This window comes from Lithobates pipiens, unplaced genomic scaffold (assembly GCF_037356315.1).
Source record: "Lithobates pipiens isolate NorthernLeopardFrog02 unplaced genomic scaffold, aLitPip1_a1.2 Scaffold_13, whole genome shotgun sequence".
Taxonomy (NCBI): domain Eukaryota; kingdom Metazoa; phylum Chordata; class Amphibia; order Anura; family Ranidae; genus Lithobates; species Lithobates pipiens.
Genome location: NW_027507718.1, coordinates 350,893,055 through 351,037,233, shown reverse-complemented (window position 1 = coordinate 351,037,233; position 144,179 = coordinate 350,893,055). Strand labels below are relative to the sequence as shown.

Below are 144,179 nucleotides of genomic sequence, written 5' to 3'. Positions count from 1 at the left end.
ATCACGCTCCTTTAAAGTGGATGGCTCAGAACAAGGAGACCAATAGAAGGGTAAATAGGTGGTTCCTGGCCCTACAGGAATTTAACTTTACAGTTAAGCATCGCCCTGGTGTTAAAATGGGGAATGTGGATGCTTTGTCTCGGATACATGCGTGTCTGACTGCTGGTGTTACAACCCCAAGGTTGAAACAAGAGGGGGGGGTATGTGGCAGCAGGCAGGTAAAGTCACCTGGTTGTATCCAGGATGGTAAATATGTGTGTCCTAGATTCAGGCTTTATGCAGACTTTTACAATTAGAGGGGAAGAGTTAATGAGCCCAGCTGAAGTAAGTGGGCTCATTAAGACCTCTACAAAAAACCCCAGCATGCTTAGGGAGATGCTCCATCCTGGAACCAGTTTTGTGTGTATAGACTGGGGAGTCTGAGATCTGTTCTGTGCGGTGAGTTAACGCCTGTGTGGCAAACCCCTACAATAGAGACAGGGACTGGGGCAGCACAAGGCTGCACCCAGTTGTTAGACAGGGAGTCTACGTGTGTAGTTAGAGGTCAAGCTGACCAGGATTTATTTTCTTGTTTTATTTTGTTTGGCTGTTATATGTATCACTGCATGTAGCCTAAATAAACCGGATCTTTTGTTTTTTGAACCTACACCGCTGTCTGCTGTGCCTGACTTTGTGTTGTGAACCCATCCAGGGGGTCACACACACCCGCTGCCGAGCTAACCCCTCACAATATACACAAGATAAACAACAAAACATGTAGGCATAATGATTATATAGTAATAATGAAAGTCCCTCTCAAAAGTCTGGCCTCTCCAAGAAAAGTTCCTTTTTCTTATACATAAAGAAAAAAGGAAGTTTCAACTCTAATGCGAATAATAATTAAAGTTCCCTCAGTGTGCAAGTACAATTAGTTAGATGCTGCTTTAGCACCTGTCAGTCAAGACTTGGCCATAGTGCAGATGGTTTTTCCAGGTGCATATATGTGAGCATGCGTAGACTGGCAACTGGCTGGGCAGATGTGCCCAGGTGTGCTCCTGTCACCAATACTGGTGCCAAATGGGCTATTTAAACAGAGCTATATCACTGGCTCATTGTTGTTTGGACTACAGAATTCCCTGTGTTTTTTTTCCTGATTATTGTACCTGACCTCTGATCTTGACCTGGTTTGGTCCTGACCACGCCTGTCTGTTACCTGCCCTATCTCGGCTTGTCCTCGGATCCTGCTTCTGTCTCCTGTTCTTGACTGATCTGCTTCTCCTTTGCTGGCCCTGGCCCGTGACCTGATTACTCTTCTCCCTGCCGCTTACGCCTGGCCTGACTGTCTGTTACCAACATAACTTGTTGTCATGGACTGGTGTGACCAGAACTGTGTGGATTGCAATAGAGTGAACCAAACACGTATAAAGTGAAAAAAATATAATTTATTATAAGGAAAGTAAATAAACAAAAGTAAACACACATCCAAAATGGCAAACAGTGATTAACCAGCAACCAACCCCAGTGGCATACAATAAATAACTGCCTAAAACAAAAGTATAAACAGAAGTAAGATGTAATCGTAATTTTAAACAAGCCAGGGTCATACACAGGAGATCAAGAAGATAGGGCTGGGAACAAGATAGGACAGGAAGAGGGTAACAGGAGACAGGGGGAACAGGCAGAAGGGATCAGAGTGCAGGGCAGGGGTTCAGGACTTGATACAGGGTCACAGGATAACAGGATCACAGTATCAGGATCAGAGGTTAGCAAACACATGTCAGGGCTCAAGGAACAATACCAAGGCAGTGTGTGAAAGCATCTGCCGGGTATATATACACCTGCAATCAGTCTCATGTGATGTCTGATTGCAGGAGATGATGTCGGCTCCAGACTGCCGGGAGACACCCACTGGTGGACACTGGAACTGTGGCCCATAGGAGAGACAGTGCCACCAGCAGGTGAAACCTTTCCTGACAGTAGCCCCCCTCGAAGGAGCGACCTCCAGATGCTCCAACTAGTCGTAGCTGCAAAAAGTCCATGACATCAAGCCGTTACTTGGTTAAAGGATCATCTGAGGTGGTCTGGAACGCAGGCATATCAAGCTGGGTGGCAGGTAGAGGCACATCAATCTGGGCAGCGGGTAGAGACACATGAAGCTTGGCAGCGGGCAGAGGCACATCAAGCTGGGGAGAGGGTAGAGGCACATCAAGCTGGGCAGTGGACAGATGCACATCGAGTTGGGCAGCGGGCAGAGGCATATCAAGCTGGGCAGAGGCACAGCAAGCTGGGCAGAGGGCAGAGCAGGCTGGGAAACAGGCACAGAATAAGCAGGTTGAGCATCAGGAACTGGGTCATCAGGAACTGGATCATCAGGCTGGGCATCGGGAACTGGGTCATCAAGTTGGGCATTGGATCATCAGACTGGACAGAGGGTACTGGAGCATTAGGCCAGACAGCGGGCACTGGAGCATCAGGCCGTGCATCAGGAACTGGAATATCAGGCCGGGTATCAGGAACTGGAATATCAGGCTGGGTATCAGGAACTGAATCATTAAGCCGGACATCGGTCATCAGCTCATTAGACTGGAGAGCAGGCTCTGGAACATCAGGCTGGGCAGCAGACTGGATGACAGACAGAGGCACTGGAACATCAGGCCGGACAGAGGGTACTGGAACATCAGGCTAGACAGTGGGCACTGGAACATCAGGCTGGACAGCGAGCACTGGATCATCAAGCCAGACATTGGGCATTGGTTCATCAGACTGGACAGTAGGCAATGGAACATCAGGCCAGGCAGCGACCACTGGAACATCAGACCGGATAACAGGCACTAGAACATCAGGCCAGACAGTGGGCACTGAAACATCAGGCTGGACAGCAGGCACTGGAATATCAGGCCAGGCATCAGGAACTGGATCATCAAGCTGGACATGGGGTCATCAGAATGGACAGCAGATACTGGAACATCAAGCCAGACAAAGGGCACTGGAACATCAAGCCGGGCATCAGGAACTGGATCATCAAGCTGTACATCGGGCTTTTGATTATTAGACTGGGCAGCAGGCACTGGAACATCAGGCTGGGCAGCGAGCACTGGAGTGACAGGCTGAACAGCGGGCACTGGAGCAACAGGCTGAACAGCGGCAATGGCACGCTGGGCATCAGAAATCGATTTAGCAAGCACCGTGTCAGCAGGCTGGATAACAGGCACCAGCTCAATAGGCTGGGTAACAGGCACCGGCTCAGCAGGCTGGGTGACAGGAACCAGCCCTACAGGCTGGGTAAATGGGCACTGGCCTGACAGGCTGGGTAACGGACACCGGCTTAGCAGACAGGGTAATGGTCGTCATCTCAGCAGGCTGGGAAACGGCACTGGCCTAGCAGGCTGGGTGATGGGCACCAGCCCAACAGACTGGGTAATGGGCACTGGTCTGACAGGCTAGCTAATGGGCACCGGCTCAGCAGGCTGAACTGTGGGCACTGGAACATCAGGCTGTACTGTGGGAACTGGAACATCAGGCTGGAATGCAGGCAGAGGGTTGGCAGAGTTAGGTGGGTCATCAGGTTCAGGACAATCAGAGGCTATCCTAACCCCTTTTGCAATCATGGAGGCAGGCTGGAGCAGATCAGCTGTTGTGGAAGCAGGCTGGAGCAGATCGGCTGGTGTGGAGGCAGGCTGGAGCAGATCGGCTGTTGTGGAAGTAGGCTGGAGCAGATCATCTGGTGTGGAAGCAGCATGGAGAGGATCAGCTGGTATTGAAGCAGGCTGGAGTAGATCGGCTGGTGTGGAAGCAGGCTTGACCAGATTGGCTGGTGTGGAGTCAGGCTGGAGCAGATCGGCTGGTGTGGAGGCAGGCTGGAGCAGATCGGCTGGTGTGGAGGCAGGCTGGAGCAGATTGGCTGGTGTGGAGACAGGCTGGAGCAGATCAGCTGGTATGGAGGCAGGCTGGAGCAGATCGGCTGGTGTGGAGGCAGGCTGGAGCAGATCGGCTGGTGTGGAGGCAGGCTGGAGCAAATCGGCTGGTGTGGAGACAGGCTGGAGCAGATCAGCTGGTATGGAGGCAGGATGGAGCAGATCGGCTGTGTGGAGTCAGGCTGGAGCAGAACGGCTGGTGTGGAGGCAGGCTGGAGCAGATCGGCTGGTGTGGAGGCAGGCTGGAGCAGATCGGCTGGTGTGGAGGCAGGCTGGAGCAGATCGGCTGGTGTGGAGGCAGGCTGGAGCAGATCGACTGGTGTGGAGGAAAGCTGGAGCAGATTGGCTGGTGTGGAGACAGGCTGGAGCAGATCAGCTGGTATGGAGGCAGGCTGGAGCAGATCGGCTGGTGTGGAGGCAGGCTGGAGCAGATCGGCTGGTGTGGAGGCAGGCTGGAGCAGATCGGCTGGTGTGGAGACAGGCTGGAGCAGATCAGCTGGTATGGAGGCAGGCTGGAGCAGATCGGCTGTGTGGAGTCAGGCTGGAGCAGAACGGCTGGTGTGGAGGCAGGCTGGAGCAGATCGGCTGGTGTGGAGGCAGGCTGGAGCAGATCAGCTGGTGTGGAGGCAGGCTGGAGCAGATCGGCTGGTGTGGAGGCAGGCTGGAGCAGATCGGCTGGTGTGGAGGAAAGCTGGAGCAGATCGACTGATGTAGAAGCAGGATTGGATAATGGCAGGATTGTACAGGTTGGGAAAAACTTTTATTTCTTTTTTGGGTTTAGTCATTGAAGTTTTGTAAGTCACTGCAGGGCTTTAAGTGGGGAGTGCAGCTGATGGAAAAGAAGAGCTTGATTATGGTAAAAATGAGGGAGCAGTTACTAAGGGGGATGTTTGTGTAATTGTTGCAGGCAGCAGAGAGGAGGCAGATGGGTTAAAGGCAGGATAGGTGTAGCAAATGTAAACAGTATACTGACATTTAGTTGGTAGCAGGGTACATTGTGTTGTGACTGCGGTTGCCGTGGGTGATGGAGGAAGTGACCACTGAGTAGCCAGGTCTCTGGCAGCAGGAATGGGCTGTTCCAAACTGACTGAGGCTGAGTGTAATAGATCTGACCATGCCCATAAAGTAAAGGTTGAACAAAATTTGGCTTACATACTGCCTCTCTAGCCAGAGACTGCACTGCGTTAATACACTCTACCAACACCTACTGGAAACATGAGGAATAGTGCTCAAAGAAATAAACTCCAATAACCACACCAGAGATTCAACCTGATCCAAACTGAAGGGGGGGTGGGGGGAAATTATCACTGCCTTTTGGAGTACTGGACAAGGCTAGCTCTGTACACACCTGAATCAGGGGCTGAACAGCTCTAAACAACATGGGACAGCAGGCTGGAATTTTTTTTGAAATAAGACAAGAAGACAGGTGTTTGGATAATAATGGCCGCGGTTGTTTATTATTGGTTTCAAAATGTTGTACATAACTCATCAAAACTCATCCAATAAACTTAAAGCTAGCCCAGTCACTACGGCTCAGGCAGCAACACAAAATACCCAAAAGGGCATGTAGTACATATCTCGACAAAACTCATCCAATAAACTTAAAGCTAGCCCAGTCACTACGGCTCAATAAACTTAAAGCTAGCCCAGTCATTACGGCTCAGGCAGCACATACTTGAACACTATAATTAAAAAGCATTAATAACTTGTCCCCCTTTGCTGTTACAATTCAGTATTATTATTATTATATATATATTATTTTTTTTTTGCAAAGGTGACTTACCACATAACAACAACCGCGACAAAAATAAATTAACATAACCATACAGAATTAAAATACATTTAAATACAAATTTATTTTATAGGGAGGGAGGGAGGGGAGAGAACACCACAGCTTTTCTTCTGAGGCAAATGAGCCCCCTCAGCGGAACCCCCTTTTTATAACCCCAAGAAAACTGATTTAAACCAGTTCTTCCCGGGCTTTTCACATGTCATGAAGAGAGGTCACCTGTACCCCTCCTCAAAAACATGTGACTAACAGCTGTTTCCCCGCTGGCCACAAGAGTGCTGCGGGGGGAACTTGAAACAGCTGATCCAGCCGCTCTCCCATGAGGAAAAGGGGGGGCAAGAAACTGCCCTCTCCCTTTTCCTGTCATGGGACAGCAGGCTGGAATTTTTTTTCAATAACTTTTGAAATAAGACAAGAAGACAGGTGTTTGGATAATAATGGCCGCGGTTGTTTATTATTGGTTTCAAAATGTTGTAAATAACTCATCAAAACTCATCCAATAAACTTAAAGCTAGCCCAGTCACTACGGCTCAGGCAGCAACACAAAATACCCAAAAGGGCAGGAGGACCTAAGGCCAACTGCCCACAGAACCCCAACCCGCGGCCATCTCAACACAGTAACTTAAATCTACATTGAAAATATCCAAGCCAATATCAGACAGATGGATGCCATCCTGTCTGAAAAGGCCAGGGATACCCCCTTCCAGCTCCGTGTGCCTAAAGGATAGCATTCCCAATCTTGATAGCAACTTGGATACTGCCCTATTCACTCTCTTCCTGATTTTTTCAAAAGGACGTACAGAAGGATAGGAAAGCCAACCTATCCTCTGCACAATTTCCGAAAAAAACAAAAAACTACTGAATTGGGAAATAACTGTATCTTCTGAAGATCATCCCTAATCCGAAATTAAGGTCTAAAGTTTTATAGTAACCAATATTATTACCACCTAGATGAATAATTAAGATATCCGGAGAGGGCAAATGAAGAAGAAGCTGTGAAATAAAAGAATTTAGGTCTGACCATAACATTCCCCTCTTTCCACACCAAAAAATCTTAAATTTAGAAGCATCCAATGCTAAATTGCTAGTATAAACTCGTTGCTGCGCTCTCAAATTCGTCCAATAGATGAAGGAGTGTCCAATCATCCACACAATGCGAGTGTTACCTGAAATAAATCATAGTATTAAGTTAGGACGAATATAAAGCAAGTACCTATCCGACTTCCATCTACCAATCTGCTTAATAGATCTAACATCAAAACCCAGTCTAGCGGCTTCTGTTGCTGCTCAAATCCGAAAAGAATGCGACAATAAATGTTCCTGGTCTAAATTTAAGGCCTTTAAACATCTCCTGAAAACACATAAGAACTGGTATTTAGTAAGGGGTAACCCTGATTCATGAATAAAAAACTTAGAAAACCCCAAAGGCCTAATTGATGAATATTGACGTATTAGAAATATTGACGTATCAGAGCCACCGGGCAAATGCTAGTACTCATACACATATCTAATGTTAACCAATTACCTTTACCTACCTGATCCGTTTTGGATCTGCTAATTAAAATTTTTTAATGAAACTTTCAAAAATAACTTCAGACATGTGTAGTTGAACCAGCTCAGATACCCTAAGCGCCGCAAAAAACATAACTGAAAAACCGCCCGAAAAAAAAAACCCGAATCAAAATGAGAAAAAACGAATTTTATCCGTCACAGAGCAAAACTCACCCAGTACTAGAGGAGTGATGGGCTTCCTTGAATCAGGCCTAAAATTATTCCTTTTGTAACCTATTAAAGCTTGCTTTATAGAAAAATACTGCATGCAAGATGGCACGTTATTTAATTTCAAGAAAAAGAAATTCCCGACAGTTTTATGTATGTATGCACCAAGAATAATTTTGCTCAAACAGAGAACCAAGAAACTTTAATAACAGTAATAAACTTAAAGCTAGCCCAACCACCACGGCTCAGGCAGCAACAACAAAATAAACTTAAATTTAGCCCAGCCACCACGGCTCAGGCAGCAACAATAACTCAGACAAGGAACCCAACAGTTCACCTATCATATTCAAAATTTTTTTTTTTTTTTTTTTACAGAAACCAGGCAAACTGATATCCTGCCCCAGTAAAAGGATGCCAAAGAATTGATAAAATAAATAGAAATAGGCCTTAAACCAGGTCCCATAAACTGATTGGACAGGAGTGTCCCACACGATCCGCCTCCGGAAGTAGCTTGAAAAACACTCCACCTGTGAACGAGACAACTCATCCGCCAAATCATTGTCCTTACTTGGCACGAGTACAGCCTTCAACCATATGTTCAAACTTAATCATTTAAAAATCAGGTATCTCATAAGGACAATGACTGGCGGAGACTAAGATGTTAAACAATTAATAGCATGCATTACTCCTTTATTATCTGTACGTATTAAAACTATTTTATTATGGAAGAAAGCCCCAAAGTTCAAGTGCAACAATGATATGAAATAGTTTTTTTTTTTTTTTGGAACTATGTTTTTAATGTAACCCTTCACTACCCAAGAGACATGCCAACGTTCAGCGCACCAATTCTTCTGCCAAAGTGCGGCAAAGCCATGCGACCCTGCGCCATCAGTAAAGAGAAGGAAATCAGAATCTAGAATGAAATCCCCCTGCCATTGAAATGAGAGAAACCGCAACCAGACTAGCAAATCCTCTCTCATATCACTGGACAATCGCACATGAGAAAAGGGGGGATCCTAAACCAGAAATAGCGAGGTAAAATCTCCTGGAAAATACCCTGCCCACTGGCATGACCCTTGAAACAAAGCCAGAAGGCCCAAAAGAGACTGCATCTCCTTCAAGTAGTTTTATTTATTTATTTATTTTTCCTGATTAGCTTAACAATAAAGAACTAATCTTCTCAATTTTTTTCTTCCGGTAACCTGAACTCCATTAACTCCGTATCAATAATGATACCTAGAAATTCCAGACAAGTGGAAGGCCAAATAGTCTTCTCATGAGCCAATGGGATACCAAAAATGGTTGCAAACCTCAAAAATTGTCTGTAATAAGTTGGCACAATTAAAAGAATCCTGAAGGCCTAAAATAAAAAATCATCTAATGAATTAAAATTTTTGACCCGGAAACGGCAGAAACTACCCACTCTAAAAATGAAGAGAAAAGAACAAAACAAAACAAAACAAAAAAACAAAATAAAAGCAGGACAAAGAACAACCATAGGTAAACATTTATCAAAATAAAAGTTACCATTAAAGAAAAAACAAGGGAATTAAAAGATGAAGGATTAATGGGAAGTAAGCGAAAAGCTGACTTGACATCCGCCTCTGCTACAATAGCTCCCTTCCCCAAAATTCTCAATTTTACTAAAGCATCTTCAAAAGAAGCATATGAAACTGATGGCATACTCTCATCAATTTGGTCTAAGGGAATTTCCTTTAGGAAAAATAAGTGATGAATTAATCTAAAAGAATTATTTTCCTTTATTGGAACTACACCTAAAGGAAAATCCTGAAATTTTAAAACGGAGGGAAAGAAAAGGGGCCCGCCACCCTTCCTTCTGAGATTTCAACATTAACCGTATCCAATACTACTTGAGGAAAGTCAGATACCGATTTCAAATTCTCAACTATGGTACAACCCTGACCTTGAAATAAAGGCAATAAAAAACCATACCTAAAACCTTCAATGAGAAAAATGTGCCTTCAACTGGTCTGGATATGCCGGAAATCACAGGAGCATTCTTGCTAAAAATCACTGGTGTGTGTGCTTTTTTGAAAAATTTCTGGATTGCAAATTTGTTGCTGACATTCATTTTTTTTTTTTCTTTTTAAACATTTTGAAACTGAGTGCACTCCAGCACAAAAGGCACATTTATGCCTGTATTTACATGAATTGAGCCATTTACACTGACTATCGTTGAAGTTGAAACAAATTCCTCTTTTGTGACCTGAAGCATTTTGAACTGGTGGTACTGAAAATGGCCTTGCCACCGTTTGCCTCTGGGGCAGAAAAAGATTCAGCCAAAGGCTTTATTTTTTATTTTATTTTTTTTGCCTCAATGATAACCTGTACTGTTTTCAGGTGATTACTCACACAGCACACCTGCAAAAAATACAAAATGCTTGTAACCAATTATTAATTTTTTTTTTTTTTTTTTTTTTGATACAGGTCTACGTCTATCCTTAGGGCATGGATTCCTTTAAACAAGTTTATGGCAAGTTTTGTGACCTAGCATTGCTATAAGACCTAAGACCTATTACTAATTTGCTCTAAACGAATTGGCAAAGCTTGAGCGCCATTAGCAGCAACGCCACTAGATGGCGACCAAACTCCCATAGCTGAAACATCATAAGCTAAAACATTATTTATAGCTGGCTGACAAATGAATTTCTGAATGGCTAATTCCTTAAACACTTTTGCTAATAACTCCACAAAACTATTCAATATATCAATAACAGAAGGATCATTCATACCTGTACTACCTTGTTGTAAAGCAGGCTCACTATCAGGCCCTGCTTCACTGATATTCAGCATTGACGGTTGCCTAGGAGATGCCTGACGCTGTGGAGAGGGAGACCACTCCCTCAGAGAGGTTGCTCCGCGATGGAGCTCTTCCCCCGCCCGCCTGCCCTCTGCTATGGTCCTGAGAAGGACCAGCTCTTTTGCGAACAGCAGGGCGCGTCGGGGTAGGAGAATAGCTCCGGCGGGGGTTTCACTTCCTCTTCGCCGCCCCATTCGACCGACCTGGGGCGATGCTTCCTTGCTGACGCGGCTCCTCCTCCACAGCTTCGGCATCCTTTTCATCCCGCAGCGACAGCTCCCAGGCTTCCACCGCTGGCCGCTCTCTTCCTCTCTCCTCCGGACCAGGACAGCTGACAGGCAGTGTAGCTCCCACCGAAGCCTCTTGACACGCCGCGAGGGGTAAATCTAAGCACTGGCGAATCCAGGCTTCTCCGCCGTCCTCTCCAGTCGCCGAAGAAGGCTCATCTTCTGGCCACAGAAGAGGCTGTTTGTTCAGGGAAAAATCCCAGAGAGAACACCACAGCTTTTCTTCTGAGGCGAATGAGCCCCCTCAGCGGAACCCCCTTTTTATAACCCCAAGAAAACTGATTTAAACCAGTTCTTCCCGGGCTTTTCACATGTCATGAAGAGAGGTCACCTGTACCCCTCCTCAAAAACATGTGACTAACAGCTGTTTCCCCACTGGCCACAAGAGTGCTGTGGGGGGAACTTGAAACAGCTGATCCAGCCGCTCTCCCATGAGGAAAAGGGGGGGCAAGAAACTGCCCTCTCCCTTTTCCTGTCATACTGCCCTGATCAACTAGGGAATGAGCCAGTCGGATACATTGTAGGAGCTGGTCACTGGTTCACTTTTTCAACATCTGGTGACAGTATTCACCCTTCTCTGTCACCAGCAAAGAATAATAAACAACTTCTTCTGGATGCATCTTAGCAAAAATAACAGAACCAAGATGGTTCCTCTGTGCAGCCACTTCTGGTCAGGGATGGCCTTGGTATTATGTCATGGACATGTGCGACCAGAACTGTGTGGACTGCAACAGAGTGAACCAAACAAGTGAAAAGTGAAAATAATATAATTTATTCTAAGGAAAGTTAATAAACAAAAGTAAACGCACCTCCAATATGACAGTGATTAACCAGCAACCAACCAGTGACACACAATAAATAACTGCCTATACCAAAAGTATATACAGGAGTAAGATGTAATTGTAATCATAAACAAGCCGGGGTCATACATGGGAGATCAAGCAGATAGGGCTGGGAACAAGACAAGACAGAGAGAGGGTAACAGGAGATAGAGGGAACAGGCGGAAGGGATCTGACTGCAGAGCAGGGGTTCAGGAACGGATACAGGATCACAGGATCAGGATACAGGATCACAACTTAGCGAACACAGGTCAGGGCTCAAGCTACAATACCAAGGCAGTGTGTGAAATCATCTGCCGGTATATATACACCTCCTGCAATCAGTCTCATGTGATGCCTGATTGCAGGAGATGATGTCGGCTCCAGACTGCCGGTGGAACTGGAACTGCGGCCCATAGGAGAGACAGCACCACCAGCAGGTGAAACCTTTCCTGACACTTGTCTAGCCCTGCATCTGCCTCACTCAGCCTGCTACAGCTGCTCAGTCCAGTAAGCTCTCATCTGGCTTCTGCTTCCTGCCAAGCATCATCAGCCAGCTCTTCACCTGCCGGCCTGCCACCAGCCTGCCTTACCTGTTGCATCTGTCTGCTGTCAGCTGTTACTGTCTCCTGGCTTCCTACCAGTAAAGTGTCGGCTACTATCCGCACTCTCTGGTATCATTACATGCCCTCATACCTCACCATGTTCTCCCAGCCACTGCTCCACTACCAGTGGCCCCTGAGCTGAAGGTGTAAGAGAGGCCTTCTTCTTCAAATCAGATTCAACAACCAGGTACATGACAGCACCACTATTTCCCATTTACCATGGTGGTAATCAAAGAGACATTCAAATCATTTCAAACCTACCTTGGCTACGGGCTTAGTTTGTGTGTAATTAGTTTTAGGAGAAGTATAGCCTAAGCTATTTTGACTGTACTTCTCCTATGGATCACAGAAGTGCAGTGCTATATTGGTCCATCCAGATGCCTGGACCGGCAGCTGACTCAGCCTCTCAGAAAGCCAATGAGATCCTGAGCCAGCTGCTCCAGTCCCCTTCACATCCCAGCGCTCCAGTGAGCCCTGGAGGGGCAGAGCAGAGAGTCGGTTACTGACAGTCACCAGCCCCCCGCAGGCTGAAGACCAAGAGCTGAGCGATAAGCAGGGTTTGATCACTCAGTTCTCTGCATTCGAGGTACCAAGCGACAGCCGCAACTGGGATTGGTGCTGCAGCCGCCTAGGTGAGTATTGTTGTTAATTGTTGATTACATTGATTGAAATAAATCACAACAAATTATACTACAAAAATCAATACAATTATTTATTAAAACATTTTAATATTAAATGTATGAAAGCTGTAATAATTATAGATAATTTTAAATTTCTGTTGATGTGAATAGCAGACTTTGGTTCATGTGCTTTGGTGTATTTTTGATATAGCCATACTAACCTGGCAATTCTAGGGTCCTAGATTTGACTATCACCATGAATGCTACCTACATAGGTTTTTTTTAACTTGTTCCATGTGTTTCAGTTTCTTTTATCTGGGAACTCTGGTTTCCTTCCACAATCCAAACTAGATTGTTATATTCACTGGCTATAAAATATGTGGTTTCCTTTTAATATAACAGCAGGGACATTAAAAAGAATGCTGTTGAAACTCAATAAACAATTAAAATTACAATAACAAGAAAAGGAAGATAACATGTTTTTATTGTCCTGAAGCATAAAGTTCCACTGTCTCATGAATCTGGTGTCAGGCCCAGAATGAAGCCGTACACATTTTGAATGCACTGTAGCAAAATTAGAAGGAGGGGAAATGGGAAATGGAGTGGGGGTGGGAAAGGGTGGTAGGGATTGTGAAAAGAGAGAATGAGAAAATGATAGGAAAGGGGGTTGTTAGGGGGGGTTGAATTCTCTTCTCCAAATTAATAGTTGCAAGGTTATGGATGTTAAGAGGGCCGTACTTAAAGGACAATTCATCAGGGTCTACATTACAGTGGTTTGAGAATGAAGTAAAGGAGATGGAGAGGAGGTCCTTGTAACATGGTGATGATCAGTCAATCATAAGAAAAGCATATATGCCACAGGGATACCTCCTGAGAAACCCTTTTCAACAATATTGAAGAACGAGGAAAGAGAAAGTGTGAAAAGTATAAAAAGAGGGATTCGTGGTCCACTATTTCCTCTGCATCTGAAGAGATTATGTAATACTACATAAAATAATACTGCGCTTGTGCAGAGTGCTCATATGAAAAAGCTGCAACATAAAAGTTGTGAGATAAACACAACAATATAGTGAAAAAAACAGGGGCAGATAAATTGCGCTAAAGAGCTCAATGTTCCTAATAAAAGAACATATATAGTCTCTAAAGTCCAGAAACACAATGGCTTATAAATAGCCAAGGATTTGTGAAACAAATGAAGTGTGTGAGATAGATCCAGTAGAAAATCCTCCACCATGTGACATGCCACCCACACACAGGTTAAGATGTACTCTTACCACAAAGCGTAGACCCTCTGATTATGGAAGGTCACAAGAGCCTTGGTGTATCCACCATTAAGGTTACTCAGGGAAGACAGAAGCCGATATATAGCAGCCCACTCACAGCTACTGTTTCTCTGCTCTCTGGTCACCTGGATGTCAATATTTTGAATAAAAGAAATGAGCTCCGATAGTGTAAAAACCTCTTACCAAGATTCATTAGGCTAAAGTACTGCACTTACATCCTCTAAAGTAATTCAGGCATATGTGTAAAGCAGAAAGTGATGATACATTCAAAACAAAGCACAATGAAAGGTCTGTGTATCTCTGCCAGATCAGTTTCATCACAAGTGGACATGGGGCATGAGAAAACACTTCTTGTAGTCGCTAGATATAGTCAATCCATCCAGCCAAACCTCACTTTCACCGAGGCACATCTGCCATTCAACTCAGATTTCCAAGCCTCAATATGAACATAACGGCAACCACACACCTCACTTGCAATTCTGGGACACGAGGTGTGTAAGCCTACAGCACCTGGTATTCCCAGGTGGCCTTCCATCCAAGTACTAACCAGGCCCAACCCTGCTTAGCCTCCAAGATCAGACGAGAATGGGCGTGTTCAGGGTGATGTGGTCGTAGGCGTAAGAAGAGATTATGTGCATTGTAGATATTTGCCAATATTACATTGATAGGGAGGTGTTATTCTTGGGGGTTCAGTTTGTAGCCAAAGAGCACCCACTATTGGAAATATATTATCCCTCTCGAAAACGGATAGAGATACATGTTTGAGCACAAAAGGCATGTACAAATGTGGTCATTTTCGATGCTTAAGCTGCGCAGTTTTAGGAAATATCTCAACAGTCAGGTCTTATGCCAAAAGATTATCAGTTCAAATAAAGCAATTGGTAAATTGTTAGATTAGGTATGCAGTGTGTCATCTGCTGTAGGGCTTGTAAACATTACATGGGAAGATGTGATGTTTATGTGATTGCATTAGAGATCATCTCTCTAATATTAAGACAAATAAAATTATAAATATAGCTAGACATTTTCTAGATTACCATAATAGTGCACAGCCTCATGTAGCGTTCAGATAACGGAAAGAGTGGATAACCTTGTTAAAGGGGGGATTGTATTGCTCACTTGAGCAAGATAGAGATTTATTGAATCTTCAAGGTGAACAGCAGAATCCCAGAGGGATGAATTTCGAGTGGGATGTGACACATTTCTATGAGTGATACTTTTTTTTCTTTCTCCTGTTTTAACCCTTTCCCTCGCTCCTCACATTTCTCATTCTGTTTCTTAGATTCTGGAATTCAGGATGATAATACCATCATGCTTGTTTTTGTAATAAAGTTACTTGATATTTTAATGCAAACAGTATGCAGCTGACAATTTTTCTCCTAAAAAAAAAAAAAAAAAAAAAGACAAATAGGTGCATATAATATATAATTATTCTGCAACATTAGGAATAAGCTCTTGGTTTGGTCCAAACACAGGTTCTGACTGAACCAAGAGCTCATCCCTAATGCCGAGGAAGAAGGAGCAAACAGGGAGCAGACAATAGGTGTGGAAGAGTAGATGGTATTTTCCTTGCAGTGGCAGCTAACCTCTAAGTGAGCTCAAGTCATAAGGAGGCTGAGGATGATGAGGTGGCAAACTGTACATGGGTGCCAGAAATTGTAGAAAAAAAAAGTGAGGGAGAAACACCACATCAGCAAGACAGGATGTTATCCAGCAGCAGCTTGCAAAGGATTGGAGGGAAAGTCATGCTTTTCAACTGGATGGCATTACCCCCTAAGTGCAGGTCACTGCTACTATCCTAAGTTTCATTCCAAAGAGCTCAACAATCTTGGCCTTTTTTAACACATGTATAACCTTTGCCTGCAGTGTATCAAGCATGGTAAATCTACCAGTAATTTGCGTACAACATGCTTAAGGAGACACATGACTGTTCACCACTAGGGATGAGCCAAACAATCCCCAGTTCAGTTCGCAGCAGAACATGCGAACAGGCCAAAAATTTGTGAGAACACCGTTAAAGTTTATGGGACACGAACGTGAAAAATCAAAAGTGCTAATTTTAAAGGCTTATATGCAAGTTATTGCCATAAAAAGTGTTTGGGGACTCGGGTCCTGCCCCAGGAGACATGTATCAATCCAAAAAAAAGTTTTAAAAGCTGACGTTTTTTCAGGAGCAGGGATTTTAATAATGCTGAAACAATAAAAATGAAATATTCCTTTAAATATTGTGACTTGGGGGTCTCCTTAGTCTGCCTATAAAGTAGCAGAACTTTCCCATGTTCATAACAGTACTACAGCAAAATGACATTTGTGAAGGAAACATTTTAATTTAAAACTGCTTGTGGCCGTAATGTATTGTCGGATCCCAGCAATATAGATAAAAATCATAGAAAGAAATGGCTTGGTATGGATTTTAGGGGGGCCCCCGCCCATTTTTTAAATTTTTCATTTTTGAGCCTGTTTCACTTAATAACCATACCAGACCTGAAGCAGTCTTACATAGCGTGGACATAGCGTGGGGCATGGATTTAGCCCCCTGAGCAATGATTGGCCAAAGGCACACCAGCACTGGCTTCCTCAGACGATTATTTAGGACCACCAGTATTCATACAGCTCTAGCACTAACACACGGTAATCAAATATGAGAAAAATAAAACAAAAATTCATAGATAAATACACACATATATATATATATCTATATATATATATCTATATATATATATATATATATATATATATATATATATATATATATATATATATATATATATATATATTTGTCATGGCTTCAAAGGTGAATACCCACCTCCGCCAATCCTGGTCATCGGGCTCAAAACAGGGAGACTCCACCAACCCAACCAGAGAAAATGGCAAGGGAGACCGTGCACAACAACAGGAGATCTAAAAGGACCAGGAAAATGGAAAAAGTTTTAAACATTTATATTGGACATGACTCATTGTCCAATACGGTGGGCAGAAAAACCTCAAAATCTACTTACTATGCTCAGTAATGCATGAAGATTAAAGACATGTCTGTGTCCCAGAAAACAATGGGGCCTATTCCCAATGCGCAGCATGACTCACGCATGCACAGTAGGAAATGGGCATTGAAGCCACAAGGCTCCACTGCCTGTTTCCCTTCGTTAAGATTGAGGCACCGGAAGTCGATCCAATGGACAGATCAGCCTCTGACGGCCGTCATCGCTGGACAGGTAAGTGTCCTTATTAAACGTCAGCAGCTACAGTGTTTGTAGCGGCTGACTTTTTAAAAGCTATTCGTGTATTGGAGTGGCTGGCCTTAAATATCTCCCACTCGCTTAGTGTCACCGAGCGAGTGAGGACGAGAAATGCCCTCGCATGCGCCAACAGATGATCCTCCGCCTGCTTACAGGATCCAGAGTTCCAGGCGGCTGGGCAGGATAGATTGATCCCATGATCCGCATCATCCACTTGGAGGGCGGCTCGGGCAGCCTCACCTAAATGAGGAGATGAACAAAAGAGTCTACCAATAGCGCAAATGCCATCAGGGTCCTGGGCTGGAGTGAGGCAGAGCCGAGAGCACAGCAGATCTAGCTGTGGATAAACTGTGGGAATGGACGGAGAGCAAAAAGGGCATCAAAGAAAAAGATGCCCTGGGCTTCCATGCAGCCGTGCACCTGGCACACCATCCACCAACCCGGACAGGGATAGGAGATCCCAGATTCGCCGGCTGATCAGGAGGAGGGGGGAGAGAGGAAAAAGGGAATGGAACATTCCACTAATTCTAAAGATGCCAAACAACCAGTGAGAATAACTACACAATATTCTAGTCATTTTGTTCAGTTACGGAATATTTTAACAAAATTCTGGCCCTTACTGTTGGCAGACACCTCTGCCAAAAAATACATCAAATCTCATGCTGAGATTACTTATTGGCGTCCACCCTCTCTTAGGAACTGACTGGTTAGAAGCCACTTTGCCCCTGAGGTTGTTGATCGCTTGCTTCAAGTTGGTACTTTTGCTTGCAAAAAAATTGATATTTGTCGATTTATTCTTAATGATCGTATGATTTTGCTTCCTAATGGCCACACTCATATAATCTCACATAGAGTTACTTGCCAAACAATTTGGTTAAATGCATTTGTGGATGCTTCTATGTAGGCAAAACCAAACTCCCATTACTCAAACGTATAAAAGATCATACCACTCCTATATCTAAACGTCTAATGACAAATGCTATTAGTCGCCATGTTGGGTTTGAACATAACTTTGATATCAACATGATTAAATTTACTGCCCTCGAACATGTACCCACACATGTGAGAGGTGGCAGCATTGACCGTGCCTTGCTACAATTAGAAACTAGATGGATCCATAGCCTCAATGCCACCAGATATCCAGGACTTAATGAATACATCAGTTTAAAGTCCTTTCTATAGGCACCAGTATTGATTCAATATTGTTTAATTTAATGACGGCCAATTTATTTACCATTAGCTCATTAGCTACGAACTATAAAGCATTGATTTATTATTCTTGATCACTATCATTAGAGCAAGTTTAGGATTATATTGGTATCCCTGATCTATTGCTACTCTTTCTCTCCTTCTGTACTTCTAGCCTGACTCATGTGTATTTAAATATTATATATTTGGATGTTCAGTGTTACACTTTATTATACAATTATTGTATCTTCATATTAATTATGAATTCAATGTTTGTGTTATGTAACGCATTTGTCATGGCTTCCAGGTATGTTCTGTATGCCTACTGGCAGGTCCACCAGTCCGTGTTGTACAATCCTTTCCTTTTTTCCTCTCTCCCTCCTCCTTCTGATTGGTGGGCACATCTGGGATCCCCTATCCCTGTCTGGGTTGGTGGATGGTGGGCCAGGTGCACAGCTGCATGGACACTTTAAAAAAAATGGCGTAGGGGTCCCCCCCAAAATCCATAGCAAATGCTTCAGGTCTGGTATGGATTTTAAGGGGACCCCTATGCCAATTTTTTTTTATTAAATGGTGTAGGAGTCCCCCCCAAAATCCATACCAGACCCTTATCCGAGCACGTAACCTGGCAGGGCGCAGGAAAAGAGGGGGGACAAGAGAGTGCCCTCCCTGGACCATCCCAAACCACATGCCCTCAACATGAGAAGGGTGCTTTGGGGTCCGACCCCCAAAGCACCCTCACACTGCTGCAATGCCCTCAATGTCTGTATGTTATTTCTCTATTTTTCCTGTACATTCAAATGTGAATTTGGAGGATGAAAAGCTACATGCTGTGAAATTTTCAAAATGTAGCCTACTCTAACTGCTTCAATGCTGACTATGGAGTCTGTACAATATTTTTTACAATACTATAATTTTAATTTTCCCAATAAATCATGCCTTGTTGCAGCCTAATAAAAGTGCTTACACGATTTGCAACATGTCTATGCTATATTTCTAGTTGTTGTCTCTGACATTGTGCACTCTGTTTTTATTTCATAAAATAACCATGTCTCTCACTCTTCAATTGCAGCCTAGCAAACGGATTACATGATGTGCAATGTGCAAGTCTGTGCAATATTTTGGCTGTTGTCACTGACATAATACATTGTAATTTTTACTACAAATCTTGCATTGTCTCTCCCTCTTGCATTGTAAGCAAACGTGTTTACTTAATGTGCAACAAGTGCAGTATTTCTGGCTGTTTGTTTAAAACATAATACACAAATTTTAATTTCCCAATAAAATCTATTCTAATATTCCCAATATCTAATCTAATAAAATCCTCGTCACCCCCACTTGCATTGCAGCCAAGTAGAGCTTCTTACATAATATGCAGTGAGTCTGTGCAATAGTTTCTGGCTGCTGTCTCTGAAAAAAAAAAAATGATATATATATATATATATTATATATTATATATTTTTTCCATCCAGTCAAAGGAAGCTTTGGCAGGATAATGCCTACTAGACTGAAGTAACCTGGAGATGTATGGAACTCTTCCTCCAGAGATTATACATAGAATAGGTAAGAAAAATAGCGGAAACCCATAGCGCAATCCTATTTATTAAAATATAATAAAAAATACAAGAGCCGAGTGGCCGCTTACATGTATAAGTGCCTTGACCCGGCACTAGGGCTGCTGGCTTGTTTGTGCTGGATAGTGCCTCACGTCCAAACTCTGTGACTGGCGTGCGTTCCACCAACCCGCCTGGAACAACCAGAGGGACTGGAAATGCATAGAGTAACGTGACCAATACCGCCTCAATGTAGCAGACATTATCCTGCCAAAGCTTCTTTTGACTCACTTTTTCATTAAAGGAGTCAAATCCCTCTGGTAAGCAGATCATTTACTCAGAGCACGTGGGGTGTTTATATAGTATGTGGTGAAATAATAGTCACTATTTCTCTGGAGGAGTATCGGCACAGAAGATTTTTTTGGATCACTAAATGTACTTTGTTTTGGACTATCTATACAAAAGAAATTTCTTTGGCTCCATTGGCCACTTTATTTTCAAGAGCATATGTCTATATCACATGAACGTATTCTAACTATATTTAGTTTATTGAATTTCTAGCATATTATTGAATGTTATTTTTATTGGCTCAAGCACATTTATATCATCATGTATATTTACAGCACCCTATTCACATTTTATATTCACTTGTTACCCAATTGTTTGCCCTACAGCATCTTCTCCCTGCTCCTTTACACCTCTCTCCTCCCCCCTTTCTTTTTATACTTCTCCTTTCCTTTCTTTTCTGGTTGGTCGGTTTGCATGGGTCTGATGTTCTCCAGCAATAACTTTCCCCATATCCTCAGATGGCCCCCCTAAATATATTTTCCTTAAACGTTAAGGGGCTTAACTACACTAACAACAGGGTTAAAGCCTTCCAGTCATTTGCATCTCTCAAATCTAATATAGTAGCCATCCAGGAATTGAAAATTTGCCTCCGCCAAATCAAAACAAAGAGGTGTCCTGTTGGCCTTTCACCATACCCTACAGTTTACACCCCTTGGCCGAGATTAAAGACCCTGAAGGCCACAAAATTGTTCTAGTGGGTTCATTACAAGCTGTTGAAACTACATTTGTTTCATATTACACTCCTAACAATAACCCAAAGCCATTTTTCTTACGCCTCCTACAGGTGATACGGACACACTATAGAGGAACATTATTTATGTGTGGAGACTCCAACTTAGTACTTCACTTGCACTTAGATAAATCCCCATATGCCCCTGAACAATATTCTCCCTCCATACAATTTCGTGAACAGCTCCAACAGGCCTCTTTGCTTGACACATGGAGAGAATGTAATCCCTCGAGAAAGAACTACACATTTTATTCCTACCCGCATAAATCCTTCTCTAGGATTGACCATATATTTGTCCCAGTAGCGTCCTCACTAAAATTGCTTCGTTCCTGCATACATTCACATGGTCGGACCACTGTGCAATAATTACTATGGTGTTCTCACTGATCCCCCAAGCCAGAGACTGCACCTGGTGTATAAACGATGCGCACCTAGCCAACCAGTCATATTGCTTTGATATCCAGCTCACCTCTTAAGGAATATCTATTACACAACACCACACCAGACATTTCTCCAGCCATTTTATGGGAAGTACACAAACCTGTGATTCAAGGGTCATATATCTCGGTCTCTACCCACCTTAAATGGGATAAAAAACGTAAAATACAACAATTAGAACCAGAATACCACCACCACTTTCTCCAATTTCAATCTTCCCCTACTGAATCCCACAGAATAACTTTAGAGAAGACTAAGGCTGAATTGGATCTGCTTCTGGCTGAATCAGCAAACAAGGCCATATGTAGATCCAATCACACTATCACTACTAAGGCCAACAAACCAGAAACCTTTTTGGCCCTGCGCCTTCGTCGACCGGAGCGGGTTCACAATCCCATTAAGCTCAGATTGGCTAAAGTTATCCACACAAGTAATCCTGGGCCTGACGGCCTCTTCTACACATACTATAAAAAATTTGCTGATACATTAGCCCCACTTCTCTCAAACTCCTTTAATGCTCTACTCAAATATCATTCCTTTGGCCGAGACACATTAACAGCCATCATTTCCATGATACCCAAGCCTAACACAGATAATACTCTCTGGTCCAATTACAGGCTCATATCCCTACTCAGCTTGGATATTAAAATCCTGGCCAAAATAATAGCATTGCATCTCAACCCTATTGTTGGGGAGGGCTAATTCATAAAGACCAAGTTGGCTTTATACTGCGACAGCAGGCTAGTGACAACATCCGGCGCGTAATTTTACTACAACACCTTGCTCGATCCCATAAAATACTGATGCATTACCTGTCTCTCATTATAAGGAAGGTGTTTGTTACAGTCTCCTGGCCCTATTTACACTTCATACTACAATGTTGGAGCTTTGGCCCAAACTTTCGACAATGGATAAATGGATACAACTCTCTATACAACCAACCCCAAGCTTATGTTAAGTATTCTGGGTTTCGCTCAGACTGCTTCCATATTCAATGAGGAACGAGGCAAGGTTCCCCCCTTTCCCCCCTAGTCTTTGCCTTTGTGATTGAACCCCTAGCAGTCTTGCTCAGAGCAAACCCAAATATAAAAGGTTTGGAAGTTGCCTCCACAACTCATAAATTGTGTCTATCTGTTGATGACGCATTACTATTCATAAACTCTTCCCGCAGAACACTTCCAAACCTTATTCCAATATTAGACAAATTTGCAATGATAACAGGCCTAGAGGTCAATCAATCTAAATCCAGGGCCCTCAACATGTCTCTTCCACAGACGGGGCTTGCGCAAGCTCAGAAACGCATTGTGCTTTTGGGTACCCCCCCGGCTGATGTCACACGCTGTCTACGAGCCAGTCTGAGTCTCTGTGCATCACAGAACACAGCAGAGCTTCCCCTAGCGCGCTGTGGAGGAGGATTCATCCAGTAACAGCACCAGCGAAAGGGAACAGTGATTTGACTATCAAACGGAGGACAATAATAATTATGGATGTAAGTGAGACTTTTATTTATTGTATAAAATAAATGCACTTTTTACTGATTTGGCGCTCTTCTATATATTCCTTTCTTGGGATCAAGTTGACTAATAACCCAACCCATCTTTTTCAGGCTAACTATCTCCCTATGCTGACTCATTTGTCCTCCCTACTGGTCACCTGGCAGCCGCTATGCGTCTCCTGGCTTGGGCGAGTTATGACTGTGAAGATATCATTATTACCTAAACTTTTATACCTCTATACAGTTCTCCCGGTCGCAATTCCCCCCTACTTACACCAAATTATACAAACCCGAGTATTTAAATACATTTGGGGCCCCACGAAACCCAGGATTTCAAGACCCATATTACTTCGTAGCTGTCAGGAAAGGGTCCGTCCGCTGGTAAGATCCATCATTTGGCATGCAGTACTGAGGTCCACCAGCAGGTGTCTCCTGGCAGTTTGTAACTGTCAGGAGAGACTTTCCCTGCTGGTGTTATGTCACCATTGGCCCGCAGTACAAGCGTCCACCAGCGGATGGATCCTGGCAGTAGGGAGCAGACAACACTTCCTGCACTCAGGTGTTACTTGAGGACAATTAATGCAGTCTTATAAATATCCGGCAAGCCCACACATGCTTGCCTTGGTATCTTTCTCCCTGGATCCTGAACTTGAGCCTGCTATCCTGACCTTGAGCCTGCATCTGACCCCATCCTGGACCTGTCCCTCCTGTTTGCCTTGGATCCCTGCTCTGCAGCCCATCCATCTGTCCTTGCCCTGTCCTGTTTATTCCCCATCCTTACCTATCTGCTGATCCCCCTGTGTATGACCTCGGCCTGGCTTTTGTTACAATTATGGTGTTTCCAATTATTTGTATATATCATTGTTGTTTTGTGGTTTTGGGTTGGTTGTGCACTATTATATTCACTCACTTTTCACCTATGTAAATAAACACCATTATTTTTCACTTACATGTGTTTCTGGTTTCCTCTGTGCAGTCCACACAGTTCTGGTCTTATCTGATACGTGACAGTAGCAAACTTAGTGGGGGTCTAGGACTGCCTACCTTCGCACGATATTATCACGCAGCCCAACTGGCCCAGATCACTCTTTTTCATGCAAAAACCGAAACACCACTGTGGGTCAGTTTGGAAGCGATAGATTTCCAACCCCTGGCGGTGACTAACCTGCTATGGCTGTCCAACGCTGCTTGTGGCCCCATAGCCAACCCCATAACGCAACACTCTCTCAGAATTTGGGATAAATTACAGGGCCCATTTAAATTAATGTCCCCGCACTCTCCACTACTTTCCTTTCTTGGTCATGCGCATTTCTACCCAACCTTTACTGAACCAGCCTCTTTCCAGACCTGTCCCAAGCTGGACTGAGCCGCATATGCGACCTTGTCACTAGCAACTCCCTGAAACCATTCCTTGCCCTACAAGCACAAATGCAACTCCCCTCTAAGGAGTGTTTTCGATCTCCAGATCGCCCATTTTGCTTAGACAATCATAGGCTTAAGCTCATCGTTAGACAGCTTATCTGTGTATGAGGGTATCTGCAATGCAGACCCACATGCCCCAGGCATCATATCACATCTTTATAGTCATCTCACATCCCCCCTACTAATCTCCCATCATACTCTACATAGTTGCCCAAAGACAGAGCAATAGATCCAGATGCCGCATAGATTTCCTCGCATAATGTTGTCGCACTCGAAGCAAACTATAAAGTCCTCAAGCGGTGGTATCTAGTCCCGGCTAGGATATCTAAATTCTTGCCAAGCTACTCCCCAAAATACTTCTGAGGTTGTGGCAAAAGAAGTACGCACGCTCATATATGGTGGACGTGCCCAATCGTACAATGCTTTTGGACAACAATATTTCATATGGTTTCTACTTTGCTTCGAGTTCCCCTAGACCCTGACCCGTCCCTTGCATTATTGAACCATGTCACACTGGACTGCACTAGGGCTCAGCTCTGTCTCTTCCTCCAACTCACCACAGTGGCCAAGCAAACGATAGCTAGAGCCTGGAAATCCCCAAAATTAAATGTAACTGAAGTAAAAAATAGAATTCCCCCAAGCCATGATACATAGCAAAATCAATGCTACAATTTTACATAGAATTCCCCAACACCTAAAAATCTGACATCCCTGGATAGAACACTTCCTACCTCCAGATTTTGAAAATCATCTCTTAGAATCTTAGCCCCCCCCCAACCTCTTGGGCTACGAGGGACAACCTCTTGGGCTACAATGCAACATGACCAATGCCAACCCCCCGACCACCTCCTCTCCAACTACTCTTGCTTATCTTCCTTCTTGTCTTTTCTTTACCAGATCCTTACCCCTCTCTCTCCTACTCACCCCCTTGCTCAACGTTCACCACTGGTAATGTAACCGTTACTGGTATAACTTTCTTCAATGTTACCTTGCTCACAACTCACAGAGTGATACTCCTACTCTATTCTCTCTACAACAATAGGTCTTTGCCTTCTAAGTTTTAGTACTCTTTGGACTCCTTTAGCACATATGTAAGCCTATATTACTCTGTATCCTCACATTCCATATGTTTTTTTTCGGTATTGCTTCAACATGATATTTTTTGTAAGTTATATTCTTCAAAGTCTTACAGAGAATATCAGATACTGTTTATTGATTGTTACCATTAAAATATTTAAACAGAAAAATAATGGGGCCACCAGATGCTGGCCCCACCCCACAAAGTTCACCTACTTATCCACAAAAAAAGTAAACACTTCTTGACAAGTCCTTTATTAGATTATAATAAAATTAACAAGTAAATCCATTGCAAATCATGTCAGTCAGTGATGCAGATACACATACAGTAAATCACAATGAACAATGCCTGCCTACCCACTGAAAGAAAAAACATGCCAGCCCAGTGACACAGCCAATCCTGTCACTCACTTGCCATGAATGCATTGAGCAGAGCATGCAATTTGATGTCATCACGCATGAGGGCTGAGCTGCATGACTCTCTGTACATACCATATTGCTGTTTATTTTTGTGAGTATTATTCTATGAATGCATTTGGATTATTTTTATGGTATGTGGGGATTGCTTGTCTTCTCTTTAATATGGTTATGCTATAAATCATTGCTGTGGAGTCCATGAGTAGTGAAGGAGTTTGCTGGTGGAGCTTATTGCATTCCATTTTAACCCATTGTTTTGGAGGTTTATCTCATAACCCATTGTTAGAGGTTCTGGTAAATGGCTTATAATCTGTGTTGGTGAAGTAGAATATCACCTGGCTGCCTTTATATACAGTGGTTTTGGAATAATGATTAATGAGAGGCCATCTCTTAAATATGCTCATCCTACTGTGAATTCAATAACAATTGTTTTGTATTTAATGGGTGAATTTTTTTTACCATTCTTTTACTATTTGGAACATATGGGCGCTTTTCTCCATTTTCACCACTAGCTGTTGCTGTTTAAAAAAATAGTTTTAATATGCAGTATTTCATAATTATGATCTATGGGATTGTTTATATACACGTTTTTGGTATTTTTAGATTGTGAGGACTTGCCCAACTCCATACCCTGGTTTGTATGGTTGTTTTTTATTATATTTTTTATGTTTTTTTACCTTGCTGGCTTTTATATATACCCTCCTCTCCATAGATGATCAAGGGCGCTGTACTTCCTGTCTAGCTGGTCTCCAATATGGTGCCTATATTGAAGACAACAGCTAGTATTGTTACTAGGTTTATTGTTGAGATGGAATAATAGTCTCAGAGAAAATGGTGCCCGCCAATGTTTAATCTCCAACATGGCGTCTATAACATTATATAAGCTTACTAAGCTTTATGCAGGCCTTTTCCTTCTAAAGCAGCCACGTAGGCATTGAGAAATGTGTCAAGGGACAGAGAATAATGACGCCATTGCGCTATCCAGGGAGCCTGACTATCGAGCTGATGTATGGAGGTGGTGGGAGTCTGAAGCGTTTTTAAACAACCAAACTTCCCTTTGATATATTGTGATGTAGTAGTCTGTATTCCTTGCAAGAGTAACTTACATTTGAACAGCCTAATTGCAGAGTCAATGAAGCAAGAATATTAATTTTTGATAAATTTAACTGAAATATTTAGCTGAATAATTTAGCTGAAATAATTAGTTCCACTTGAACATTTACACTTGAATTACTTTACATTAAAAAGATAATTTAATGTCTAAAATTGTTCTTTTGCTGGAGGGTTTACTTAACAGAACAATTTCCAAATTGTATTATTTTTGGAGTTTATTACATGTGAAGCCTGTCATTTGAAGTGGTTCCAGTATGGTATGGAACTAGTTTACCACAGTCACTTAATGATAATCTTCATTTCTTGAGGATGGCAATTTTAGTGTTTGTTGGCATTATATACAGTATCTCACAAAAGTGAGTACACCCCTCACATTTTGTAAATAGTTTATTACCGTATATACTCGAGTATAAGCCGAGATTTTCAGCCTCTTTTTTGAGGCTGAAAGTGCCCCCCTCGGCTTATACTCGAGTCATCGCTGTCTGCCCGCTCGATCAGCGTGTCGAGCAGACAGACAGCGGCCATTCTATAATTCAAAAGCCGCGCCTCCGGCTCCGCCTTCGCCTGTGATAGGCGGAACACTGAATTTCCCAGCAGCCTGTGTTCCGCCTATCACGGACATCGTATCATCCTCGTACTACGGACGAGGATGATACGATGTACGTGATAGGCGGAACACAGGCTGCTGGGAAATTCAGTGTTCCGCCTATCACAGGCGAAGGCGGCGGCGCAGCTTTTGAATTTTACAATGGCCGCCGAGGCGCCGACGAAGAGGGCACGGGACGGAGGCAAGGCAAGGCACGGCACGGGACGGGACGGAGGCAAGGCACGGCGGCAAGGCACGGAGGCAAGGAGGCAAGGCACGGGACGGAGGCTCGGGACAAAGGCTCGGGACACAGGTAGGCTGGACACACACACACACACACACACACACACACACACACACACACACACACACACACACACACACACGGATGGATACACACACACACAGGGATGGATGGATGGATGGAGACACACACACACAGGGATGGATGGATGGATGGATGGAGACACACACACACAGGGATGGATGGATGGATGGACACACACACACACAGGGATGGATGGACGGACACACAGGGATGGACGGACACACAGGGATGGACGGACACACAGGGATGGACGGACACACACACAGGGATGGACAGGCATGTCTTACCCTCGGCTTATACACGAGTCAATAAGTTTGCCAGTTTTTTTGGGGGTAAATTGGGGGCCTCGGCTTATATTCGGGTCGGCCTATACTCGAGTATATACGGTATATCTTTTCATGTGACAACTCTGTAGAAATGACACTTTGCTACAATGTAAAGTAGTGAGTGTACAGCTTGTATAAAGCCCCATACACACTATCAGATTTTCTAATGATTTTTTCCTTCAGATTTACCAAAAACATATAATATGAGGTCAAACCTTAAGAGTTTCAATGTTATTGCAATCAGGCAGGCCCTTGCACTACATGGTTTTGGTAAATCTGAAGACAAAAATCAGCAGAAAATCTGATAGTGTGTATGGCGCTTTACAGTGTAAATCTACTGTCCCCTTAAAATAACTCAACACACAGCCATTTATGTCTAAACCTCTGGCAACAAGTGAGTACACCCATAAGTGAAAATGTGCAAATTGGGCCCAAAGTGTCAATATTTTGTGAGGCCACCATTATTTTCCAGCACTGCCTTAACCCTCTTGAGCATGGAGTTCACCAGAGCTTCACAGGTTGCCACTGGAGTCCTCTTCTCCACGACGACATGACAGAGCTGGTGGATGTTAGAGACCTTGTGCTCCTCCATCTTCCGTTTGAGGACGCCCCACAGATGCTCAATAGGGTTTAGGTCTGACTGGAGACATGCTTGGCCAGTCCATCACCTTTACCCTCAGCTTCTTTAGCAAGGCAGTGGTCGTCTTGGAGGTGTATTTGGGGTCATTATCATGTTGGAATACTGCCCCGTGGCCCAGTCTCTGAAGGGAATTATGCTCTGCTTCAGCATGTCACAGTACATGTTGGCATTCATAGTTCCTTCAATGAACTGTAGCTCCCCCAGTGCCCACAGCAATCATACAGCCCCAGACCATAACGCTCCCATCACCATGCTTGACTGTATGCAAGACACACTTGTCTTTGTACTCCTCACCTGGTTACAGCCACACACGCTTGACACCATATGAACCAAATAAGTTTATCTTGGTCTCATCAGACCACAGGACATGGTTCCAGTAATCCATGTTCTTAGTCTGCTTGTCTTCAGCAAACTGTTTGCAGGCTGTCTTGTGCATCATCTTTAGAAGAGGCTTCCTTCTGGGATAACAGCCAAGCAGACCAATTTGATGCAGTGTGAGGCATTCGGTCTGAGCACTGACAGGCTGACCTTCCCCCTTCAAATTTTGCAGCATTGCTGGCAGCACTCATATGTCTAATTCCCAAAGACAACATCTGGATATGACGCTGAGCACGTGCACTCAACTTCTTTGGTCGACCATTAAATTGTTGACCGCTGGCTTGCCAGAACTACTGCCATATCAACTGGTGGACTCGGAGGCCTTTCAAAAATTTGTGGCCATTGGAACACCACAATGGAAGGTCCCAGGAAGGAAGTATTTCTCACAGAAGGGCACAGAAGGGCCTCCCAGAGCTATATGGCCATGTTCAGTGGCAAGTGAATGTTTCTCTGGCACACAGTGTCGGTGCCAAGATACATCTGACCACAGACACGTGGTCTATCAAACACGGGCAGGGAAGGTATATAACTTTTACTGCCCACTGGACGAACCTTCTGACGGCCATCAATCATGTAACCCGTGGCACCCGTGTAGATTTGGTTTTACCGGCACGGATTGCATGCAGGCCTGCTTCTTCTTCTTCTCCTCCTCCTACTCCATCCTCCCTCTCCTCCTCGGCTGACTCCTCCTTTTCCGCTGCTAGCGTCTCTTCCACTGCGCAGCCCAATATCCCCAGAACCATGCTGTGCTGCGTCTGTTGTGCCTGGAAGCCAAGAGCAACACTGGCCCTGCACTACTTTCAGCTTTGCGTTCACAGGCAGATCAGTGGCTAACACTGCTCAATTTGACAGTTGGTAAAGTGGTGTGTGACAATGGTGCCAATCTGCTTAGCGCATTGAAACAGGGCAAAATGACACACTTAAACTTGGTCATGCAGCGATTCATTGTCAAATACCCTGGGGTCCAGGACATCTTGCGGCAGGCAAGGAAAATCTCAGCCCATTTCAGAAGATCTTACACGGTCATGGCTTGCCTTGCTGATATTCAGTGGCAACACAATCTGTCGGTCAGATGCCTTATTTGCGATTGCCCGGCGCGATGGAACTCAACCTTCTATATACTTGATAGGCTGCTCCAGCAGAAACGTGCAGTTAACGACTACCTGTACAAACTCTGCGGCAGAACAGGTTCTTGGGAGCTTGGTTTTTTTTCACGGCGCCAGTGGCTGCTCATGCGTGACGCATGCAGACTTCTGCAGCCATTTGATGAGATCACCAAACTGGTCAGTCGCAGCCATGGTGCCATCAGTGATATCGTACCTTATGCCTTCTTTATGGAGCGTGCATTACGTCGTGTCATTGATCAAGCTGTGGAGGAGCAGGAAGATGAGGAAGTCTCAATGCTGGATGAATTCCCAGGGGGGCTACTCTATCTGAGAAAAGTCAACAACAGGAGTCTGAAGAGGAGTCAGAGGAGGATGGTGCCGGAGCGGACGAGGAGGATCAAGAAGAGCATGCTTTAAACCTTTCTGGGATCCCTGTTGTTGTCCGTGGATGGGGAGAGGAGAACGAGGAGGGCGACATTATCCTGGTTGATGAGCAGGAGCCAGGCCAGCACACCGCTTCCAGTTTAGTGCAAATGGGGGCCTTCATGCTCCAGTGTTTTAACAGGGACCCCCGTATAAAAAGCATAAAGGTCAAGGACCAGTACTGGGTGGCAACGTACTTAGACCCCTAGTACAAACACAAAATGGCGGAAATGTTACCACCATCACAGAGGGCTGTCAGAATGGAGCACTTACAGGCCTTGCTTAGAGAAATGCTGCTTTCTGCTTTTGCGTGCGCTGGCAGAGGAATTCCTACTCCCAGAGAAAGAGTTGTGGGTACAAATCCAACAGTGCCTGCAAGAAAAGGGCAGTTTGAAGATGTGTTGGTCACTTCTGATATGAGATCATTCTTTCAGCTGACCCATCGACAGGTGTCATCCGGATCCAGCATCGATGAACGCCTAGACCGACAAGTGTCCGACTACATAGTGTTAACGACTGATGTGGATGCACTGAGAAGTGATGAACCCCTGGACTACTGGGTGGGCAGGCTTGACCTCTGGCCAGGGCTTGCACAATTTACAATGGTATTGTTGGCTTTCCCCTCGTCCAGTGTCCTGTCCGAAAGGACGTTCAGCGCAGCAGGGGGGATCGTGACCGATAAGCGTACTCGCCTAGCTCACGACAGTGTTGACTACCTCACATTTATAAAAATGAATGAGACATGGATCTCAGAGGAATTCAACACATGTGACCAATAGACCATGTATATGCATAACTCTATAAACGATTTATATAATCTAGCACACGGACCTTTTTTTCTACCTTTAGCTCACTTGTACAAAAAAAGCACACCATACTATATGCCCGTACTCTCCTGTTTGAAGAGGTTGAGCGGTGTCGTATTTTTGGGTCCCGCAGCGAGTTGCTGGTGTCAGTGCTGGTGTCAGTGCTCTCTATCTCGATGATGGTGTCAGTGCTCTCTATCTCAGTGCTGGTGTCAGTGCTCTCTATCTCAGTGCTGGTGTCAGTGCTCTCTATCACGGTGTTGGTGTCAGTGCTCTCTATCACGGTGTTGGTGTCAGTGCTCTCTATCTCGGTGCTGGTGTGGTGTGCTCCCTATCTCGGTGCTGGTGTCAGTGCTCTCTATCTCGGTGCTGGTGTGTTGTCAGTGCTCTCTATCACGGTGCTGGTGTCAGTGCTCTCTATCACGGTGCTGATGTCAGTGCTCTCTATCACGGTGCTAGTTTCAGTGCTCTCTATCTCGGTGCTGGTGTCAGTGCTCTCTATCTTGGTGCTGGTGTCCGTGCTCTTTATCGCGGTGCTGGTGTAAGTGCTCTCTATCACGGTGCTGGTGTGGTGTCAGTGTTCTCTATATCGGTGCTGGTGTCAGTTCTCTCTATCTCAGTGCTGGTGTCAGTGCTCTCTGTCTCGGTGCTGGTGTCAGTGCTCTCTATCTCGGTACTGGTGTCAGTGCTCTCTATCTCGGTGCTGGTGTCAGTGCTCTCTACCACGGTGCTGGTGTCAGTGCTCTCTACCACGGTGCTGGTGTCAGTGCTCTCTATCACAGTGCTGGTGTGGTGTCAGTGCTCTCTATCACGGTGCTGGTGTGGTGTTAGTGCTCTCTATCTAGGTGCTGGTGTGGTGTCAGTGCTCTCTATCACGGTTCTGGTGTCAGTGCTCTCTATATCGGTGCTGGTGTCAGTGCTCAGTCTCTATCGCGGTTCTGGTGTCAGTGCTCTGTCTCTATTGCGGTGCTGATTTCAGACAGTGAGAGAGATAGCAGCGGAGAAGCCAATCAGCAGGCAGTGCCAGCACCATGGCTGAGGATCAGCACTGGACTGGCACCTCCGGACCACTGCAGTGGAGCCCTGAATAGGTGAGGGTAAGAGCCGGGCAGAGGGAGGGGCTCAAGCACAGGTTGACACACTGGGACACTGGCACAGGACTGCGCTGCCCTGACTGTGCACTGATTATCTCCTGCACCCCCTTCATAGCCTGGCCTGACCTTGCCTCTCCTCCATGGCCTTCATGCGCTCCTGAATTTACAAAATTTCACAGATAAAAAAAGAATGCTTGTCGTTGTCGATCCCAGATTCACTTAATACTTCTGGTATGTCAGTGTCCATGTTGTGGGACTATGTGTGCACAGCTAGTAAGAATTTTGTGGCTGAAAATATGACCTGTAGGTTTTTATGGTTCGCCTGCCATTAAAGTGAATGGGGTCCGCCGCGAACCTTGCAGTTCTCAAACTTTTCGGCATCTTCGCGTATTGCATTCACGAAACGTCCTGGCGGAAGTTCATCCATCACTACTGGTAAGCGACCATTTTGGCTATGAGGGAGGTGACTGTCATAAGATCAAAAATTTAACAGTGACTGATGAAGCTAATTCTATCACAGAACTTTTTATCGCTTAATTTTTGGGACTGCATTTTCCCTATTTGTGTCTGACTCAACACTTCTTAGCACAACTCTGTGTATAAATCGTCTGCTTTGGGACTATGCTATACCTCACAGTAGAGTTTGTGGCTGTTTTTGATGGTATATACCAGGGGTCTCCAACCCCCGGGCCACGGCCAACTATCGGGCCGCAGCCTGTTTACAGGTGGGCCACGAAGTCTCCACAATCTGAGGTGTGGCGGGCGAGCAGAGAGATCTCCGCCAACACCGCACTTCTGCCCACACAGCCCCGCCACTACACTGTTGGGGGTGAAGCAGGCGAGCAGAGAGATTACATAATCTCCCACCGCCTGCCAGCATCACTGCTCTTCCGCCAACACAGCCAGTCGGTATACTGTTGGAGGTGAAGCAGGCGAGCAGAGAGAGAACATCATCTCCCACGGCCCGCCCGCATCACTACTGTTACACCCACACAGCACTGTTGGAGGTGAAGCGGGGGAAGCAGAGAGATTACCTCATCTCTCACCGCCTGCCCCGCATCACCGCTGTTCTCTCTCATGCAGAACCCACCACTCCACTGCCTCTGTGCTTAGTGATAATTTGCGTCTAGGAGGCAGGAGACAGTGGCATGTGCAATCTGCATCTGATGGCATGTGGCAATCTGCATCTGATGGCATGTGGCAATCTGCATCTGGTGACAAGCGACTGTGGCAATCTGAATGTGGTGGCATGTGGCAAGTGACTGTGGCATTCTGCATATGGTGGCAATCTGCATCTGATGGCATGTAGCAAGTGACTGTGGCAATCTGCATTTGGTGGCTATCTGCATCTGGTGGCATGTGGCAATCTGCATCTGGTGGCATGTGGCTGCTGTGGCAATCTGGTGGCATGTGGCAAGTGACTGTGACAATCTGCATCTGGTGGCATGTGGCAATCTGCATCTGGTGGCATGTGACTGTGGCAATCTGCATCTGGTTGCATGTGGCAATCCACATCTAGTGGCATGTGGCAATCTGCATCTGGTGGCAGGCGATGGGGCAAGTGGCAATCTGGTGATAGGCACCGTGACAAGCTGCATCTGGTGGCAAGTGACAAGCTGCATCTGGTGGCAAGTGACAAGCTGCATCTGGTGGCAGATTCTGAATTATGGTGAGTTGAACTATTTAATTTTATATTACAATATATTAATAAAAATAATGCGCTTCAATCATCCTGAAACCATATTAACCATGGTGTTATTATAATGATTGAAGTGCTAACACCAGCTTTTTTCTGACAAACTGGCTGCAAAAAAACGCATCATCACACCCAGACCCCCCACCCCCGGGCCTTGGCACAATTTTTATCCACAATCCTGATCCCCGGTGGTAAAAATGTGTATACATAATTTTTAGTAGGTGTTTTTGGACTGGTTTTCTCTACCTATCATTGGCATTGGTATCAGTATAGCCATCAGGTTGTCCTAAAGAGTAGTGATCTGGCCCAAGTAGGAAGCAGAGCAGGTCAAAATAAGTGTATTGAACAGCAGTGACCTATGAATAGCCAAGATAGAGCAGCTTAGACAATACAGTAAGATAAAGTATTTTACTGCCGTGGACCTGTAATAGTCTCCTGCTATCCTATGCCCCATGGATGTGGCCTAGGGTTGCCATATTTTCTTCAAATCAAACCTGAACACTTTAGCGATGCACATCATTTTTTTTTTGTAGTATACACTGTAGCATTGTATAAGATCTGGAATCTTTGGGTGCCTCAAGGAGAGTAGTAATGCCCCCAACAACCCTCTTATCCAGGTGTGACAGGGAGGCCACATAGGCCCCCTGGAGCATAGGGAACCAAAGTCCAGTCTGAAAAATGTGTTTGGGTTTCAGGCAGGCTGAAACCCAGATGGATGATTCAAAACCTGGACTTTCCAGGTGAACCCGAACAGGTGGCAACTCTAACGTCGCCTGTGCAGACCCAATCAAGATCCAATCATCCTGGTGTGTCTATGTGTCCTCTTCGAGGTATCAGAGTGTGTAATTAATTTACAATCTGCCTCTGTGCTCAGTTGTGTTATTTTTGTTGTTTTACTGTGAGCTGAGACCTGGGAGCAACATACTGTATATGTTTAGTCTGTAGTGTCAGTTCTTGGGAGGAAGCGTAAACACCCAGTTGAAATGTTAACCCTGTTTTAACACAGGCCCAATTAGAGAATCTGCTTTTCAAAACTCTATACCTCTACACTAGCAACCATCTTGACTTATGGCTCCAGGCACTTCATTCATATCTAGGGTAGCTATAAATTGTAGTTAGAGGACGATATATATAGGGAACTTTTAAAAACTGTTTATGGCTGCACTGGCTGTACTGAATGTCCAGCAATTTTCCATAAACCATTAGGAAATATGTTGCTTTCATATATAAAGGGCAAGAGAGTGAGAGATAAAAAAAAGAGAGATAAAGAGAAATATATAGATAGTTCTGAGTTCAAAAAATGCTGCCGTAGGCAATTAATAATGCACAATTATTTTATTAACTGGGGATAAAAATGTTAAAATTTTCAGCATCAGTAGTCTTTGACTATGTGAAAGCTGCAAAAGAGAAAAAGGTATGCCTTCCATATTATTTAGACAGAGATTATAAAATATTAATAGGCATCTCATTTAGATCACAGTGGGCCATTTCATATTTAAATCTTTAGAGATGAGACTTGTAGAAGTAAAGAAAAAAATTCACTTGTCTACAATTTCATAACGTTAACAGTCTTATTTGCTATTTCCTTATTGTTTACTACTGTACATCTTCATTTCTGAACATTTTTCCAAGTAAACAGTCTGCACCAGCTTGAAACCACAAAAAAAATAGCTCAAGGCAACCTACCACCATTTTAGGGTTGCATTTATTCGTTTTGGTTATATTTGTAGTTGAAGTTGCTAAAAAACAGAATGCCTGGTAATCTATATTCAATGTCTGACAAGTGCTTGTGTTATTTTTGTACTGTGTTTTTCTTTGTTTTGTGCTTTGTGCGGTGTATTGTGGGAATGTGAACTCTTCACGCAACTTTGTATCCCAAAGAGGAGGGCAAGTTTTATATACAAAATGGGGTCCTGTGTAAAATTAAAGTGAGGCTCTGTATGTTAAAATACAGAATAACGTGATTTCCATTGTCATCCAAATCTGTTGCATCGGACATTGCACTAGTGTGAACCAGGCCTAAATAGTGATAAAACTTTTAGCCTTGTGAGCAGTATAGCAACTCACCTAAAATAGCCATGACACAGATACATTAGCCAGAGACAGTACAGTGTGAATGATAGCATGCTGATCTAAGGAGCAGACCTCAGAAAGGTAGGTAAACAGGACAGTGTATAGGCTCTTCAACTTTCTCACATAAAAGCTCTGCCTGGTGCTCAGACCTTGAGGCTGCTGACACCTCCAATGTACCAGAGTAAGGAAAGGGATGGTCGGCACTCAGGAAGACATCCAAAATAGTATTTCTTTATTAAGTGAACATGTACAAAGCTGTAAAATATCCTACGCGTTTCGGATGTTAGTCCTTAGTCAGGGCTAGCCTTACTCATAAAGTTAGATGGGTGGTTTGTGCTGTTGGTTCCTACCAGGGTGAAAGAAATCAAAGTTTCCCCTTATTTAAAGTGGTATTAAAGATTTGTGGTTTTGTTTGTTTTTTTAATAACAAACATGTTATACTTATCTGCTCTGTGCAGTGGTTCTTGCACAGTGCAGCTCCAATCCTCTTCTTTTTAGGTCCCCTAATGGCACTCCTGGCTCTTACCACGCAAGCAGTGCCCCCAGAGAAAGCCGCTTCCCCTGGGGCACTGCTGCTTGCTCGCTCCATAAGACACATAGAGCTGCAGCTCGGCCCTGCCCCCTTACTATGTGTCTTATGGAGCGAGCAAGCAGCAGTGCAACCTGTGATTGACAGCAGTGAGAGCCAATGAAGAGGGAGAGTCCTGAAATAGCCGCGGCTATCATGATCATCGCTGTATTGGAGGAAGCTCCAGTAACGATTGCGGGGCCTGGGGTGGGGGGCGCTGCACACACCTTTAACCGTTTATTAACCCTTGTTAATTTGAATTAGTCCTAATAAACCAATTCTTCTCTCTTCAACTATTATTTTTTCTGCTAATCAATTTTATTTTATAATTTCTATATATATTTATTTTTATGTCGTTGTGATTTTAGGGACTCCATCCTGTGATATATGAATTATTTCTTCAATTTTCGATATGCAAGCAAGTCTCAAAAGCCATTCTTTCATAGAGGGAGTATATTTGGAGCACCAGTGAACGGGGACGCACAGACTGGCCCCATTAATCATTTGCATTACCAAAAATGTATGCTTTTTACCTACAGTAACACTAGTTGCTTTAAAGCTCACACTGATCTACAGGATCTGCATCTTGTGACAACATTGGACCACGCAAGAGGTTAAATGACAATGTAGTGACCGGCTTCAGAACTACTATAAGTATAACAGTCTAATTTAAGGGTTAGGTTAAGATTTAGGGTCCAATGTGTCCATCTTTTAATCTTTTTTTTGCTGCATTGCAGCAAAAGTTAAAATTCAATTTGTTGGCAGCATGCTGGAGATCTGGACTGTTGATAACACAAACAGCAACCGTCTGGGTCTGGGTACAATAGATATGTCACTATTTGATATATTAGATATGTCACTACTAATATATGTGCCATTTAAGCAATCAAAAAATTATAAATAATAATATAATGCAAGTATTATAACACAGGCATACCTAGGGTCTCCAGCACCCTTGGCGAGAATGTGTATCGGTGCCCCCCCCCCCCCCCTTCATTAAAGAGTTAGAATTTCAGTTGTTTATTTTTTTACATCAATTTCCTTTCATTTTTAATTGTCTGCATATCCATTAAGGATAATGTTTAGGCTATAAAGTCCCTTTTCACTGATTTTGACTTTTGAAAAAAGATATTGCATATAAACATAGTAGTCTGATGGGATTTAGGACAAACACGTGGTATCACATTCAGAAGAAAAATAAAACCTTATAAACCTTAATAGGTTTTATATTTTTTCTAATATAACTCATTTTAAATTTTTAAAGGTGCTAAATCTAATAAAAGATAAGAATCTGTATTCATATTATGCTTATGCTTCATATTGTGCTTAGCTGGGCTATCTAAAATTTCAATGTGACCTCAAATCAGAAGAGGTCCCTGGTGTGCGCTGGGAAGGAAACAGAGTGATGTGCTTATTACAATGCATCACACTATTCAACTTTTTCTTTTTATCATTTTGCAGCTTTTTGAAATGTCACAAACTGACATATAATTTCTGTTTATGCACTGCCGTACACAGTGTTGTAGTGGGGCAAAAACCGTATAGTAATAAAGAACATCATACTTGTTTTCACTTCAGTGGTGTGAACTGAACACAAGGCACACAAAGCAAATTGCCCCGTCTATCCGCTACACATCACAGCTCAACGCAGGGTTGTGTGAATGGGCTTGGTTGGCACTATTGCTTGCGTGGGTGTCTCTCTGCAGGCTCTTGCGCATAGGACAGCCCATTCATTTTAATGCACTCCCCTACATGTGAAAAACACAGAAAAAAATACCTCTTTTCTAAAAACATGCTGCATAGAACCGCATTCTGCTGCAGCAACATTCAGTTTAGGATGTGTGTTTGCAGTTGCATGGGGGGTACCATTAACAATTAGTGGCACCCCCCCTCAAGTGCAGTGCATTTTCCTGTGTGTTGGCAAAGCATGCGATTTTGTGGGCTTTCCCAGCACATGTAGATGTCGATCTAGAATGAATGTTCTATTTAAACCAATAGGTTCCTGGGAATGTCCTGTGTTCTATACAATCAGCAGCACCATAAAACCTGCCACTGTTATTGAACCATCACCTGTTCATATTCTCCTGACAGGGTATGAGTATTAGTGTCATGGTTGCCAAACAATCCAGAATAGGCTGTCGGTAAAAAAAGAGAAAAAAAAACAAAAAAAAAAGTGGAGTGCTTTTAGAATGTAAGCTCTTCTGAGCAGGGCCCTCCTAATGCTCTTCTATGTTATTGTATTATAACTGTATTGTCTTCCTGTTGGTGCTATATAAATTCTGTATAATAATAATAATAATAATAATAATAAATGTTCTAGTACAGGGGTAGGCAACGTTTTTGAGCACAGTGTGCTGAATTTCTTTTTCAAACAAATTGAGAGTGCCGATTTTATAACAAAAAAAATGTTAATTTCACATTCTCAATCACTAAAAGGTTTTTTTATAAAGTAAATGCTGTAAACTACTTTAGTAGTGAGAAATTAACATCCTGCACTCTCACGCCTCAGATCAGCCCCAATTCCCGCAAATCCACACCTCAGATCACAGTCCCCCTGAAAATCATCACTTTACCCCCCTGCACATCTGCCCCACCACTGTAACCCCCTGCTCATCTGCGCTACTACTGTACCCCCTGCTCATCTGCGCTACCACTGTACCCCCCTGCTCATCTGTCCCACCACTGTAACCCCCTGCTCATCTGCGATACCACTGTAACCCCCTGCTCATCTGTGCTACCACTGTACCCCCCTGCTCATCTGCGCTACCACTGTACCCCCTGCTCATCTGCGATACCACTGTAACCCCCTGCTCATCTGCGCTACCACTGTAACCCCCTGCTCATCTGCGCTACCACTGCACCCCCCTGCTCATCTGTCCCACCACTGTCCTTTCTCCTCTGCCCCACCACTGTAACCCCGGCTTTTCTGCCCCACCGTTAAAGCCCCTTCTCATCCCTTCCACCACTGTAACTCCTGCACATCCAACCCACCACTGTACCCACTTGCTTTTCTGTCCCACCACTGTAACCCCCCTGCTCATCTGCCCCATCAATGTACCCCTTTTCTCATCTGCCCCACCACTTTAACTCCCTGCACATCTGCTCCACTGCCATATCCCCATGCTCTTCTGCCTCACTACTGAATCACCTTATCATCTGTCTTAACGCTGAACCCATCTGCCCCACAAATGTAACCCGCTTTCTCATCTGCCCCACCAATACACCTCCTTTCACATCTGCCTCACTGCTTTACAATCCCTGCTTTTCTTCCTCAACACTGTACCTCCTGCACATCTGTCTCACCTCTGTACCCCCCTGGTCTTCAGCCCCACCTCTGTAGCCCCAGGTTTGCAGCCCCACCTCTGTACCCTCCGGTCTTCAGCCCCACCTCTGTACCCCCCTGGTCTTCTGTCCCACCTCTGTAAAGCATGCTAAGACTTGTAGCCCTATCACAGGTTGTAATGCTCCTGCACAGCATCGTGGGACTTTTAGTTCTATCATAGGCTGCAATGAAAGTGCAGAGCATGCTGACATTTGTGGTTCTATCACAGACTGCAAGAGAGGTGCAGAGCATGCTGGGACATGAAGTTCTATCATAGGCTGCAAGAGAGGTGCAGAGCAAGCTGGGACTTGTAGTTCTATCACAGGCTGCAAGAGAGATGCAAGGCATGCTGGAGCTTCTAGTCCTATCACAGGCTGCAATGATCCTGCAGAGCATAGTGGGACATTTAGATGTATCACAGGCTGCAAGAGAGGTGCACAGCATGCTGGGACTTGTAGTTCTAGCCCAATTACACTGGAACCTAGGCTACAATGAAATTGCAGATCATTCAGGCTGGGACCTGTAGCTCTATCACAAGCTGCAATAGAGGAGCAAGGCATGCTGAAACTTCTAGTCCTATCACAGGTTGCCATGGAGGTGAAGAACATGTGCGAACCTGTAGTCCTCTCACAGGTTGCACTATATGTACAGGTTGTACATCGTTTTAGTTTCTTCCTTCCCATTCCCAGGCACTCTCTCCCCCTCCTCCCTGTCTATAAAGCAGGGAAAGGTTTGTTCAGACCTGTATGTGTGAGAACAAGTTAGAAGAGCAGTAGAACACTGCCAATATACATCCCCCCCCCCCCCTCGGCCTGCGCCCCTGGTTGGCACCAGTCTGGCCAACCTCTTGGCACACCCCTTTATAATAATAGTTTTTCTGGAGCTTTTAGGAAATAGTGCTGTCATATACAGTACACTGACATGTTTTAAAGCACAGCAGTATGCTTTAAAAATGTGCCCTCTGCTTTTCATGCTTCAGTACTCTGAAATAAGTGAAGCTCCATTCATTTCAATGTTAATTACCTTACCGGTACCTAGTCTGCTTATTCCTTTTTTTTTTTTTAATCAAGTGATTTTTATTTTTTTATTATTACAGATATGTCACATTAATGCACGAAATATCAAAAAAATAGGAAAACATAAAAAAAAATAAACCTGGCACCTCTCGGACTAAAGTAACTTAACGTATACTAAACAAAACATTCGAGAGACATAGATACATTTTACTCAGCAAGTTGTTCAAGAGGGGTTTACTTCCTCTTTCATTCCCTGCAAAGGCAAAGCATAATGGACTACTATACATCGCATAGTAGCCCATTATGTGTCACTTACCTGACACAGGAGCCAGCGATGTCACCGCTGTCCCCTGTAGTCCGGCGCATCCATCTTTTCGGTGGGGTCTCGCAGCTCCACCGCGTTGTTGGAAATGCCGCGCTCAGTGCGCCTGCGCGCCGCTGTCTACGGGCGGTGCCTGTCTTCGGGCAAATATCTCCTAAACCGTATAGGTTTAGGAGATATTTCTTGGACCTACAGGTAAGCCTAAATCTAGGCTTACCTGTAGGTCAAAGTGGTTTGTAAGGGTTTACAACCACTTTAAATGCTAATTTCAAACTTTAAACCATGGCAGCTTCCTCTATACAGCATCAAGTTATATTTCTATCGAGCACTAATTTAGTCTCTTCTACATCTCACTCCTCTACTATTTTCCCCATCTAACTCTTCTACCTCACTCCTCTCCAATAGGTAAACCATCATATACTTGATTACAATGGTCTATCCAACATGACTTATTCCAGGGCTCGAGTCCTGCGGGAATGCATGGGAACGGCATTCCCGTACTATTTCCACAACGGGAACGCAGTTCCCATTAGCCGCCTGAGGCTATGCAGCACGTAGTCCACCTCTCCTCAGCCGCCCGAGTGACTGGTTGCTAGGCTAGGGCCACTCCGCGTCTAGCAACCGGTCATAGGAAGTCAGCCGTACACGTGGGCACACACTGGCACGAGTCAGTGGGCAGTGCGACACACGCTGCTTGGATCTGGGCTGTCCCCTCCCTCCCCTCTACCCAGTCCTGGCCTCCTGGGGCCGCAGCCGCTGCACTGCTTCCAGTTTACTTTTCTCCCAAGAAGGGAAGGGGATACCAGGTTAGTCACTAGTGTGTTATTAAGTTGCACTCTGCAATACCCTGCTAATACTCTGCAATACCCTGCCAATGTTCTGCAATACATACCCTGCCAATACTCTGCAATACATACCCTGCCAATACTCTGAAATACTCTGTCAATACTCCGCAATACATACCCTGCCAATACTCTGCAATACATACCCTGCCAATACTCTGCAATACCCTATCAATACTCTACAATACCCTGCCAATATTCTGCAATACATACCCTGCCAATACTCTGCAATACACTTCCAATACTCTGCAATACATACCCTGCCAATACTCTGCAATACCCTGCCAATACTCTGCAATACCCTACCAATACTCTGCAATACCCTTCGAATACTCTGCAATACCCTGCCAATACTCTGCAATACATACTCTGCCAATACTCTGCAATACATACCCTGCAGATACTCTGCAATACATACCCTATCAATACTCTGCAATACCCTGCCAATACTCTGCAATACTCTGCCAATACTCTGCAATACTCTGCCAATACTCTGCAATACATACCCTGCCAATACTCTGCAATACCCTGCCATTACTCTGCAATACCCTGCCAATACTCTGCAATACCCTGCCAATACTCTGCAATACATACCCTGCCAATACTCTGCAATACATACCCTGCCAATACTCTGCAATACCCTATCAATACTCTGCAATACTCTGCCAATACTCTGCAATATCCTGCCAATACTCTGCAATACATACCCTGCCAATACTCTGCAATACTCTGCAATACCCTTCCAATACTCTGCAATACCCTGCCAATACTCTGCAATACTCTGCCAATACTCTGCAATACCCTGCCAATACTCTGCAATACCCTGCCAATACTCTGCAATACATACCCTGCCAATACTCTGCAATACTCTGCAATACCCTTCCAATACTCTGCAATACATACCCTGCCAATACTCTGCAATACCCTGCCAATACTCTGCAATACCGTATCAATACTCTGCAATACCCTGCCAATACTCTGCAATACCCTGCCAATACTCTGCAATACCCTGCCAATACTCTGCAATACATACCCTGCCAATACTCTGCAATACATACCCTGCCAATACTCTGCAATACCCTATCAATACTCTGCAATACTCTGCCAATACTCTGCAATACCCTGCCAATACTCTGCAATACATACCCTGCCAATACTCTGCAATACTCTGCAATACCCTTCCAATACTCTGCAATACCCTGCCAATACTCTGCAATACTCTGCCAATACTCTGCAATACCCTGCCAATACTCTGCAATACATACCCTGCCAATACTCTGCAATACTCTGCAATACCCTTCCAATACTCTGCAATACATACCCTGCCAATACTCTGCAATACCCTGCCAATACTCTGCAATACCGTATCAATACTCTGCAATACCCTGCCAATACTCTGCAATACCCTGCCAATACTCTGCAATACCCTGCCAATACTCTGCGATACATACCCTGCCAATACTCTGCAATGCAATACCCTGCCAATACTCTGCAATACCCTGCCAATACTCTGCAATACATACCCTGCCAATACTTTGCAATACATACCCTGCCAATACTCTGCAATACATACCCTGCCAATACTCTGCAATACCCTGCCAATACTCTGCAATACTCTGCATTGCCCTTCCAATACTCTGCAATACATACCCTGCCAATACTCTGCAATACCCTGCCAATACTCTGCAATACCATATCAATACTCTGCAATACCCTGCCAATACTCTGCAATACCCTGCCAATACTCTGCAATACATACCCTGCCAATACTCTGCAATACTCTGCAATACCCTTCCAATACTCTGCAATACATACCCTGCCAATACTCTGCAATACTCTGCAATACCCTTCCAATACTCTGCAATACATACCCTGCCAATACTCTGCAATACCCTGCCAATACTCTGCAATACCCTATCAATACTCTGCAATACCCTGCCAATACTCTGCAATACCCTGCCAATACTCTGCAATACCCTGCCAATACCCTGCCAATGCTCTGCGATACATACCCTGCCAATACTCTGCAATGCAATACCCTGCCAATACTCTGCAATACCCTGCCAATACTCTGCAATACCCTGCCAATACTCTGCAATACATACCCTGCCAATACTTTGCAATACATACCCTGCCAATACTCTGCAATACATACCCTGCCAATACTCTGCAATACCCTGCCAATACTCTGCAATACTCTGCAATGCCCTTCCAATACTCTGCAATACATACCCTGCCAATACTCTGCAATACCCTGCCAATACTCTGCAATACCATATCAATACTCTGCAATACCCTGCCAATACTCTGCAATACCCTGCCAATACTCTGCAATGCAATACCCTGCCAATACTCTGCAATACCCTGCCAATACTCTGCAATACATACCCTGCCAATACTCTGCAATACATACCCTGCCAATACTCTGCAATAAATACCCTGCCAATACTCTGCAATACCCTGCCAATACTCTGCAATACCCTATCAATACTCTGCAATACCCTGCCAATACTCTGCAATACTCTGCAATACCCTTCCAATACTCTGCAATACATACCCTGCCAATACTCTGCAATACCCTGCCAATACTCTGCAATACCCTGCCAATACGCTGCAATACCCTGCCAATACGCTGCAATACCCTATCAATACTCTGCAATACCCTGCCAATACTCTGCAATGCAATACCCTGCCAATACTCTGCAATACCCTATCAATGCTCTGCTACTTTTTTTTTTGGTGGGTGAGTGGATCTTGGGTGGGAGTTCCCACACTTTTTTCCCCAGGACTTGACCCCTGACTTATTCCTGTTCTCCCTGCAGGCTCCATGTATATCAAAAGACATATACCTGTATCATCAAGAGTGAAAATAAAACAAAACTGAATGCACCAATGCAGATAAAACTTCCATATCATTAAATGTAAATGTAGTGCCCTACATTTAACATTGCACATTTTTACATTTGCCCCCCTGTTAATTTTGTTTTTGGCCTCCCTGTAACCAGGTGGAGCACTGTTTAATTAGTTAGCTCTGCTCTGGGCTCTATAGGTATGGGCTCAATTACTTACTCCTGTCTCACAGCCTGTTCTCTTACTCAAGTGATTGGGAAATGTTGTGTGCCTGGTTACTGCTTGCTTGTCAGGGAATGGGACCCGGGATCAAATCGCCAGACCAATTCCATCTGTGGGCTACATAAATAAATTGCACTTACAAAGAACTGACTTGATCACAGCATACAACCAGTTAGATCAACTCACATCAAATCTCAAAAAGGAACATGATGTGATGGAAAAGGTCTGCAAAGGATACTAAATACGCCAGGGTTAAAACGCCAATAATCATCATGAATGATGCACCCTGCATTGAGACTGAACTGGCAACCTGGAAAAGGGTATCTCTCATTTACATATTTAAGGGAACTGCCCCTTCATCAGAGTGGCGGACAAGAAGCACCAAGAACACTTACATGCAAACAGACCAGCCCCCATTCAGGCTATAGCATTCTGGATGTGTATTGGGTGTGTAGTGTGAGTGTTCATTGAAGTGTGAGGCCGCGTACACACGCGCGGACTGTTTGCCCAACCTTGTCCGCTGAACAGTGTTTGGGCGGACAGTCCGCTCGTGTGTGGGGCTTCAGCGGACAGTTTCAGCGGACAGTTGGCCGAACAAGGTCTTACGGAAATTCCGAAAAACTGTCCGCTGAAACAAGGTTTCAGCGGACTGTTCGCTCGTGTGTAGGCTTGTTTGGCCAACTAAGTCTCGCGCATGCTCAGAAAGGATTTCCACGTCGGAAGGTTGCATTGCAGTGTATAGGACGTCGTATTTTTCGTCCCGTCGTACGTGCCGTTCACGTCATCGCGCACGGTTTCAGCAAACTGTTCGTCCGTCGTGTGTGGCCATGTCCGTCCATGCTAAGTTTGAGCGGACTGTTCGCTCAAACTGTTGGACGGACAAAGTTGGGCCAACAGTCCGCGCGTGTGTACGCGGCCTAAGTGTTCATTTGAGTTGCTTGGTGAAACATGTCGAGCTGAAGTTACTGCACATACACTATGGCCGCATGGATGTTTCGTGATGGTTTTATGAAATTATAGTTTTTAATATTTGTAAATAACAAATTACAATAACATTTGATATTTTTATAAGTATTTTGTCATGTCAATGATGGCACCTTAAAAATCCGTTCTTTGTATATACATTTTCTGAAACTGGTGGGATGTGGTACCTTGATCCTCGGACACCTGGTTAACTACCATATTGCTTACAATATATATATATATATATATATATATATATATATATAGTGACAGGAAGCCAGGAAAAATCTATGGGTTGTGTCCAAGATGGGAGGTATATTTGTCCCAGGTTTATGCTGGACACTGATTGCTTTTGGGTTTCTGCTGGGTAGTGAGCCTATTTGGGTCTGAATGAGGGTTAACGAGTTCAGGTGTAACAAATGAAGAACTCTGGGCCCTCTAAAACTCCCAGGTTGCTTTAACAAGGGGCTCCACCCTAAAACCAGATTCCTGGCTCTATGTCAATTAAAAGATACAATCGGAGGACTGACACAAATGAGTGGGAGTGTTTGAGAGTGCATCGCTTGCGCCCTGGACACTCCCTAAAAACTGGGAAATCGGCTTCCCAGCTTGTAATCAGCTGGTTGAGAGCTCGGAAGCTTCCCATAGACCGCTTTGTGTCCAATGCCCAGACACTCTTAAAGTGACCTTTTTTTTGCCCTATGGACGGGCTGCCACTGCTGCGTAGGCACGGGGAGCAGCTTCTTCCGAGAGGTGAGTTGAAGTCTGTATGACTAAAAGACTCAGTTTTTCTGTGTGTCAGACAGGATTTTAGGCAGCGGTAGGCTGCTCCAGATCAGGTAGATAGGTTCCTGTGTTTTGCAGTTTAGCCGCGTACACACAGGCGGACTGTCTGGCCAACTTAGTCCGTCGAAACACATGTCAGCGGACAGTCCGCTCGTGTGTGGGCTTCAGCGGACTTTTTCAGCGTGCAGTCTGGCGGACTAAGTATTTCGGAATTTCCGTAATATTGTCCGTCGTACTTTGGTTTCAGCGGACAATCCACTCGTGAGTAGGCTAGTTCGACGGACTAAGTATGGCGCATGCTCAGAAAGGATTTACACGGCGAAAGGTTGCATTGCTGTGTATTGGACTTCCTATTTCTAGTCCCGTCGTACGTGCTGTACACGTCATCGCGCAAACTTTTGACGGACTGTTTGTGCATCCGTGTGTGGCCAAGTCCGTTCATTCGAAAGTAGGACGGACTGTCCGTCGGATTGTCTGACGGACTAAGTTGGCCATACAGTCCGCCCGTGTGTACGTGGCTTTAGACTCCCAAAATGGCAAGGATTTATTTTCTGTTTTGTTTTAATTTTTTTTCTGTTTTGGATACCTGCACTTGTAACCACAGACTTGGAAACCACTGTTTTGTTTTCACAAAGATCCTGCTGTCTGTCCGTGCCTACTTCACTGTGCTGTGACCCATGCAGGGGGTTCTGCAGCCCTGCTACTGAGCTAATCTTTTACTATATGTGTGTATATATATATGTATGTTATATATATATATATATATATATATATATATATATATATATATATATATATATATATATATATATATATATATATTCAAAACCATGCTCTTCACATTTTGTGACTTTTTTAGCATTTGCAAAAAAAGCTTCTTGCATGTTACCTTTAGATTACCTTTAATTATGCGCATTTCATTTTTATACATGATTAAATATCTGGACATAAAGAGATATTTTCGGAAGTGTCTGTGACATTTTCTCAGTAATTGAATATGATGTACACAAAACTAAGATGGATATTTACATCTTACAGTTTTTCCAAATCTCTACTCAAGCTCTGTATTTGGGCTGATGCTTCTAAAAATGGATAGTGATAAAATTGTTCAGGTTGTTTAGAAGAAGTGTGATAACGGAGCGCTTGAATACTATTCCTGATATGGCAGATTAGTAGTGATATGCTGCTTTGCCTGAGGGGAGCATTCAAATACATCTATGTCGCCAAATTCTGTCCACTTAATCGAAAAGTATGTTCTTTTTTTTAAAAAATTCTCAGCACAAGCTTTTACTGCATTTTATGGATATTTTAAGGTCAAATATATATATATATTTAAAAAAAGTATCAAATGAAAAAACATTTTCAATAATTTTAAATAAAATCCTTTTCAGGCCTTCTTTTCTATATACACAGTTCAGAAGAACATACATAACACATTGTTGTGAGTGTGGTATGGAATCTTAATAATACATATTGGGAATTTTAATTATTAAGATCTGTGTTTTGCTCAGTACCTCCAACCTTACGGTAAAATTGTGAACTTTGTTCAGACAACCACTAACATACCACAATAATTTCCTGAATTTTTTAATCTATGGGGAATTCTTACTAATGTACAAATATCTCCCAATGAAAATAATAAGTAAATATTTTTTATTAATTTACAACTATAATTATACAATTTCATACAGAACGAGAATTTCTGGTGATTAACCAGTTCCCAACCGGCCCATAGCTAAATGACAGCTACAGGGCGGTTGGCTAACTCTGGGAGGGCGTAAAGTGACCGCCGGTTCATGTCATGATGCCGGTTCCTCTCTCCCCTCTCTGTACTGATCGGTACAGAGAGGGGAGAGATCAGATGGCAGCACCACTGTGGGCTAGATCTATAGTGCCCACAGTGCTGCTCTGTGACAAATGCAGTCACATCCATGGATCCATCCATGCATCCCTCCCTACCCTGCCAATACCCTGCCAATACTCTGCAATACTCTGCCATACCCAGCCAATACTCTGCCATACCCAGCCAATACTCTGCCATACCCAGCCAATACTCTGCCATACCCTGCCAATACTCTGCCATACCCTGCCAATACTCTGCCATACCCTGCCAATACTCTACAATACCCTGCCAATACTCTGTAATACCCTGCCAATACTCTGCAATACTCTGCCATACCCAGCCAATACTCTGCAATACCCTGCCAATACTCTGACAATACTCTGCCAATGCCCTGCCAATACCCTGCCAATACTCGCCAATACCCTGCCAATACCCTGTTAATACTCACCAATACTCTGCAATAACCTGCCAATACTCTGCAATACCCTGCCATACCCAGCCAATACTCTGCAATACCCTGCCAATACTCTGACAATACTCTGCCAATGCCCTGCCAATACCCTGCCAATACTCGCCAATACCCTGCCAATACCCTGTTAATACTCACCAATACTCTGCAATACCCTGCCAATACTCTGCAATACCCTGCCATACCCAGCCAATACTCTGCAATACCCAGCCAATACTCTGCAATACCCAGCCGTACTCTGCAATACCCAGCCGGACTCTGCAATACCCAGCCGGACTCTGCAATACCCAGCCGTACTCTGCAATACTCAGCCATGCTTTGCAATACTCGGCAATACCCTGCACTACCTTGCAAAACCTAGCCATACTCTGCAAAACTCGGTGATACCCAGCCACCTTCAGTAATACACAGCCATACTCAGCAATACCCAGCCATACCCAACCATGCTCGGCCATGCTCGGCTGTACTTAGCTTCTGTATGTGGCCAGGCTGTGGAAGTCTCCCACATGTGGTATCGTCATATGGAGGAGTAGGAGAATCTATTTTGGGATGTCAATTTTGGTATGTACATGCTAAGCGTTAGAAATATTGTATAAATGGACAACTTTGTGTTAAAAAAAAATGCATTTTAACAACTTCCACATGACGTCCTTGACTTTGTGCGGGGATATCTGAATGATGCCTGCAGCTACAGGCATCATTCAGATATCAGCTTTTCAGCCGGCGATTCCCTATACCATAAGAATGATCATAGCGGCTGTTCCGCTGCTTGATCATTCTTATGGGAGGCGAGAGGGGACGTCGCCCCCGCCCCCTTCTGGTGCTTCTACCGACTCGCCAATACGATTGAAGCCAGGATCTTTTTTTTTTTTTTTATTTCAGGCTTCCCAGCCATAGAGGTGAAATGTGGGGTCTTATTGACCCTATATCTCACTGTAAAGAGGACCTGTCATGCCATATTCCTATTACAAGGAATGTTTACATTCCTTGTAATAGGAATGTACTTTTCTGGCATGTTAGGGTCTCAAGAAATGAGATAGGCCGTTAGTACTTAAGGTGTGATCAATTTTCAGATATTGGCACTATAGCTTGTGAACTCTATAACTTTCACAAAGACCAAATAATATACATCAATGTGTACTTATTTTTACCAAAGATATGTAGCAGTATACATTTTGGCCAAAATTTATGAAGAAAAATTACTAATTTGCTAAATTTTATAACAAACAAAGGAAAAATTCATTTTTTTTTACAGAATTTTCGGTCTTTTTTCTTTTATAGCACAAAAAATAAAACCCAGTGGTGATTAAATGCCACCAAAAGAAAGCTCTATTTGTGTGAAAAAGGGGACAAAAATTTCATATAGGTACAGTGTTGCATGACTGAGTAATTGTCATTCAAATTGTGAGAGCACCGAAAGCTCAAAATTGGTCTGGTTAGGAAGGGGGTTTAAGTGCCCAATGTTCAAGTGGTTAATATTTCATACACCCTACCAAAGACATCAACATGGCAATAAAACTATTTTCCTTAATATTTGACAAATAACCCAAGGGTAGCCCAAATATAATATAAAAATATTTGCGGTAATCGCGCCTTAAATTAAAAAAACACAATATCCCCTGTCATTCGAGAAAACAATCCTCTGAATTTCTCCAGCCGGAAGGAATAAAAAGTATGTCTCATGGAGTCAACAGATAGATATTATGCATTTGAAGGAAGTATTATGCATTTGAAGGAAGTATTAATTTAACATAGCTACCAGATGGAATGGGGCGATAAATAATTTCCCTGGGACCACAGTAGCCATTTTTTTTTGTAATACAGGTTGATCTTGATTTCACCCACATGTGGCTTCAAGACACAAGGGCAATAATGTGGGACAATTATTAAATACTAAACTACCCTTCACACAGTATTGGATAAGATAAAATGTAAACAGTAAAATATGATTCCTATAATTTTCCCTTCACACAGTATTGGATAAGATACAAGGTATATAGTTAGATACAATTCCTATGATTTTGGTAAAAGACAATATTATCAATAATTATATGGTCAGTATCTCACCACTGTTTAAAGGAAAGGATGTGTATTCGATTCATCCTAGAAGCAATGTCCAACGAGGTGGGGAGTGGTTGCTTATTACCAGATTTTTGTACATCCAGAGGGTGTATATCAGCGTGTGGGTCTGTGGTCACTCTCTATGGCACCTCACATACTTTCTACCATCTGGGACAATAAGCTAATGAAATTATAATAAGCTCAGCCCAGAAGGTATGGCTTATTTTCCATTGGTTGGAAAAATCTAATGATTTACTTAGTGAGTTCAGGTAATATCACCTTCAACCACTAGGCATGTCTGAGGACAGAAAAAACGTGTTCTGAACTATCTGCTAAATAATATGTTCTCTTTTCATAATGTGTATCTGTTTGTATATTAGTGCTATAATATATTTATATATATATATATATATATATATATATATATATATATATATATATATATAAAATTCCAGTAACCGGTGAATACTGTAAATACTTGTTTATCTAGGAAAACACGTGCTAGAGGTTTATTTTTATACAGTTATAGTCATTCATAACACTGATTGGCATTTTAAAATAATTCTTATTTCTAATTTGTTCTTAGATCTAAGTCTTATGTTTTTACCCTACAACAGAATTATTATTGGGTCAGTAGACACTAAAATCATAATTGTATCTATTTGAGTGACTTATAATCAAATATAAGTATTTTAAAATAATGCTGAATGCACAACTTTCAAATGTCTTCCTAAAAGTGTTTTGAACAGACTCATTGAATATTTAGATCTTAGCTGTATACACAATTCCTAGAGTCTGGGTTCCGTTAGATAAGGGTGATTTCTCTGTGAGAGCAGTCCAGTTATGTATCGCTGTGATTTTTTTTATGGCAGTGTTAGAACTATCCTTTTATCTACCCAAGAATGACAGGTAATTATGTTTGATTTCTGCTTCGCAATAAGTTGATTGTCTGAAGAACCAGCTTCTCTCTATTCTTGTTTTAGGTAGTTTCAAGAGGAGAACAAAAACAGGTAAATAGATTTTATTTCGTGAAAAGGGTGCTATTGTTCAGGTGACTTTGTTTCAACATAAGGTTTATGTATTGACCTTCATTTGTAGAGGGTGATTCACTTAACCGTCTCGGGGGGGGGGGGGGGGGGGGGGGGGCCCTCCTCTGGTATTATGACTCCTTAGCTGAGTGTTTCATGAATTATGAAGATTGTGATATATCCCAGCCATGACAACATACTGTATATCCAACTTTCACCCCTACCTCCACATGGGCAACTCAGACTTAGAAAGCATCTCAACAGGTTGATATGTCAAAGGTCAACTTGCCATGGCTGTCAATAAAGCTCAGGCCATGTATGCATTTAGGACTAGAAAGATTTTAACCACTTAAGCCCCAGACCATTTGGCTGGCCAAACACTAGACCACTTTTTGGGATTTGGCACTGTGTCGCTTTAACTGAACATTGTGCAGTCGTGTGACGTGGCTCCCAAACAGAATTGACATCCTTTTTTTCCCCACGAATAGAGCTTTCTTTTGGTGGTATTTGATCACCTCTGCAGTTTTTATTTTTTGCCAATTTTGAAAAAAAAAATTTCTAATAAATATCCCCAAAAATATATAAAAAATATGTTTTCCTCAGTTTAGGCCTATACGTATTCTTCTACATATTTTTGGTAAAAAAAAAAATGCAATAAGCGTATATTGGTTTGTGCAAAAGTTATAGCGTCTGCAAAATAGGGAATAGATTTATGGCATTTTTATAAAAAAAAAATGTTAATAGTAATGGCGGCGATCAGAGATTTTGATCATGACTGCGACATTACGACGGACCCGTCAGACAATTTTGACACATTTTGGGACCATTGGTATTAATACAGTGATCAGTGCGTTTAAAATTGCATTGATTACTGTAAAAATGTCACTGGCAGTGAAGGGGTTAACACTAGGGGCAAGGGAGGGGTTAATATGTATCCTATTTTGTGTTCTAACTGAATGGGGGATGGGGCAGATCACTGTCCATTATTAGTTCCCTGATCAGAGAACCAGAAACTGTGTGTTTACACACACATCTACCGGTTCTTCGCGTGCCCTGAGCGATCGCGGGAGCCCGGTGGTGATCGAGACCGCGGGGCACTTGCATTGGCTCAGGGAGCGAGTGGGGGCAGCAAGCACCCCCTAGTGCCTGTTTATGCTACCGACGTAGCATAACGGTGATTCGCGCAGTCGAGCCATGCTGCCGCAGTACAACTGCGGCGGCTGGTCGGCATGCGGTTAAAGAGATAGTGTAAAGATAACCAGGGCAGCAGAAATCTCCCTGGAGCAACATTTTAGGTAAATGTTTCAGGTAAGTACGCCAGCATTATCTAAATCCAATAACAGAATATGTAATATATCTGCATACCCTGTCCTTAGATGCAGTGGCTGCATTAGGTTTTCAGGCTTCTATCTTTTTTTCATTTAGTGATCCTGTTTGTAACACTACACAACGTGTTCTCAGATGAAAATGTATTTTCACTCTACTGTATCTTAGACATGGGCACCGTCAATAAATTTGTTTTGTTTTGTTTTGGTTCGTATTAGAATTAATTCGTACTTCGTAATTCGTAATTCGTGTCCGAAATTCATTTTCGATTTGTAAGAAATACGAATTGTTCCTTAGGTTTGTTAACTTTTCATAACAATTATGAACATTCGTTATGATGAATTTAAAGGCAAAAATATATATACCTCAATATGACAGTCGATGCTGATGGTAGTTTCGTTTTATCCAAAATACGAAATTCCGTTGAAGAATTTCTGATCCGAAATACAAATTTTCATTAGATGCGTTCACTTTTCGCTCCAAATTTCGTTACTATGGAAACATGTGACTGTTGGTTGACCAATCAGAGGTTTTCTTCTGCTGCTGAGGTCTACAGGGCAGGCCCGATCATGTGACTTCCCTTTGTGAGTTAGTTAGTGTAGTGGAGCAGATCACACGATTATTTGTCTGTGCATCTGAGGGAATATCTTTGCAATCCTAAGGCCGCGTACACACGGACGGACTGTTCGCTCAACTTTGTTCGTCAAACAGTTTGACAAACAGTCCGCTCAAAATTAGCATGAGCGGACTTCACCACACACGATGAACGAACAGTCCGCTGAAACCGTGCGCGATGACGTGAACGGCACGTACGACTGGACTAGAAAAACGACGTCCTATACACTGCAATGCAACCTTCGGCGTGTAAATTCTTTCTGAACATGCGCGAGACTTAGTTTGACGAACAAGCCTACACACGAGCGGACTGTCCGCTCAAACCAAGTTTCAGCGGACAGTTTTACGGAAATTCCGAAAAACTTTGTTCGTCAGACTGTCCGCTGAAACTGTCCGCTGAAGCCCACACACGAGCGGACTGTCCGCTGAAACACTGTTCAGCGGACAAAGTTGAGCGAACAGTCCGCCCGTGTGTACACGGCCTTAGTTTTTGATTGTTCATTTTAGTTTATATCTGTTGTAGTTTGCGAATGTATCATCTGTTAATGTTTAGTTTCTGGTTTTATTTGTTTTTTGGTTGGTTTTGAGAGATCTTTTTTTTTTCATTTCTTGTTTCATTTAGTTAATATTTTGTTATTTTCTGTTGGTATAATATTTTTTTTTGTACATTTGGTGATTTTGGTGTTAGTTTGCTGCGATGAAAAAAAATTTTTTTTTTGTCTACATTTTTCTAACTTTTAAAGGAAAAATGAGCAGAAAACAAGACCAAAAAAGCAGTAAGAGTGCTGCTGGGAGAGGGAGAGCTATGAGCTGTGTACATGAGCAGCAGGTGGGACATTCTGTCTCTGCGCCCTCTGAGCTCAGCTCACCTCTCATAAAGCTGAGGTGAATGGGAGTGAAGACTGCTGGTGGTATAGAGCCTGGCAAATAGCAGACATTTGCACGTCGCCAGCTGTTCCAGGATTTACCTCCTAGAACCAGCAGCACAGTTCATAGCAAAAGTGGCGCTACCACCTCTGCCACTGCTGCTGGTAGCATGCTGCCCATTGGTGCACATACATTTGTGCAGCCAAAGCTGGAGATCCTGGCCATGCAGCAGGAAACATGTCAGGAGGCCGAGGCTCATGATGATGTCACCACCACCATTGCTGCCAGTACCATCACCATCAGCACTACAGGGAGTGTGGCAGTGATTAGCAAGGAGACAGAGTTTACTGCTTCTAATGATCACTGTTCCCTTGGCAACGTGAAAGAGGTGGAAGCAGGCTTTGCTCACATTGTTGTAGACAAATTTAATTTCCAGCCCTCTACCCATGTTGGCACCACCGAAAGCCCAGAATGTATCTCCCCTCAGTCCCCCTGCTTTTCTCTCCTGAAAAGACCCCGGCCCAAGTGCTTTCTAAGCCTCCAGCATCAGAATGGGCCAATGCAACCATTAGACCTCAATCCATCACAGCACCCAAAATACCTGGGATGTTCAGGTCTCTTCCTCCTGCTCCTGCCGAACCTCAGGAAGAGAGTGTGACCACTGCAGGGGAAGGGATTCCATCAGGCAGTGTAATTGGTGGTGGCTACCGTTCCAGCATTTGGCAGCATTTTAAAAGGACTGGTGTCAGTCAGCAGGCCAAATGCAATCACTGTGGCAGGGAGGTCAGCCGGGGCCGAGACATATGGCATCTCAGTAATAGTGGCATGAACCAGCACATGCGTGTGCACCACCAAGCAGTGCTGTTAGGGGAAAAAAGTTTTATGGCCACTCCTCCAAACACCAAAAGGGGAACCAATAGTGGCACCGCCACAGCCACCATGAGTGCCAGGACCACCGCCTTCCTGTCCCTGACGGCACATTGGTGGCAGGCCAAGGTGTCCCATGATGTAGTTCAAACATCTGGATCCTCGTCAGCAGTTGGCAAACAGGGGCACCGTTCCTTCCTCCTGCACACTGAGGTGATTGATGAAAAGCACACAGCCCAAAACATCCTGCAAGCCCTGCAGAAAATGTTGTTTCAGTGGTTTGGGCAGGCAGACAGCAACTACCGGATTGGCTATGTTGTCACTGATGGAGGCAGCAACATGGTCAAGGCTGTAAGGGATGGCAGTTTTGTGGGTGTGCGCTGCTCAGCCCACCTTCTTCACCAGGTGGTAACAGACAGTTTTCGGTTGGTGGAGGCCATTTCTGGCGGCGATGGAAGGCTGTCCAAAGTGGTGGACTCTTGTCGGAAGATGGCTGGCCTCTTCCATCGGAGTGTGAGGGACAGCCACCTCCTCAGGGTGGAACAGAGGAAGGCAGGCCTTCCAGAACACTGCCTAAAACAGGATGTGGGGACTAGGTGGAATTCAACCCTAGCAATGCTGGAAGGCATCCTTGAGCAACAGAAGGCTCTCCAAGCCATGGCCTGTGACCATAACATTGGCATAGAGAGACCTTTAGGCAGGGAGGACTGCGCCATAAACCTTTCCTCTCTGTCACATAACACCTAAGCCGAGAGGATGCCAGCATGTGCTCCCACATGTGCTCCCACTCTTCAACCACCTTCAGAGCAAATTGGAGCCGTTCAAGTCGGCTGAGGAACCTTTGCCTGGTGGTGGCCCTCAACCTGATGTGTTGGCTCTTCTAAACACATTTCTGATGTAGTTGGGCAGGCGCACGCAGGATTTGACCGCCTCTTGCCCAGAACTGATGCTGGCTGCCATGTGTGACCCTCGCATCAAGGGCAAAATGGCTGTGCAGTGTAGTGCTCTGACAACATGGCGGGACAGACTAATCGACAGGGTGCGTCAGAGGGAAAGGCAGATGGTAAGGCTGGGAGAGGAAGAACAGCAGGAAGAAGATATTGAACACCCCCTCTCCCATGCACCATCTAGTGAAGTCAGCAGAGCGCCTGCCAGCGGAGCATCTTCTGTCTTGGCAGAGGTACTTGACACCCTAATGGGAACCTCCAGCATAGTGCGCCCCAAGAAACCCATATCAGCAAAGGAGGTTGTCATATCCTATTTGTCAGCCCCACCAGTGCACCCCACCACAGATCCAATGTTTCTTTTGGCAGGAGAAGAGTGAGGAGTGGCCTGCCCTCGCAGATAGTGCCAAGGAGCTACTGTCCTTTCCTCCGACAAGTGTCCAGAGTGAGCGGGTGTTTTCTGTGACGGGAAACATCCTGTCACCCCAAAGATCTCAGTTGTTCCCCCAGCTAATGGAGCAGTTAGCATTTTGAAAATCAATTTGCCAAAGCTGGCGTACCCCTCCCTCACTCTGAACATTCCTTGAACTGACTGTCTGCAGCAGAGACGGCCATTTGGTCTTAGTTGGTCCCTGTCCCTCCACACAATCCCTCCCCTCGCTTCTCATCTACCCCTATATGCTTTTGACATCATCTGGGATGGACGAGAAGAGAGGAGGGGCTGCCAGGGAGCAGCGGAGAGAGAACTTATTACACATGCTCGACTCTGTATGCTGGCTGGTAAACGCTGTGCCCTGATGTTCCCCAATGTGTCCTGATGTTCCCCAATGTGTCCCAATGTGCTTCAATATTCCGATGTTCCCCAATGTGCCCTGATGTGCCCCAATGTGCCCTGATGTTCCCCAATGTGTCCCAATGTGCCCTGATGTTCTCCAATGTGTCCCAATGTGCTCCAATATGCCCTGATGTTCCCCTGATGTGCCCCAATGTGCCCTGATGTGCCCCAATGTGCGCCAATATGCCCTGATGTACCCCAATGTGCTCCAATATGCTCTGATGTGCCCCAATGTGCTCCAATATGCTCTGATGTGCCCTGATGTGCCCCAATGTGCTCCAATGTGCCCTGATTTGCTCCAATATGCCCTGATGTGCTCCAATGTGCCTTAATGTGCCCCCACTATTCTTCTCATTTACATATATGACTGCTAGAACAGATAAAAAGACATTTAGGGAAATTGATCAAAATTGGAGCGAACAGAATCTGGAGCAGTTGCCCATGGCAACCAATCAGCTTCTCTTCAGTTTGTTCCTTTAAAATTTGAAAATGAAAGAGAGAAGCGGATTGTCTGCCATGCACCGCTGATCCAGTTTTCGCCTGCTCCAGTTTTGATAGATCCCCCACACTGTGTCCTGATGTTCCCCAATGTGTCCCAATGTGCTTCAATATTCCGATGTTCCCCAATGTGCCCTGATGTGCCCCAATGTGCCCTGATGTTCCCCAATGTGTCCCAATGTGCCCTGATGTTCTCCAATGTGTCCCAATGTGCTCCAATATGCCCTGATGTTCCCCTGATGTGCCCCAATGTGCCCTGATGTGCCCCAATGTGCGCCAATATGCCCTGATGTACCCCAATGTGCTCCAATATGCTCTGATGTGCCCCAATGTGCTCCAATATGCTCTGATGTGCCCTGATGTGCCCCAATGTGCTCCAATGTGCCCTGATTTGCTCCAATATGCCCTGATGTGCTCCAATGTGCCTTAATGTGCCCCCACTATTCTTCTCATTTACATATATGACTGCTAGAACAGATAAAAAGACATTTAGGGAAATTGATCAAAATTGGAGCGAACAGAATCTGGAGCAGTTGCCCATGGCAACCAATCAGCTTCTCTTCAGTTTGTTCCTTTAAAATTTGAAAATGAAAGAGAGAAGCGGATTGTCTGCCATGCACCGCTGATCCAGTTTTCGCCTGCTCCAGTTTTGATAGATCCCCCACACTGTTTGGGGTCACCGGGGATGTGCGGAGAGCACATGCCTGGTAACACCAAACAATTTCCAGTGACCCTGTACAGTGCGGGGGATCTATCAAAACTGGAGCAGGCAAAAACTGGAGCTGCTGTGCATGGCAGCCATGTGCTCATTATGAGGTGCTCCCACCATCCCTGTGCTGACTTCCTCCTGGGGCTGTATCCATGCTGTGCTAAGTATGTCAGCACCGCACAGGGATAGTGGAAGCCCCTCATAATGAGCACAGCAGGGGTACAGCCCCAGGAGGAAGTCAGCATAGCACAGGGATGGCATTGGTGGGAGCCCCTCATAATAAGCATAATGAGTCGAGGATGACGACTGATCCGAAATTCGCAAGCGAAAGTTCGTATTTCGCACAAAATTCGGACGCATGGGAATTCATATTTCGGATCCTCCCGCACGTATGAATTTAGGAAAATTCGTATGAATTTTTGATTCCTATGACACTAAGCACACATGTCTACTGTATCTATGGAGGGGCAGTGTTGTCACACAAGGACAGGAGGTATATTAGGACTAGAGAACATATCCCTACTTCCTCATCTCTATAAGATAGGAGTATAATAGTGCTTGAGATAACACAGTGCTTGAATACCCAGGACAGCGCTGGATTTAATGATAAACTAAATGGTACAATTAACAGACCAAAAAGAAATAAATAAGAGCATTATTTGGGTTTGCATACCCTTAATATTGACTACCTGTTGTGTCTATGCAACAAGAAAATTAAAGAAAACCTACCCATAGGAATATACCTATTTTTTTTATTCCCGAGTCTAAAATAAAAAAAAATAAAAAACTTTTGGTTATCGATTTTGGCTACAGTGTACCTTAATAAAATGCCAAATGATGTGGTTCTGTTTGAATTGATTATTATGAATACATTTTTTCCAGGCTTTAACAAGGCAGAAGGTTTTTTTTTTTGTTTTTTTAACCTTTAATCCATTCTCTGCATTAAGGTAAAAAAACTTCAGTATGCCGCTCCCCCCCGAGGCTCTCTGGGTTGTCTCCCTCCACATTAACCATTGGTCCCACTACTGCCAATCACAGCCAGTGAGGAGCAGCAGTCTCTGTATGTCTATGGGCACACAGAGCCAGCTCAGGAGCGAGCACGCATGAGTGACTCCATAGCAAGTGGCTTACTGTAAGGGCACTGAGCAAGGGGGAGGAGTCAAGGGCACTGGCCAGGGACATGAAAAGAAGAGGACCATGGCTGCTTTGTGCTAAAAACATTGCACAGAGCAGGTAAGTATAACCTGTATTTTTTATTTTTTATGTTTTTCACAAAAGCTCAAAACATGTTTTCTCCAGCAGTAACTACAGTTATTGAACTGCTAAAATCACAAGCCAAATAATACAGAATACAGTTGGGTACACTTTATTCATTCCTTTTTTAAATATGCTTCACAACCAAAGCAACATAATGTTTTACTATTTAAAGTACATATATTTTACAGAGCAGGAGTATTTTGTACTATATAGTAATGTTCTTTCAACCAGTATTTAACATTTTAACTCTGAACAAATTTGTAAAGGTAACATCTAAACAAGTCTTCAGCACTCTAAAGATGGGTAATATTCCATTATTTTATAGCAAAGTATTTTCAGTTTGGGTATGAATTCTTTACAGTTTCTAGTTAGTGATTGTTGACTAGTTTAATGTAGTGCTTGAAGCTTAAAAGTAGGGTAGCACAGATATATTTTGTAACAAGGAATGGTGTATACCTGTAAAAAAGACAAGCAAAATTATGCAATCCTAAATTCTTGTTGTGATAAATGTTTGTTATTAGTATGAATTATTTAATATATACTTGTCTACAATAGAGTGGCTAGTGAATCATACTAGAAATGTGCCTGGCTGAATTCACCACCAACACATGATAATGTTGATATGCATATGTATATATTTTTCTTCTATATCAATCAATGCTGCTGCATGCAAAATACCATAATATTTTTTTGGTTCAGATTGAAAGCTTCAGAGTATATGGAAGGCATAAAAAACTAGATTGTACTGACCTAGTATAGAACTGGTACTTTATTGAGAATACTTAAGCTGACTTACACTGATAAAAAGGATGGGAAACAGACGTGTTAAAATCCAAGCAATTATAGAGAAACCAATATAAAGGCACCGCAATTGGCTTTGCTGGCTTGCCAAGTGTCAGGGCTAGGTGAGACAAACAAGCCCAACTGGGGATAACGGGGCAGTTTAGATCAACTCTTCTTGCTCAGATTTGGATGTCTCTTTTTCACTATTGTTTGTTTGTCTCAACATCACTTATGCTCAGTAAAGTAGAAGGACTATGCCAGATTGGCGTGTCCAATCTCGTTTTACACTTCTCTTCGTTTTTCTTCTTTTTCTAAAGAATTCCTTTTAAAAGATCTCTCCAGGTAACACATGGATTATTGATTGTTGGTTGCTAAGCCTACTGTTCTCCATTACCTAAAGCATAGGGTTTCTGCCCATATATTGTTATTAGCACCTTTATGTTTAATTCTCATGGCATACTGCATTGGGATACAACACATTCTGTTGTCTTCCATCATTTGTTTTTTAATAAGAATAAATTGCACAGTGTAATAAAAATATTTTTTTCAGTGGATCATAATTAACAATACAATTGAAGACACATAGATCAAATCATGAGCACTCCCTTAATTGTGGTATCTTCTTATTTAGATTTCATTCAACTGCACGTGCCACTGGAATGAAAAATATAAATATTTTATTTATTACGCGTATTTATATAGTTAGACAACTTACTCAGTGCTTTATATTTTGTACATTCATGCCAGTCCATGTCCACTAGGAGCTTACAATCCAGGTTCCTGCCTCACAAGCATACATCCGCATACTAGGGTTCATCTTTAGACAAGAGACAAATAAACCATCAGAATGCATTGGGAATGTAAGGGGAAACTGGAGTACCTAAATGGAAAATCAAGCAAGCACAGGGAGAACATGCAAACTCCATGCAGACAGTGTTCTGGTTGGGATTCAAACCAAGCTGTGCTGCCCATGATGGTTTTAGTCACTGAAGCTATGCAGTGGATAGTTAGACAGACTGGCAAGTTAAAATCATTCAAAGAAAAATATATGAAAATGAAATTTACATTTGAAATTTGGCTTTAAAGGCAGTATCCCAAGTAGGGACTAAACATCAAAGGTAAATTAGCACGATTTGTTTTTCTGAAATCCATTGACAGCTAACTATGGCCATAATTCAAATTTTTACATAAAACATCCCACAAAATACCGTACCTTTGCTGATTTGTGAAAATAATGCAAGAAATAAACTGGAAAGTGCACTATTGAATTCACTCAGAATCTGAATTGATGGCCTCATGCACACTGGGCAGATGCCTTTCATTCTGGGTATTTGTCCCTGGACACATTCTGCCTGGAATGCCAATACCACTAGCTTTCAGCCCTTCATAGATTTTTACAGGTTGGTGACAGTGGGGCGCCTGTGTTGTGCGCCCAAGTGCGGCCAAAAAAAGACAGATGAGAGCTTTTCATTGGAAAATGCAACCATGTGTAGGCTCCATCGGAATTTAGCTGTCCGAATTTCCGGCAGCCAAAAATTGATAGCATGTTCTCAATTTTCCTGACGGAAAAACTTTCTATCAGAAATTTCCGATCGTATGTATGCAATTCTGACACGCCAAAAATCAGGCATGCTCAGATTCAACTACGAGACAGAAGCTATTGGCTACTGGCTATTGAACTTCCTTTTTCTAGTACCATCGTACGTGTTGTACGTCACCGCGTTCTAAACAAACGGAATTTGATGTGACCGTGTGTAGGCAAGCAAACCATCAGAGCTTCTTCCAATGAGATTTCCGATCGTGTGTATGCGGCATCAGAAGTAAGTCTTATTGATCACTAGACATGTGCATTCGTTTTCATCCAAATGCATTTTCGACCGAATTTCAGGTATTTTCGTTATCACAGCACAAAATCCGAAAAACTAAAGATCCGACATAAATAAATGCTTTATTTTCGTTTTGACACAGTTTGATACAGATAGGAGATTTGATGTGACTCTGACAATAACGATCTGTGTCTATTGAACTTGTATCATAACAGTCCATTCATTCACACAGGGGCAACAAGACTTTGGGAGGCAACTTGGAAACGACTTGAGTGTGAATCACAGTGCGACTTACAACACGACTTTAATGTAAAAAAAAACAAAAAAACAGCATGGGTTCCCCTTCAAGAGTATACCAGGCCCTTTGGGTCTGGTATTGATATTAAGGGGAACCCCGCGGCAAAAAAAAAATGGCATGGGGACCCCCCTCAAAATCCATACCAGGCCCTTTAGGTCTGGCATGGATTTTAAGGGGAACCCCGCACCAAAAAAAAGGCGTGAGGGTCCCCCCCAAAATCCATACCAGACCCTTATCCGAGCACGCAACCTGGCAGGCCTCAGGAAAAGAGGGGGGATGAGAGAGCCCCCCTCCTGAACCATACCAGGCCACATGCCCTCAACATTGGGAGGATGCTTTGGGGGTAGCCCCTCAAAGCACCTTGTCCCCATGTTGATGAAGACAAGGGCCTCATCCTCACAACCCTTGTGGGGGTCTGCGGGCGGGGGCTTATCGGAATGTGGAAGCCCCCTTTAACAAGGGGACCCCCAGATCCTGGCCTCCCCCTGTGTAAAATTGTAAGGGGGTACAAAAGTTCCCCTACCATTTCACCAAAAAAGTGACAAAAAAGTGTTAAAAATGACAGGAGACGGTCTTTGACAATTCCTTTATTAAAGTCTTCTTTCATCTTCTTTCTTCTAGTCTTCTTCCTTTCTTCATCCTTCGGTTTCTTCCTCCATCTTCTTCTTCCTCCGATCCACTTCTTCCTCCGATCCGCTTCTTCTTGCTCTGGTGTTCTCGTCCAGCATCTTCCTCCACGGTGTCTCTTCTTGGTTCTCGGGCTGCTCCGCGCAATGGGAGTCTCCCGCTGTGTGACGCTTCTCTTCTTCTGACAGTTCTTTTATAACGGAGGGGCAGGGCCACCTGGTGACTCCGCCCCCTCTGACGCACGGGGCCATGCATCAAAGGGGGCAGAGTCACCGGGTGGCCCCACCCTCCGTTATAAAAGAGGAAGAGGAAGAAACCGATGGATGAAGAAAGGAAGAAGGAAGAAGACCAGAAGAAAGAAGATGAAAGAAGATTTTAATAAAGGAATTGTCAAAGACCGTCTCCTGTAATTTTTAACACTTTTTTTATCACTTTTTTGGTGAAATGGTAGGGGTACTTTTGTACCCCCTTACCATTTCACACAGGTGGGGCGGCCGGGATCTGGGGACCCCTTGTTAAAGGGGTCTTCCAGATTCCGATAAGCCCCCTGCCCGCAGACCCCCACAACCACCGGCCAGGGTTGTGAGAAAGAGGCCCTGGCATGGTTCAGGCCTGGTACGGTTCAGGAGGAGGGGGGCCGCTCTCTCGTCCCCCCTCTTTTCCTGTGGCCTGCCAGGTTGCGTGCTCGGATAAGGGTCTGGTATGGATTTTGAGGGGGACCCCCACGCCATTTTTTTTGGAACAGGGTTCCCCTTAAAATCCATGCCAGACCTGAAGGGCCTGGTATGGATTTTGAGGGGGGACCCCACGCATTTATTTATTTTCTTAATTTTTTTTTCTTAACCACTTGCTTACTGGGCACTTAAACACCCTTCCTGCCCAGACCAATTTTCAGCTTTCGGTGCTCTCACAATTTGAATGACAATTACTCAGTCATGCAACACTGTATCCAAATGAATTTTTTGTCCTTTTTTTCCCACAAATAGAGCTTTCTTTTGGTGGTATTTGATCACCTCTGGGGTTTTTACTTTTTGCGCTATAAATGAAAAAAGACCGAAAATTTTGAAAAAAAACGCATATTTCTTTGTTTCTGTGACAGAATTATCCAAATTATTAATTTTTCTTCATAAATTTTGGCCACAATTTATACAACTACATATCTTTGGTAAAAATAACCCAAATTAGTGGATATTATTTGGTCTTTGTGAAAGTTAGAGAGTCTACAAGCTGTGGTGCGAATCGCACAAAATTGATCACATCTGATGTACTGGTGGCCTATCTCGCTTCTTGTGACCCGAACAAATCAGGAAAGTACAAATACCCCCCAAATGACCCCTTTTTGGAAAGTAGACATTCCAAGGTATTTAGTAAGAGGCATAGTGAGCTTTTTGATGTTGTCATTTTTTTCCCACAATTCTTTGCAAAATTAAGATTTTTCTTTTTTTTTTTTTCTCCACAAAATTGTCATTGTAATAGGTTATTTCTCTCACGTGGCATGTGTATACCACAAATGACACCCCCCAAAAAATTCTGCTACTCCTCCTGAGTATTACAATACCACATGTGTGGGACTTTTTCACAGCCTGGCCACATAGAGAGGCCCAACATGCAGGTAGCGCCATCATGTGTTCTAGGAACATAAATTACACATCTAACTTGTTGACTATTTATTACACTTTTGAAGCACCAGGACAATGACACGTGACACTGATGACAGATGGCACTGATACGTGGCAATGACACTTATACGTGGCACTGATGACACGTGGCACTGATGACAGATGGCACTAATATGTGGCACTGATGACAGATGGCACTAATATGTGGCACTGATGACACGTGGCACTTATACGTGCCACTGATGACAGATGCCACTAATACGTGGCACTAATACATGCCACCGATGACAGATGGCACTAATACATGGCACCGATGACGCGTGACACTGATGACAGATGGCACTGATAAGTGGCATTGATGACACGTGACACTGACAACAGATGGCACGTGACACTGACAGGTGGCACTGATGACAAATGGCACTGATACGTGGCACTGATGACAGATGGCACTAATACGTGGCACTGATGACAGATGGCACTATGTGGCACTGATGACACGTGGCACTGATGACAGATGGCACTTATACGTGGCACTGCTGGGGGAGGATGGCACTTTTATTTATTTTTTTACTTTTTTCTTTTTTTACGCTCGAGGCAGAACGGCTGCCGCTGCAGCCGTTCATCTCTCCCCTCTCACACTGTCTGTGCGAGGAGGGAGAGCGGCGCTGAGAGATGATCTCATATGTTTACATATGAGATCATCTCCCATTGGACACGCCGATCACGCTGTAAACGACCGCTGTGATTGGCCGTTTACAGCGATCTGTGTTTGCCTGTCCCCGGGGGACACGGCGAGCACAGAACTTCCACGATGCGCGCCCGCGGCGGCGCGCATTGCGGAAGTAAACATCAGGACGTCCAGGGACGACCACCCGGACGAACGCGCCTGCGATGCGCGCCCGCAGCGGCGAGCATTGCGGAAGTAAACATCAGGACGTCCAGGGACGACCACCCGGACGAACGCGCCTGCTCTACGCCGTCATTCGGCTATAGGGCGGGCGCGAGGTGGTTAATGCTAATGCATAATAATAATAATAATAATAATAATGTGTAAATAGCCTTAAAAAACCCACAGAAGATGTACAACATTAGAATCCTACTATAGCTTGTAGTTGAAATATTCGACCTGGAATGTATGATTGCAGCATCATAAGTGAGTTTCGCTGCTCTGTCGAATCTTCTTTAACCACTTGCCGACCGCCGCACGACGATGTACGTCCTATTTTTGAAGAGGGATATCTCGGTAACGGCAGCAGCTGCTGCCACAACCGAGATATCCATCTCTTCAGGCGGCGGTCGGCTGTACGATAACGGTGGTCTCCGCGGCGGATTTGCCGCGAGATCACCGCTATCGGCGGCGGGAGAGGTGCCACCCCCCTCCCACCGCCCTCCCGCACCTTCCGCCGCTTACCGGAGCCGTCGGTAGCGGCGGAGGCGATCGGGTCCTCTTCCTAGCTGGGCATAGAGACAAGGTATATTTTTTTTAAATGTCATTTTTTCTTTTTTCTTTTTTTGTTGCATTTTAGCCCAAATATGAGATCTGAGGACTTTTTGACCCCAGATCTCATATTTAAGAGGACCTGTCATGGTTTTTTCTATTACAAGGGATGTTTACATTCCTTGTAATAGGAATAAAAGTGATCCATTTTTTTTTTTTTTTAAACAGTGTAAAAATAAATAAAATCAATTAAAATAAATAAGAAAAAAAAAAAGTTTTTTAAAAACACCCCGTCACGACTAGCTTGCGCACAGAAGCGAGCGCATACGTGAGTAGCGCCCGCATATGAAAACGGTGGTCAAACCACACATGTGAGGTATCGCCGCGATCGGTAGAGCGAGAGCAATAATTCTAGCCCTAGACCTCCTCTGTAACGCAAAAAATGCAACCTGTAGAATTTTTTAAATGTCGCTTATGGAGATTTTTGAGGCTAAAAGTTTGACGCCATTCCACGAGCGGGCGCAATTTTGAAGCGTGACATGTTGGGTATCAATTTACTCAGCGTACCATTATCTTTCACAATATAAAAAAAATTGGGCTAATTTTACTGTTGTCTTATTTTTTTATTCAAAAAAGGGAATTTTTTCCCAAAAAAGTGCGCTTGTAAGACTGCTGCGCAAATACGGTGTGAAAAAAAGTATTTCAATGACCGCCATTTTATTATCTAGGGTGTTAGAAAAAAAACAATATAAAATGTTTGGGGGTTCTAAGTAATTTTCTAGCAAAAAAAACTGTTTTAAACATGTAAACACCAAGTCCGAAAGAGAGGCTTGGTCCTTAAGTGGTTAAACATTCGACAGACACCATAAGCCTTCAATGACAGATTTGACCGTAATTGATTTGGATTTTCGGACGAATGCAATTTTTTAAAGAAAAACGAAATAAATAAAAACTAATTTCGGGAGTAACTAAATAAATGTATTTTTCGGACGAAAACGAAATTCCGAAACAAAATATTTCAGTCTGCACATGTCTATTGATCATAATGAGTGACTACACATTGTGCCTGCTGTTTGCACTACTTATGCAAGAGTCAAAAATTTAATTTACAGTACATGCATTCCTAAATCAAGGATTTTGCAACTTTATAAATAGTTTAATACTAAATTATCAAAATGCAATATTCCATAATGTCATAGAAGGCAATAAAGCTAATACTTCATGCCATGGTGATTATCAATGTGAACTTTGTAATAGGTTTTAAAAACGTTTTATATACAGTTGTGCTCATAAGTTTACATACCCTAGCAGAATTTATGATTTTTCATAATTTTTTCTGAGAATATGAATAAAAGAACAAATACATTTCTTTCACTCGTGGTTAGTGTTTGGCTGAAGCCATTTATTATCAATCAACTGTGTTTACTCTTTTTAAATCATAATGACAACAGAAACTACCCAAATGACCCTGATCAAATGTTTAAATACCCCAGTTCTTAATACCAGGTATTGCCCCTTTTGACATCAATGACAGCTTGAAGTCTTTTGTGGCATTTGTGGATGAGGCTCTTTATCTTCTCAGATCGTAAAGCTGCCCATTCCTCTTGGCAAAAAGCCTCCAGTTCCTGTAAATTCTTGGACAGTCTTGCATGAATGTTTGAGATCTCCCAATGGTATTGAGGTCAGGAGACTGAGATGGCCACTCCAGAACCTTCAATTTATTCTGCTGAAGCCAATGACAGGTCGACTTGGCATTGTGTTTTGGATCATTCCATGTGCAGCTTCCTGGCTGATGAATTCAAATGTTCCTCCGGTATTTTTGATAACATACTGCATTCATCTTGCCAACAATTTTGTCCAAATTTCCTATGCCTTTGTAGCTCACACATCTCCATGACATCAGTGATCCACCTCCATGTTTAACAGTAGGTATGGTGTACCTTTCATCATAGGCCTTGTTGACTCCTCTCCAAATGTAGCATTTATGGTTGTGGCCAAAAAGCTAAATTTTGGGGGTGTGGCCTAGCACTGGAGGAAGATGGCAGCTTAGAAAGAGAGCTCTGCCACCCAGGGCTTCTGTTTTGCCTTTCATTTGTGGGACAGACTCGCTTACACTGAGTGAAGTTGACTGGGAGAAGCACGTCAGCCTCCTGATCCCAGCAGGACCCATCCACACAGCTAAGCCAAAATACACCGGCGATGTTCCGCACTCAGTACATTGAAACACAGGCCTCATCTCAAGCCTCGTACCGGAAGTACGACGAGCTATGCTGCCACCGCCAATTCTCCAGGTGCCTCAGCTGTAGGTATGCTTACCTCACACTCAGTGGCGGCTCGTCCATAGGGGGCGCCCGGGCGCCGCCCCCCCCCCCCCTCCTGTAGTCTCAGAAAAAATAAATAAATAGAAAAAAAAGTAAAAAACAAAAACAAAAAAAGGGCCCTTTAAGACATTTAAAAAAAAAGAAAGTAATTTAACATAGTGCACTACGGCACTGGTCGCAGTGCACTATGAGAAGCGCCACGTCGATGCAATCACAATATTGCATCCATGGTGCTTCATTTGCGAGTATTTAACCCGCCTTGCGGTGCAATGTAGAACACCGACTAGCTTCCACCCGTAAAATCACTGTGATTCTACGGGCAGGAGCATTGTCGTTCAAACAAAGGCAGGTCACTTCCGGTTTTCGTGAAGCAGCCGAAAGCCGGAAGCGATGTCGGCGGCTCCGTTCCTCAGCCCAGTCCCGACGAGCTTGCGTGCAGAAGCTAACGCATACGTGAGTACTGCGCCGTCTCCTGACACTATGGGTGGAAGGAAGTGGAATACAGGGGACCGATTGGGTGGATTATATAAGGGGCGTGGTTTATACGAAGTGTGAGGGGCCAAAAATTATGGGCGGAGTCTGGCGCCCCCATCCAAAAACTTCCCCAGCCACCACTGCTCACAATCCTCTCCCCTCTTGTGTCTGGTGGGCCTACAGCAAGTGGCCATGGATATTAAAAATGCTTTGTCCACGGAGATGCTGTTTGTTGCCTGGTCAGTTTTACCCAGAAGGAAGACATACTGTGACTGGCACGCACTCATGATCATCTGGAGCATGAGGGTGCATGCATTCAGCTGTTCCAGGATCTCTCGGCCATCACTCTCCAGCACAGGAGAGACCTGCATCCGCTCCTACAAGTGCTCTGGGACAGACGCATTGCTTACTGGTGGAAATTCCCCTTCTCTTTGCAAGCTACCACTGGAAATTGCATGGCACTGCTGAGAACACCAGCAGACTTGTAGCCTTTCTTTGATACCTGGGCATTCCGTTATAGTGGTATAGTGTATTTCTGCAACCAGATCCCTGGACCCTCACACAGCCTGATGCCATGCATCGATCACAAGCAGGCAAATGCAGCATAGACCCTCTGTCAACTCTCTGCCGAGAATCTGTGGAGACATGGAGATAGAGAACAGCCCACAAGCCTCCCCATCATTGGACCACTGATTATACAGATAACATCTTGGAGAGGGGACCTATGCTCCCTCTACACCTTTCCCTTGATTCACAGAGACCTATAAGTATTGCCTAACCCTATTATGCAATTACTGACCTTTAGCTCATGGTTGGTGGTGTCGTGAAGGCTGCACCTATAGCCTTCCCTACCATGCATTGGCTCTCTCTTCTTTTTCTTTTTTTTGCGCATTTGGGACCTCAGTTTACTCTCCCAAGCTTGGTGTGTCCTGTATGCTGCTCCAGTTGCAAAGGAGACTGCATTAAATGGAGCCACAGTTGAACTTTTGGGAGCTGCTTGTCCTCCCCCCCCCCCCCCCCACATGCCACTCGGAGACAGCCGGATGACCCGGGATACCAGATGTGTGAATACACAAACAGAAGTCCTGCCCTGGTACCTGTGCTGCTCTCTAGTATAAAAAGTTACAGAACAATTAAGCGAGCAGTGACACAGAGTTCTCTGCAGCTACTACAGTAGGGGTACCCTTGATTTGGGGGGAATGCTATGTTTACAAGTTCAGGGTTTGTTTTCTTCTTTTTTTCCCCCTGATTTTTTTTTTTTTGCTTGCTCTTCCATTTGGCAGGTCTCAGGGGAACTTTATTGAGCCTGTGACACTTGAGTGTGCTATTGCCATACAATAGATTGCACCCCGACATTCCAGTTCCATCTGGTGCATTTGTGGTGTGATCTGCTCTTAGGTGCCGCTCCAGGCACGCCCCCTGGGATTCCCATTTCTTGGATGCTGGGCCCTTGATCTGGTCTGGCTGTGAGAAGCCCAGGGGGTATGCGTCTTAGTCTCAAACACTTACCTCTTTTTGGGTCTGGTGGGCGTGGCCCATTCCCCTCTGCTGGGGGACATGTATGGTACAGTACCCTGCGTGGTGGCTCTTACACTCAATGTTATGTATTCTGATGTTTAACTCATGTAAAGTATCTTTTTTTAATCCATGTGTGTCTGTCTACCTGGGGTTGAGGTGACCATGATCAGGCAGCGCCAGGTGGGGGGGAGGCCTCTGTTCTCTGGACCCCTCCAGCTGGGGGGGTCACAGGGCGGAGGCACTCTCAGCTGGCGTGGTGCACTACACAGTAGTAGCACTTCTCTTTTTGATGCCCTGATAGATGCTCCCTTTAGACAGATTTAGGCCTTTGGCTTGTGGTGGGAGGGGATTCAAGTGGGGCCCACACTTCACTCTGTAGGGTGGGTGCCATCTGTTGCTAAGGTCTGTCCCTTATTATTGAACTTAAATTCAGGGGTCTCTGGGTGGTGGGGTGTATACTTGTACCCTGGTGTTAGACTTCCTCCCTACCTCAAGGAGGCAGGCTCCCCTTTGAAATGACCCAGATTGGTTTTGCCTTATCCTACTACCCCACAGGTTTCCCAATTAGGTGGATCAGCAGGCCTGAACACATCTCTGGTATATTACACGCGTGGCCTGTGTATGGGTTCTGTATCGCCTACGGGTGACGTTGTTTATTCCATATTTGAAAGTACCTTCGATGCACACATAGGCTAGGTGTATTTCCGAACTCTCTTTCTTCCTTTGCTCTTACTACTTACCCTTCCCTTTCCCTCTCTCACAGACCTTCTCCATCCATTGCTTGCAGGTGCCATCTGCATGCCATAACAGGATCCAACCATGTCTGACACAGTGCATTCCTCAGCTCCTTTATCCCTCAAGGTATACTCCTTAAATGCTAAGGGCCTAAATGTTCCAGAAAAGCATAGCAGTGTTTTGGCTGAAGCACACGATGCAGAGCCCAAATTGTCTTCTTACAATAGGCTCTTTCTTCAGGTTTATCACGCGCCCTGTGCTGACTCTATAACTAAAGGGGTTTCAATTTTGATGGCTAAGTCATTTATGTTTCACCTCATTGACCAAATTCTGGACCCTGAAGGCATATTTCTCTTTTTGAAAGGAACCTGGGAAGCTAGACCAGTGACCCTAGCCAATATATGTTGTCCAAACTCCAAACGGGTACCCTTTATAAAGGACATTCTTTTGAAACTTATGTCCTTCCAGACAGGTCTGTTAATTCTGGGGGGAATTTTAATATGGCTCTAGATCCACTGTTGGACACCTTCACTGGTACTTCCTCATTCCCATTTTCCGCTAGCATCTCTCACATTACATGATACCTGGCGCACTCTTAATCCTCAAGAAAAAGATTAGACTTTTTTTTTTGAAAACATGATACACAATATCAACACTACACAAGATCAGATACACAATCACTTTTGTTGGAGGAACTCTTTAAAAGGGCGAGGGGACGCCATGTACTATCGCAAAAACTCTTCTATGAACAGGGCAACAGGCCTGGGAAGCTCTTAGCCAGGTTTATGAAAAAAGGGACCCTCGCATCCACAAAACACCATATGGTTGATGGGCCTGAGATGATCCACTCCAAAAATGAGAACATTGCCCAACAGTTTCTCAACTTTTACAGCAAACTATATAACCTTAAAGCGCATGAATCTACTCCTACAGACAGAGAGGCTTGCTCTGACTTTCTTAGCTGACATAGCCCCAGCACTTTATCTTTATCAGTGACTGGACAGCTTTGGAAGCCCCACTGTCTTCGGGGGAATGGGAGGAAGCCCTAAAGGACACAAAACCATGCAAGAGCCCATAGCTGGGTGGCTTGTCGGCACAATTGCTGACCTCCTAGCCCCACATTTCCTTCAAGCATTTAACACATTATCTACTACCACATGCAAGTCTGGAACCTGGTTAGAGGCATATATCTCAGTGATCCCCAAAGAGATCAAAGATTCCACCAATGTGGCAAATTATAGTCCGATTTCGCTCATGAATGTTGACGTAAAGCTCTTTTTTAAAATTCCGGTGAGTCATTTGACCCACCACGTACCCGCTTGGGTAGGCTTAGATCAGGTAGGTTTTGTCCCTGGAAGAGAAGCCAGAGACAACAACGTTAAAGCCCTGAATCTACATTACTGGCTTACCTTTACCTATCGGGAAGGATTTTTTTCTGGCAATGGATGCAGAGAAGGCTTTTGATCAAGTGGCCTGGGACTATATAGATGTGGTTTTGGAGGCTCTGGGATTGGGGAGCTGTATGCATACCTTCATTGCATCCCTGTATGTGAAGCCAAGAGCGAGAGTCAAAGTCAATGGGCACTTGTCAGACGCCTTCCCCGTCCATAATGGAACTAGACAGGGCTGTCCTCTTTCACCCCTTCTCTATAGCCTTACATTGGAACCTCTTCTATGTTGCATCCGGGCCAACCTGAACATAAAAAGGTATTGAAGTCCAGCAAAAGGAGTATAAGATAGCCGATTTTGCAGATATCTGGCTTTCCTCACCACTGACATCCCTACCCAACCTTATGCCAGTTCTAGAACAATGCAAACATATTTCGAACTTAAAAATCAACTACGTAAAATCTTTTGTGCTAAATATCAATTTGACGTCCAACCTAGTACACCAATGCCAAACAAATTTTCCCTTTCAGTGGAAAGCAGATGCCATCACATACCTGGGCATCTGACTCCTGTTAATCTAGAAGAGTTATATGATAGAAACTTTTCAGCAGAACTGAAAGCTATCCAGCAGAATCTTTGCAGGTGGGATGTACCCACCATTTCTTGGTTTGGAAAGGCCTCTATCTTAAAGATGAGGGTCCTGCCCCACATATTGTACAAACTACAGACTGTCCTGATTTGTCTTTCACCCTCCTTCTTTGGAGCCTACAAAAAGATGTGTAGGGCATTCCTGTGGGGGAAGAAATTGGCATGTGTCGCGTGGGCGAAGCTGGTATTATCGAAATCTGAGGGTGGAATTGGACTTCCTGACCTACAGCGCTATTACTGGGCAATCCATATGACTACAGTTGTAGATTGGAGGTTTCATTCCTGTTATAAGGTATGGGTGAACCTTGAGCGATTGATTGCAGGGTCTGAGCTTCGCTTGATTACCTGGTTCTCTAAGGAACAGGTACCACCTTCCCTTCACACACACATCATCTCATTGGGGTGACTCTTCACGCCTTTGACAGGGTCTGTAAAGCCCACGTACTTTCAGCTACAGCATGTTTGATTGCCAATATTGGGCGCAATCCGGATTTCCCTCCAGGACTGGCTGCAACCCATCTCTCAAAGGAATGGTCATACGCAGAGATGCTAGCAAAACATTTATTTCGCACGGCTATAAACTGAAAACTCAATGGTATAAAACACCAGAACTACTTTACAAAATTTTCCCGATGGTACCAAATCTTTGTTATAGATGTGTCAGGGAAATAGAAACTTGTTTCCACATTTGGTGGGCATGTCCTCTGATTCAGCTGTATTGGAGTAAGGTTCATGAGGTGACAACGGCCATCTCTTCACTTCCACTTGAGTTTTCGCCAGCACAGTGCCTCCTTCATCTCTCTAAAATACCCAAAAAGAGATATTATAGATCGGTAGCGATGCATATGATTAATGCTGCTAGGCACATTGGCAGTCCTCATTGCCTCCCTCAATCAAAGAATGGGTGCTACGTATCAACCGTATAGAGGTGATGGAGGAGCTGATATACACTTCACAGGATAGAATCTCCAGCTTCTTGGCTACATGGGATCCTTGGCTCACTTATAAAAATTCTCAGCTATATCAAAATTTCATGCAAAACAAAGATTGATAGATTATCACGGTGCATTATTCACCTTAATGCTGCATAGGGGTATCAGTTGAATACAGTGGACCTTGTGAGACATATATACAAGCCAGTGGTTGATGGAGGGGGTAGCTAGTGGTAATCCCCCCCCCCCCCCCACCTCCATCTGCTCTCTTTACTAGCTTGGCGAATAATATCTGTTACAATGTTATGGGAGAGGTTACTACATTAACATTGATTACGATCTAGGCCTTGTACTTCCCATCGTTTCTGGCGATCTGTATACTGAGATATGATGTATTGCAAATGAAAATGCTTTTCCTTTTCCACTATAATACTCTGTATTGTTCTGTAAAAACTTTTTTATTAAAGTCTTTAGGTTAAGAAAAAGCTAGACGTGCAGATGAAAAGTTTTGTTTTGTTTCGTTATTTAACTAAATTAGTTTTCAGAAATCGTTTTTCTTATTCAGAAAAAAATATATAGAATGAATTCAAATAAAAATGGATTAGAAAAATAGATAGATAATATATATCTCTATCGTTTTTCCTATTCTTTTTTATTTTAGTTTCCATTGCTTTGAATTATTTTCCAATCTATTCTCAAATTCGAAATTAGATTTTTGGAAGACGGTCATATTCTATTTTATTACATTCTATTAAATTCTATACTAGTCTTTTATTCTATTGCTTTATTATTTTATATTCTATTTCATTGTTATAGAGAAAATAGATTTCTATTTTTCTCAAATTTGTTTTTGAATCAGATTCAAATTTCTACCTTTTTTCGATGGAATCATTATTTTAGATTTGTTTAACCACTTGCCGACCGCCGCACGACGATGTACGTCGACAGAATGGCACGGGCAGGCATATGGGCGTACCTGTACGTCCCTGCCTTCCCGCGGGTGGGGGGCCCGATTTTGAAAAAGTTACGTTCTGTAACGCAACGCGTCAGGGAAGGAATTGGGTGTCGGACCTATCACTTCCGGTTACGGCCGAAACCGGAAGTCCGCGTCTGCTGCATACTCTGCTGTTTATGTTAATGTAAGTGTGTATTTTATCCTTATTACAATAAAATGGCGAATTACTACACATGAGAGCCCTCTATATTCTTCTATTCTATACTGCCTGGATATCTTGGAGCTACTGGGAGGGCATGTAATATACAGCCATACAGTGAAACACTAACAGCGGTGGAGCAGGGTGACTGAATGAATAAGAAACCAGCAGCTATCCTTATACACAGTGCCTATTTACCAGTTATTGGAGGTGAGAGGCTGGGGGAAATAGTTGGTGCACCCATTAAGCACTGAAGTTTGCAGTGGATTGCCACTTTTTGGGAATTGATCGTTACACCTTTTTGCATGAACTTTATTTTTGCAAATATACCAACCATTAGTGCACGTTATTTTATGGACAATCACGTGTTTATATTGATTATTTAAACTTAAACTATCACCGGATTTTTTGTACACAGTGCCTATTTACCAGTTATTGGAGGTGAGAGGCTGGGGGAAATAGTTGGTGCACCCATTAAGCACTGAAGTTTGCAGTGGATTGCCACTTTTTGGGAATTGATCGTTACACCTTTTTGCATGAACTTTATTTTTGCAAATATACCAACCATTAGTGCACGTTATTTTATGGACAATCACGTGTTTATATTGATTATTTAAACTTAAACTATCACCGGATTTTTTGTATATGAACTTTCACCCTATATATATATATATATATATATATATATATATATTTTTTTTTTTTTTTTGTACGTTTGGTTTTGGATCACTAATGCAGATTAATTTTATTTAATCACTTGATTATTTCACGGATTTCAATTTATCATTTCTTCACATATATTGGTTGCACGTTTATTTGGATTATTTACACTGATATATGTTATATATTATCTATGTTGCATATAGTGGATATTATCTTATCTTATTCACGTTATATATTTTTTATTTCTTTGGGAGTATCATTTATTATATATGGTTTAGCACTTTTAGGTAGCGCCGCATTTTTTTTCAATTTCTATTAACATTTCACTGACACTCCCAGCAGTTCGCATAGGGCAGTGTGAACTGCCGCCGGGAGGCATGCGATGCGGGAAACCGCCGCGGATTCGTGGCGTTCCCGCATCACTCCAGTGTGAACCCAGCCTAATAAGTGATCGTTTTTCTGATCGATGTATTAGTGTCACAGGTGACGCTAGTTAGGCAGGTAGGTATTTAGGTTCGCCGCAGCTTTTTATAGCGCCAGGGACCCCCATATACTACCGCATAAAGCCCCCTGATTGCCCCCTAGTTAACCCTTTCACCAGTGATCACCATATAACTGTTACAGGTGACGCTGGTTGGTTAGTTATTTTTTTATAGTTTCAGGGCACCCGCCATTTATTACCTAGTCTCACTAGTGTACCCCTAAATTTAGGGGCGTCTACTTTCCAAAATGGGGTCATTTGGGGGGGGTTTGTGCCATCTTGGCATTTTATGGCCTTCAAAACTGTAACGCCCTTAGAAAGCCTGAAGGCGGTGCTTGGTTTTCGGGGCCCCGTACGCGGCTAGGCTCCCAAAAAGTACCACATATGTGGTATCCCTGTACTCAGGAGAAGCAGCAGAATTTATTTTGGGGTGTCATTTCACATATGCCCATGGCATACGTGAGCAATATATCATTTAGTGACAACTTTGTGAAAAAAAAAAAGTTTGTAATTTTCCCGCAACTTGTGGCAAAATATAAAATATTCCATGGACTCAACATGCCTCTCAGCAAATAGCTTGGGGTGTCTACTTTCTAAAATGGGGTCATTTGTGGGGGTTTTGTTTCATCTTGGCATTTTATGGCCTTCAAAACTGTAATAGGTAGTGAGAAGTGAAATCAAAAATGTACGCCCTTAGAAAGCCTGATGGCGGTGCTTGGTTTTCGGGGCCCCGTACGCGGCTAGGCTCCCAAAAAGTCCCACATATGTGGTATCCCCGTACTCAGGAGAAGCAGCAGAATTTATTTTGGGGTGTCATTTCACATATGCCCATAGCATGTGTGAGCAATATATCATTTAGTGACAACTTTGTGTAAAAAAAAAAAAAAAAAAAAAGTTTGTAATTTTCCCGCAACTTGTGGCAAAATATAAAATATTCCATGGACTCAACATGCCTCTCAGCAAATAGCTTGGGGTGTCTACTTTCTAAAATGGGGTCATTTGTGGGGGTTTTGTGCCATCTTGGCATTTTATGGCCTTCAAAACTGTAATAGGTAGTGAGAAGTGAAATCAAAAATGTACGCCCTTAGAAAGCCTGAAGGCGGTGCTTGGTTTTCGGGGCCCCGTACGCGGCTAGGCTCCCAAAAAGTACCACATATGTGGTATCCCCGTACTCAGGAGAAGCAGCAGAATTTATTTTGGGGTGTCATTTCACATATGCCCATAGCATGTGTGAGCAATATATCATTTAGTGACAACTTTGTCATTATTCAATCGCTTGAGGCAAAAAAATAAAATATTCAATGGGCTCAACATGCCTCTTATCAATTTCCTTAGGGGGCCTACTTTCCAAAATGGGGTCATTTGGGGGGGTTTTGTACTGCCCTGCCATTTTAGCACCTCAAGAAATGAGATAGGCAGTCGTAAACTAAAAGCTGCGTAAATTCCAGAAAACGTACCTTAGTTTGTAGATGTGACAACTTTTGCGCAAACCAATAAATATACAGTTATTGACTTTTTTTTTACCAAAGACATGTGGCTGAATACATTTTGGCCTAAATGTATGACTAAAATTGAGTTTATTGGATTTTTCTAATAACAAAAAGTAGAAAATATCATTTTTTTTCAAAATTTGCGGTCTTTTTACGTTTATATCGCAAAAAATAAAAATCGCAGAGGCAATCAAATACCATCAAAAGAAAGCTCTATTTGTGGGAAGAAAAGGACGCAAATTTTGTTTGGGTACAACATTGCATGACCGCGCAATTACCAGTTAAAGCAGCGCAGTGCCAAATTGTAAAAAGACCTCTGGTCATTGACCAGCAAAATGGTCCGGTCTGAAAGTGGTTAAATTACTAATGTAATTTGGATGCATCCAAATTTCCAAATAATGAAAAATTTGTCTGAATTTCGATACAGTACGAAACGAATGCACAAGTCTAAAAAAAGCTCAATTTCGTTCTCATCACTCCAAATGACTTTGTGCTAGAAGGTTTGAGGCTGTCTCTGTGCTGTTTGGTGTATTGTAAGCGGGATACTTTGTGGCATTTGCGTAGTAATGGGTTTCTTCTGGTGACTCGACCATGCAGCCCATCTTTCTTCAAGTGCCTCCTTATTGTGCATCTTGAAACAGCCACACCACAAATATTCAGAGAGTCCTGTATTTCACCTGAAGTTATTTGTGGGTTTTTATTTGCATCCTGAACAATTTTCCTGGCAGTTGTGGCTGAAATTTTAGTTGGTCTACCTGTCCGTGGTTTGGTTTCAACAGAACCCCTAATTTTCCACTTCTTGATTAAAGTTTGAACACTGCTGATTGCCATTCTCAATTCTTTGGATATCTTTTTTTTATCCCTTTCCTGTTTTATACAGTTCAACTACCTTTTTCCGCAGGTTCTTTTACAATTTTTTTGCATTCCTCATGACTCAGGATCCAGAAACATCAGTGCAGCACTGGATGAAAGATGCAAGGGTCAATCAGGATTCCAGAAACTCATTGACCCTTTATACACATACAGTAATTAGAAGCAAACAGATCACAGGTAAGGATGGTTACCTTTAATAGCCATTCAAATCTCTTTATGTTAAATTATGTGCATGTTATCAGGCCAAAATCACCAGGGTATGTAAACTTTTGGTCAGGGTCATTTTGGTAGTTTCTGTTGTGATTATGATTTAAAAAGAGTAAACACAGTTGATTTATAATAAATGGCTTCAGCCAAATACTAGCAATGAGTGAGAGGTTTTTGTGCTTTCATTCATATTCTCAGAAAAATTGCCAAGAAATCATAAATTCTGCCAGGGTATGTAAACTTATGAGCACAACTGTATTGTGCCATTAAGATAAGGTTGTCTACAATAGATGTCAAGCCTACATTAGAATAAGCTGTAGACTTTCGAAGATTCTCCCAATATTTACATAATCAGTCATGCTCTTTTTGACATGTATGTTTGTGCCAAAACAACTGCCACATCCATTTTATCCTTGAAGAGGAACATTGATCCCATTGACTGATTGAACTTATTGGCTATTGGCTCAAAATTCCAACACAGATAATTAGATATCTAGATAGGGGAAGGTTCTGGCAGTGATCTAACCCTGATGAAGTTCCAGTCTGCCTGAGGCAACATCACACGTGACCTGTTCAGTGTAGCTCCATCCCTAGCCCAGACCATGGTCTAAGCAAATAGAACAAAGTAATGTGACCCCTTAATAAAGCTAAAAATGTATTTATAACTAAATTTTTAAAGCATTTCCCATATGTATCAAAGGCTACTGGTATGCCCTATCATTTAGATGTGGCAGTGCTACAGTATTAGGGTTTAGAATCACTTTTAGGAAGCAGCATGTGCCTGCACCTGCTGTGTCCATAACATCCAGTAATGTAACCTCCCCCCATTTACTTGTTGGCCAGGAATCCCCAACCATGTAAATAAAGGAAGCGTGACCACATAGGCATACAGTATTTGGTCAGTAACATCACTGGGTATACCACCCCACACTTTGAGTACTTCTAGTGGCAGGGACTGGAGTTGTGGAGTTATTTGCAGCAAATGGAGTGACAGAATTCTTTTGGCAAGTTTGGCGGGTGTCCTTCATTGGGACATGGACCTGCATTGCTGGACAATGTGTTTGACATTGTGAGACCTTTTTGTTGTTTATTTTTTTAATAAAGAACTTGTCAAAAAGTGTTTCTTATTACACTTTTTGTGAATGAGTAAGGGTGCAATGTACCCCTTACGTATCACATAGGGAGCAGGTATCTGGTGCCCCCTTATTTTATTTTTTTATTTTTTTGGTGCACCGGTCCCGGAGGTACTGCAATATCAGGTTGAAGCGTGGAGTGGACAGAGGAAGTTCCTCGTCCATCTCCTCGTTCCAAAAATCCATTCAATACATCAGAGGCGTACTAAGTAGGGGGTGGGGGGTGCGGGTCGCCCCGGGTACTACACACTGGGGGGGGGGGGTGTCAGGCTGGAACCCCCTCCGCGATTATAGCGGTGGCAGCGCTGCGGGTTAGCACAGTGACAGGCGCAGGGAGAAGAGAGGCGAGCTTAGCTATCGCGTTGTGATGCAAGGGGGAGGGGGTGCAGGGGGGTGCAGGGTGACACGGGTGCTCCTTCCATCCCCTCCTCTCATGGCCGTGGGCTGTCTGTCTGTGTGATCACGGATGTCACACAGGCAGGCACAGCCGAGCAGCTGCCTCCCCCTCCTTTCTGTTTATGTGTAAACAGGGGGAGGGGATCTGCTGACTCAGATCCCCACCCAGTGCTGAGCATGTGCCGCTGTGCTGATCTGAGGTACTGAAAGGGGGGGTGCACCGAAGAGGGGGTGCTAGACTGAAGAGGGGGTGCTAGACTGAAGAGGGGGGGCTATACTGAAGAGGGGTGCTAGACTGAAGAGGGGGTTGCACTGAAGAGGGGGTTGCACTGAAGAGGGGGGGGGCTGCACTAAAGAGGGGGGGCTGCACTGAAGAGGGGGCTGCACTGAAGGGGGGCTGCACTGAAGGGGGGGCTGCATTGAAGAGAGGGGGCTAGACTGAAGGGGGGCTGCACTGAACGGGGACTACACTGAAGAGGGGGGCTGCACTGAAGAGAGGGCTGCACTGAAAAGGGGGGCTGCACTAAAGAGAGGGCTGCACTGAAGGGGGGCTACACTGAAGGGAGTCTGCACTGAATGGGGGCTACACTGAAGGGAGTCTGCACTGAATGGGGGGCTACACTGAAGGGAGTCTGCACTGAATGGGGGGCTACACTGAAGGGAGTCTGCACTGAATGGGGGGGCTACACTGAAGGGAGTCTGCACTGAATGGGGGCTACACTGAAGGGAGTCTGCACTGAATGGGGGGCTACACTGAAGGGAGTCTGCACTGAATGGGGGGCTGCACTGAAGCGGGGTCTGTGTAACATGCAGGGGGTCCAGAGTTGCAGGGTGCTGTGTAATGTAAAGGGGTCCAGAGGATAAGGGTTTTGTGTAATGTAAAGGGGCCAAGGGGCGCAGGGGGCTCTGTAATGTAAAGGGGCCCAGAGGTGCAGGGTGTTGTGTAATGTAAAGGGGTCCAGAGGTACAGGGTCTTGTGTAATGTAAAGGGGTCCAGAGGTACAGGGTCTTGTGTAATGTAAAGGGGTCCAGAGGTGCAGGGTGATGTGTAATGTAAAGGGGTCCAGAGCTACAGGATGATGTGTAATGTAAAGGGGTCCAGAGCTGCAGGGTGTTGTGTAATGTAAAGGGGTCCAGAGGGGCAGGGTGTTGTGTAATGTAAAGGGGTCCAGAGGGGCAGGGTGCTGTGAAATGTAAAGGGGTCCAGAGGTGCAGTTGTGGAGAGAGGGTACGCAGTAGTGACAAAGAGAAACTGAAGGATGCAGGGGGCACAGTGGGGCATTTTTTAAATTTTAATGGGGGGGTGCCAAATATAGGATCCGCTCCGGGTGCCAAATGCTCCAGGTACGCCCCTGCAATACATGGTCCCCAAGTAGGGGACGTATCAGATTCTAAACTGATAAGAAAAGATACTACACTTAATCTTAGCCAACAGGCAAAGAAGCAATAGGGCCACCTTAATTTTAGCTTTGGAACATGTTCCTGAGAGCAGTGTCCAGCCCCCCATTCCATTTGTTTGACAATTTCTTGTCTATTAGCCTAGAAAATGGGCATTGCTTTTTTTTTAACACTTGGTTACCATTGACTGCAGTGGAGTTCAGATTTAGCACCCGAACTTTAGTAATTTTCTCAGAACCTTGGCACGTCTGGCTCAGCCCTAATCTTGACTGCATGACCAGTATACAGAAAAAACAAATGAGAGGTTATTACCGTTTTAGAGGTTCTTCACACTGGTTAGAGCAACACTTCAGACTTGTTGGACAATCATGATCACTAGTGCATGGGATTTTTGATTTTGTTTCATAGACATCTGGGCATTTTCCTGGCTTCTCTAAATAAAAAATAAATAAAAAAAGACTGGTTATATTATATATTATCACTGTGCAAAACCCACAGTAATCGTAGGGCCCTTTCAGATGTGTGGATCCGTATAAAGCCATCTTCTTGCTCAGCAGGGATCGATCCGTTGATCCCCGCTGAGCCGGCGGATGGCAAGTCCGTCTCTGCACACTGTGCAGGGACAGACCTGTCAGATCTCTGCTCTCCTCTGTGGGGGGGGATCGGATGATTACGGACCGCCTGTTCATTTTCATCCGATCCACCAGACAGATGGAAAATAGGATTTCCATCCGTCTGGATTTTGCTCGAGGTGGATCGGTCGACATCTGTCGCTCCATAGAGATGTATGGAGCGACCTTTCAGATCTGAGAGGCGGATCTGAACGGTCTGCACGTGTGAATGGGCCATTAAGTAGCTGCAGGCTAAAGTGGCCATGAAATGCAGCAAAATATACCAATTTGTTTTCCATATTCATTTTGTAATCATTATGCATTAATAATTCATTGAGAAACTTAATGCTTCTACAAGTTGTTTTCAACAATATTAAATGATTGTAGCTATTAATGAATATATAATTGTGGCTAGAGATTATAATAGTGCATCTTCGTATTTACAATTAGACACACTTCACAGATTTATAATCAACATTTTGTATGCATAAACGTAAAGCAATTATTATTTACTGTACAAGGATCACCTCCTGTCTGATTTACTATGTAAATATGAACCCATTATGCAGGTGAAACTAGCATATTCATTGTTTGAATGTTTTTAAAGGATAATACACGTTTTATTTATGTTGAGTGAGCAGAGAAGTAAGTCAAAACTCATAAGGTTTCTCAGTACAAATATTAAAGAAATGCAAAACTCAACTAACTCAAATCAGATGTCCTTTACTAGTAAGTTAACGATCACATAATAATTTAACATTCGGTGGTTGTGAGGCTACATGGACTATTGTTCTGAAAGACACCTTTACATAAAAAGGTCTAAGCTATTGATTAAATAGTTTTAATACCTGTTTCCAGTATAGTTCTTAAACACAGAAATATGCTATAAATATGTTTAAATGATTGTTAAAATGGGCTCCCAGCTGTCCCTGATTTCAAGGGACTATCCCTGATTTGGAACAATGTCCCTCTGTCTCTCTCGCCTTCTCATTTATCCCTCATTTTAGTCTGATCTATATAGTTGAATAAAAAATGCACTGCTAATAGGTGTCCCTCATTCCCATCTCAGAATTCCCTGCTCAACAGATATCAATTATTTGAATGACTTCTGTCAAAGGGACATGCTGGAAAATGTTTGTAGATCAATGGCCGCAGCTGCTGATCAGTGTATTCTAACAGCAGCAGGTTCTACTGTCAGAATACTATCTCTTGGCGAAGAGAGTTCCTCCATTTACTTTGTTTGTGTAAAAGGAAGAATCTGTTTGTTTTGTTCAGCCAGCTACGTGTCTAGGGCCAGCTTTAGTCTCTGCCAGCAGTGCATGTAATAAGATGACAACACAGAAGGTATTTGGATGACAGTTACAACTCCATAACAACATGGAGCTCCAGCCCTCGCTTTGAGCTCTTCCCATACCTGACCATCCAGCCGGCCTGGAACAGCCCTACAAGAGGAGATGACCACAGCGGGACGGGCTTATGAAGCCCCTACACCAGGGGTCTTCAAACTATGGCCCTCTAGCTCTTGTGGAACTACACATCCCATGAGGCAGGGGTCTCAAACTGGTGGCCCTCCAGCTGTTGCAAAACTACAAGTCCCATGGGGCATTGCAAGGCTGACAGTTACAAGCAGAGGCATTATGGGACTTGTAGTTTTGCAACAGCTGGAGGGCCACCAGTTTGAGAACCCTGCCATGAGGCATTGTAAAACTCTGACATTCACAGACATGGCTAGGCATGAAGGGAATTGTAGTTCCTGAACAACTGGAGGGCCATAGTTTGAAGACCCCTGCCCTACACTCACTGACATCCCCTGGATTTGATTTCTCCTGTGAAATTCCTGTTTTTATCACCTTCATTCGTGAGAGATATTTAGAGCCCTTTCACACTGACAGCACGGGGGCATCAGCAGTAATGCACCGCTAGTTTTAGTTTTTTTATCGAATAAAGGGTTAAAAGGACCGCTGTTGAGGTGCTTTTCAGGCTCTGCCCATTGATTTCAATGGGCAGGGGTGCTTTAGGAGCAGTGTATACACCTCTCCTAAAATGCCTCAAAGAAGCTGATTGCAGGACTTTTTTTTATATCCTGCCAGCACAGCACCACAGTGTGAAAGCACTCAGGCTTTCGCACTGGGATTGCAGATGAGGCATTTTTCAGGCACTATTTGTTAGCGTTAAAGCACCTGAAAAACACCTCCAGTGTGAAAGGGGTCTTAGATGAAGGACACCTCCCGATGCAAAGCACAGATTGTAATATGGGTGCATTGTTTAAGGATTTCTGGTGAGTTCATTACCATTGGGCAGAGGTCTCACGAGGTGTGGTGACGGGAACCCTAATTGGATTTATGCTGTCCATGAACCACATGTATGGACTGTTTCATGCTCTATAATTGAAATATGGACATTTGAAACATATGGGAATATTAACATAGGGTTAAGTATTCATTAACTGCTGCTAATTTTATATCTTAGATTTAAAATATGTGTGACAAATAAGGCATACATTTTTTCTTTTGGGGGGTGAAGCCTTAATTTTGGTGGAATTGTATGCAAAAGTCCCATTTAAATTTCTATTAAAATAAATACACAATATTTACCAGTTTAGCCTGTGATAATCTTATGTTATTATAGATTTTATATATTCAATAACACAAAATAATCTAGATATTATAATCTAGATATTATAGTTCGTATTTTATTCAGAATTTTTCCCATTTTATCATGGCACCAAAATTATGTTTCTGGAAAAAAATTTATTTACTAATTAAATTAAAGTAGTTTTCTGCATTTTTTTAAAATTGCGGTATTTGTTACCTTATTGCTTGTGCTAAACAAAAAGAATAAACAAAATGATTGAAAACACAAAATAAATTCATATGAACAATGTACAAAGCTAAGGGGAAGTAGGAAATTAGAGCAAGAGATAACAGGGGTTTATTAGTAGATTGAACAAGAAGAGTTTTTGTTGAAAAGTACTTGTGAAAAACATTATTATTTTATAAGGCCTGCTTCAAAATCACCAATGAAAATATTGGGCTGCAACAATGTATCAATGTTTGTTTCAATATTTTTTTCATCAATAGATTTTTATTGAAGTTTATATCGAATACAATAAACTAAAAACAAAGAGAAGGAATTGCATAACAAAATAAAAGATCAAAAAGAAGTGCGATATACACAGTCTGTCTTATGTAATATATGAACGAGCATGGTGGGATTCCATCATAAACTATCAGAAGCATAAAATCTGACCTGTAAAAGCATGTAACTAGATATCAATGTGATCGATACCGAAAATTTCTGTTTGGGATCAAGTGTTCTATTTACCTCTCAGGATGTATCACTTTTAGGCCATATGGACCACCTTTTATCAAATTTATCTCAATTTGTAAAGAATTAATAGCAAGAAGGCGTTCAAATGTGTAATTCCTGTGGACTGCTTTGGAGATATCAAAAAGATTAAAGAGGAAGTAAACCCTGATGAATTTACTTCCTCTTTCATTCCCTGCAAAGGTAAAGCATAATGGACTACTATGCATCGTATAGTAGTCCATTATGTGTCACTTACCTGACACAGGAGCCAGCGAAGTCACTGCTGTCCCCTGTAGTCCGGCTCATCCATCTTCTAGGTGGGTCTCGCTGCTCCGCCGCTGTCATTCGGCGAAGCCGCGATGACGTAACTCCCGCGCATGCGCACGGGAGCAGCCACGCGTGGCATATCGCCGTTGACGGTGCCGCGCTCAGTGCGCCACTGTCTACGGCGCATGCGCTGTAGACAGCAGTGCCTGTCTTTCGGCAAATATCTCCTAAACGTGTAGGTTTAGGAGATATTTCTTGGACCTACAGGTAAGCCTTAATCTAGGCTTACCTGTAGGTCAAAGTGTGTTGTAAGGGTTTACAACCACTTTAATGGTAGTATTCGTTTTTCATGTGTGTAATATATACGCTCGGGTCTCTAATAGAATATGGCTAACTACCGCCTTATGTTCATGTGGGAATTTATCAATATCTATATGTAGCAATGCCAGAGCTGGCGACGGGGAGGATAGTACTCCAGTGATAGAAGAGATTAGACCAAACACTTGATTCCATAAACTGTGTATATTCGGACAATCCCAAAACATGTGTAACAGATTTCCTATTTGACCGCATTGTCTCCAACAGTACGGTAAAGAGCTTAGAAAATATTTTGACAATCTATAAGGTGTGTATTGCCACCTATTGACAATTTTTATTGTCATCCCCCAGTGTTGAATACAGTGTGTCAAGGTTTGTATTGCTTTAAAGGCTGATAACCATTGGTCGTCTGAAAATGTAGCGTTTAGATCAGTTTCTCATTTACACCTTGCTGTCGTTTTCTTAATGGTAATAGAAAAAAGAAATACCTTTCGTGTTAGTATTAAGCCGCGTACACACGGGCGGACTGTCTGGCCAACTTAGTCCGTCAGACAATCCGACGGACAGTCCGTCATACTTTCGAATGAACGGACTTGACCACACACACCACTTTTTGAGCGGACTAATACGGCGTACTAAGTCCGCCATACTATCCGCCCTACTTTTGAAATGAACGGACTCGCCCACACACACGGAGGAAAGTCCGCTCATTTCGAGCGCGTCTCCAGGTAGGCGGGGCCCGCGAAGGAGACGTCACTGACCCCGCCGCCTGGTATGGACTTAAAGGGGAACCCCAACGCCGAAAAAAATCGGCGTGGGGGTCCCCCCCAAGTCCACAACAGACCCTTGTCCGAGCACGCTACCCGGCCGGCCAGGAAAGGGGGGCGAGCGAGCGCCCCCCCCTCCTGAGCCGTACCAGGCCGCGTGCCCTCAACATGGGGGGGTGCCTTGGGGAAGGGGGGGCCGCGCGGCCCCCCCACCCCAAAGCACCTTGTCCCCATGTTGATGAGGACAAGGGCCTCTTCCCGACAACCCTGGCCGTTGGTTGTCGGGGTCTGCGGGCGGGGGGCTTATCGGAATCCGGGAGATAAAATACTTTATTGCACAGCTCCGGGGGTCTTCCGTCTTCGGGGGTCTTCTCGCCGGACTCCTCCGCTATCTTCTTGTAGCTCTTTTGCTAGCGGAGGAGTCCGGCTTTCCTCCTCGCCGCCGGCCTCTTCTCCCGACTTCGGGGGTCTTGTCCCCCTCTTCGGTTCTTCTGCCGGGCCACCGCGCCTTCTTATAGCTCTTTTACAGGCGGTGGCCCGGTCTTCTGTCGCCGCCGCCGCCTTCCGTTCTTCTTCTTCTTCTTCTTCTTCTTCTCCAGGAGATGTTGCCTCGACGATCTCTCCGGCCGGAATGCCAGGGACGCACTGCGCAGCCACTTATATAGGGACAATGGGGCGGTGTCACATGGCTTTATGTCACATGGGTTGGTGTCACATGGTGACCCCGCCCCCTTACGATGTCATAGTCCCCATGTGACATCAACCCATAGAAGTGTCTCCATAGAAGTGTCTAGCACCAAGTGACCCCGAGATACATGGCCCTAAAGTCGGGTCACAAAATATTTTCGAATGCGGTTGAAATAATGTCGAATCATGTTGAAATCATTTCGAATGCAGTTGAAATAATGTCGAATCATGTTGAAATAATTTCGAATGCGGTTGAAATAATTTCGAATCATGTTGAATTCATTCGAATTCATTCGTTATATTTCTTTCGTATTCGTTGTAATTTGTTATTTTTTTATTCGGACATTCGGATGCATCCGAATGTCCGAAAGATGCAAAATTCGGCCGAATTTCGATTCGTTACGAAACGAATTGCACAAGCCTACTGCTCACAGACCACGTTTAACAGGAAGGTAATAGGCAGGGCTGGGACAAGGGGTAGGCAGGAGGGGCTCTTGACCTGGGTACTGTGGTATCATGTGAGGGGGGTGCCACAAGGAGATTTTGGGAAGGGGATTTGTGTTGGAAGGGGGAATCGGGTGCAGCAGGGGGTATGTATGGCTCTAGGAGGGGATGTGCTAAGAGTAGGGGTGCACATCTTCACTGGGCTCACGATTCGATTCGATTACGAATATCCGTTCAACGATTCGATTCGTTTAGATTCTGCGATGCATCACGATGCATCATGATTACTGACGAGCTCTCACTTCCGCTTGGGCCCGTCAAACGCAGCCACCTGTGCCCTTCAAATGCAGCCACCTGTGCCCTTCAAACGCAGCCACCTGTGCCCGTCAAATGCAGCCACCTGTGCCCGTCAAATGCAGCCAGCGTGAGGTGTAAGTAGAGTACAAACCCATTTGTACTCTACTTACTGTTACATTGCATGATGTGCCCCGCTGTATTTATTAAGAAAAGTATGTACTTTTTTTTAAAATGTGTCACTATACCGCATTTTACAGTAAATACATCCCGATCATATGCCGTGCCCGGTGTTGTGCTGAGAATGGTTTCCCCGTCTAAATCTGTTCCCCCTGGCTCTCGGCTCAGATCGGAACTATATGGAAGGAGTAATAATATTGTACCATATATGTGTGGATGGACTAATACATACAATATATATATATATATATATATATATATATATATATATATATATATATATATATTATATATTATATTATACTATGTATGGATGGAGTAATACACATACATATATATGTGTATAGAATAGACTAATAATATTGTACAGGGGACGGTGGAAATGTGATTTGCATTCGGGGTAGAGGAGGAGGTGGAGCTGCAGTGCAGAGGGCTGGACAGGCGGAGTTCAGGTTTGAGCCGAGAGCCAGGGGGAACATATTTCGACATGGAAACCATTCTCGGCACAACACCGGCCCGCCTCTCGCCTCCCGCCTCTCTCATCTCTCGAGTCCTGACGTCAGCGTGGAATTCTCAGCCCCGCCTGCTGACTATAGTTATCATATCAGAAGAGAGGCAGGCGGGGCTAAGAATTCCCCGCTGACGTCAGGACTCGAGAGACGTGAGAGGAAAGAGGAGGGAGGCGGGAGGCGAGAGGCGGGCCGGGCTCAGCACGGCACATGATAGGGATGTATTTACTGTGAATTTCGGAAATCAAGTGACACATTTTTTTTAAAAGCATATACAGCGGGGCACATCATTCACTGTAAGTCGCCATTTATTTAAAAAAAGTCATTTAAAAACTATGCTCGGAGTGCTTTCCTGGCAGGGGTGGGGCAAGTTTTTATGACGTCACCCGCAATCGATTTTCCGGTCCTTATGCATCGATGCCGAATCGGGGACACCCGAATCCCGATGCAACAATTAATTTCAGCACCCCTAGCTAAGAGTGGAGATTTAGGGGAATTTTGTGTTGAGAGGGGGAATGGGGAGAAGATGATTTGTGCTAGGTGGGGAAATTAGGGGGTCTTTGTGCTGAGAGGGGAGGATTTGAAGTGGGGAGAGAAGATGTGTGCTAGGAGGGGAAATTATAGTGGTAAATGCTAGAAGGGTTTTTTTTTGGGGGGGGGCATTTGAGCTGGGGGATTTGGTAAATGGGGGGGCAAAGATTTGTGCTGAGAATGGGTATTTTAGTAGGGGGGAATATTTGTACTGGGAGGAGGGGGAATTAATGCTCAGATTTTTAGTGGGGGGATTTTTGTTGACACATAATGAATGCTCAAACATCTTGATAGGGGGGCGCAGTTTGGCATGTTTGCCTGGGGCTCAAATTACCTTGTCCCAGCACTGGTAATAGATGTGTACTTTCTGAAGCCTGCCCTGTGTAATTTACTCTCTTTTTCAATTCCTCTAATAACAATCACAATGAAATACCCAAGGCAGGAATGAATTGGGCTAAAAGGCTAAGTTCACCTTTTTTTCCCCTAAACTTCAGCTCCCATATGTACCAATATACCATTAATGTACTTCTGCAGAAATAAAAAATGCTTTTAAATTATCCTACACAACCCTGGCTGTATAAAAAAAACTCCATTACTTCCTGGACAGACCTTTGGAGTTCACCAGCTGACCTGATTAGCACATACCCTGCATCTGCCTTCCCACCCCCCAGAGCACTACCCCCCACCTCCTCAAGTGCATGATTTTTCTATTGCAATCAGTGAACACCATTCTCACTAAATAAACAGGCAGTGATTTTTCATTTGGCAGCGTGTGGAGGAGCAAAACAATCAGATAACAGCCTATGGGGATAGAACTGTAGTATTGAAAACAGTATGTCCTGGGTTCTGTAAATCTCACCATACACTATACAATCTGATTGTATAATCTTCTTTAGATCTACCATCAAGAATGTAGCGCAAGAGCCTGCCTAACTGGATACAGAGTGATTGGATAGATGGTGTGCCCTCCTATTATATAGTTTTGGTAAATATAAAGTATATTATACCGACATTGTACAATCAGATTGTATAGTGTATACATTATACACCTAAAAGTAACTAGTTGGGCTTTCTGGGTCATTAATTGTTATTGGCACCTGAAAAACACAGAGGGAAACACATTTTGCCAAATTAAATAAACGAGTGGCAAACTCAGCAAAATGCACAGTAAAAAAAAAGTGCAACCCACCAAAATGTCCCATGAACTACTTTGCAGCATGTAGGGCAGCCTATTTCGATCAACGGAAACAACTAGCTAAAATCATGCGCTCCCACTATGTTAGGTATGAATGGGGCCTGAAAGTGAATTTGGTATGTTTACATAAGAAGAATGAGCTCCATTCATATCTGTGTGTTTTTGAATGCATTGCAAGCAGCACAAAAAATGCATGCTTTGCTGTACGTTTCAGAAACGCGCTAGAAATATACCAAAAAGCACAGTAAAAAATGTACCACACAAAAAAAAAAGTCACGGAGCTTCTTTGGTGATTGTTGAGTGTAGGGCAGCCCATTCAAGTGAATATGAGAATCATGTTCTCGCTATGTGAAGATGTGAATGGGGTCTCTCCATCCACTCCCTCCTATGTACTTGTATAAAGATAACCATACACTATTCAATTTGACTGTACAATCTCTGTACCATTTACTTTAGATTTACCAGAACTATTAAATAGGAGGACCCACATGAACAATCCATTCAACATATCAAATCAGGCAGGCCCTTGTACTATAAAATTGATGGGAGATCTAAAGGAGCTTGTACAGTCACCTTAAGAGTAGGGATGGGAGAAAGTTTTGGCCTGAGCATAAGTTTGGGCCGAACTTTGGTTGTTCGGATGTTCTAGCGAACACCGAACAATATGCAGTGTTTGGGGCAAATTCAAAAGCTATGGGACATTAACCATAAAAATAAAAAGTGTTCATTTTAAAGGCTTATATGCAAGTTATTGTCATATAAAGTGTTTGGGGACCTGGGTCCTGCCACAGGGGACATGTATCAATGTAAAAAAAAAAAAAAAAAAATGGCAATTTTTTCGGGAGCAGTGATTATAATGCTTAAAAGTGAAACAATAAAAGTGAAATATTCCTTTAAATTTCATACCTGGTGGGTGTCTATAGTATGCCAGCAAAGTGCCACATTTTTCCCATGTTTAGAACAGTCCCTGCACAAAATTACAGTCCCCAAACACTTTTTATGACAATAACTTGCATATTAACCTTTAAAATTAGCACTTTTGATTTCTCCCATAGACAATTCACTATAGCCGTTATTACTTTTAAATGCCTTTTTTTCCTTTAGAAATGTCATTTTGTGCAGGGACTGTTCTAAACACGGGAAAAATGCGTGACTTTACAGGCATACTATAGACACCCCCAGGTACGAAATTTAAAGGAATATTACACTTTTATTGTTTCACTTTAAGCGTTATTGAAATCACTGCTCCCAAAAAAATGGCCATTCATGTCCCCTGGGGCAGGACCCAGGTCCCCAAACACTTTTTATGACAATAACTTGCATATTAACCCTTAAAGTTAGCACCTTTGATTTTTCATGTTCATGTCCCATAGACTTTAATGGTGTTCGCGTGTTCGAACAAATTTTTTGCTTGTTCACATGTTCTGCTGCGAACCAAACTGGGGAGTGTTTGGCCCATCCCTACTTAAGAGTAGGAAAGTGAAATTAGGAAGTAGAAATTAAACAGGAAGTGGTGGTATATTAATGAGAAAAGTGTGGTCCAGGCAGGTAATATACTCCCAAGCACATCCTTTTCTATGATGCAACAACACAGTGAATAATGGGAGATTAAGTACAGGAAGTGATGCAAGCAAAAATATTTTTTTACAACTCAGTGTTGTCTTATGAGTTTATGTAAAATCTCCATTAATACTATTTACTTTAGCTTGTATCTATGTAGGGCATAACATAGGATCTTCACAGAAGTCACTGTTAGACCAGACAATTCGGTGCCTAGGCTTGTGTATCTTGTTCTACACATATTCACTTCAAAGGATCCCATGTTTGGATATGCAATGAAGGGAGGCCAACCCACAATCAATCTTAACTTCCCAGGGAAAAGTCACATTAATCTCATGCTCAGAATAGTCACAAGGATTCACATTAAATGGGGCTGACTTATGCAAAGTATATGGATTGGAGATGTAGCCAGTCCTTAACCAGGAATAGGGAAGCCCACTAATCAGAGCCACGCCATGCCAACCAATGAGGCATCAGCCTGTAATGATATACACAGGCTAGATGGGAGAGAAACACACATTCTATGGCAGAGCAGTCACGTGAATGGAACCTCTATGGGAATAGTAAATATGGCAAATCTACCTTTTACGTGCATCTAAATATGTTGGTCTTATGTATTTTATGTCCTACTGTTTGTAGATTAATGTTTTAAGGAATATACTCTGTATTCCTTCATGTAATCCCAGATTTTTACCCTTTTCCTGTACAACTAGATAGCTTGATGTGTATTAGTCTAGGCCTAATTAATTTACTATATAACAATACATTTCTGTTATTGTGTTAATGCTTTCACTCATGGTCAAAGAACTCTCATTTAACCCAAATCATATTTGAGAGATATTAAATCTCAAATATAGTATACGAGTAACATCAGGCAGAAACATGAAATGTCAAACCTTCTGTAGACAATGTAACTGAGAGATAAGAAAAATTGAATATCTTGGGCAGAAATGATATCATGATATCATATAATGATATCATAATCATTGACAAAAGGATTTCATTTTTTATGAAAAGTGAAATTCTGTATGAAAAAGTGAACTTAGCCTTGAAGACTGTTATGCCCTGTACACATGGTCGGACATTCCGACGACAAAATCCGTCGGATTTTTTCCAGACGGATTTTGGCCCAAACTCGTCTTGCATACACACAGTCGCACAAAGTTGTTGGAAAATCCGATCGTTCAGAATGAGGTGACGTAAACCACATACGACGGGATTGTAAACATACAACACAGTCCAATCGTATATTTTCCATCGGAAAGTCTGACCGTGTGTACAGGGCATAAGGAGCATTTGGTAATACTTGGACCAGTTTTTTGGTGCGTGAAAGCAAGGAGGGTGTTCTGGAATTACAACAGCAGGTATAATATAGGATCCCCAGATTGGAGATAAGAAAGGAGTGGGTGGACTTATGCAGTACAGCATGCATAGCTGAAAAACCGAATTACATTTCAAAACGTCGCTCTTTTTTTTTTTTTTATGTTTAAAACCTAATAAAAGCTGGACTTTAAATATCCAGGAAGAGAGCACGGCAGGGGCTCTAGCTGGAGACTCAGAGAGGAACCTGAGTGAGAGGAGCTCTGTGTGTTGGACTGAAAGGTTTGCTTACCCTGTTTTGGATGACGGGGACCAGCCCTGCACTGTATAGAGAGGAGATTATTGTTTAGTTTAGCGCCAGATGGCAAGGATTTAATTTACTCCGTTGTTTATTTTATTTTTATTTGCAAACCTCTGTAAATAAACCTGGCATCCGCCAGATTTTAAAGAAAGTGCCTGGTTGCTGACCTTCATTCAGAAAAGGTGATCTCTCACAAGCTAATCTCCCACACATGGTAGATTTAGCGGGTACTTTTCTGAAGATGGAGGAAATGTTAAGGCCAATGCAGCTAAGCGAGAAACCAACTGCCAAGTCGCAGAAGCCGCTGCAGCATAACAGGCGGTCACTGCAGCACAACATGCCACCCAGCAGGAGATGAACCACCAAATTGCAGAGGCCGCTGCAGCACAGCAGGCAGCCCAGCAGGAGAAGAACCGGCAGTTCACAGAAGCTCTAGTGGAACTGAAGAAGATGTCCCCACCTCCTGTGCCAGTTGAACCAAAGATGGTACATGCCTCCTACCACCTACAGAAAATGACGCCTGCTGATGATGTTGAGGCATACCTTGTGACTTTTGAGAGAGTCGCTGTCCATGAGGGAAGGCCAAAAGAGCAGTGGGCAGGTCTGTTGGCCCCATTTCTAACAGGAGAACCCCAAAAGGCCTATTTTGATCTAGAACTAGATAAGGACTATGAAACTCTAAAGACAGATACTCACACGCTTGGGTGTCACCATGGCAGTTCAGGCCCATCGCGTGCATCAGTGGTCCTACTCCAGCAACAAGCCAACCCGTTCACAAATGTTTGGCCTGGTCCACCTCACCAGGAAGTGGTTGCAGCCTGAGACCTTGATAATCCCTCAGATTGTGGAACATGTGGTAATGGAACAGTACCTGCGTTCACTCCCTGCTTCCCTGAGGAAGTGGGTCAGACAGGGGGACCCCAAAACTGCAGCCCAACTGATGGACCTAGTGGAGAGGTACAACGCTACTGAGGACTTGGTGAACCCATCTATGTCCCACTTAGGTGTGTCTAGGAGTGCAAGATCTCCCAGCGGTTCTGGTAAGACTGTTCCGGGGTTCAAGAGCTTGGGGAAATTTGATAAGACTGTTGTTACAGATGATGTGACTGTGGGTCCTAGACCTCGAGACTGGCCAAAGAAGCCAGGAAGGTCTTTGGGACCATTAAGAGGACTGGCAGTAGAGCATATACAATGTTTTTGTTACCATGCATTTGGGCATATTGCTGCAAACTGTCTATTAACCACTTGCTTACAGGGCCTGACAGCTGATCACATGGTAAGGGGCCACGACCGGCTCCTTACTCAGATCGGTGATCACTCGAGTCTCAGTGATAGTCAACCCTATATACTGTAGTACGCTATACCTTACCAGTCCTTAGAAGGACCTTTGTGGAACTAGTAGGTTGTGATTAGCAGACTGTACCTCACTCAACCCTATATACTGTAGTACACTATACCTTACCAGTCCTTAGAAGGACCTTTGTGGAACTAGTAGGTTGTGATTAGCAGACTGTACCTCAGTCCCTATACTGATAAAGGACTACTGCAGCAGAAGGGCAGTAGTCAGCAGTAGTGCACCTCAACCCTATATATTGTGGACCTATACCAGTCCTTAAGGATTAGCAGACTGTACCTCACTCAACCCCATATACTGTAGTACACTATACCTTACCAGTCCTTATAAGGACCTTTGTGGAACTAGTAGGTTGTGATTAGCAGACTGTACCTCAGTCCCTATACTGATAAAGGACTACTGCAGCAGAAGGGCAGCAGTCAGCAGTAGTGCACCTCAACCCTATATATTGTGGACCTATACCAGTCCTTAAGGATTAGAAGACTGTACCTCACTCAACCCTATATACTGTAGTATGCTATACCATACCAGTCCTTAGAAGGACCTTTGTGGAACTAGTAGGTTGTGATTAGCAGACTGTACCTCACTCAACCCTATATACTGTAGTACACTATACCTTACCAGTCCTTAGAAGGACCTTTGTGGAACTAGTAGGTTGTGATTAGCAGACTGTACCTCAGTCCCTATACTCATAAAGGACTACTGCAGCAGAAGGGCAGCAGTCAAGTATAACATTCTTTCTATATTTGGAAGAAAGAATATTATACGTGTACAACCCTATTACCATACCAGTCCTGAAAAGGACCTTTGTGGACCTTATAGTAACAGCTAATGATTAAACTGACTGTCCCTCACTGCTACACACAGCTTCCTGTCTGTCCCTATTTAAACTGACAAAACACAGGCTGCTGCAACAATAACTTGAATAGCACTGCACTCAAAAATATATCCTGTACTACTACACCATACCAGTCCTGAAAAGGACTTTTGTGGACCTAATAGTAACAGCTAATGGTTAAACTGACTGTCCCTGCTACACACAGCATCCTGTCCCTCCCTGCACTCACTAAAGACAGGCTGCTGGATTTACAAGCACAGCAGTTCACTCAACCCTATATACTGTACTACCCCCAGACCATACCAGTCCTTAAAAGAACTTTTGTGGACCTAATAGCTAGCAATTTGTGTCACTGCAGTCTCTCCCTGCTCCACACAGCAACTTCTCCCTATATTTAAAAAAGGGGGGTGTGTGCGCTTGCTTATTAAACCCCAGAATAAGAGAAAAAAAGGCAATCTTATAAACACAATCTTATAAAATGACCAAGTGTAAATCAATGTGAGAATATGTGGAACATCAAAAGTGATCAATAAAAAAGTGGGTCAACTCAAACAGTTAAAAATTGCGGGTATGTGCAAGAACTAATTAAGATTACTACGTACAAAAAGAGTGCATAAAACATGTGCATATAATACTCGAAACAAATCAGTGAATCACAGCAGTAAAAAAATAAAATAAAATGCAATATGATGTAAACCATATATGTGAAGCACAATCGTGTCAGTGCATCAAACTAAAGTGTCCCAAATAGCATACAATATAAACATGCCACTAAAGATTAAAAAATCGCAGCACAAAAAAGCATCAATCGGATTAAAGTGCAAAGTGCCAAACGTGAAACGATCCTCTGGTGGTGATCCGTGCCAGTGGTTGTGCTATCACTAGGTAATTACCTCCCTGCTGCGGGATTAGGCAGCGAAACAGACACACAGGGCAATCAGGAAACAGAGGATGATCCAGGTGATGGCTGTACAATGGAGTCTTGGAGATGACACAAATATATCCAGTTTCCTTGTGTATGGTCACCGGGCTCAAAAGGATAAACCGAGAGATACCGCCATAGTGTAGTATTTTCAAAGACAATTTTATTAAAGATAAAAATATCTACTCACAGGGGGATGGACATATAAAGCACAGCAGACCGCCGAGCAACTAGCCCGGATGTAAACGTCACTTCCGGCTCCTACGTGTTACGTCAACAATAGGACTTCAACTGGGATAGCAAGATGGTGACAGGAAGTGATTTTTAAGAGCTCTGGGCGGAGAACTTCCGCCCATAGTTCATATGATGTTAATGAGTATCAGGGCTGATGTGTATATGGGCGGACAAATAGGAGCGGGTGGGCGTGTCAAGACAACGTTCGCCTCACCCTATCATGTATCATGCTAAGGGAAACAGGGAAATTGCATAAGGGGACAGACCAATCAGGGTGGGTATACTCCTCACTTGGTCGGGCTCACACCGCAAATGCTGTGTGCAGCATGTCAGACACTTGCATAGAGACAAAAAAAGACGAAAAAAGGCGGCGGAGCAGGGGGAAAAAAACAATATATGTCTGTAAAACTATATGGCCGTCAACCCGAATCAAATACTATTATGTCTGAACCGCAATACTGTAAAAATCATTTATTGGAAAGTAGTTTCACAAAGGCTAGACTAAAATTCAGCTAAATAATATTATGTAGATATATAGAACTGGATAAACTGCCGATGGCCATATTATTGTAGCCTAAATTGCAAAGAGGCAGATAGATAAGCATATGCTTATAATGAGCCAGTAATATGGCACTCGGTGAACTAGTCTCTACAAATACAAATGGAATAATAGGTAAATAAAAGACGGCCATAAAAAATAATCTTAAAATTGATAACCGTAAAATATCCTGCACCAAGGATAAAAAATGGAAATAAAATAAACTAAAAATAGAACAGGGCAGACCATAAAGGGGGAGAGAAACAAATGTCAAATGGTATATTAAAACATTTAAAAATATCTTAAAAAAGGTTATAAAAAAACGGTTATGTTTAAAATATCATTAAAATATTTCAAACCACAGTATAAGGGGCAGGACCCAGAAATGACGTATACATTACACAAAATAGCAGATAAAATGTCACGTTGTTCACAATAAAACAATCAATTACCGAAATGTGGAAAAAGCCTAGTGTGGTCAGTTCACAATAAGTAATAGATACTAAAAAACGTCTACCAAAATTAAAAATCGCTAATAAAGCAGTTTAAATCAAATTCAACGTTTAATCCCCTGGGGGTGAACGTGTCTAAAGAAAAAATCCACTTAGACTCAATTTGACTTAGAGTCCTCACTTTATGTCCCCCTCTCCAATGTTTAGCGTAGGGGACAATACCCCAAAATTTTAAATGTTTGGGGTCTCTGTTATGGTGGATGGCAAAGTGTTTGGAAACGTTATGTTTATCGTATCCCTTCTGGATGTTTTGTATATGCTCCTTGAGTCTGGTCTTTAAAGGTCTTTTAGTGCGGCCCACATATTGTAGGCCGCAACTACACTCAAGGACATAGACGGCTCCTACTGTGTTACAGCAAATAAAATCTTTAATTTTGTGTGTATTGCCAGTGCTAGTAGATTGAAATTGGAAGACTTTATTCGGTGCACTGGCACGTACACACGCAACGCACCTTTTACAGGGGTAAAATCCTTTCCCCGTGAAAAACGTGAAGTTGTTCACGGGGGGGTCGGGTATGCTTTTTACTAGAGTATCTCTAAGACTGGGGGCACGTCTATAGATGAATATAGGTTTAGGTGGTAATACCTCATGGAAATCTTTATCATTCAAAAGAATGTGCCAGTGTCTTTTAATTATTTTTTCAACACTTTTATATTGATTGTTATAGTCGAGAACTAAGGCTCCTTCTTTGAACTTATTATTGACTATTCCGTTCGGCTGTATATCTTTATCCTTAAGGAGGTCTCGACGATCCATTCTTTCTACTTCAACTATTTTTTCTTGGATTAAATTCATACCATATCCTTTCTCGTGAAATCTGTCTCCTATTGAGCTTGCTTGCTCGAGAAAGGTTTCCTTTTTGCTGCAGTTTCTCCGCAGTCGCATAAATTGACCCTTAGGAATATTAAAGAGCCAGTTTTGATGATGGCAACTAGTTAGTGGGAGGTAACTATTTTTATCTACGCTCTTGAAATGTGTTTTAGTATTCAATTTTCCATCTTCTTGTATGATTACCAGATCCAGAAAGACAATCTCCTTGTCATCGGTATTCCATGTTAATGTGATGTTCTTGTCATTCACATTCAATCTCTGTTGGAACTGGTTAAGGCTAGTCCGACATCCTTTCCACAGAATTATGATATCGTCAATATATCGCCTGTACAATATTAATTCTTTGGGAGCGTCTAAAAAAACGGCTTCATCCTCCCACTTAGCCATGAATAATCCAGCAACGCTAGGAGCAAATTTGGCCCCCATTGCCACACCCGTTGTTTGGTGGTAAAAAGAACGGTTAAACCAGAAGTAATTGTTTTTTAAACAAAAATCGAGACACTTGACTAAAAATTTCCTTTGTGAACAAACTAGTTGAGAATACTCCCTCAAACCCCATTACTCATTAACATCATATGAACTATGGGCGGAAGTTCTCTGCCCAGAGCTCTTAAAAATCACTTCCTGTCACCATCTTGCTATCCCAGTTGAAGTCCTATTGTTGACGTAACGCGTAGGAGCCGGAAGTGACGTTTACATCCGGGCTAGTTGCTCGGCGGTCTGCTGTGCTTTATATGTCCATCCCCCTGTGAGTAGATATTTTTATCTTTAATAAAATTGTCTTTGAAAATACTACACTATGGCGGTATCTCTCGGTTTATCCTTTTGAGCCCGGTGACCATACACAAGGAAACTGGATATATTTGTGTCATCTCCAAGACTCCATTGTACAGCCATCACCTGGATCATCCTCTGTTTCCTGATTGCCCTGTGTGTCTGTTTCGCTGCCTAATCCCGCAGCAGGGAGGTAATTACCTAGTGATAGCACAACCACTGGCACGGATCACCACCAGAGGATCGTTTCACGTTTGGCACTTTGCACTTTAATCCGATTGATGCTTTTTTGTGCTGCGATTTTTTAATCTTTAGTGGCATGTTTATATTGTATGCTATTTGGGACACTTTAGTTTGATGCACTGACACGATTGTGCTTCACATATATGGTTTACATCATATTGCATTTTATTTTATTTTTTTACTGCTGTGATTCACTGATTTGTTTCGAGTATTATATGCACATGTTTTATGCACTCTTTTTGTACGTAGTAATCTTAATTAGTTCTTGCACATACCCGCAATTTTTAACTGTTTGAGTTGACCCACTTTTTTATTGATCACTTTTGATGTTCCACATATTCTCACATTGATTTACACTTGGTCATTTTATAAGATTGTGTTTATAAGATTGCCTTTTTTTCTCTTATTCTGGGGTTTAATAAGCAAGCGCACACACCCCCCTTTTTTAAATTTTTACATATTGAGAGTCCACTCACATAGTGATTGCTGCTGCTTTTTGTTTTTACCTCCCCCCATTTTACATAGAGCGCGGAAGCTTACAGATATACAACTTCTCCCTATAGTGACAGTAGAAAGAATGTAAAATGGCCGCCGGATCGGGTCTATTTATAAGTTAGGGGGAATGTCCAAGTGTCCATGTGCTGTAATGTCTCAATTGGCTGTTCTGTACCACATGATGGATGTGTCATCATAGGTCAAAGTTCTTTTACACAGTAAACACGTAAGTCCGCCGGGCGAACAGCGGCAATAGTCTGCCGATCGGGCAGACCGCGAACAGCCGAAATTCGCCGCGAACCGACTGCCGGGCGAACAGTTCGGCCATCCCTACTCACCAGTACTATTGGGGTAATTTGCATCCATGGGGACACAAGCGGGACTATCAGACAGAGGTGGTTGAGGTTGATACCCCCTGGGGCAGTGTAAAACATTCAGTGGGGGTGGTACCTTCACTGCTTCATGAAGCTTTAGTGGGGAGAGATTTTCCCCATGTTTGGAATTTATGGGAGAGCAAAGGGAGTCTGGTAGATAGAGCTTCCCCTGCTGAAGAAGCACGTGAACTCTCACCGGACCCTTTTTGCCAAAAGGAAGGGGGTGCTGTTAGTGGGATCGAGGAAGCTGGAGATCCTCTTCCTTTCCCTGTCATGGCTGGGGTTGCCGGAGGACCTGGAAGTTAGCTCCCCGCCTAAGGGTAACGAACAGGAGAACACCTCTGGCCCTGATAATGGGAGTAGCCAGAATGTGGTATCCGACTTGGAGGTCATGAGAGAGGATTTCTGCACCGAGCAACTGCGAGATGCCACCCTCATGAGAGCCAGGGAAAACTTTAAGATCTTGGCTGGGGAATCCGTAGATCCTAACTGGGGGATGTCTTTTCCTCTACATGGCCATTAAAACAATTTATTGTGGTAAAACATGGAGAGGACGAGATAGAACAGCTACTGGTTCCCAAACCCTTCCTCAGGGTGGTGCTAGACCTGGCCCATGGTCATGTAATGGGGGGACATCTTGGTATTGAAAAAAACAGGGAGAGAATAACCCAGAGATTTTTCTGGCCCGGGTTGCATGCAGATGTCAAGGAGTACAGCAAATCGTGCCCTGAGTGCCAAATGTCAGCACTGTCGCCCCCATTTACACAGCCCTCTACCAATAATGAAGGTCCCCTTTGAGAGGATTGGTGGGGCCAGTTGTGAAATCTGCCCGGGGTCACCAGCATATTCTGGTGATCCTAGACTATGCAACATGCTATCTTGAGGCCATACCTTTGCGCAATACCTCCGCTAAGGCTATCGCCAAGGAATTGGTTCGGGTGTTTAGTCGAGTGGGGATCTCAAAACTTAACCGATCAGGGTACCCCATTTATGTCCAGGATTACCAAGGAACTGTGTAGATTATAAAAAATCTCTCATCTCCGTACCTCTGTCTACCACCTCCAAACGGATGGTCTGGTCGAAAAGGTTTAATAAAACTTTGAAAAGTATGCTGAAAAAGGTGATCGACAAAGATGGGAGAACTAGGATTGTTTGCTACCATATCTCATGTTTGCCATACAAGAGGTTCTGCAGGCATCCACAGGCTATTATTCCTCCTTTGAGCTTTTGTATGGTAGACATTCCAGGGGGCTGCTAGATGTCGCCAAAGAAACGTGGGAAGGAGAGGCCACCCCATATAGAAGCATCATAGACCATGTCTCCTTGATGCAGGAATGAATCGCAGCTGTCCTGCCCCAGGTGCAAGACCAGGAGGCCCAGAGGAGGGTCTATGACCGGGGTGCCAAGGTCCATACTTTAAGCCCTGGAGACAGAGTGTTAGTACTAGTTCCCACGGTGGAAAGTAGGTTCCTAGCCAAGTGGAAGGGTCCCTTTGAGGTTGTCGAAAGGATGGGGGTGGTAAACTACAAAGTCTACCAGCCAGGGAAAAGGAAGCCACACCAAATTTAACATGTGAATCTCTTAAAGCCCTGGAAGGACAGAGAGACTTTACTGGCCACGTCCATGCCTCTAACAGATCGGGTACCGGTGACACTTAACGTCCCCATAACGGATACCCTGTCCATGGCACAAAAAAGAGACGTTAGGGCGTTTGTGTATAAAAATAGAGACTTTTTCTCCCTCTTTACCCAGACTGACCAGCACGGTCCAACATGACATAATGACAGAACCAGGGGTTCGCATAAATGTAAAACCGTATAGAATCCCAGAGGCCAGGCGAGAGGCAGTCGCAAAGGAAATAAAAAATATGTTAGAGTTGGACGTGATAGTCCCACAGTGAGTGATTCGAACCCCATAGTGCTGGTCCCAAAACCTGATGGCACTATCAGGTTTTGTAATGACTTTAGGAAACTCAACAGTGTTTCCAAGTTTGATGCGTACCCCATGCTCTGAGTTGACAAATTCGTGGACAGGTTAGGAAAGGCTTGCTACATAACGACCCTAGACCTATCGAAAAGCTATTGGCAAATACTGCTAATTGAATCGGCCAAGGAGAAGACTGCCTTTTCCACTCCTGAGGGCTTGTTTCAGTATAAGCGCATGCCTTTTGGTCTGCACAGAGCCCCTTCATTCCAGCGAATGATTGACAAAGCCTTGAGACCCCATCGCCGTATGTAGCTGCGTATTTGGACGATGTGGTCATCCACAGCCCAGATTGGAAATCGTACAAGCGGTGAAAGATTTCTGCAGGTCTCACGGCTAACCCCAAAAAATGTGCCATAGGCCTGGAGGAGGCCAAATACCTTGGGTACATTATTGGCCGGGAGTGGTCAAGCCGCAGACCAATAAGGTTGAGGCAATTAAAAAATGGCCCCAACCGATCAATAAAAAACAAGCGAGGGCATTACGGGGTATTAGAGATGGTTCATACCCAACTTTACCACAATGGCCGCCCCTCTGACCGACCTGACAAAGGGTAGAGGGTCCGTCATGGTCAAGTGAAATCCCGAAGCCGAGAAGGCATTTCAGAATTTAAAGCAGGCCCTTTGTGGGTTACCGGTACTAGTGGCCCTGGACTTCAGCAAGGAGTTTGTTGTACAGACGGATGCCTCTGAGGTGGGCCTAGGGGCTATACTGTCACAAAACATGGATGCTGAAGAGCACCCAGTTGTATACCTGAGCCGGAAGCTGAACAAGCATGAAAAGAACTATCCCATCTTAGAAAAAGAGTGTCTCGTCATTAACCTCCCTGAGGTATCGCCTACTGGGAAAGTCATTCAAACTGGTCACTGACCATGCTCCCTTAAAATGGATGTGTGACAACGGAGAAAAATGGCTGCGTGACAAGGTGGTTCCTGGCTTTACAGCCCTTTCGGTTTACAGTGGAGCACAGGCTGGGAATACTCCAAAATAATGCAGATGCCCTCTCTCGCGTGCACTGTGTGGTTGGGTCAAGTGCTCAGCCACAAGGGCTTGAGCAGAGGGGAGGATATGTGATGGTATGCGAGGTGAGATACACGATAATAGGTACATTTCACCTCGTATTCGTTCCATTGTAAGGGACTAAACTGGAATCCGGGCCGTTTTTCCAGTCTTTGTGGTAGGCTGGGTTTCCAGTCCGGATGTTCGGGTCCACTGGAGTCCACAGTCAGCTGGACATTAAATATCCAAGAAGAGAGCACAGCAGGGGCTGGAGACTCAGAGAGGAACCTTAGTGAGAGGAGCTCTGTGTGTTGGACTGAAAGGTTTGCTTACCCTCATGTTTTGGGTGACGGGGACCAGCCCTCTACTCTATAGAGAGGAGATTGTTTAGTTTAGCGCCGGATGGCAAGGATTTAATTTACTGTTTTGTTTATTTTATTTTTATTTAGGAACCCTCTGTAAATAAACCTGGCATCTGCCAGATTTGAAAGAAAGTGCCTGGTTGCTGACCTTCATTCAGAAAAGGTGATCCCTCACAAGCTAATCTCCCACACCACACAAAAAGACAAATAGACTAACAATATTGAGGTCTATTATTCCAGCAAGCATATATACAGTACTATAGAGGTTTCAATAAAAGAATGTCTCTAGGTAAGTAGTGGGCCCTCCAAGAGATTATTAGCCAGTTATTCATGCAATCCGCCCTAAAGAAGCTGCACCATTATGTGTAGTGTGAAAGCCCGAGGGCTTTCACACTACAGCGGTGCGCTGTCAGGAAAGAGTCCTGCCAGCAGCTTCTTTGGAGCGGTGAAGGAGCGGTGTGTTTGCCGCTCCTCCACCACTGCTCCCCATTGAAATCAATGGGGCAGCGCTGTAATACCGCCGGCAAAACGCCGCTATTGCGGCGTATTGTATATTGCGGTCATTCAGGTGCTTTTTGAAACTATCGATGCTCCCTGCTGAGGCCACCGCCTGTGGAAGGGAATTCCACATCCTTGCCGCTCTTAGGCCGCGTACACACGCGGGGACTGTTCGCCCAACTTTGTCCGTCAAACAGTTTCGGCAAACAGTCCGCTCAAAATTAGCATGGACGGACATGGCCACACACGACATACGAACAGTTTGCTGAAACCATGCGCGATGACGTGAACGGCACGTACGACGGGACGAAAAATACGACGTCCTATACACTGCATTATAACTTTCGGCGTGTAAAGCCTTTCTGAGCATGCGCGGAACTTAGTTTGTCGAACAAGCCTACACACGAGGGAACTGTTCGCTGAAACAAGGTTTCAGCGGACAGTTTTTCGGAATTTCCGAAAAACCTTGTTCAGCGGACTGTTCGCTGAAACTGTCCGCTGAAAGCCCACACACGAGCGGACTGTCCGCTGAAACACTGTTCAGCGGACAAAGTTGGGCGAACAGTCCCCGCGTGTGTACGCGGCCTTAAAGTTAAGTATAATTAACATTATATAAAAGTAAAAATTATATAAGGTATTAAATTAATTCAAAAAAATCAAGAAAAAAGCTACTTCATGAAAAGAGTCAAATATACAAAATCATACTAACCTCTTGATGCAGGCAGGCAGTCTTTTGATGAGCCTCGATCACAGCACTTAGCAGGTTTCAGGCAATCAAAATCACTAACACATTTTGGTTTTTCTTCTTTATCTCCTTTATCTGGCAGATCATTGTTTGGACAGAATCCTGTTCGTACTAAAAGAAAGTATATTAAAATTTTAATATTTCACAGAATGTATCCAAAAATGTTTCTTGTACAGAAATCATTGTTTCAGTTGCCTTCACAGTAAAATTATATGTTTGGGATTTTTTTTTTTATGTAGCTATTAGGTAAGGTCTTGTTCTAGAAATTATGGAATTAAAGCTTTGTACAGACGGTCCAGAAATCATCCGAAATTTGTAGGTTTCCAGCTCACTTTCAGCCGGTTCGTACAGCTGTCTGTTCTACTTGCCTTTCTGGCATGCCTGTCGAATGGGCATGCTGGAAAAGCAGCATCTAACCCGCATCCTATAAGCGCTGGCAGCCAGTGGCTGTGTGATCAGTGTGTTCTGGCAGCCCCCCTGTCAGAACACAAAGGCACGAGAGACCCACCTAGTGGGTAGTAGAACCATGTCCCTTAACCGCTTAAGGACTGCCTCCTGCACATTTACGTTGGCAGGATGGCACGGCTGGGCACATCAACGTACAGGTACGTTGCTCTTTGTCCAGCCGTGGGTTGCGCACACGACCAGATCCTGAGCTCCATGACTATGGCCACGGGACCCGATCACCGCTGGTGTCCCGCGATCGGGTCACAGAGCTGAAAAATGGGAAGAGGTGGGTGTAAAAAAAAAAACCTCTCCCCGTGCTTTCTAGTGTGGCTGTCACTGAGCGTCTGTTCCCTGTTATAGGGAAAGACGATCAGTGACGTTACATGCCAAGCCACCCCCCCAACAGTAAAAAAACACACACACATCACACTTAACCCCTCCCCACCCCCTAGTGGTTAACCCCTTCACTGCCAGTGTCATTTACACAGGAATCAGTGCATTTAAATAGCACTGATTGCTGTATAAATGACAATGGTCCCAAAAATGTGTTAAAAATGTCCAACGCATCCGCCATAATGTAGCAGTCACAATAAAAAACCGCTGATCACCGCCATTACTATTAAAAAAAAAATATTAATAAAAATGCTATAAAACTATCCCCTATTTTATAAACGCTCTAACTTTTGCGCAAATCAACCAATAATCGCTAATTGCAATTTATTTTTATTTTTTTTTACCAGAAATATGTAGAAGAATATGTATCGGCCTAAACTGAGGAAAAATATATATTTTTTATATATATATATATATATATATATATATATATATATATATATATATATTTTTTTTTTTTGGAGATATTTATTATAGCAAAAAGTAAAAAATATTGCAATTTTTTCAAAATTGTCGCTCTATTTTTGTTTATAGCGCAAAAAATAAAAACTGCAGAGGTGATCAAATAACAACAAAAGAAAGCTCTACTTGTGGGAGAAAAAGGACATCAATTTTGTCTGGGAGCCACGTCGCACGACCGCGCAATTGTCAGTTAAAGCAACGTAGTGCCGAATCGCAAAAAGGGGCCTGGTCCTTTGGCTGCAAATTGGTCCGGGGCTTAAGTGGTTAAAAAGCCCTGGATTGGTCATCATTACCACTCTACGTACTTCAATTTTTCTAGGGGTGTTAGTATACCGGTGCACAAATCTATCCCATTTTGACTTCTGGACCTGGAGCTGGACTCGGGGGGCGGATACCTATTAATTCATGCTCAAGTGGGATCAATGAAGTGGGTCATAGCGGGTCTCTACTTGCCCCCACCCGCCTCGTTCACGCTTCTAATTAAAATCACTTCAAAGATTGCAAATTTTACTAATGACAACATTCTTATTTTAGAGGATTTCAACCTAGTTCCAGATCCCGCTGCGGACAGACTGTCCACGAGTGGCACTCCCCACCCTGGGTTGGTAGAGTGTGCGGAGAGATATGGCCTGACAGATGTGTGGCGCTGGATGCACCCTCAAACCCGGGCATTTACATGCCACTCAGCCTCTCACCGCACATTCTCAAGGATTTACCTGGCATATGTGGCGAGGGCTGCCCTCACCAGGGTAATGAACAAAATACTCCCCATGGTTATATCTGACCATGCACCGCTGCTCCTATCCATGGAACTATCCTCAGTCCACGTTGTAGCGGCTTTCCAGATTCTGGGTGGCGGATGAGGTGCTAGATGGTCAATTTCAGGGATCTCTCCAGGAGTATTGGGCAACTAACCCTGGTTCAGCATCCTTGTTGATGGTGTGGGGTGCCTTCAAAGCCTAACTAGGGGATAATATCGACATATCATAGGGAAAGCTCGCAGAGAGAGACGGGCTCAACTGACTAGCGCAGAACGGGAGGCAGGTCTACAGGAGGTGAGATTTATCCAGACGGGAGACCCCCAAGATTACACTAGATTACAGACTCTGACTGGTGAGGTACTGCAACTGCGCACCTCCCTTACACAGAAATGATTGCTAGCCCAATTTCAGTGCATTTTTGAGCAGGGTGAAAGATCGGATAAATTGCTGGCCTGGCTGGCACGAGAGCAGGTGGGAGGGATATGCGTGCCTCGCATTCAGGACCAAAATGGTACACTCCTTTTATACCCCTTATGAAATTAATGGAGGCTTTGTCTCTTTCTATCGCTTCCTTTATAGTTCCAAGATGACATACGCACAGGACGAACTAACCTCCTACCTAGACCCTATCAACATCCCGGTCCTGACAGCGAAGTATCGATGTGCTTGACATGCCCATCTCAGAAGAATTGATGAAGGTCCTAAAATCACTTCAATCTGGTAAGACCCCTGGCCCTGATGGCATACCAGTAGAATTCTACAAACACTATGCGGAGGAAATAGTGGATAGACTACACACCATGTTGAGGAAGGCACACAGGGCAGGGGAACTCCCGAGTTTCTTGAGCGTGGTGGTGGTGGTGATTCCTAAGCCTGGGAAGGACCCCTCACTGTGCTCCTGCTATCGCCCAATTTCTTTAATAAATGTTGATGCCAAGTTATTGGCCAAAGTTCTCGCCACTAGATTGAACACGGTAATACTAGCATTGATACACCCAGACCAAACCAGGTTTATGTTGGGGAGGGGCACAGACATCAATATCAGGAGACTGTTTACACACATGGCCAGGGCCCGCCCTGAGTCAGCGGGAGTGGTGGCCTCACTTGATGTGGAGAAAGCTTTTGACTCGGTCGAGTGGGGCTACCTCTGAGAGGTCCTGTCCAGGTTTGGATTTGGTCCTAAATTCATGACATGGATGCGGATGCTGTATGCGAATCCAAGGGCTAGAATCCAAAAGCTTTCCCCTGGAGCAGGGCACATGCCAGGGTTGCCCTTCATCGCTGGGATTATTTGCGCTGGCACTGAAACCCTTGGCCATAGCTCTATGTGCAGAGGAGAAGATTAAGGGTATATCAGTGGGAACCATGGAGGAAAAGGTGTCCCTTTACGCGGGCGACACACTGCTCTACCTTGCAGATGCAGTGGAGTCACTGACGAGAGCTCTGCAGATATTCGATCGGTTTGGACGGTTCTCGGGCATCCGTATAAACTGGGCCAAGTCGGTTCTGTTCCCACTGCACCCCTCTGTTCATAGAATAGACACGGGTACCCCCCCTCATGTGGGTGGATGAATTTAAATAGCTAGGTGTAAAAATTACTAGTACGACAGGAAAATTCATAGAACATAATGTCCAGCCTCTCCTGTCCCAACTGTTTGCAAAATACACAGCATGGCATAACCTCCCACTGACCCCAGTTGGCAGAGTAAATCTTCTGAAGATGCTATATCTCCCAAAATTCTTGTACTTCTTCCAAAACACCCCCTCTCACATCCCCAGGGCCTTCTTCAAGCGCGATAGTGGCCTCGTTTGTGTGGGCTGGGAGGCCACCCAGAGTGGCAAAACGCATACTCTATCTACCCCTATCTGCAGGAAGACTAGCGATGCCCACTTTCTTATATACTATTGGGCGGCAATCATGGTCACGGTCAGATGGTGGTTCTCCCAGCCCAGACAAAATCCTACCCTGAGATAACTACCCTGAAACACATTGTTAAAGATTGGGAAACTCATGCCCTTTAAGGAAGTGAGGAGCACATTTTCTCTTCCCCATACTGTGGAATTTAGATACTGGCAGCTGAGACATGCTATGAAGGCTCAGTTCCCAGAAGCAATAACACTCGAGTCTGACTCCACTGAACATTTGCTCACTATTATGGGGAGGCCCCTCTCCACCCTCTATCTCTACCTCACGGTAGCCTATGACACCAAACCCACACATACATTCAACAAGTGGAGGGAGGACATCCCGGCCCTGGGAGTGGAAGGACTGTGTATCAACCTATATCACATCTATGATAGCGGCCGAGGATAGATTTATCCAGCAGAGGTTTATCCACAGGGCGTACTACACTCAGCATAGAATGGCCAGTATTTACCCGAATCTAGATCCCTCATGCCCTAGATGCAATACAGAAATAGGCACATTCTGGCATATGGTGCGGGCCTGCCTTAAAATCCAAATATACTGGGGACACGAAGCAGAGAAGTTAAGTGAACTGATGGAGACTCAGGTACCAAGGGACCCAATGGTACTCCTGCTGAGCTATTTAGAATAGGTGGAGGGGTATAGATATGCTAAACTCTGCATTACTTTCTCACTATTCTATGTTAGGAGGGAGATAATGATCCACTGGAAGTCAGCCGAACCCCCTACACTGACATCCTGGCAAAAGGCTGTTGACTCAGTGCTCCCCTTGTACAGACTCACCTATGAGAATAGACAATGTCCGGCTAAATTTAATAAAGTATGGGCTGCTTGGGTGGACACGACTGTGTTAGGAGTTGGAGAGGTGGGGGACCAACTGATGGACTCCCCCCTTTTCCGGAAGGGGTTCGCTGCCCCGCCTCGTCCCCGCCGGGTGACACCCGACCATGCCTGACAAGGCTATTATTCTAATACACAGGCTGAGCAACAGAGGGCCTCCCCTCCTCCCCCAGGGGAAGGGGAGAAAACACCCTAAGGCAATTCTGCACCAGATCTAGCGGAGAGTAACTTGGGAATTGTAACCGGTTGAGAAATGTTAGAAGTATATCGCATATGGAGTTGTAAGTTGTTGAATATAGATACCCTAAACTGATACTGTAACCAAGCAAGAATTGACTGCCTGAAACTGACTGTATTGCAATACTGAATTGTTTAATAAAAACTTTTCTGTTAAAAAAAACCCACAAAGACACAATGGGGGAGATTTCAGCACTATAATCGCTTATGCTTAAAGTGCAGTCTTTTTGTTTTTTTCCTTCAGCCAGCTGGGTTGAATGAAGACTGCCAGTGTGTACCAGGCTTTAGATTTTATTTATTTGTAAAAATACGCAAATTGAGTGCTGCTTATGTTCAATACTATATTTTAATACACAATGATCAGAGACAACTCTATGAGCATTCTTCTAGGTGGTGCTAAAAAATACAGCAGAAGATGAAAGTCTATGGAAAACCAAAGCTTTTTACATTTTGGATACAGTGAGAAAAACCTCTGTTAAATTTATTTTGTTGTCTGTGTCCCCACTGGGTGAATCCCCCACCCCATCTTTCTACTTCTGTCCTGCTGGAAACTGGTTGCTATACAAAAAGAGATGGGAAATCCAAAATTTTGAGTTGTTAGAAATCCAGCAGATGAAGAGATGCTTTCTGATAAAAACGGCTGTTAAAAAAAACATTCCCTACAAATCCCGTTATGGTACTAATATGGTTTAATACTATCTTTATTGGCCCTCTTTTCCCATGACTTATTGAGAGTCGGTTTCATCTAGTATCTTATGGTGAGTTTGTAATGCATACTATTGGGCTTTATTATTATTTTTTATATATATATATATATATATATATATATATATATATATATATATATATATATATATATATATATATTTATTTATTAATTATGTTATCCTTGGTGGTGATCAACTAATTAATTCTAATTGTTTTTCATATACTGTTTCTACTCATATTTCAGAGTTATGTATCTTGCGGGATCTCCTAATATATTTAGATATTAGCCCTTTGGGTTTGGCTCCTATACACAGCGCACACAGTCTCCAGTGGAGGTGCGCCCTTCCGCCATCTTTTGTTTTATGGGATATCCGTTTTGCAAATTCCCACATCATTCAGTAATTGACTTTTGGGTATATTCTGGTACATTGGGATAGTTTATAATAACCTTTCTAACCCTGGTACAAGACTCTTTTATTATGTTACACACGCCCCCATGGCGTTCCTTCCTTTTTAATGTCCTGTTGTACACCGGTGCTCGTCTGTTGCCTAACCAATGTTTCTATATATCTGTTTGATGTGTTATAGCACATATCTACTGATGAATTTTTTGAGATTATTTAATGATATCTTATATTTTATTTCATTAGTCAGTTACATTAAGCTCCAGAAGAAGCGTTTGTTTGAGAGACGCGAAACATGTCGAGCATAACATCGGCACTCAACCCTCATTGATGTTCCACTATCCTTGGATTAATTCTTATTCCATTTATTGGATAATTATGTGGTTGCTCCACTAATATAGAATATTTATATTACACTATTCAAGTGGTAAACACAATTGAGGAATAATTGGTGTGGATATCTGATGATGTTCTTTTTATGTACTGACCATTGTTTTGTCTTTGCAAGATTTTTGTAAATAAAATTATTTTTAAATTATTTCGTTGTTGTGATCCGTGCCTAAAAAAAAATCCATAGCCCATTTTTTTTTTCCTTTTTTCTCTAAACTTAAATGTAGGACGCGGACGTTTGGACTCTTTTTGTAGCCACCTGACCACACAGTGTTTTGATACAATTAAATTCATATAATACACACCTCCTTCTTCTGTTTCCCTCTTCTTTTTCAATCCTATTCTATCAGACCCCCATCCTGGGAGGCCTTGGTTAGTACATCTCTAGGCTATCCTCCTGTGCAAGGCCCGAATCTCATATCTACTCCAAAAGCGTCTCCTGGCTTACAGTTAATACCCGTTTGCCCTCCTTCCTCTTTCCTACCTATCCTCATAGTTTATAGTATGTGTTTCGCTACTGTTAACCTAGCTTGTACTATACCATACTTATTGATTTCTATTATCATAACTGGTACTGTTTCCTATGACTCATAGATACACTCCGAACTTTTAAAAATGCTGATTACATTTGTATGGGTCATACTATATGTATCTTAAAAAACTTTAATAAAGACCTATTGAAAGTGAAAATAGTAAAAAATATTTATATGTCAAATGGGCTGCAGCACTCAGTAAATCAGTAACCAAATACATACAAAATCAATGTGCTGTGCCCAAATAATAGACCTTAAAAAATAACAAAAACGAATAATTAACAGATAAATCAGCAGCTACCTCATAGATAATATGCATGCAATGTCATCTCAATAAAAAAGAAGCGCATACTTAAACCTATGCAAATATAAACATGTGAACATCATATCAGGAAGTATACAAAACATCCACCATAAATAAAATACAGTCCATAAAACTTCTATAAGTCTGTGATTAAACACCCAAGATGCAAATGAAATCCTGTTCGGCAGGAACCGGCCAAGATTCGAGGTGCGTTTGGGCAGGCTGAAAGTACCATGTTGATCCATCACAACCAGCATGCCAGGAGAAGACAATGGCCCGACAGAAGGGATTCCTGCATCAACACTGTCTGTGTTGATGGGGGAATCTAGCAAATTTATTTCCTGCAACCCGTGGTTGCAGGAAAGAAATTTGCTCCATTTTATGGCCAGCCTTACTGTCTCAAGTTCTTGGTTATCTCCTCTTATGAATCAAATCACTTAAAGTGTATATATGAGTATAGAAAATATAAGTACATTACATATTTCTAATGAAAAAGTCATACAATTGTACAAGACAGACTTAAAACAAAAAGGTATGGAAATGGGTAAGCTGCAAACAAAGCAGAGCTTGAATTGTTAGATTGAGGAGGAGGCAGTACTGGATCAATAGATAAATGGGATATTTTAGGATCTGAAGATGTCAAAGGTTGGGGAAGACTAAAAAGATAATTTTGGCTAACCTGGAGAGGATTGTAAAATGTGTAAGATGTGAGAGTTTAAGGAAGCAACAAATACACAGAGGGGTTAGGTAGGAGAATAGGTTGGAATTTTCTTTGCACCTAGCAGATAGTGGAGGGACTGACAAAGAAGAGCGCCATTGAAATCATTTGGGCAGCAGAGTTTAGGATGTACTGGAGTGCAGCCAGTTTGCTGATTGTAGACTAGAAAGTACAATGCTATAGTAGTTAATAATAGTGCTATAATGGTTCCCCATTGACAACGTCACATATGACGAAATGTGTCTGGAGGAGGATACGTGCTGACGTCACCATGCTGTCTCGCTAGGAGGACAGGAGTCTCTATGCAGCCGGCCAGCTTTGCAATTTTATGCGTGATTTTTAAACCTTTAAGATGTAAATGCAATACCATTTTATAAATAATACATTTTCATGAGGCAATGTTACACTATGGTAGTTCTCTTTCCTTTGGGTTACTGCTGAGTGAGTTGCTGATTTAGTGGTCCTGGACTGAGCGGTGCTACCAGTATTTGAATATACCTTTGAGATTATCCATCCATTACCTATCTCTACGGCCTTTGGTGCAAGCAAAGCCTTGGCTGGGCAATAGCCACATGCTGGTTTTGTTTGCAATCTGGTGAGTTTTTCTTCAGGCGGTGGCAGACCTATTGAATTATACTCACTGTGGTCTTAATCGAACAATTGACGTATATTATCACACAATTTTGCCATATGAGAGATGTTCTCTATTTCTACAATCAATTATTTGCTAATTGTACTTTACTAGCATGGCTTCTTCTTTTTTACAATACTATAATAGTATAGTCAAGCGAGAGGACTAAGCTAGGATTGGGGGCATATTCTGCAAATTAAATTAGAGATACTCCCCTTGTCAGACTCCAGTCTGAGCAGGACCTGCAGTCAGTGAGAGCTACTGAGCATTAGTTGTGTCTAAAAAGTGTAATTATTGGTATAAAGAAACAAAAAAACAGAAGATATAAACAAATTACCTTTATTGGCCTTAATTGCCATTATTCACAACGCACTTTTGGCAACGTTTATAAAGCTTCTGTATACTGTCAGCAAAGATCTCTTTAGGAATCGACTGCAGAACTGCTGTCACACATTCTTGGATTGCCACCATGTCCGCAAAACGTGCGCCTTTCATGGCGCTCTCCAGGGGGGGAAACAGAAAGAAGTCTGCAGGTGCCAGATCAGGGTAGAACAGTGGATGATTAGGAACAGGTACACCGTGCTGAGCCAAGAATTGATGCACACAGATTGCACAGTTCAGTGATGCATTATCATGCAGTAACATCCAATCTTGTGCAGCTCTGACCGAACACGGCAGATGTGTTGTAGCAACTGTTTCAAAATGTCCTTGTAGAATGCGGCGTTCTCGGTTTGACTCACGGGAATTAATTCCTTGTGGTTGTTGCCATCGTTGTCGAAGAAAGTGATCAACATTGTCTTGACCTTGGACTTTTGTAGGTGCCTGCTTTTGAGTTTGCAGGGAAGACAGTGAATGACATTCCATCAATTGTCGCTTGGATTCAGGATTGAACTGGTAGCATCAGGGAACATCCCTTGTGACAATGGTTCGAAGAAAGAATGGATCGTGGTCACAAAATCTCCAAAGATTTCCATCTGTTTTGCTTTCTGTTTGTCTGTCAGCTTGTGCTGCACAAACCAGGAACAGGTCTTCCGCTTACCCAAATCTTCGGCGGACGATGGTGTGCACCGTGTCGTTGCTAATGCCCAATTCCTCTGCCATTAATTGTAGAGCCAGTCGCCGATATAATATTTGCCATCCTTCACCACACACTTTTTGCAACATAGTTACATAGTTAGTCAGGTTGAAAAAAGACACAAGTCCATCCAGTGCAACCACAAAAAATAATAATAATAGTATCATACAATCCCATATACCCAATTCTATACCCACAGTTGATCCAGAGGAAGGCAAAAAACCCCAGAAGAGCATGATCCAATTTGCTAAAGCAGGGGAAAAAATTCCTTCCCGATTCCCCGAGAGGCATTTTCCCCGGATCAACTTTACCTATAAATGTTAGTACCCAGTTATATTCTGTACACCTAGGAAATAATCCAGGCCCTTCTTAAAGCAATCCACTGAGCAGGCCAGAACCACCTTTGCAGGGAGTCTATTCCACATTTTCACAGCTCTTACTGTGAAGAAACCTTTCCGTATTTGGAGAGTGCCCCCTTGTCCTCTTTGTTGACTATAAAGTGAATAACTTGACACCAAGTTCACTAAATGTTCATAAAGCATCTGTAAACTGTCAGCAAAGCCCTCTTTAGGAATTGAACCGCAGAACCACTGTCACACATTCTTGGATTGCAGCCATGTCCGCAAAAAGTGCACCTTTCATTGCGCTCTTTTAGGCAGAGATACAGAAAGAAGTCAGCAGGTGCAGGATCTCGGGAGTACGGTGGATGATTGAGAACAGGTACGCTGCGTGTGAATTGGCACACACAGATTGGACAATGCGTAGGTGCATTATCGTGCAGCAACATCCACTGTCCAGTCCTTTGCAACTCTGGCCGAACACGTCAGATGTGTCGTAACAACCGTTTCAAAACTTCCTTGTAGAATGCGGAGTTCATGGGTTTGACCTGCTGGAACAAATTCCTTATGGATGCCATTGTTGTCAGAGAAGGTGATCAACATTGTCTGGACCTTGGACTTTTTCAGGTGGAGTCACCAATCTCGTGCCAACATTTGTTGCACTGGCTTGATCATGTCTGGGGTTCTACTTGTCAATGGCCGACTCAAACATGGCTCATCCTCAGTTGTTTCCTTCCCATTGTGACACCATTTGAACCATAAACACATTTTCTGCTCAAGGCTTCCGTCCCGTACACTTGCACCAACATTTCCTGCATTTCTGTCACCGTTTTCCCCAATTTGTAGCAGATGTTCATTCATTGCTCCATTGCACTGTGACCCTACCTCTCACACAAATCATGTTTGACTGCCTGCAGCTGGTTTATCCTGATGGTCAAGTACACTCCATGGTAGGTGGTGCTTCTCAATGTGTCCCTGGATAGCCATGTGCATGCGCATGCACCGGGCCCATGTTGTCATTGCAATATCGAACCATTCACCAAACTTTAATTTCTTACTTTCTGAATGAGGATGTTATTTATAACACCATCATTCCTGCATCATAAGGATATTAATATTAGTCAATAGCCTCAATGACAACATGTTCTGAACCTGATAAAAATTCCATTTTACCATATGGCCTTCTAAAACAGTAGCTATGCCAATAAAATTCTATTGACAGTAGACAATCAAAATTTTCATTTGTAGACAGTTTTGACTGTTCTACCTAGATTAGATTTGATGTTTGTGTGGAAGAAACCTCTGCATGGGCAACTAACATGCATGTGAACTTTCCATTTAGTTAACAAACGTGGGCTGCCATGCCCTAAAATACAGTTTTGGACTGGCACAACTCATTGTAAACACACCTACTGCTTGAGTTCAATCTCCCCAATGCCACAACTGGTGCTCATATGCAGGCAAGACTGTGGAGTTGAACTTTCAGTTTGTTTCAGTAGTTGTAAAGACTCAAGGTTTTTTACCTTCATGTCTTCTCTGCATGAAGGTAAAAAAACCTTCTGTGTGTAGCAGCCCCCCAACCATTCTAAGGCCCCATACACACTATCAGTTTTTCTGCTGAGTATTTCCTTCAGATTTACCAAAACCATGTAGTTCAAGGGTCTGCCTGATTGCATACAAATGGAAAAACTCCTAAGGTTTGACCTCATATTATAAGGTTTTGGTAAATCTGAGGGAAAAACTCAGCAGAAAAACTGATAGGGTGTATGGGGTTTAATACTTAAGCCCAATTCAGCGATGTGCACAAGAGCCTTGGCTCTCCTGGGTCTCTTCCTCTTCATTGGCTGAGACAGCAGCAGTAGCCTGAACCATTGAGAAGAAAGCAGGGGCGGGGCTGAGCCAAGCTTCCTTGTTTAATGGACACACAGAGCAACAGCTTACGGGCCCTCATAGCAAGCTGCTTGCTATGGGGGGGGGGGTGGGGGTAATAGGCAAGGGAGAGGGGCCAGGAGCGCTAATGAGAGACCCAAGAAGAGGAGGATTAGGGCTACTCTGTGCAAAACGAATGCACAGAGCAGGTAAGTGGGATATGTTTGTTATTTTTAACCCTTAAGGACCGGAAGGATTTGACCCCTTATTGACCAGGCCATACAGCACTGCATCGCTTTAACTGACAACGGTCCTGCAACATTGTACCCAAACAAAATTGATGTCCTTTTTTCCCACAAATAGAGCTTTCTTTTGGTGGTATTTGATCACCTCTGTGGTTTTTATTTTTTGCGCTATAAAAAAAAAAGCGTCAATTTTGAAAGAAAAAAAAAACTATATTTTTTACTTTTTGCTATAATAAATATCACCCCCAAAAAATTGAAAAAAAATTATTTATTCATCAGTTTAGGCCAATATGTATTCTTCTACATTTGGTTAAAAAAAAAAAGTCACAATAAGCATATATTGATTGGTTTGTGCAAAAGTTATAGCATCTACAAAACAGGGGATATCATTTTTATTATTATAATTTTTTTACTAGTTATGGTGGCGATCTGTGATTTTTAGCTGGACTGCAACACTGCAGCAGATAGATCGGACACTTTTTTGGGACCATTGACATTTATACAGCGATCAGAGCTAAAAAAAAATAGCCATTGGTTTCTGCATAAATGTCACTGGCAGGGAAAGAGTTAACACTAGGGGGTGATTAAGGGGTTAAATGTTCCCTAGGGAGGTATTTCTAACTGTGGGGGCAGTGTACTGACAGGGAGTAGAGAGAGCTGTTCCTGATCACTAGGAACAGCAGATCTCTCTCTTCTTCCCTGACAGAAAGGGGATCTGTTTACATTGACAGTTCCCTGCTCGGTCTCACTCTGGAAGGATCCCGGGTCGCCAGCAGAGATCGCGGCCGCTGGCCATGCGCATTGGCTCCTGCTTCGCATACGCGCACCATGGAGCTCTTAAAGCGGCCGATGTACAGCTAAGGCGATTCACGCAGCCATGCCAAGCTGCTGCAATATAACGACGGCAGCAGGTCAGCAAAAAAAAAAAATTGCCTTTAATATCCCTTTAAAAAAAAAAAAGAGGTCTGCCATGCCCTAAAATACAGTTTTGGACTGGTGCAACTCATTGTAAATGCAACTACTGCTTGTGTTTAATCTCCTCCATGCCACACCATGCACAAACAGAATAACAGCCTTTTTGAATTGTCACTTTTATACAGTACCCATATACTATACAGTACTAATGTATATATTACTGCTTGATTTAAAGTATGGCCACAAGCCACGCCACGTCACGTTATTACCAAGGTTACACTCATTTGAGCTAAAACTGGTACATGCACTGACCTACTAACCTACTCGCTATTTATTATATGTGAAACTTAGAACGAGACAATAAAATCAACACTCCTTTCAGTTCATTATTATCCCTTTGCATCATGTTGGCTCATGTACAAGTATTTCTTGTTACTATTAATTATTACAGTGAACCTTCTAGTATTACTTGTTATACGCAGAAACAAAACATTATTCTTAAATGAGACACACATAATTGCTAACACTGGGAGAAACAGTAAGTGGCTGGGACTGTACCTCCATAGACACATTGGTGTCCACATCCTGTATCACAGCATCTCAATTTCCCTGGGCAATCACTGTCACTGGAACAATTGTTATCACAGGGAGTTGTAAAATCTCTTATTACAACTGGCTTTGGACATAAGCCTTGTTTACCTGCAGATAAAAATAAAGAGAGAAAACGAACTCAAATTCTGAAAATTGTTACAATTGTTATAAATCAGCACTCAGTGTACAGGATACTATATCACATTTGTACCAGAAGAGGCAAGACTGGAATAATAACTTTGTACAGTTTATTATTTTATGAAGCTGTGTTTTTGCTTGATATGATTTGTAGTAATATTGTGTTATCTCCTGAGTTTAATGGTTTGTAGAATACATTTAAAACTAATCTTGTCACATGAGACTAGACTGTAGTGTTGTAAAAAAGTCAGAAGCAATCTGGAAATCTTTAAAAGATCCATGCTGCTTTGTTTCTAAGTAATTAGCAGAAACAGAAAATAAGTCTTGTGCCGCGTACACACGGCCGGACTTTCCAGCAGACTAGGTCCAACGGCCTTCCCGACGGACTTTCAGCGAAGTTCCGACTGACTTTCCGAACGAACGGACTTGGCCACACAGGAACGGACTAAGTCAGTTTGAAAGTCCGTTCATTTTGAACGTGATGATGTAAATGGGACTAAACAAGGAAGTTCAATAGCCAGTAGCCAATAGCTTCCCTTGCATTGTATTTGGTCAGTCGGACCAGCAAATAGACGAACGTTTTTCACGATTTTTAGTCCGTCAGAATTGAGTCTGTTGGATAGATTTGAAACACGTTCTATTTCTAGGGCCGTAGGATTTATTTTTTGAAAAACGTGTCTGACGGACTAATCCCTTTTGGACCTAGTCTGCTGGAAAGTCCGGTCGTGTGTATGCGGCATAAGAAACAGTTCAGTCCTATAAAACGAAACATTGAGTACTGAAAAGTTCAATGACACGGCCTGTATTTGGGCTAACAGTACAAAGGGGTCCTGAAAAATGTACTTTTAATCCAAATACAAAAGTTGCTGTTATTGAAAGTAGTAGTACTTGGCTTTTAAGGTCTTGGCAATCAGTTTTTTTTTCATTTCCAGTCCCCAGCCAAAATCTACATGTATTTAAAGACACTGGCACACCCTATGCCAGAAACTAAAGGTGATTACTTAAAGTGACTGTATACAATCACCTTGTAAAACAACTCATTCCGCTTAAAATAGAAATGAAACGCAAAACATTTTTATATAGCTATAAAAAAAATTATAAATACCCGTTTTTATAAGCGATCACATTCCCTCTGTTCTCAGTTGTATGGAGCATTTTACCCAGCCATTGCCTCCCCTTCCTGGTTTCTGGCCTGGTGCTCTTCTGGTCTTTTCTACCATTTGACTACTAACTCTACCTTCAAAACCTTTTTCACCCTGCAGGAAATGCATGGCCTGTCTAACTTGGAACAATTCCATTGCTTACAAATAAGACACCTCTTCTCCCTCTTTTTTGCCCTGTCTACCCTCTACCGTCACCTCACTTTCTTCGAAAGTGCCTATAAGAAGGATCCCCATGCCCCAGGCCTCATCTCACCAATTGCTGAACAAGCCAGATTCCCACCCACCCTCCTATACATCTTACTGGGAAAGAGACATGGAGATCTTCTCAAGCCGCGTACACACGGGCGGACTGTATTGCCTACTTAGTCCGTTGAAACACATTTCAGCGGACAGTCCGCTCGTGTGTGGGCTTCAGCGGACTTTTTCAGCGTGCAGTCTGGCGTACTAAGTATTTCGGAATTTTCGAAATACTGTCCGTCATACTTTGGTTTCAGCGGACAATCCGCTCGTCAGTAGGCTAGTTCGACGGACTAAGAATGGCGCATGCTCAGAAAGGATTTACACGGCGAAAGGTTGCATTGCTGTGTATTGGACTTCCTATTTCTAGTCCCGTCGTACGTGCTCTACACGTCATCGCGCAAGCTTTCGATGGACTGTTTGTGCATCCGTGTGTGGTCAAGTCCGTTCATTTGAAAGTAGGACGGACTGTCCATCGGATTGTATGACGGACTAAGTAGGCCATACAGTCCGCCCGTGTGTACGCGGCTTTAGAACACATAGCGTGGCCAGAGGTTTGGGCGGCCACCAAGTCTTCAGTTCTGAACATAGCAGCACTAGAAGCTAACTACAAAATCCTTACCTATTGGTATCTGGTCCCCCCTAGGCTTGCTAAATATGTACCAAATGATTCTCCCAAATGCTTTCAAGGCTGCGATGAAATAGGTACCCACCTCCACATATGGTGCACCTGTCCCATAGTGCAGAACTTCTAGGCTGATGTGTACCGGATCAACTCCACGTTAATGGCAGCTGAGCTGCCCCCAAATCCACTCTCAGCTGTATTGAACACATGACCTCTTAACTTAACACTGGTTGAACACAAACTATTTAAAGTGGCCACAGCTGCCAAACAAACTATTGCAAAAGCCTGGAACACTAGCACTCTTAAACATAGTGGAAACAAAAAAACAAAGTCACTAAGGCTATAATCCATGCTAATCTAGAGGCGGCTATATGAGACAGAGTCGAGCATTATACCAAATTATAACAACCCTGGGTGCCCCATTTTCTTCTCCCTCAATTTGCTGCTGTGACGGCAGAGCTATTTCCTTGAACCTAATCTGGCTCTTCTACAGGTATAGCCATGAGTAGACCCTCTAGACTTTCCCCATGCCCTTCTCTCCTATACTCTTCTGTTACTCTTCTCTGTTTACATTGCTTTATCAGTTGAGAGTGAACAATTGTCCAGTGCCCAAATCTCTAGGCAAACTACTGATTTCAAAGTGATGTGCAACCCCCCCCCCCCCCCCCCCCCACCAAAAGGCATACCTTACATTACCCTTATACAAGAAAGTGGTATTAAACCCAAAAGGAAACATTTATTATATTGCATCTTAAAGAAATGTGGTGGCTGCATTCGTTTTCTTTTTTAGGTTTTCTTTCCCTTTCATCTGGTGATCTGATCGGTGAGTCTGTTGTTTTCATCAGAACAAGCTCTAATGCAAATGTTTCAATTAGAGAGTTCACACAAAACCATTTACCACTGATAGGGATGCTTACAATGATCAGCTTTTATTTATTTCTGCAAAAACCCTTATCCCAAAAGAAAAACATGCTTTAACTGCTTGTGTAACTGCTGGGTGACCTGAAGGCTCGCTTCAATTTGTTAGTGTATTTAAATCTGCTAGTACAGATAACACACCCCTCCTCCTAGACTGACAATGCTGCTGTCCAACAGTGCCCCTGTGTTGCACTTCAATACAGGAGGTGTGTTACTGGCCAGATCACTGGGTGAAAACAGAAGGGAAAAAGCCTAAAAAAGGAAAACGAATGCAGCCACCACATATATGTGGATATAGGGTAAACTCCAATATATAATTATTATTTTTTTGTTTTGGGATTAATACCACTTTAGCTGTAGAAACTGCTTTGTGTACATGATTATTTAAACACAGAAAATAGCTGTTAAAACATGAAATTCTTTATTTGTTCTTTGTTACTTTTCTACTTAGTGTATAAAGATGGATATGTCTCTTACAGTAATTTCATTTATGCATTTTTTTCCTGTGTATAAAAGCAACAACGCACTAATGCAATCCTTTTAAAGTAATAATTCCGAAAAAAAAAAAGACTTCCAGTGTCACAAAGGCCTCAGCTGATAACGCTCTCTACATTACTTCCACCAAGCTCCTGTTTACAAAACCTATTCTTATAAATGGGGTGATGTATAACCTCTCTGCTAATGCATATTGCTGGATGTACAAATCAAACATACAGTATATATGTAAAATGATCATTGCTGTTATGCTTCTGCCATCTGTTTTGAAATTCTAAACTATGAACTTTTCTGAAAAGCAACAAAATTACAGGTCAAGGATTCCTACCAACAGCAGATATTTCAATTCTCTTATCACAACTTTGTTTTATCACTGACGTTTCAATATGGTAACTTTATTTTAAATCGGGTTAACAGAACGATTGTTTTTTTTTTTCTATTGATGGACTTAGAAATATCACATTAGGCTGATTCATATAGCTATGTCATAAAAGCAACAACAATGCTAATATTGCAGAGCTAAAAATAGAAACTTTTTTTGCACATAATGTCTATATTTATTTAGAATGTATCTAAGATTCATTTATTATTGTTTTTAATCTGTAAAACAAAGTTTGACTTATCACTGATGTGCATATAAATAGAGGCAACATTTACGCAGATGACAAATTAAAAAAACATACAAAAATAAATGTTAAATCTCATACTTATCCCAGTTTCATAATATAAAAAGTAGTTTGTCATTTTACTTACTCATTTTGCTTTTTGTAGTCATACATTTCACTTCCACCCAAAGAAGCAACAAAACAAACATGAAAAGACAATGATATGGTCTCATTTTGTTTTCCAGCACAGGACTTTCTGTAAGAACTGATTTCCAGTAAGATGCAACAATGTCAGCTTTCAGGAAGGGATAGACACACCTTATATATTATAGAGACACATCCCATATTTCTAGATTTACAACATATACACATTGTCCCTCCCATTCCAAATGAGGCTGGGAATAATTGCACACATTTACAGTCATAATACACATGCTAGAGCAATATACTATATTAATATATTATAATATTAAGGAAAATTGTTATCCATACTTACCGTAATTTTCCTTTCCTGGATCCTCCCCATGTCAGCCTACTATGGGTCAGCTCCACCCTCTCTGACCCCTCCAGGACCACCTCTTTCTTAGCCCATAAAGGGCAGCTGTCTGCCCACACCAGTGTTCAAAAATACCCGCCTTGCGATAGATAAACCGGGTGGAAATCTCCAGCTGACATGGGGAGGATCCAGGAAAGGAAAGTATGGATAACAATTTTCCTTATTCCTGGACCTCCCCATGTGAGCCTACCATGGGATGTACCAAGCAATATTAAGAAGGGAGGGAATACAAAAATAAAAAATAAGCCAAACCCTCAATGCAATGCTACTCACATTTTTTAATGGACAACAGCCACTGTAATAACCGTAGAGCCAAATATTTCCTCAGGCGGACAAGCCGAATTAAGCCTGTAATGCCTAATAAAAAGTGTTGGGCATGCTCCAGCTTGCTGCTCCACAAACTACCTCAGGGGCGACCTTCACGCATGCTGCCCAGGATGCTGCCATACCCCTCATCGAATGTGCTTTGATCTCTGAAGGAGGAGAAAGGCCCAGCATTCTGTATGCAATATGCCTGGTCTTGACAGTCCAGGAAGACGCAACTCTAAATGTTGCTGGCATACCCTTTTAAGGCCCCATTGGGAAAACATACAGCTGATCTTGTTTTGAAAGCTTTTAGTCCATTTCAGGTAGGTTGATACCGCAGAGACCAGGTCTAACCTACTCCACTCATCAGCAGTATCCGCTAGAAAGGCTGGGAGAATGATCTCCCAGTTCATACAAAATTATGTGGCCACCTTAGGTAGAAAGCTCGCTACAGGCCTAAGGACTATCTTGTCTGGGAGCACCAAACAATATGGTTCTTTAGATGAGAAGGTGCACGACTCTGAGACTCTTCTGACCAAGACAACGTCTAGCAAAAAACAAAAACAGAAAAACTGAAACGATGAACAAGAGAAAGATTGGTCAAACGGGTGAACCAGCAAAGTTCTCAAGACTAGCGTTAAGTCCCATTTTGGAAAAAAACGATTTCAATGGAGGTCTGATTTCTATGGCTGCCCCTAAAAATCAGATCACCAATGGATGTAGAGCACATCTTGTACATGACATAGCTGACAAGGCAGGGATTTGACCCTTCAGGGAATTATAAAAAAGAAAAAGCAGTAACACCCCACTAAAGGGTCAGAGGGCGCTGATCACCCCTAGTATGTATAAAAAACAAAGAAAAAGGAATATCCCCTAAATGGGGTTTTTTAGCAGCATATATTACCTGTAAAAGCTAATATACATACACAGTAGGAATAACTACTGAAATACAGCGAATAGTTTGTAGTACAAATATTTATTAATAAAAAAAGAGAATTAAATAGGTGACACAATGGTCAAGGATTGAACTCCACTTGGTGGATAAAATGTATAGTTGTACATATATGAACAAAAGTTAATTATGTCATATGAACCCTATATATCTGTATACACAGTAAAAAATAATAGATAATGATAACCCTGATGCGTTTCGACCCTCTCAGGGGTCTTCTTCAGAAGGTTTATCTATTATAAAAGAGAAAACAAACATAAATATATATCCATACACTGTACATTATGGTATACTAGAAACAACCTGCTGTAGGCAGAGTGTATATCTAATATAGTAATATTATATAGTTACCAATTAATATACATCACGGGTGATACCTATATGATCCACAGTGGAGATCCTCTTTAGAAGACATAGGTAATCTCAACCACTTCTCTCATATCCTTCATAGATGTGCTGAGACTTATATAGCTGGTATTAGTCGCTGTGCCCTACCATCAAGGGAGGGAAGGGAAAACGGAATCCAAAATGGGATGGCTTGCGAGGGATCACATCCCTAATTCCACCTCCAATGTGTTACATGGAGGGGAGTATAGACGTAGGCAGCCAAGGGTCAGAGGAGACACCCTGCAGTAGGATAGAATATAAAAAATATATAAAGTACGCTGATTAAGTACTGCCCACTCTATAGATAAAGGAGGGGGCTCCACCCAGATAGTGTGTAAAGGGGGGGTACTAGGAAACTTATACATTGGTGCTCAAAGAAGGAGAAGGTCCTTCTTTGAGCACCAACGTATAAGTTTCCTAGTACCCCCCCTTTTACACACTATCTGGGTGGAGCCCCCTCCTTTATCTATAGAGTGGGCAGTACTTAATCAGCGTACTTTATATATTTTTTATATTCTATCCTACTGCAGGGTGTCTCCTCTGACCCTTGGCTGCCTACGTCTATACTCCCCTCCATGTAACACATTGGAGGTGGAATTAGGGATGTGGTCCCTCACAAGCCATCCTGTTTTGGACTCCGTTTTCCCTTCCCTCCCTTGATGGTAGGGCACAGCGACTAATACCAGCTATATAAGTCTCGGCACATCTATGAAGGATATGAGAGAAGTGGTTGAGATTACCTATGTCTTCTAAAGAGGATCTCCACTGTGGATCATATAGGTATCACCCGTGATGTATATTAATTGGTAACTATATAATATTACTATATTAGATATACACTCTGCCTACAGCAGGTTGTTTCTAGTATACCATAATGTACAGTGTATGGATATATATTTATGTTTGTTTTCTCTTTTATAATAGATAAACCTTCTGAAGAAGACCCCTGAGAGGGTCGAAACGCATCAGGGTTATCATTATCTATTATTTTTTACTGTGTATACAGATATATAGGGTTCATATGACATAATTAACTTTTGTCCATATATGTACAACTATACATTTTATCCACCAAGTGGAGTTCAATCCTTGACCATTGTGTCACCTATTTAATTCTCTTTTTTTATTAATAAATATTTGTACTACAAACTATTCGCTGTATTTCAGTAGTTATTCCTACTGTGTATGTATATTAGCTTTTACAGGTAATATATGCTGCTAAAAAAAAACATTTAGGGGATATTCCTTTTTCTTTGTTCTTCAGGGAATTATAAGCTAACCCTTTATCGAGACCACTCTGCAGAAACTCCAAAATGTTTTATACTGAAGGAGATCCAAGGTCCCAACCCCTTTCTGTAGTATTCCAGATCCGGTGATAGGTTACATTCATGGACCTCTTACGAGCCTGTAATAATGACTCCACTACACAGCCCGAGAGATCCAAGCCAGTTAAAGCCCCCCTCTCACTTCCAAGTCATTAACTTCAACCTCCTGGGGTTCGGGTGTCAGGCCCCACTCTGCAGAAAGAGATTCTGATAAAGAGGCAGTGGGATTGGTGAGCCCGACTTTATCCTCCAAGCAAAAGGGAACCACGGCTTCCTGAGCCAGTAAGGTAGGACTACTATTGCTGTGACCCTTTCTCGCTGAATCTTCAGCAGGATTGAGAGCCAATGGAAGCAGCAAGAACACATACACCAAGAAGAAGTTCCAAGGCCTGGACAAAGCACCCTGACCCAACGCTTGTGGATGCCAGGTCCGGGAGAAGAAGCAAGGAAGTTGACAATTCTCCTTGCCATAAGATCTATCAAAGGCATCCCCCAGACCCTGAAGGTCTTGCATAGGTACTTGGAGTTGAGGCCCCATTTGCTGTGATCCCCAATACATGCACTCAAGCGATCTGCTAAAACATTCCCGGGCCCTGGGAGATCAGATGCTGTAAGAGAGCTGAGATTATTCTTCTGCCCATAGGAAGATTTGACATGCGACCTGAAGGAGAGAGCGACTTCTTGTGCCCCGTCGATGAGACACATAAGCCCCTGTAGTTTTGTTGTCCAAAAGAATCTTGACAGCTCAACCTCGCAACATAGTTTGGAGTGCTCAGAGAGCGCATCTGACAGAATCCAATCCCAGGAAATCTGAAATCTTCACCCCACAAAGGTTCCATTGGCCTTGAACCTGCTGTCCCAGGCAGCGTGCCTTCCAGACTGGCATTGGTCATCACCACTATTGGTTCTGAGGCCTTCAACGGAACTCTGTGGGAAAGATTGCGAGCTACTGACCACCAAACCAGGGACCAGATTATCGGAATCAACAGATTTTCCCTGAACAAAAAGTGACAAACCCGCTGAATTGCTGATTCTAAAGTATTCCCAAAGAGTAGCTTTGGTCAAGTGGAACCGAACACAGACTTTGCTTAGGAGCCTTACTGGCCGACCAATGCTTTAACCATAAGGCTTTGTAGGCTGTGATGGAATGAGCCATTATCTTTGCTGTCATCTTGTCCTGGTTGACAGCCACTTCCGCCACAAACTCTACAACAGTCTTGACAAACTGCAAAGGGGAAGAACTGCCTCTTCCCAAACTTTCATCCCAACATCCATCCACCAGCTCTGTTACCCACACCCGCTGGTATGTGCAAGATGCACATACCAGCTTTCCTGGGAGGATCTCAGCTGAGCAGGCCCAACAGGATCTTTCTTCTGCCTGGGCTGGTGATGAAGACCTATCCAAAGAAGAGGATCTTCTTCTGTGTCTGCTCCCGGATTTGCTCTTTCTAGAGGCTTTCCGATGTCTTGACCTCTCTTGGCTCGTGTCCTAGCGACTAAAGTGGGGTAAGGGCGAGGGAGATCTGGAATGCCGTGACGACAGGCGCCTATCCATCAGCATGCAACTCTGCGACTTATCATGTCTAGTCCCTTTTTTACTTCATTGAGGCTGGAATGCTGATTTGGAACCTCTTTGCGTTTACTAGGCCCTTCTCTGTTAAAAAAAAAAAAAGTTAATAAAATACAATCAAAATAAACTTCTCCATCTGAATCTTCAGTGTTTAGGCAGCTAGGCAGGCAATCACAATTTCCCAGACCTATAAGGCACAGGATAATATAAATATTCTGACAGACAACTAACACAGCAGTAAGCAATGAGAGTCCTGGAAGGAGGCTTTCCAGAGCAGAGCAGCAGATTGATCAGCTGGAGGCTGTGATTAGCGCAGTAGAACAGCAATTAGTCCTCCTGCACACAGAGGGGCTCAGAGGGTGCCCTGGCCCGCCCCTAGAGGACAGAGCCTGCTGCAAATCAGCAGTGAGCATTCTGGTGTTTGCTAGGCAACTCAAACAGGAAGAAGAGGAAGCTGCCTCTGACCTCACCTGCCCAACTCTGAGCTTCCTGAAAGGAATACATGTGGGGCGGTGATCTACAAGTCCCAGAGAGTCAAGCCACTGCCTGAACACAGAAAAATATGGAAGGAAAGAGTGCCAGCACCTGCCTCATGAAGGTATATACAGTAATTTATACTGGCAGTGACCTTTGCCAATAATACACAGTCATTTACACTGCACCTTACTATCCCAGCACCATGGGAACCCACCTCCTCAGGAGATTTACAGCCTATATGGGGGGGGGGGGGGGCTTCTGAAACTAGAGAGGCTGTACCCGAACAGGATGGATGGTGGATAGTGAAAAAAATAAAATAAAGAAAAATAATAATAATCTTTAAAAGGTGTCCGGAGCGAAGACAAAAAAAGAGCACTGGTGTGGGCAGACAGCCGCCCTTTATGGGCTAAGAAAGAGGTGGTCCTGGAGGGGTCAGAGAGGGTGGAGCTGACTTATAGTAGGCTGACATGGGGAGGTCCAGGAAATATAATATAAATGCTAGAGTTAAAAAGATATATTTTAATTTTCAGTTTTTTGCTCAAATACTACTAGATGCAGTGCCACGCTCTGCAGTATACGTTTCAAATCTCTCTGTTAAAATGATATATATATTGGACTGTCTATGCCATTCTCAAGGCAGTGCACTGTCGTGCATTGCCCTTTCTCTGCAAAACGTTAAAATGGAACTACCGAACTCCATCAATTCTTCATACTTTCATTCCTTCTACTTCAGATCGATGTTGGAGATGCCAGGAGCACAGGGGAGACCTTCTACATATATTTTTTGGGCTTGTCCGAAACGTACACAATTCTGGAGAGAAAAACCAAGGACCACTTATTTTCTTCTCCTACTTAAGTCAGAAATACTAATTACAACTTGCTAAAATTCCATCCTACGGCATTTGATCAATGCTGCTAAATCTTGTATCTCCTTGAAGTGGAGGAACCCACATCCACCCACACTATCACTATGGTTTTCCAAAGTTGAAAATAATAATAAAATGGAAAACCTAGTCCTATCCTTACAACCTACATGAAAATTACAATAAAACATGGCTCCTATTGAATGCTTTTAAAAATTCAGACGAGGGAAAAGCATTACACGTAACTAGCAGTTGATTTATGACATTCTGGTTGCTCAATGATTTCTTGTCCCTTACCACCTGTTCCCTAACCTACATCTCCCTTTTTCCCTTTTGTTTTCTCTATGTATACATTTTAGGAATAAATGCAAAGGAAGCAAATTTGGGTTTTCCTTTCTATTTCATCAACTTATTACTGATTTTATACATTATTTTTATTTATTAATTTATTATTTGTGACAATTGAGCTATATTGTTCATTATTTAGTTATGTATTCCATATACTGATACGGTGTACACTGCAGTCATATATGTATTTTATTGTCAAACCTGAATTCTTTACTTAATTAAAAAGAGTATACAAATGTAAAAAATAAATACAATGGAACTAAACTCTCTAAATCAGCATTAACAATGTTTATTTTATTTTTATTTTTTTATTTAAACTTTTTATTAAACCAGTTTTTGTACAAGTACAAATATGACAGGTGTACATTATTGACAATATCTTTAATAGAGAACAATATAATCATAGCTGAGTAGATTAGGTTCCTGAGATGAAACAAAAAAAAAAACAACTTGAAGTCTTTAATCTGAGTTGAAGTACCTGGAGAATTCGGTTAGGAAGATAGGATTATTATGAGGAGCCTGTCACCCCTATCGGGAACACACTGTGAGCAGGCTATCCGTATGCCTTTCCAGGAATTGTGAATGTGACCCAGGATTTGTTCACTTTGGGTTGATTACAATCTAATGTAAAAAGGGGGAGCACCTCAGAGACCCCTTTCTTGGGATGTCAGTCACCTAGCCCTAGTTAGGGGTTAATTGGTAGTGTTAGCTGTATAGGACCAGGGTGTTAGGTATAGGTGTACTGTCTTTTTAAATATTCCCAGTGCCTATAGGTGGTCCAATCGGAATGCAGGGATTGTTCTACAAACCCCCGAAGGTGTTAAAAGGGGCTGCTGGGGGTCTCTACTTCCTCTGGCAGCAGAAGACCTGAAGAAGAAGCAGCTCCCTCCCTCCCTCCCTTGCCGTGTTCTAAAAACAGGGCAAAAGTTTGCTTGTGTATATATTTGTTTTCTTTCAATATTTGGTTTAATATGTTTATGAGTGATTATGTTAAATCAATAAAGATACCGCGGCCAATTTTTAGCAAAATACAGTATGTGTGTGGGTTTTTTATTTAAGTTACAGAATGGTATCCGGGGAACTTGGTTGAGGGGCAATGTGTGGCCTGCTGTCCCATAACAACAGTGGTACCAGAACCTACTGTTATTGAAAATATTATCCTCATAGGTTAGAGTGTAGTAGTTGTAACACCAATTGTATAAACATTAATTAGTTAACCAAACTTAATAAACATATAACCAAATACAATGTTTCAGTATTGTTGGTACTTAGTTCCCTGCAATGGTGTTGATGTGACACCAATAGAAGCGGTCAGTTATCAATTAATCAGGTCCTCAACGTAAGTTATTACTATGTTTAGATATTTTCAAATATCCCAGAACTTCTGGTAGATATGTGCTCGACCTTCCTTGTATGCCAGCAAGCCTTCCATTAGGCTTTGTGAATGGACCCTATCAATAACTTCCTTTATATCTGGAGGGGCAGTACATTTCTATTTCGCTGTTATGGATATACGAGCCACATATAATATATGCACCACTACTTTCCTGTGTATATATGGGAAGGAGTCTATCCCCAGGCATAGTAGTGCTAATTCTGGAGAGGGGGTACATTGAGATTTAGTTGTGTCTGAGATAAGAGAGAAAACGTTTGTCCAAATTTTTTTCAGAATCTTATAGTGCCACATGATGTGTAGGAGATTACCGTTATTATGACAATTCCTCCAACATAGTGGGGATAAGGTGGAATTCATAGCATGTAGACACACGGGAGTAATGTACCACCTATGAAGGATTTTGTGGAAGATGTCCCAGTGGTCCACACAGGCTGAAGAATTACTATTATATTTTATAGCTGCTAGCCATTGTGGCAGAGTAAAGGACTTTTGTAGCTCTACTTCCCATTTATGCATGGTTGGTATTTTGGATTGTGTCATGTGGAGGTTGCAGTATATATAGCACAACAAAATACCCTTAATGGTAGGTTTATTCTTGTTCATTAAGAAATCCCAGATAGCTAGCAGGATTTTCATGGTTGTGGATGGATATTTCTTGTTATATTGCTTGGTTTGCTGAATTATAAAGGTGTCTACTGCTGTGGGGTTCACTAGATCTGCAATGTTGTAGTGGATGCCCTTTTGTTTCCAGTGGTGGGTCAAAAAATGTTGTATAAGGTATGCATAGGCTGTGAGAGGTATACCCAGTGTGTGGGATGGTTCATCTGTAATATGATTTTTAGTCAGTAGGGACCAAGCCTTGAGTGTTGCTTGTACCGTTGGTTAGTCTGGCATTGTGGACTTATGGTGAATGGTGGATGCCATTAGTAGTGCTGTTAGATTATGACCTGGAGTGATAGCTTGTTCTATGTGGGACCATAGATTGTGTTCCTGACAGGAGAACCAATATTTCAGTTGGTCCAGTAAGGAAGCTTGGAGGTAGGCATAGGCATTTGATAGTCCTCCCCCTACTCGTTTTCTGTGTTTATATAGCGTTGTTAGAGCAATTTAGGGTGTTTTATTTTGCCATATAAATTTATTCAGGAGCGATGCCAAGTCAGAAAAAATTTTAGGTGGGATGGAGGTGGGGATGGTCCTGAAAAGGTAGAGTATTTTGGGAAGAATTTGCATTTTATATGCAGCTATACGTCCAACCCAAGCTAAGTGAAATTTAGAGATTTGGGAGAATTCTGTCTGAATGTGTGCTAGAAGGGGAGGGAAATTTGTAGCATATAAGTTAGATATAGGGTTAGTCAATTCGATACCTAGATATGTGATAGAGGGAGCATACCAAGTGCAGGGGAATATTTATTTAAATTTAACTTTAACTTTACTTTTCTCCATTATATTTATAGGTAGGACATAGCATTTGGAAGTATTCATTTTGTAGTATGTTATTTCTCCAAAATTATGTAGAAGTTTCATAGCTTTGGGGAGGGATTTCTCAGGATTAGTCAGGGTGAGGATTATATCATCTGCAAAGAGCCCTAACTTGTGTTCTTTATGACCTATCTGGAATCCTTTAATGTCAGCTGTATTTCTGATAAGTTCTGCTAAGTGTTCTATTGCTAAGGAGAATACAATAGGGGACATCCTTGACGGGTGCCCTTTGTGAGGTTAAAGGGATCAGAAAGTATTCCTGATGTATATACTTTGGCCGAGGGGTTTGAGTAAAGTGACATGATGGCTGAGTGTAAGAAGCCATTTAATCCAAATTTGGTGAGCGTTTGAGATAAGTATTGCCAATGGATTCTATCAAATGCCTTTTCTGCATCTAAGGCTACAAATATACTGAGTTTCTGTGTGATTTCTGCATACCTCATTAAATTTATCATTCTTCTAGTGCTATCCGGGGCCTGCCTTCCTTTGACAAATCCTACCTGTTCCAATCCTATAAGGGTGGGGGTTATATTTAGTAATCTGTTTGCTAGCACTTGGGTGAAGATTTTTAAGTCCGAATTTAGTAATGAGATGGGCCTGTAATTTTGGGGTAAGGAGGGGTCTTTTCTGGGTTTTGGTATAGTCACTATAATAGCTTGGAGCATTTCACTTGGGAATGTACCTGTTTTTGCAGCTATGTTGAAGAGGTCTACAAGTTTGGGGGTGAGTGTTGAAGAGAATGCTTAGTAGTATTTAGCTGAAAAACCGTCTGCTCCAGGGGCTTTATGTTTAGGTAATCTTTTAATCACTTCTTATACTTCGACTTTAGTAAAAGGTTGGCTTAACAATTGTAGAGATTTTGCGTTTATTGAGGGGAGGTCAATGTTTCTAAAGCCCCATACACACTATCAGATTGTCTGCTGATTTTTTCCTTCAGATTTACCAAAACCATGTAGTAGAAGGGCCTGCCTGATTGCATACACATTGAAACCCCTAAGGTTTGACCTTATATTATATGGTTTTGGTAAATCTGATGGAAAAAATCAGCAGACAATCTGATAGTGTGTATGGGGCTTTAGAAACTCAGTAATTTCAGTCTCTGAGGGTTGGTGAATATTCTTGTCTAGTTTAAGATTATACAAAGATTCATAATAATCTTTAAAGGTATTAGCAATATCTTTTGGATTATGGTATGGTTGATTGTTATTGTGGTGTTTAATTACTGAGATGTTCGTGCAATTTTGCTTTTTCTTTAGTTGAGAGGCTAGTAGTTTCTCTGCTCTATTGTTCTGGGAGTAGTATGAAAGGTTGAGCATTTTAAAGTAGAGGTCGTAATCAGTTCTCATTGCTTGTCTTGGGTCTTCTCGACAGGAGTTTAGTTGATGTAATAGGGAGTGGTCATTGTTTTGTTTGTGCTTGTTTTCCAGGTCAGCAATGCATTTGTGAAGTTGCGAGATAAGCTGTGTTTTTTTCTTTTTTCCCTGGCTGCTATTTGAATTAGTGTGCCTCTATCAAAGGCCTTGTGAGCGCACCACAGTAGATGGGCGGGTTCCCGGATGCTCATTAAATGCAAAGTATTCCTCTAGCTTTTTATTGACTTCCTGCTGAATTTGGGGTTGGAAGAAGAGGTAGGTGTTGTTATGCCATAGGGTTGTGAGCCTAGTCTTAGTAGAGTCTAGTAATTTTATCATAATCTGGACGTGGTCGGACCAGGTGATATTGTGGATGTCTGCCTTTATCACCTTCTTTGAGGTGTATTTGTCTGTTGGAAAGAAATGTATCCTGGAATAGCTTCTATGGACTGATGAGAAATAGGTATAATCCCTCTCTGTGGTGCGGAGGCAGCACCAAGGATCATATAGTTCTTCTGCTAGGCAATAATTACCCAGGGATGGTCTGCTTCTCCGCCCCACAGAGGAGGAGTCTAGTGCATTATTTAAAAGCATATCAACAGGTTACCCTTTTTCAGTTCTTTCACTTTTTGTAGAATATTAAGTATAAATGTAATTGTTTTGCAGTTAGGCGCATACAGATTTACCAGTGTATAAAGGTTTTTTATTGATTTCAGCTATTAAGATAATATACCTACCATGGCTATCTAGCTGTTTATCTAGTAGTTTAAAAGAGACACAGTTCTTGACGGCTATTAGGACACCATTGTGTTTACCAGAGTCATTTGCTGTGAAGACATGTGGAAACTTGTTGTGGGAGCATCTAGGAGGGTTCCGATCCAAGAAATTAGTTTCTTGCACACAAAGAATGTTGCAGGTCTTTTCTAAGGCTGACTTCCATAGTGTTCGAGGCTTATATGGGCTGTTGAGATCTCCTGCGTTGATGGACATCAATTTAATGGACATTGTTGACTTAATGGTGCTTAATGGTATTTGATGTGAGCTACGTATTGAGTCCAGTGCAGTGGAGTGGGTTAGTACCTTTCTGTGCATGTTCCACAAGAATGACGGAGTAACCAAAACCAAAACAGCGAAAATCTGAAAAAAGAAATACAAAACCGTTAATTTCAACTGTATGGATTTGGGGATATCCCAAAAACAATAGTGGGGTAAAGTCATTAGGATATTTCCAGTGCAGCCGAACATCAGGCCACCTGCGTGGCATTATTCCTGTGTGTGTTCTCTTATGATGCTCCAAGGAGAGATTCCTTAGGAGAATTTACAGGCAATTGGGCTCTAATGGTAGGCATGGTGGTGACTAGCCGTCATGTTTCCCTTTAGTGCTGCAGTATGAATTAAGGCTTGACCTGGAGGTCGCCGGCCCTGAAGCTTCCGGGTGGGTCTCACGCAGAGAAGCCCCCATTTGCGCATGAGCTCCAGGCCTTTTTCCAGGGACAAAATGGTGTACCATTTGTTATCCTTTTCCAGAATGAGCTTAGCAGGGAAGCCCCATCTTTAAAGAATTGTATGACTCCTCAGTAGTTTCATGATTGGCGTCAGATTGTTCCTGGCCTTCATGGTGGCTTGGAAGAGGTCGGCATATACCGTTATCCCCGCATAGGGGTCTGGAAGTGTAATATTTTGTCTGGAGAATCTCACTTATGAGTTGGTCTTTAATGTGGAAAAAATGTATTCTAGCAATGATTTTCCTAGGTATCTTCTCAGGGAGATGAGGTAGTTTGTGCAGTTTGTGGGCCCTGTCAATAATGACATCAGCATGAGTAAGGGCTGGCATAGCTGTTATCATCAGTTTTTGGAGGAAGGTGCGCAGTTCAGCCGGTTTTACTGATTGGGGATCCCCCTAAATTTCATATTATTCCTGCGTGACCTGTGCTCGAGGCCTGAGACCTTTAGGCGGAGAGCTTTGACTTCATCTTCTAGATCCATGTGAGCATCCACAAGCTCATTGTGCGCCTCACAGAAATCCCCCATTTTGTTATCCACATAGCTAACTCTGTCCCCCAGGGCTGACAGCTCTCTATGTGTGGAGCGAGTAATATTATTTATGTCCTGCTGGATAGCCCCTCTCAGGGTGAGGCTCATCGCCTTCATGATAATATAAGTCAGGGCAGACCAGAAGCAGGCAGGGCATCCAGCTTTTGGGTATATATATCAGTTTGCTTCATGTCCTGTCCCTCTGTTTTATGCTGATTTGAATCCTCAGCAGGAAAGCTGAGTCTCCGTTTTTGATTCAGTGGACTGTTTGAGGCTGATGGGGGTGATAGGGGTGTATTGCCTGGTTCAGGCAACTCACTGTTGTCATTGCAGGCAACGCTGGTGTGAGGATGGCTGTGCTTTGGAGGGAGGTCTCCCATACCGGCGCCATCTTGGGATCTTCTGACTGGGACTGCAGTGTAAAAGTCAGTCAGTTTCCTGGGGCCTTCTCTCTCCTTGCGTTTTGCCTATGCTGTGGATCGGGATTCCCTTCTGTTCCGCAGCCTGTGTAGCCGTTTTTAGGGTGTCACACGCCGCTGTGGGTGGCTTAAAGTCCCCTGATGTGACGGAGCTCACCTCTCACCACACCATCCGCTCCGGCTGCCGGCTCCGCCTCAGTGTACTACAATGTTTATCTTTAAGCTGCTAGCTTTAGTAAATAGATAGGAAAGTATGTTTTATTATTATTATTATTGGACTAGACCAAAATTATTATTATTATTTTAATACAGGATTTATATCAATCAGTTTGTGCAGCACTTTAAAAGGTAGAGGGGGAATAGCACAATTACAAAACAGTTCAATACAGTAGGAATAGGAGGGCCCCACTCATGCAGCTTACAGTCTAATAGGAGGGGGAGGTGGTACAAGAGGTAATAGCTGTGGGGATGATTTGATGGAATTGACTCGGGTAAAGTTTTTAGGTGAAGGTGGGGTAGGCTTCCTTGAATAAGTGAGTTTTCAGGGATCGCCTAAAGGTGGAAATAGTGTAGAAGCTCAATGGAAATGTTGGGGTAGGGAGTTCCAGAAGATGTGAGAAGCTCTGGAAAAGTCCTAGAGGCGAGTGTGGGGGGAGGTAACAAAGGAGCGAGAGAGCAGGAGGTCTTAGAAGGAGCGGAGAGGACAATTTGGACGATATCTGCAGATGAGTTTGTTGATGTAGCTGGGGGTGATGTGGATGGCCTTGTACGTTGTGGTTAGTATTTAGAATTTTATACAGTGTGCTAGTGGAAGCAAGTGAAGGGATTGGCAGAAAGGATCACAGTTAGTAAGCTGTATTAGTCTAGCAGCAGCATTCATAATAGACTGGCTGTTATTAGCATTAGCAAGAAGCTACTGTAAGGGGTTCACGCCAAGACTAGAACTTCAAGGACACCTCCACTCGCTGTTTCTTCTTTTAAGGGCTTTGTTTGCCCATTTTTATTAAAAGAAAGTTCCGAAAACATAAACATAGGTTTCTCTCGCAGGGGTTTTCAGCATTCCTTCTCCTTCAACATAAACGTCATTCAGCCCTTTTGGCTCTCACTTGCAGCACTGCTGACTCTGGCCTTACACTCCAGGCCCTTGTCTGTCTCCTACAGACTGTTCACTGACCAACATGGTGCACACCAGTAGAAGCCTCTTGCTGCACTGGCTCTCACGTGCAGCCCTCCTGACTCCTGGACCAGACTTCCTGTCTGCTGGGGTAGAGCTCAGAACCATGGTCAGGTTACTACTAAAAGCACAGCACACACCTGACCAATCAGTATGCTGGCTGTTCTGAATATCTGGACCCAGGATTGTAGATTTTATCCCACCCAGATCACTTTGAAATGTCCAGGCTCCAGGTACCAAAACTAACTTTAACCCGTTAACGTTCTGCTCCACAGTTTGGTAGAGCACATTTTGAGTCACGCTAACTCATTGAAAAATGTGGACTTTAAAGGGTTAAGAAACACTGAGTTTCTTGGAGATTTTTTTCAGCAGAAAAAAACACAGAATGCTCCTAACTGCTTCTAAATGCTTCTAACTACTTCTAAATAATTCTACTAACAGCTTTTTTTGTTTGAAATCCCTCAGCTTTCTCTCCTCTTCTACAGTGCTAAGAGGATGGGCTAGGTAGGTCCTGATTGGTTGGCAACGTCCATGTGACAGCGCAACCAATTAGATTGCCTCCTATACGTACCTTTTGTGAGGTACATTTAGGAGATTAAGCCGCTTGGATTTCAAATCCCCTGACCGGTGAAGCGGCGACCTGATGTGTCACAGTGGGTGTTCACAGGACTCCAGGTCAGCAGGCCTGGGAGGGATGGGGAGGGGGTCCAGTGTAAGTTCACCTTACAGATTTTCTGTAAAGGTGAACTTACCCTTTAAAGAATAAGTTCACCTTTGGAACATGTTACATGTTCTACCTGTTTTTAGTGTGGAATATGTAACATTTCAGTATCTGCGACCCCCTCCCCAATCCCTGGGACAGTGGACAGGGGATCCTCTCTCTGCACCCACTATCACAATTTAGAAACAGTGCAGCTGTGCAGGGCCCCGCCCACATTGCTGTGTCCATTCCTTCAGAGTTTCCTGTGAACGAATGCATACAAGTACCGTCAGCAGCTGAAGGCTTGTAGTTATCGATGAACTATGAAGGTGCTGGTGAGCGCTCTGGTAGTTCATTGATCTTCCTGCTCTCAGGTAAATGCCTGCCCATAAGAGGCATGGGCAGATAACTATGCTGAGAAACTGCAGGAGCCTGAGATTGCACCCGCAATCTGCTCATTAGGGGTGTAATTCTTTGCAGGCTCCTTCGAATAAATAATAAATGCACATTTTTCATATGCAAAAAAAGTGCATTTATAATAATTTTTCAAAAGGTAAACTTAGCCTTTAAAACAAAACTAATTTATGAGCTACTTACAAGACAAAGTTATTCTGTAATTATACCAAGTAGTTGAAACTGTATATTCAAAATAAGGTCTAATGGACATTGGCAGAAAAAATGCTTTGTTTAAAGGCATTTTTCATTTTTTTTAATGCCTCTGAATTCAGGTCTATGTTAGCCAACCTTCTGGTGTTTAGATTTGTATTTTAGAGCAGTGTTCAAGGACATAAAAAAAAAAAATGCCCCAAACCTGCATTCATAGAGAAGCTTACTGGCATAATTTACGCACATGAATGCATTCTACTGGCAAGAATAAATTAATAGTCTAGCTGGCAGAATGAGTTTACGTGCATACGCTTCTAAACCCCATGCACCTGTAGATACAGATAATTGCCTCAAATTTTGCACCAAAATGAGCATTTTTAACCACTTGCCCTCCACCCACCATCAAATGATGGCTGGGCGCCGGGCGGTGCGACTCTCATTCTGGGTGGATGTCATATGACGGCCTCTCTCGCATGCCCCCAGGGGCGCGCAGCGAGGCAATTGTGGCTGTGCCGTGTTGCTAGGACACGGCGCGACCCTGATCTGTGTAAAGAGCCGTGGCCGTGGGTCTTTAACCATGTGATCGGCTGTGTCCAATCACAGACAGTCACATGTAAACACGGAGATGCCGGTCATCCGCTCTCCTCGCCTCACACTAACAGAGTGTGAGGAGAGGATAGCCAATCAGTGGCATCTCCTCACAGGGGACAGCTAGGTATGTAATCAGGCACTGATCATCAGTGCCATGATTACAATTAAGTGCCCACCACTGCCATCAATCAGTGTCAAACAGTGCCCACAACTGCCACCAATCTGTGCCCACAAGTGCCAGCAATCAGTGCCCACAAGTGCCAGCAATCAGTGGCCATTAGTGATGCTAGTCAGTATTGGCTATCAGTGCTGCCCATCAATGCCCATCACTGCTTCCCATCAATGCCACCCATCAGTGCCGCCTATCTGTGCCCAGTCTCCCCCATCAGTGCCGCCTATCAGTGTTCATCAGTGCCACATATCATTGCCACCTATCAGTGCCCATAAGTGCGGCATATTCGTGCCACCTCATCAGTGCCTATCAGTGCCACCTCATCAGCAACCAACAGGAGAAAAATTCCTTTTTTTACAAAATTTACTGACAAACTAATAGGAAAATCTTTTTTGTTTTTCTAAATTTTTGGTCTTTTTTCAGCAAAAAAAAAATTAACCCAGGAGCGATTAAATACCACCAAAAGAAAGCTCTATTTGTGTGAAGAAAATTATAACAATTTCACATGGTTACAGTGTAGCATGATCATGCCATTGTCACTCAAAGTGTGACAGCACTGAAAATTGGCTTGGGCAGGAAGGGGGTGTAAGTGTCCTGTATTGAGGTGGTTAATTTGAATGTTTCTTCCCTAATATGCACATGCGCATAAGTCCCAAGGTTTAAAATGAAATGTCAGATAAAAATGGTAAAGTGTTTGTTCAGTTCTATACATAAAGCAATGCAAAGAAGCATCCACTTCAAAGAGCTCCTAGCGTTCTGGTTGAAAATAGGTGTTGTTTTGTGACCGGCAAAGCCTATGTATCCAGTATAATAAGCAGCAGTGGTAAAGGGAAGGGCGGCTGTGGGTGGTGCGGCTCCCCTTCATGTTGTAGCCACAGTACACAGGATATATCAGTCTTTTTTACAAAAGTAATGTGAATGTTCAGTTAATGATCCAATTTGAAACAAAACAAGCTACAACAATAATGTGGAAGGAGAAAGAAATTCGAAGTGTTAAAGAAAGATGTGACAAAGGTCAGATAAACACCTTGTTTCTAGAGCCCATGCAAAGAAAAAAAAAATATTTTTTAAATCATCTTTCCATAGGGATAAAAAAAAAATTACTTTGATGTTAGATGAATTTGTTATATTGAAATGAATTCAAGAACATGCTACCAGACATAATACAGGACATCAAAAATACTAGGAGACCTGAAATCCTTAACAAGCAACCTTTCTTAGCAAATACTTCAAAGGTAAATAACAAAAGCTTTACTGCTCCTGTCAGACTTGTATGATAAATAGTTTTAACAATGAGAAGTGCTAAGAAATAAGTATTTTTCATACAAGCATATTACCAGTATTTAGAAGAATAGTTTAACTCTTAAAAAGTAATTTTGTAATCTATCTTGAAAAGTATTTTAAAGGAATGATTTTCACAAAAAGTTCACAAGTTCATTGACCATACATATTACGAAACATTAAATGTGACCTCTATTGATAGAAAACAGAAATAAAAGTATAGAGATTTGTACCATCATCCAGAAATCAGATAGTGTAAGGATTGGTAGCCTGATCCCCAACCAGGTTACCAGAAATGGAGGCAGTTTGGACTATTGCGGTACAATAAAAACAGTACAATGAATAATATAACAAAATAATAATAATAAAAATTTCTGGTAACCTGGTTGGGGATCAGGCTACCAATCCTTACATTATTGACCATACATAGTGATAAAATAAGGAAAAGTATTTAAACATGAATATTGTTGAGCCAAGTTGTGAAAACTTAATTTTGAAGCTTATCTGACAATAATTTGACCTAGGAATATAATGGGATCTAATGCAAAATATGAAACTGAGCCTGCAAAAGTTCCCAATTTTATAACCTACGGTATACATAAACGCATTTAGTAATATGATAAATTGTAAAAGTTAGGAAAATAAAAATGTAGGCAATGTCTTTTTATGTGGTTAAATAAGAGGATTGTTGCCTCATTATAGAATCATTTTCTTGTAGTTATTTAGGGGACAAATAAGAGTATTCAGAGAAGTAGGGTTCTGTAGCTACTTTCAGGGGATTTGACACTGGTAACCAGAATTTGGGAATAGTCCAACATAATCCCTTCCACCCCAGTCAGGCCTCAGTTTTGTAGCATGCAATAAGAGGAGTGGATTATAAGAATAGAGCAGGCAGGGATTTGGCCCACAGGCTGCAATTTGGAGACCTTTGATCTAGAAGACATTTTCTTCACACAAAACACATTGGATCTTTATTGAATGTGACTTTTAGTTTTAAAAAACTAATATATTTCAGTGCAAGACACATTTCATCTGATACTCTCCTCCATCCTCCGCGTACCTCTAGATGACTTAGGATATGAGCTGTCCCCAGTCCTTGTCCTCTGGGAATACACAGTAACTAAGTGGTTAGCACTTCCACGTGGAAGCACTAGGGTTGTTGGTTTGAATCCCAACCATGGCACTACCTGCCTGGAGTTTGCATATTCTCCCTGTACCTGCATGGGTTTCCTCCCACACTCCAAAGACTTGATCAAAGATTGTATGGCTCAGAACAGTGGGAAACAAAGTCTTACTTTGGA

The 144,179-nt window shown here is 43.1% G+C and overlaps 1 protein-coding gene and 2 pseudogenes across 1 annotated transcript; all 3 read right to left on the bottom strand.

The window, feature by feature from the left end:
* Positions 1–14,334: 14,334 nt before the first annotated feature.
* LOC143978461 (5S ribosomal RNA) lies at positions 14,335–14,453 on the bottom strand (annotated as a pseudogene).
* A 46,159-nt stretch (positions 14,454–60,612) lies between these two features.
* LOC143973893 (uncharacterized) lies at positions 60,613–128,930 on the bottom strand. The gene is made up of 7 exons (XM_077474772.1): positions 128,559–128,930; positions 126,235–126,299; positions 125,039–125,208; positions 120,677–120,817; positions 106,886–107,032; positions 83,238–83,358; positions 60,613–61,956 (listed from the first exon to the last, which is right to left on the bottom strand). Exons 1-7 carry the CDS (start codon positions 128,928–128,930, stop codon positions 61,941–61,943), a joined length of 1,032 nt encoding a protein of 343 aa, XP_077330898.1. The 3' UTR covers positions 60,613–61,940.
* Positions 82,861–82,975, bottom strand: LOC143979941 (U2 spliceosomal RNA; annotated as a pseudogene).
* Positions 128,931–144,179: the final 15,249 nt, after the last annotated feature.

Coding starts and splice junctions, on each gene's coding strand:
- LOC143973893 (XM_077474772.1), bottom strand. CDS start 128,930: ATGCAAGACCTTCAGGGTCTGGGGGATGCCTTTGATAGATCTTATGGC. Junction 126,300..128,558: donor TTGAAGTTAATGACTTGGAA/GTGAGAGGGGGG, acceptor GTTTTTTGCTAG/ACGTTGTCTTGGTCAGAAGA. Junction 83,359..106,885: donor CTGCCTGCCTGCATCAAGAG/GTTAGTATGATT, acceptor TTTTTTATTTAG/AGAAGCCAGGAAAATGCCCA.